Source organism: Dermochelys coriacea, chromosome 5 (assembly GCF_009764565.3).
Source record: "Dermochelys coriacea isolate rDerCor1 chromosome 5, rDerCor1.pri.v4, whole genome shotgun sequence".
Lineage (NCBI taxonomy): Eukaryota > Metazoa > Chordata > Testudines > Dermochelyidae > Dermochelys > Dermochelys coriacea.
In genome coordinates, this window is record NC_050072.1 from 12,913,391 (window position 1) to 13,052,522 (window position 139,132).

Below are 139,132 nucleotides of genomic sequence, written 5' to 3' on the forward strand. Positions count from 1 at the left end.
GTCATCAAACATTATGCACAGCAAAAGAAGTAACAGTATTTCTTTTATAGTGTTGCTCAGATAGGGGTTCAATAGATATTTCTGGTGTCTCATTAAATAGTCCTTTATTAGTCCCTATTTACTCTCTTCAAGTCTTAAACCCCACTGTACTTTTGCAATTACACAATATTGCAGCTGGGCTCTCCCTTCCCTCCGTATCTCGCTGACGGGCAGGGCCCTGCCCCTTATGCACCCCCGAGGGTCTGGCTGCCAAGATTCGAGGCGGTTCACCGAAAACGTGGTTCTCAAAAACTCTGGAAGGTCGCACGAGATTCTACAAAGGTCCAGAACGTTCTAGGAGGCGAGGGACACGTGAATCCACAGCCGGACCCCCCTGAAACATTCTATTTCCCCTCCTGTCGCTAACGCCACCCCCGGCCCCTCGAGCCTGGCGCGGCCCGAGCCTGGCGGCCCTGGACATCCCAGCGAGGATGGGACTGCAGCGTTCGCTGGGTTGTGTCCAACCCTCCTCCGTTTCAGCCCCATCCAGCGGGGGCTTGCCCGGGCTGCCCTGCCTTGCCCGAGGGCGATACCACAAGCCCGTCCCGTGGGGCCCCAGAGGGAGCGGACAGGGGAGGCTCTGGGTCTCTCCCAGGGGGCGCGAGTGGGGGAGAGAAGCGGGACTGGGAAGAGGCTCTGGGGCCCAAACTCTCTGGACGGGACCCTAGGTAGGAGGCGCTGGATTATCTCCCCTCTCCCGCCTCCCCAGAGGAGCGGGGTCTCCCTGGTTCCTTTCCCCAGGAGGGTTCTGGCTGCTCCCCCATCCCCATGGGGCCCTGCTGGGGGGGGCTCCCCCTCCCCCCCTCCCCGGGGGCCTGGTGGGGGGCGGTTCCCGTTCCCGCGCGGCAGGCTGGAGGCGCGCGGGGGCCGCCAGGTGGCGCTGCCAGGGCCAGCGGCGGGGTCGCTCTGCGCGCGGCAGGGCGGTCGGCGGCCGCCGGAAGTGACGCCGGGAGCGGAGCCGAGCGGCCTCCGGTGACATTTTCTCTCAGTGGCGCTCAGGGCGGGGAGCAGAGCAGAGCGGAGCAGAGCGGGGCGGGCGGCAGCGGCGACGGCGACCCGGCCTGGGCGCCCCATGTCCGAGCTGCTCCCCCGCGAGGGGGAGGCGAGGAGGAGCCGCGGCGGCGGCACGGGCACGGGCACGGGTGAGGGACGCGCGTTCAGCCGCTGGGGGGGCTCGGGCCCCTCTCCAGAGCCAGTCTCGGGGGGACCCGCCCGCGCGGCCTGCGCTCATGGAGGATCCGGGCTCGCTGCCCCCCGCCCCTCGCGTCGGGTCGGGTCGGGTCGGGCTGGGAGGAGGAGGCCCCTACACCCGCCCCCAGCGCGCCGGGACTGGCCGGGCGGCGGCGGCCTCGGGTAGAATCCGCGTCTCCCCCTCTCCGGGCCGGGGAGGAAGCCCGTGAGCCGAGGCAGGGCCCGGGTCCCGGCGCGCTGCAGCGGGCTGGGCCCCGATGGGATGCCGGGAGGAGGGACGGGCCTGCGCCCTTGGAGTGCGCAACGCGGGCTCTGGGCGCGGGCGGGAGGGGCCCCGCTCTGGTGCCAAGGCGCAGGGTGAATTCCGCGCGGGGGTGGGGGTCAGGGGTGGTTCTAGCTCCCCACGGCCCGTGTGTCGTGTGGATGCCGGGCAGCCTGGCGGGAGGTCACAGCCGCACCCTTGAGCTCCGGGTAATGCAGTTCAGCGCACCGGGGGGGTGACTCTTAAAGAACTTTGTAGCTTCTGGGGGCGGCTTTTCAGGAGCCCTTAGATGTATCTCTTCCCCCCCCCCCGCCCATTTTACCACATGGCGGGAAAGGTGGGAGTGCAACAGCTCACTTCTGATTTCAAGAGAAGCCCAGTAGAGACCTTTAGTGTGTCTGGATTTGTTCCAGTCAAGGCCGTTTGAAGTGGGGGCCAATAGAATTTGCTTCTCTTCCTGACTTTTCTTTCTCTCAGGCACCCCACCCACCCAGCAGCCTGGTCCTCTGGCCCATGCGTCCCTACACCCATCCCCTCCAAATTTGAACCAGTGATGCTGCAGTCTGGCATGTGAGGTTGCAGCACCACTCAGGATTGACCCAGTTGCCCTTCCATCGTGATGGAAGGACAACTGGGCCAAATTTGAGTGGGTGGCATTGTGACCCCGGTGCAAACTTGAGTGCTGCTGCAACCCCGTGTGCCAGGTAGGAATGCCATTCGCTCAGATTTGGTTCAGCTACCCCTCCATTATGACAGAGGAGTGTCCTGAGTGGCATTGTAACCTGGAGTGTGGGGTCAAAGCACCCTCAGGTTTGGCCCAGTCAAAAAGTGGTTACATGCCTCTCCTCCCCCACCACTCCAGCTCTGCTGCCTGTCATTCTAGTTATAAACTCCTATGCTCATCCCATCTGCCTTTAGGGATCTTACTTACCTTGTTTTTTTTTTTTAATTAACATTACTGAGGACAGAAAAAATACATAGGGGTAACTGAAATAACGGTTCCTGGTGTTCAGGGTTACTAGGTTAGTGCCAGTGAGCATTGATGGAATGTTTTGTGTTCATTCATGTCCTGACTTAAAAGCTCAACTCTCAAGTTTTCCAGTTGCCTTTATACCCCCATAATCTGTTGTAACTTGATTACTCTAGCTCACTGAATCTGTCTTGACAATGCTGGGAAGCAAATTTTTGGTTACTTAAATAGTAAATTAAAGAAATTTAATCTGATACCATAATGTGATTTGTTTGAAAAGTCGTTTGAAACAAATGCATGCCTAATTTATGTAATAAATAATAGACCTGTCTAAATTTATGCAAAAGTTCCAGTTCAAGAGTTTGTGATGAGTTCAAATTGTTCTTTCCTTACTTAGGCAAATCTCGCATTGACTTTAATAGGAGTTTCTACTGAATGACAGTAGGGCTTGTCTCCGAAGCTTTAAGTATCAAGATCTTTTAAAAATACTGTAAATAAAACTTCACTGTCCTGCTTAGTTTAAGAGAGACACTATGGCCATAAGTGCACACTACTACGTATGCCAGCAATTTATGTCAGTCAGGGGTGTGAAAAATAACACCCCGAGCAACATAAATTATGCTGTCATAAGTGGTGGTGTGCGCTTCTCCTGCTGACATAGCTACTGCTGCTTCTTGGGGTGGTTTAATTATGTTCATGAGAGAGCTCTCTCCCCTTGGCATAGAGTGGCTGTATGAGAGATCTTACAGTGGTGCAGCTGCATTGGAACAGCTGTGCCGCTGTAGCTCTCTAGTGTAGACATAGCATAAGCTGTTGAATATATTTCAGATGACATTTTCTAATGTTTGAGCTTTTCTTTTTGGTCCTACTCATTGTTATAAATTCTGGCATTTTTGGACCGACTTTTCCAAAGTTGTCTTCACTCTTATTCAGCAAAAAGAAAAGGAGTACTTGTGGCACCTTAGAGACTAACAAATTTATTTGAGCATAAGCTTTCGTGAGCTACAGCTCACTTCATCGGATGCATTTGGTGATGAAGTGAGCTGTAGCTCACGAAAGCTTATGCTCAAATAAATTTGTTAGTCTCTAAGGTGTTACAAGTACTCCTTTTCTTTTTGCGAATACAGACTAACACGGCTGCTACTCTGAACTCTTATTCAGAGTACTGAAGGATCTATTCTTAAATAGATTCTTAAATAGGCTGCTACTCTGAAACCTATTCTTAAATGTATCTGATCCTATGTAACTTAAATACACTTGAAAGAAATCAGCCAAATTGTTTGTGCTCTGAGAAGTTTACACATTTGCCTTTGTAGTCTTTTTGGGAAGTCATAACTCAAACAGCGTAGTTATAAAGTTTCAAACTTTTGATGATAGCTAGTATTAATATATAAGTAACACAAAGTTTCAGACTTTGTTTCAAAGACTGTTAGAACTCCGGTGTAGAAATGCTAGTGTCAAATGTTTTTCTGGAATCAGTGAATCTTGGCTATTAAAGTCAACCAAACATAAATCTTTGCTGAAATACCTAACAATGTTCCTTTAAATATATCAAATTTCTGTTATCTTCTGAAAACAGTTTATTTAGCTTTAACCATTCTTCTGCAGTACTGGCTACCCAAATAATACTGTTACACTATTTAGACTGATTATATACAAGTAAAGTGCTAGTCTATTTTTGTTGTCCAGGCTAGTGAAATTCAAAATATAAACCATATAAAAGGTGAAGAATGAACAAGACTTTTTCAATTTAGTTTTTCTTGGTCTTTAGTAAGAGCTCTAAAACCTGACAGTTTCTTATTTAAATCTTTTTGTCTTTACAAAACGTAATATTTGGCCTCAACTATCTGACAGCATCCACTTAAACATTTTAGATAAAAGTGGTGCGGTGGGAAATGAATATAGTATCATCCTTCAGAGCAGTGGTTCTCAACCTATTTACTATTGTTATGCGGCCCATGAGGTGTTAATGTGGGCCGCAGCCAATACTACGTGTATGGTCCTGAGGATGGCACCTGGGCAGCAGCTGCGTGCTGATTGGGCTGCAAGCGGGCTGTGGGTCGAGAATCACTGCTTCAGAGGCAGGTTTCAGAGTAGCAGCCGTGTTAGTCTGTATCCACAAAAAGAAAAGGAGTACTTGTGACACCTTAGAGACTAACAAATTTATTTGAGCATAAGCTTTCGTGACCTACAGCTCACGAAAGCTTATGCTCAAATAAATTTGTTAGTCTCTAAGATGCCAAAAGTACTCCTTTTCTTTTTTGCGAATACAGACGAACACGGCTGCTACTCTGAAACCTGTTATTATGCAAGGCACTGAATTTAGCCGTATGGAGTGGAAATCTATCAACTTCATGAAAAAAAGGAATGCATCCGATGAAGTGAGCTGTATCTCAGGAAAGCTTATGCTCAAATAAATTTGTTAGTCTCTAAGGTGCCACAAGTACTCCTTTTCTTTTTTGCATATTCAGAGGCAGTTCTATTGTGGTGTTTGCCACACCTAGCCCTAATGTTAGGTGTAATTGTTTTTCCTGTGATTAAGTACTGAGAGCTGTGTCTGGGGAAAATGCAACTTTCTCCCCTTTTCCAGGGCAACTGTTCTCTTAGGCCTCCTTGCAAATCTAGAATTCATTTTACAGGCTTGAAATAAAGTTTTTCAACTTTATTTCACAGGATTTTCTGTGATTTGGGTATAGCAAGCACACAACCTTTTTTTTTTTTCTACATGAAGTTTAGATCTATGTATAAGTAAATCATTATCACCCAATCAGTGAGATGAAATGTGGTGCAATCAGCACAGCAACCATTCCTAAGACTATAATGACATGCTTGATCAACGTGTGAGTGCTGTACTCTTGAGCAGTTTATCTGCTTGGTTAATGATCTGGAAGAGTCAGGTGTTTACAAAATAAACTGATTCCGAGAAGGGTTTTATTATTTGGAGACTTTACTGGCTGGTAAAATATCAGATAATAATGCCAGTGTACCTATAAAAAGAAAAGGAGTACTTGTGGCACCTTAGAGACTAACAAATTTATTAGAGCATAAGCTTTCGTGAGCTACAGCTCACTTCATCGGATGCATTCCGATGCATTCTGATGATTCTGTAGCTCACGAAAGCTTATGCTCTAATAAATTTGTTAGTCTCTAAGGTGCCACAAGTACTCCTTTTCTTTTTGCGAATACAGACTAACACGGCTGCTACTCTGAAACCAGTGTACCTATAATACTAGTGTTTTGTTAAGTGAATAATGAGGGGGTGAGGGGCAGAAAAGATGCTGGAAAATGATTGCTAAATATAGTAGCTGCATATGAACAGAAGGATTAGGATAACAGTTCAGATTCATTTATTTTTATATATATACACACACACACTTGTATTTTTTAATTATAAGTGCCAGCTATCCTATCTGCTTTTCAAACTAATCATTAGTTGACTGACTTCTTATAGGCATCTCAGCAGAAGTTTCTCGAGTAGCGATTCGAAAGAGGAAAAGATAGTGATCTTGGGTTTACAGTTACTTGTGTTTACTTGTATTGTGGTAGTACCTGGTCTCATACTAAAATAGTCATTGTAAAAACTGCAACAAAAAGACTACATGCTCTGAAGAGCTTACAATCTATAAGATAAACAAATGGTACAACAAACAGATTATGAAGGAAATGCAAAGCAACAGCCAGGCAACTAAGAATAGCATGATAGTAAGTGGTCACAGCACATGCCATGTGAATCCTCTTGAATTGTAAAAGAAGACATGAAAGCACCTGTGGGAAGCTGACAGACTGGTAGATAAGGCTACCATCAACAATGCAGAGGACCTGGGGGTTAATGAAGTAAGACTGGACAAACAAACAATAGAAACAGAATTGTGAATGGCCTTGAAGATTAAGAACGAAGGATACAGTGGAGAGATCCAAAAAAGGGTATGGTTTAGTCAAAGCAGCAAGTAACATACCTGCTGTCAACTTTGCCTGTTGCTCTGATCACATCTCTCCTCTTTGAATCCCTTCACTGTCTTCCCAATTATACTGCATCAAGTTCAAGCTTTCTCTGTTTGTTTTTAAAGTTCTTCATGGCTCTGTGTTCTTACTTGACCATTTCCTTTTGTCTTATTGTGACCACTCCCATATCCTCTGCTCCACTGACAATGCAAGTTTCATCACATAGGCATCTGTGTCCCTTGAACCCTGTAGTTTCCGCAGATCTTACGGTATAAAGGAGTGGCTGCAGGTTGTATTTACGTAAAGAAGAAGGTGGTTAGAACTCCGTTGGCTGTGTTTATTTCCCCTCACCCCCGCCCCTAGTTCCCCCCATCTACACTGCTAACTGAAGGTTTTTGAAAAATTCTTGTAGATTTTAAAGGAACACAATGAACTTTTATCTCTCTGAACACTTTATTAACTACAGTTACTGGTAACCTCTAATATTCCTAAAATTGAAAGGTCACAGGAAAAGTGTCTGTATTTTAATATATTCTTCATTTGACCGCACTGGGTCTGTAACGTAATAATAATAAATATTAAAATGTGACCTAAAACTGCAGATACCGGTGGGGAACTGCTGAGCAAGTGTAGGTTTCAGAGTAGCAGCCGTGTTAGTCTGTATTCGCAAAAAGAAAAGGAGTACTTGTGGCACCTTAGAGACTAACAAATTTATTAGAGCATAAGCTTTCGTGAGCTACAGCTCACTTCATCGGATGCATTTGGTGGAAAAAACAGAGGAGAGATTTATATACACACACACACAGAGAACATGAAACAATGGGTTTAGTTTATCATACACACTGTAAGGAGAGGTTTCAGAGTAGCAGCCGTGTTAGTCTGTATTCGCAAAAAGAAAAGGAGTACTTGTGGCACCTTAGAGACTAACAAATTTATTAGAGCATAAGCTTTCGTGAGCTGAAGTGAGCTGTAGCTCACGAAAGCTTATGCTCTAATAAATTTGTTAGTCTCTAAGGTGCCACAAGTACTCCTTTTCTTTTTACTGTAAGGAGAGTGATCACTTAAGATAAGCCATCACCAGCAGCAGGGGGGGGAAAGGAGGAAAACCTTTCATGGTGACAAGCAAGGTAGGCTAATTCCAGCAGTTAACAAGAATATCAGAGGAACAGTGGGGGGTGGGGTGGGAGGGAGAAATACCATGGGGAAATAGTTTTACTTTGTGTAATGACACAAATGATGCATCCGATGAAGTGAGCTGTAGCTCACGAAAGCTTATGCTCTAATAAATTTTAGTCTCTAAGGTGCCACAAGTACTCCTTTTCTTTTTGCGAATACAGACTAACACGGCTGCTACTCTGAAACCTGAGCTAGAGAGGTTGCAACTGAACTGGTGGCATAGATGAAGTCCGGGACAGTGTTATAGCCAGGATTAAAACAAAATAGTTCCTTGCTCCCAGTCCTGTGTTCTCTATGGTTAAAATATGTTCCCCTGTTCACACGCATTTGTAATACATTTTTCATTGATAGCTGAAGAGGCCAACACAATTGTATTATTAATGTTAACTTATTTCCCTACAGCTTAGATTTTTGACACTTGTATAGTAATTTTATTCATTCAAGATTAAAAACCAGGCACACCATCTGAGTGAGTTAGATGTTGCTCTTACTCAATTACAGATGGGTTGCCTGAGGCACAGGAAGGTCAAGTGATACGCCCATGGGCATGCGGTGGGTTGAGTTCAGGTCCAGGGTGATCCAGTATCCTCTGTTTTCTCTGAATTTAACTGTGTAGCTGCCTTTCAAACAGAATATGCATAACTCACTTAGCATAATATATTATGCTTTCACAGATATACTATGACTCTTGATGCTCAATCTTTGTGGAGAAATCTTAAAAATTGTTATGATGTTTACATCAGGCTACTTTTAATCACAAATAATAGGTATTTATTTAAGGCTAGATGTAGGTATCAGTGTATGTATTTAAGACACTTTCAAATTTACATTTGCACCACTTTAATTTCAAGAGGTTACTGAAATTATGGCTTTGGGTATTTGTGGTGAAATTCTCCTTTTCTACTAGTATCTTATAGACATTGTTTCTCTGTACCTTCTTAAATTTTCCAGAAAGGTGGATATACATAGCCTGACAACATATGGGAAATTTAACTCCTATCCCAGCCTGCTCCATCAGTGTTTATCAGATGGTCTCCTGTTTTAATCATTGATAAAACTGTACAAGGCTTCCTTTCACAGAAGCTGGCATTACTGTTTCCATTTTGGGTAAACTGAGGTGAAGCAGTTAAATGACTTGCCCAAGTTTACAAAGTGAGTGGCAGAGCTGGAAATATGCCCAAGGAGGCCTGACTCAATCTACTCTAAATGTTAGATTACAATTGCTGTTGCACTCTTTCTAAGTTAGATAATTGTCTGATTTGCTTAAGCAATTATTCCAATATTTAAATGTACCCTATATTAGTTTGTCATAATGCTGATATCCATCTCTGGTAATGCTGGGGGATCAGGCTGACATTCTTTAGCAGGAAAACAGTTTAAGACTACTAGACTTCTCAGTTTTATCTTGGCTTTCTAATCAGTTGTCAGCTTCCAGTCCACCCACTTCACTCTGCCAGTTCTGTCTTTTCTGAGTATGCTTTCCCAGGGAATTCAAGATGACTGTATAGCAAGAACTGGCACAGCTTCTTAGGGGAAGAGGTGGTGAGTACAGGGGGGGGATTGGAGACTGACTACTGATTGCGTATGCTTGTCACTGTGACTGAAGTTAAAATATTTTAAGTGAGCTCACTTAATGTAATATTTTCTATAAACTGTGTGGAATCTCCCACAGAAAAAATACAGGGCCTCAAAGCAGTTTGATTCAAACTTTCTACTTTATGCAGAGCTTGTCTTCTTCCTCTTTAGATGATCACTGATAAGGACTGTTAACATTGGGCATTGGTACAGGGTAATAATTTAAAAAACCCTAATAGTACAAGTTCAGTACAAACAATATGCAAGTTGACTTTCAGTATAAGGCATTTTGGATAAACCTGTAACCTAAAGAGATGTTACGAGTCACCTATTGAATATATAATGCCATTGCTGTTAGACGGACTAGATCTAATAGGTTGCTTCTGTTACTGCTTGCAGCCAGTCAGGCACCTTTGACAAGACTAGAGACGTTCAGCAAAATAGCTGCAAAGAGAAGACTTTTCTTTGTCTTTAGTGAAGCAGAAACTGACCTTTGGGGGAAAAAAACAAGCTATGACTGACTTTAACGTTTGATAAATGACAAGTATTTAATGTCTAAATTAAAATATTTGAGAGGAGAGTGAGGTCAAGCACACTGCAAGCTAGCATGATACAGTTCTGTGGTGACCTAGAATCCTATTTTTGATGTCTCTGACTCAAGGAATATTTCCAACACACCTCTGAACAACATACTAACCCACAGAGACCTTCCTACTAACACTACAAAAAGAAGGATTCTGGGTGGACTCCTCCTGAAGGTCGAAACAACAGACTGGACTTCTACATACAGTGCTTCTGCCAATGTGCACAGGCTGAAATTGTGGAAAAGCAGCATCACTTACTCCATAACCTCAGCCATGCAGAACACAATGCCATCCACAGCCTCAGAAACAACTCTGACATCATAATCAAAAAGGCTGACAAAGGAGGTGCTGTTGTCATCATGAATAGGTTGGAATATGAACAAGAGGCTACTAGGCAGCTCTCCAACACCACTTTCTACAAGCCATTACCCTCTGATCCCACTGAGGGTTACCAAAAGAAACTACAGCATTTGCTCAAGAAACTCCCTGAAAAAGCACAAGAACAAATCCGCACAGACACACCCCTGGAACCCCGAGCAGGGGTATTCTATCTGCTACCCAAGATCCATAAACCTGGAAATCCTGGATGCCCCATCATCTCAGGCATTGGCACCCTGACAGCAGGATTGTCTGGCTATGTAGAGTCCCTCCTCAGGCCCTACACTACCAGCACTCCCAGCTATCTTCGAGACACCACTGACTTCCTGAGGAAACTACAGTCCATTGGTGATCTTCCTAAAAACACCATCCTAGCCACTATGGATGTAGAAGCCCTCTACACCGACATTCCACACAAAGATGGACTACAAGCCGTCAGGAACAGTATCCCCGATAATGTCACGGCTAACCTGGTGGCTGAACTTTGTGAGTTTGTCCTCACCCATAACTATTTCACATTTGGGGACAATGTATACCTTCAAATCAGCGACACAGCGATGGGTACCCGCATGGCCCCACAGTAGGCCAACATTTTTATGGCTGACTTAGAATAACGCTTCCTCAGCTCTCATCTCCTAATGCCCCTACTCTACTTGTGCTACGTAGATGACATCTTCATCATCTGGACCCAGGGAAAAGAAGCCCTTGAGGAATTCCACCATGATTTCAACAATTTCCATCCCACCATCAACCTCAGCCTGGGCCAGTCCACACAAGAGATCCACTTCCTGGACACTACGATGCTAATAAGTGATGGTCACATAACCACCACCCTATATCGGAAACCTACTGACCGCTATTCCTACCTACATGCCTCTAGCTTTCATTCAGATCACACCACACGATCCATTGTCTATAGCCAAGCTCTATGATATAACTGCATTTGCTCCAACCCCTCAGACAGAGACAAACACCTACAAGATCTCTATCATGCATTCTTACAACTACAATACCCACCTGCTGAAGCGAAGAAACAGATTGACAGAGCCAGAAGAGTATCCAGAAGTCACCTACTACAGGACAGGCCCAACAAAGAAAATAACAGAACGCCACTAGCCATCAGCTTCAGCCCTCAACTAAAACCTCTCCAACGCATCATCAAGGATCTACAACCTATCCTGAAGGACGACCCATCACTCTCACAGATCTTGGGAGACAGGCCAGTCCTTGCTTACAGACAGCCCCCCAATCTGAAGCAGATACTCACCAGCAACCACACAACAGAACCACTAACCCAGGAACCTATCCTTGCAACAAAGCCCGTTGCCAACTGTGTCCACATATCTATTCAAGGGACACCATCATAGGGCCTAATCACATCAGCCACACTATCAGAGGTTCGTTCACCTGCGCATCTACCAATGTGATATATGCCATCATGTGCTAGCAATGCCCCTCTGCCATGTACATTGGTCAAACTGGACAGTCTCTACATAAAAGAATAAATGGACACAAATCAAATGTCAATAATTATAACATTCAAAAACCAACTGGAGAACACTTCAATCTCTCCGGTCACTTGATTACAGACCTGAGGGTGGCTATCCTTCAACAAAAAAACTTCAAAAACAGACTCCAATGAGAGACTGCTGAATTGGAATTAATTTGCAAACAGTATACAATTAATTTAGGCTTGAATAGAGACTGGGAGTGGATGGATAGTTACACAAAATAAAACTATTTCCCCATGTTATTTCTCTTCCCCCTCTCCCCCCCCCACTGTTCCTCAGACATTCTTGTTAACTGCTGGAAATGGACCACCTTGATTATCACCACAAAAGATTTTCCTCCTCCCCCCTCCCCCTTCCTGCTGTTAATAGCTCATCTTAAGTGATCACTCTTCTTACAGTGTGTATGATAAAACCCATCGTTTCATGTTCTCTGTGTGTATATATAAATCTTCTCACTGTATTTTCCACTGAATGCATCCGATGAAGTGAGCTGTAGCTCACGAAAGCTTATGCTCAAATAAATTTGTTAGTCTCTAAGGTGCCACAAGTATTCCTTTTCTTTTTGTCTCCAGGCTGTCAAGATAGCACCTTTCACTAGCACTAGTTCACTTTAATTAAGAGGAAAAGTAGAGGAAGTATTGTAGTTGTTTGTTCTCTTCTATAATATTAAAAACTTGGAGGCTAATGATAACATGCATCACTATACTGTGCTTTTAATTTCACTGAATGAGGCTGCAGCAATATTTTCATGTTAAACTTTGTAGCGCAGCTTGCAGGTACAGCTAGCAATAAAGTTGGCGCAATTATAGTTGGCTGTTGCTCCCTGTGAAAGACTGACAATATTCTGTATTATCCTGAATAAACTTCATGGAATTAAGGTAAAATTTATTGAATTAGGGTTAATATCTTTGAGGTACATTGTATTAAAAATGCAATTATATATGTGTTGTGGAATTTTATGTGCCTTCCCTAGTAGGGGATGTTAATATACTTTCTCCTATCAACCTTTTGAAGCCACTCCTCTGGAGAGGTCTGCATATGCTAGTTCAAACTGGATTCTCCATGGCCCAGCGGGTAAAGAAAGGGTTTGTGGATAAATAAGCCTGGTTTTAAACTGGCTCAAGGCCTTCTTCCTCATCCAGCAAATGGACAGGAAGGACCCTGATCCATGGAGGGTCCCAATCCTTAGTGGAGGGTTGGAAGGGCTGGGTGCTTGTTCTGAGCTGAAGCTGTGATGAACTGGTAACTGCAAGAACTTCCCTTTGGTTGTGGGCAGGTGGAGAGGGGAAGGGTTTGAAGGACAGTTACTATTAGAGCTCATTTTAGGGTTATTTGCATTTGAGAAGGTTCTTTCATTGTTTTCTATGTGTTTTCTCTATAATGCTTTTTACCTTAAGAATAAAGTAGGCTTGCATGGGAAGTGCTGTGAGGTGACTTGTATCTGTAGCATCTGATAACCTTCTCTAAAGAGAAAGCAAGCAGGTGTCCTCAAACAACCTGTCTGTACTGGGAAATATACAGTGAAGTAAGGGAACTGTGCAGCCTGGAAATAAGCTGGTCAGAAGGGAGAGGGATGCGGGTCTCCACCCAAGAGAGGTAGGAGCTGGAAGCCTGAGAAGAGTAGGTGCCGTGGCTGGACCACTGAGGAGCAACACAGGTGCAATTGAACTGTGAAACCCCCTGGCCACAGAATACCTGTAGTTTTCCAGGGTTTACAATACAGTTTGATTAGCAGCATGTAAGCAGAACGCCTGATGATGATATTTTTCAAGACATAAGGAAATTGATGCTGTATAACGTGGCTGATGCCCTATCTATAGCCATGATTTCATACAATAAAATGTACTATATTTTGAAAACTGACTTATAGCCTTAATTAAAAGGAGTGTGCAGTAGCCCTTTGAAGGCTGTAGGTTGAGCCTGGCTGGGTATCAATTCAGCATGGTGTGAGGGAATTCAGGAATGGTAGGTTGCTGCAAAACATGCTGGGATGGAGTGCCATGGAATTCTGCTTAGAGAGGAAATGTTCACAACCCAATTTAAAAAAAAATAAAAAATCTAGGATTCTGATACTATGGAGCCTGTATAACTCAATTTTCAAAAATAATTTGAATTTAGAGTAGAGACTTAATTATGTTACACATGATCAGAAAAGCTTTTTCTTCTGTTTTTCCCAATATGTGTAATAAATCTAATCTTTTTTGTCTATATATTTCTTTGCTGAAGTACTATACTTTGATAAGAGCATGCAATTAAGAGTGAGTGGATTTAAAAATACAAACTAGTGAATATTGAAGTCTTTTAATATTGGGGGTCTACTATAGGAGTGGGTGGTAAGATTCGGTGGCCTGCAATATACAGGAGGTCAGACAAATCAGTGCTTTTCAAACTTTTTTTCTGGCAACCCAGTTGAAGAAAATTGTTGATGCCTGTAACTGGGCTCTGGGCTGGGGCAGGGGGTTGGGGTGCGGGAGGGAGTCTGGGGTGGGACTGGGAATGAGGGATTTGGTGTGTAGGAGAGGGGCTCTGGGTTTTGGGGGTGTTAAGGGCTGGGGCAGGGAGTTGGGATGTGGGAGGGAGTCGGGGTTTTGGGCTGGGGGTGCAGGCTCTGGGGTGCGGCCAGGGATGAGGAGTTTGGGGTGTGAATTTGGGGCGTGGGTTTATTTCTGGCGGTTCCCGGTCAGTGGCACAACGGGGGTGCTAAGGCAGGCTTCCCGCCTGTCCTGGCATCGCGGATTGCACTGCGCCCCGGAAGTGGCTAGCAGCAGGTCTGGCTCCAAGCGGCTCTCCACGGCTCTCGCCCACAGGCACCAACCCCCATTGGTTCCTGGCCAATGGGAGTGCGGAGCCAGAGCTCAGGGCAGGGGCAGTGTCTGGAGCCCCATGGCCCCCCTGCGTAGGAGCTGGACCTGCTGCTGGCTGCTTCTGGGGCACAGCATGGTGTCGGAGCAGGTAGGGACTAGCCTGCCTTAGCTGGGAAGCACTGCCAATGGGACTTTTAATGGCCTGGTCAGTGATTCTGATCAGAGCCGCCACGACTGAGTGCCTTACATTTTGCAACCCAGTACTTGGTTGCAACCCACAGTTTGAAAACCACTGGACTAGATGATCATGATGGTTCCTTCTGTCCTTAAAGTCTGAGTGAGAATATTTAAAGGGAATAATGTTGTTCTCTAAACGTGCTAGGTTTACCAGCTTCTCTACTCTTTTTTTCCTACAGTGTGAGGGTGATATGACTATATTTCCCCTACTGCCAATTCAATATTGCCTTATTCTTCAAAAACAAAAAAATAATCAATGCAGGTACTGGAGTACTCGGGAGAACAATCCTATGCTAGTGACTAATAAATTTAAAGTGCCTCTTATTTAGCGTTACCAATAGTACCATTCAGTCCATGATGCTATTACTACCAGCTGGAGGGGAGAAAGTGGGTTTGATCATGCATCCTAGGGCCTCCTTGAGCCAGAATAGTTGAGGAGCGTATTGTCCATTTATGGAACCAAAGTGCATGTAGCTGAAACGTAACAATCAACTGCTATCATTCAGCTTTAGTTCTGAAATTCCTCCTCTACTGCCTTGTCCTCATAACTTATCATAATTTACTACTTATCTACATCAGCTGATGGGCAGAATATTATAATACAACTGGTACTAAATATTCTTGGACTTCCATTAGCATCACAAGAAATTTTATGCAGTCATAAACAGAGCAACTGTGCTAGCGGTCAAAAGAATCTTCAATCCTACACCACTTGCAATATCTCAACCTAGACTGCAGTTGACAGCTTCAGCCCAGAGTCCCTCTCAATGTTAAGAGCTCTCATGCCTCCTTTGTTGAAAGGATCAACAAAATTATTTTGTTACAGTAGTTTTAGGGTTCTCAAGTCTGGTCAGTGTCCCGTTGTTAAGAAGTGTGCAAACATGGAATTTGACAGTCCCTACCCTGAAAAGTTTATAGTCTAAACTGAGAATTTGAAGTAGTCTTGTATGTGACCCAATTGTACAAATGGGAATTCTTAATCAGAAAGCTGTGATCTATATGAAATGGACCTGTTACCCCCATGATTGTTGGAGAGTAGCTGGGTCCTCTATTGACCAATATTATCAAAGTCTCTCATTGTGGGCAATCCACTGACAACGCTAAATTGCACAGTAATCTAGATAGTTCTCGAGCCAACTAGCAACCACGCTTCTGTCCCCAAAATTATCAAGAAAGTGCTGCTGAGAATAGTCCAGCAGAAACTCAATCAATGTTCTTAGACACGTTAGTCAGGTTTCAGATGAGGATATGGCACTGGTACCACCTGTACTCACTTTACAAATGGGTACATATATTCATCCTGCTGGGTTTATAAAAACATAAGAACGGCCATACTGGGTCAGACCAAAGGTCCATCTAGCCCAGTATCTGGTCTTCCGACCGTGGCCAGGTGCCTCAGAGGGAACGAACGGAACAGGTAATCATCAAGTGATCCATTTCTTGTCACCCATTCTCAGCTTCTGGCAAACAGAGGCTAGGGAACACCATCCCTGCCCGTCCTGGCTAATAGCCATTTATGGACCTATCCTCCATGAATTTATCTAGTTCTTTTTTGAACCCTGTTATAGTCTAGACCTTCACAAAATCCTCTGGCAAGGAGTTCCACAGGTTGACTGTGCGTTGTGTGAAAAAACTACTTTTTGTTTGTTTTAAACCTGCTGCCTATGGATTTATATAGAGGCAATATGATATTTTCTGTCTTATCTATCCCTTTCTTAATAATTCCCAATGTTGTTTGCTTGTTTCACTGCCGCTGCACATTGTGTACATGTTTTCAAAGAATTATCCCCACTGACTCCAAGATCTTTCTTGAGTGGTAACAGCTAATTTAGACCCCCTCATTTTATATGTATAGTTGGGATTATGTTTTCCAATGTGCATTACTTTGCATTTATCAACATTGAATTTCATCCGCCATTTTGTTGCATAGTCACCCAGTTTTGAGAGATCCTTTTGTAGCTCTTTGCAGTTTGCCTGAGACTTAACTATCTTGAGTAGTTTTGTATCATCTGTAAATTTTGCCACATCAGTGTTTACCCCTTTTTCCAGATCATTTATGAATATGTTGACTAGGACTGGTCCCAGTACAGACCCCTGGGGGACACCACTATTTACCTCTCTCCATACTGAAAACTGACCATTTATTCCTACCTTTTATTTCCTATCTTTTCCTATCAGTTACCAATCCATGAGAAGACCTTCCCTCTTATCCCATGACAGTTTACTTTGCTTAAGAGCCTTTGGTGAGGCTTGTCAAAGGCTTTCTGAAAATCTAAATACACTATATCCACTGGATTCCCCTTGTCCATGTGTTAGCAGCAGCTTTCAGTTCTGTTTGATCATACTGTGCTGTAGATTTCTATACAAGAGCTTATACAATGGTAGGTAGACCCAAGTTTGAATCAATGCTCTGCCTGATTTGGAGCAGTGACCTGAACCCAGGTGTGTTCAAATAGCTACTCCAAATTATGCAGATCAGTGGTTTGAGGGGTTTTGTGCAACTCTGGTGAGTGCCCTAACCACTGGGCTATTAGGTTTATGGGGCAGATGTCCGTTGAGAGTGCGTGCGTGCGTGTGTGTGTGTGTGTGTGTGTGAGAGAGAGAGAGAAAGAAAAAAGGGCTGACCTGGCTAGCGTGCCTAACTCCAAGAGGGAGTTTGGGGCTGTGAATCCTGACGAGGTGGGTGTTTCCCTCTGGCCTGGAGTTAGGCACCTAACTACGTTTGAGGGATGGTGCTTAGATGCTGCACCTCTCCTTGGAATTATTACTGGCTAGTTTAGGCAGCTCCCCACTCAGTGTGTTGGCTTCTGTTAATCCCGTTTTTAGGAACCTAACTCTCCCCATAAAATGCAAGAGGAGGCTGGGCACTTAACTTGGAGCTATAAATACTACTGGCTGGCAGAGCACCTGAGTCCCTTTGTGGATCTAGTGTCTTCTGTCTCCATTTTTAGGAACAAGCAGTTTATAAAAATCCATTTCTCTTGAATTCAGAGGGAAGAAGCCTTATAGACTTGAAAATGCTGGCTACTCACAACAATGGAATATAGACAGCCAGACACAGTGGAAGGGAAACACTTAACAAAACGAACACACCTTAACTTCTGTCCTCTTCTCCTGTATATTAAATTCATGAATTTATTTTAGCAAGGAAAATGAGTTTACTTGGTTCCCTTTCAGCTGGTGAGTGTGTATAGAGTGCCGAATGCAGGCTCATGTCCTACAGGTATGTTTTGGAGTATCTTGGCTGGTCAGTCTTCACTAGTTTTCTTTAATGTTCTCCCTTTTTCAAATTCACCTATATTCATATTTTTAATTGGAGGTTTTTTACTCTAAATTCTTGCTTGCTTATGCTGGAAAAGGACTGGTTTTTTTCAAGAATGCAGAGGTGTTTCACAAACATACCTTCTCTACTGAGTCTTGGATCGTTTGTATACACAGTCTGAGGGCTTAATAGAAATAGTTTATTTTTTAACCTCATTTGTTTATGCAAAACCAGTTGAAGCAGAGCTTTAGTTTCATCCTTTCATCTCATGTTTCTGTAACCATATTGGTTGGAAAGGATGGAGTGTCCAACCTTTTAGGATTGCTGCCGGGCCTGAGTTATGAATTAACTGGCTAAATAGCCAAGTCCACTCCCCAGAAATGTTCCTTAGGTAGAATGGAGTGCTATTGAATGAGCTTTAGGAGAGCATTTTTCTAAGGACCATTTATATAAAGAGGTACAGTATCCAAAAAGTGGAGGTATAGTGGTGTGAAAAAGGCTAGACACTCTAGAGCAGCCCAAGTTTCAAATTCGAGCAAAAATGACTCCACCATCTTGAGTTAAACTGAGTACCATGCAGTCTTCTGTTGTTTTATGTATATGGATATACCTGGCACCTTCTACGAGCAGATAAAAAGATGTGTCTTGGAGCTTGCAGAGTAAATCCGATCAAGAGCTCAGTAAAAATGACAGACTCTGGTGGGTGGGAAGGAAAACATCCGTACTTGCATACCTGTCTTGAGGGAGGCTAGTATTTCCAGCAGAGATGGGATCAATTGAATTGATTTAGTTTTGCTTGTTTTCCTTTGGTTACTTAGATTTTTTTGTTGTTGAACATTTATATAAAACTTGAATTCAGTGTTTGACTATCATTGATGGCCTTCACTGAAGGAGTAAAGAAGGGTTTTGAATGGAGAGGGTGGCCTATTGGTACTAAAGGCGGGGAGGGAGTTCCAAGCATAAAAGATGGCATGAAAATCATGAAGACCTATATGTGGGTCTTTTGGATTAGATCTTAAAATTGGAGGGCATTAAAGGTCTCGCGATTCTCTTTGTAAGAGTAGGAGTTTACTTCAGTGTCCTTGGCCAAAGCTTCCTCTCTTTGCTTTACTGTGCAGTAGTGCATCCCTGCACTTCAGAGGTGGCTGTAATTACATGTGGTGGAAGTATTTAGCCTGTGCGCGAGCTTGTATACCTAAACCTACTTGGGGATCTTTCAGTCTGCTACATAAACGTAAAAAAATATAGGCAGCAATAATTTTAGGCTGAGATAATGAGAATGTAAACTTTCATCATATTCTTTAAAAAGATCTTGGCAGCGAGGAATAACTAGTGCAAGGGCTGGGCCTGTCCCAGAAACACCCCGGGGCCCTACCTCTCCACGAAAGGTGGACCAGGTGTGGGCAGGCTCCACCCAGCAGGATCCAAGTGTGGAGGGGCTTAGTGTGTGGGAGGATCCAGATGTGGGGTGAGAGGATTCTGTGTGGGGCAATCTGGGTGTGGGCAGCTCAGTGGGGGTCTGGGTGCTGGGGCAAAGGGATTCTGTAGGGGGGTCTGGGTGATGGTTGTTGGGCTTCAGCAGGTAAGTCGGGAGATGGTGCCTGACTGGGGGGGTCTAGGTGTGGGGGGGCTCAACAGCAGGGCCTGGGTGCTAGGGGATTTGGGCTTGGTGGAGTGGGGGGATGGGTGCAGCTGGTTGGGGGTGAGGTATAAGGGGTTTGGGCTTATTGGGGTGGGGGTTGGGGTTTGGGGGCTCAGCAGGGGTGGTCTGGGTGCTAGGGGATTGGGGCTGGGTGGGGGTCTGGGTGAAGCTGGTTGGGGCTTGGTGGTGTGGGGGTCGAGGTGTGGGGGTTCAGGCTTATTGTTGTGGGGGTTGGAGTTCAGGGGGCTCATCGGGGTGGTCTGGGTGCAGGGGGTGGGACTCAGGAGCGGGGATTTGAGTGGAAAGGGTCTCTGGATGCAGAGGGTGGGGCTCAGCAGGATGGGGGTTTGGGTGTGGGAGGTTCGGTGGGGGGGTTCTAGGTGTGTGAGGATCTGTGTATGGGGGCATCCAGATGCACAGGGGTTGGGCAGATGGGGGAGCAGCTCCCTGTCCAGTAGCCCCTCCCTCCATGGCTGAGCAGTGATGGGGGCAGGAAGTGGGGGTGGGGGGTCTGCAGAGATTCCTGCAGCCAGGGGAGGTTTCCGGGGGTGGATTTGACCTGGCCGTGCCTGCTTCTTGCGGGGGAAGAGAAAATCCCGTCTCTCCCCCGCTCCCAGCAGGAACTAGCAGCCGAACCCGATGCAGAGTACGAGCCACTGGCCGAAGCATCCATAGTCTCTACAGTGATTTACCTCTCTGTTGGCTGCTCCAGGTGCCCAAAATGGTGCGCACACGCTGCTGCGGAGGGGCGCACGACTACTCTTGCGGCTTCCCTTTGCTTCCCCCCATCAGAAAGTCATTCTTCTGTGGGGAAGCAAAAAAATCTGCGGGGAACATGAATTCTGCATGTGCGCAGTCGTGCAGATTTTCCCCAGGAGTAATAGAGCAGTAGACTGAGAATCATGGCCTCTTGGTTTTATTCTTTATTCTGTCACTGTCTTGGTGTGGTGTTTGGACAACTTTTTATGCCTCAGTTTACCCATATGTAAAATGGAAACAGTAATGCATGTATTATGGAGATCTTGTGCGGTGTAATTGGATTTCTGAAGTTCTTTAAAAGAACCTGATTAAAGGTTAGAAAGAAATGCTTAGTATTATTATGCCTGCAGTTGATGCATTGAGGCAGAACCCTTGAGTTTCGCAGTCCTTCTGGACCAATGCCTAAATTGTTCGCAAGATGCCCTTTAATTCAAATAAAGGTGCCCTATTTGACAGTGTGTAAATTAATATTGCATAAGTTTTTATTGCTTAAGTAGAAGTCAAAATGAGCCCATGAGTTGATTGCTGTGAAAATACTTCATAAAGATCATGTTAGATATTTAGGGGTCTGTACATTAGTGCATTTTCCATGCACTGTTGGGAGGAGAAAATCCTTTGTATTACATGGATCGGACAGTGCTGTTTTAAAGAACTGTTTTCTTAATCTTCAGACATTTGTTCACTAAGAAAAAGGACGAAATTGTTTTGGCTGAATGGAATTCTCAGACGTGTAATTAAATATCCATTTGAGCCTGTGATGTTTCACAAACTAGTTTTCAGTGCAGTGGTTTTCTGATTTAAATTGCCTGCTTGGCTTTCTCTTAAGGTTACCTTGAGAACTTATGTAGCATGTTTCTAGGAAAGGGTGGGAGAATTTCAACATAATCATTTTGCTTTGCTTTGCTTTGTACATTTCTCAAGTAGAACTAAAATAAGATTTATTTTTCCTTAGCTTCTCCCATTGACATAATCTACATCCTTGAGAGGCGGTAGCTAACTACGCTGACGGGAGAATCTCTCCCGTCATTGTAGGAGCGTCTTCACTTAAGCACTACAGTGGCACAGCTGCAGTACTGTATGTGAAGACGTGCTCTAAGGCACCAGTCCTCATGCTTCTAGCTGGAGCATCTTTTTTTTCTGTGGAGCAGCAGTGTGCAGACGTTGATTTCAGAATGGAATCTTTAAAATCACAATCTGCAAGGGGCATGTAGTGGTGTGATTTCTGGGGTGTAGCAGTGATATGGTGATATCAAAATCATCATGCTCTTCAGTTCAGGGGCAGAGGTGGAAGAATATACACATACACCTGCAAAGATCAGGCAGCAGAATTTTCACACCTCTGCTTGAGATCTTCCCCAGGGACATAACATTTCTTTGATCCCAGTTAGAGGAAAACAGGGAAAGTTAATGGTGCTCAAGAAAGAGTATCATGAAATCCAAAATTTCCATAAACATGATTACAAGATCACCAGCATGCTTTGGGATTTACAGTGTATTACCATGTGTGCAGGTAAATAGTGGAGAAGGAGCAGGCATCTGTATCAACGGAACTGAAGTATGACTGCTGAACATCATCAACCATTTGCCCTGTACTCGATGTAAATCTCAAGTTCCCAGAGCTTCTCCTGGCCCAGGCATATGCTGCTTCCCTTCTGACTCCCTAGCTCAGAAGGAAAGGAAATCATGGACTTTGTCTCCACAAAGTTTTCTTGGGCCCTTAATTCCCATATGGTATAACTTCTCTAGTTATAGCACTGGAGAAAACTAATGTAGACAAAGCTTGGATGGATTCAAGGTTAAAAATGCCTGAGCCCACATGAGTCTTGTCTACTCTACTGCTTTAACCAGTGCTACCAACAGAGAACTGCACCCATAGCGAATTGCAGACCAAAAAAAATCTAATGTGGACAAAGCCTTGGGATCCATTCCCTGGTATAATAGCTACTATTTTTGACCTAGGACAAGTCACTTAAACTCTCTTTGCCTCTGTTTTTCTATCTATATAACCGGTATATTACTTAATAATAATGAGATTTGCCAGTGAAGTATATGAAAGTATTCTAGTTTTAGGATGCTTTTACATCTCAGTATATTCACTTTCCTAGTTATAAGGTTTTTTTGATGTACAGTAACTCCCCACTTAACATTCTCTCGCTTAACGTTGTTTCGAACTTAAGTCCCTTCTCAGTTACAGAACATGCTCCATTTAAAGTTGTGCAATGCTTCGCTATAACGTCGTTTGGCTGCCTGCTTTGTCCACAGCTGGCAGCCCCCAACAACTCTCCTACACCCTCCCCCCCCCCACAGCGCCTCCTGCCTGCCAGCAGACCCCACGGATCAGTGCCTTCTCCCTCCTCCCCTTGCCTCCTGCCCGTGGCAATCAGCTGGCTTGCGGCGTTCAGGGGGAGGAGCGAGGACTCGGTGCGCCTTCCCCCTCCCTGCCTCCTGCCCAAGGCAATGAGCTGGCTTGTGGCGTTCAGGAGGCAGGGGAGGGAAGGGGAGCCTGCCCACTGTGTCCTCGCTCCTCCCTCCTGAACACACCACAAGCCAGCTGATTGCTGTGTGCAGGAGGCAGGGGAGGGAGGGAGGAGGAGCGAGGATGCGGTGTGCAGAGTAAAAGGGGGGGAGAAGAGGCTTAAAGGTGGGGGCTTGGGGGAAGGGGTGGAGTGGGTTGAGCCTTCTGTCCCTGGTGCTTGCAAAGTAGGGGAACCTGGTGTTGCTGCTGCGCAATGTGCTTCTCCTAGCCTACAGCACCTTCAGCCTCCTTGCTTGCCTCATTGTCTCCAGTGCAAGTGGGCTGCGCCTGTGTGGGGAAAGGCGGGGGCACCTCCCAACTATAGTACTGTACTGTATGGCAAAAAAAAAAAAAAAAAATTCCCTGGAACCTAACCCCCCCATTTACATTAATTCTTATGGGAAAATTGGATTTGCTTAACATGGTTTCACTTAGTCGCATTTTTCAGGAACATAACTTCAACGTTAAGTGACGAATTACTGTAGTCTGTTGTTACAATTGAAAAGAGACAGAGAAAGAAGTGGGTATTATGCAGTTATATATTGTCTATAAGAATTCTCTTAAGAAATTACCAGCTTCAGAAGGACCTTCTCCTATTTTGTTTCAAACTAGTTTTGCTCATTTCAAATACTGTCAGATGCTCTTTCTCTATATACATCACCATGCTTTCTTCTTTAGCATTTGTAATTGTGATTCTCTCTTAGCAGTTTCCACTTTCTCATTTAGCAAACCTTGATTTGTCATCCTTGTGTTTTTCATGTTGCCCAACACTAATATGGCAAGTTTTATTTCCTTGTTGAAGTAGCCAATACAATTAATGTCAGCACAACGCTGTGAAAGTTTTGTTAATTTAAACTTTCCTTCCTTCACTGGTCTATCTGAAGTACGTTTATGACCCCTCATAACTGTAGCATCTGACACTCATGACGCTTAGGGAGGAGTGAAATATATTTAAAAAAAAAAATCTCAAGATTCAGGATTGTTCAAGGGATTGGTAACAGAATCTAGACCTTTTCCCAGCATCCTCTGAGGTAAGGAAGTACTATTATTTCCAATTTACAGAGAGAAACTGAGTAACAGAGGTACCCAACGTCTCATAGGAAGTCTGTAACGGAGCAAGGAATTGAACCTGGATCTTCTGAGTCTAGACTAGCACCTTACCCATTAGACCATCCTTCTATGGCGATGGACAAGGATGGTGTCCCTAGCCTCTGTTTGCCAGAAGCTGGGAATGGGTAACAGAGGATGGATTGCTTGATGATTACCTGTTCTGTTCATTCCCTCTGGGGCACGTGGCATTGGCCACTGTAGGAAGACAGGATACTGGGCTAGGTGGACCTTTGGTCTGACCCAGTATGGCCATTCTTATGTTATACAAGTATTCATTGTCTTTTTCTAGATCATACAGAAACAGAGCCTTTAAAAAGCCCTCCCACAAATTAGAACATAGCACTGCATATTTTTCAATATAATGAATGTTGACAGTAGTAACTATTAAATTACTTTGTTTAGCATATACCAATTTTTAGGCCTAAACAGATTGTCCCCTTTAATTTACATATAAGTGGGAATGATAATTGAAAGATTTTTGCGTGGTTTTACAGTATGTTGAAGTCAAAATTAAAATGTGGATGGAAGGAGATCTATGATAAAGGTGAAAGGATTAATGCTATTTTTGTTTATAATGCTTCGGAGGTGCTCCGATTCTACAAAGGTTGGGGACCTATAAATTAGCAGCTTTCTAGACAGCTTGATTTTAACATTTAAGATGGAACAGTGCTGATCCAACTATAACTTGAAGTAAAAGATGCGATTGAAACTTTGTGTAGATAGAAAGTGTTTCTTGTCAGAAGCTGTACCATCTTATGCTGTTCCCTTGACACATCTTATCAGCAAAACCAGGCCAGGATGGGTCAATACTCGTATCCGAGACCTTCAGGAAGCACCTAAATGTTGTATGAAGTATTGTTAGTATTTCACTGTAAATGAACCATCAACACCACTTCTCTCTGGGCTAGTACTAAACCAGTGCCTCAGCAGATTTAGTGCTACTGGAAGTGAACTGCTAACACTCATTGGTTTCCCACTGGCATGGAAACTGAACTATGTTGTCACCCCTAAAGGTGGCCTCCCCAGGTAGAGGACTTCAGGATTTTTGGGTTTCAGTATGTCACTTTTTGCCAATACTGCAGTTTCCTTTAAAGTGAAGTAATTTTTAATACTAAAGAAAAGTTCAAAATCTGCTTATATTATATTAATTTAAACCTTCCAAAGTAAGAGTTTAGAAACTGCAGTCGTTTTTATTTCTGATCTGTTGTGATAACTAGCGCAGATTGAAGTGTATTTTGTACAATGATAGTGCCATCTTTCATTAAGAGGGAAAGCATTAATCATGTCAGTGTAACAGACTGAGTTAACCAGGAAAAGGCAGAAGCTAAAGAAAAGTACCACAGCCAAAATTGTAATGTACCTTACTAGCTTTAAATAAATAAAGAAGTGGTCTCACTGCGTGAAATTGTGGACATAACCAAAAAAGTAGAAGTGATTCTGCTATTTGAGTAAATTGTCATTACTGTTCTGTTCTTATGCAGGTTGCTTTGCTGTTGAAATCCTAATCTAGTTCCCCCAGTCCTCTAGACTCCATGCTTTGAGACAAGGAGGAGCTTGGAATTCTGAAATGAAGATGGAGGCAGTGGGAAAAGTAGAAGAACGTATTGACTCAGAAGTCTCACCAAAACTCTCTGAAAAACAAGAGGCAGCTCCTGGTGAAGATGGACCTATAGAACTAGACACGTGTGCTCACAAAGATGGTGTGCCCATTGTAGCAGATTCTGTGGTGCTCTCCTCAATGCCGTGCTTACTGATGGAACTGAGACGGGACTCCTCAGAGTCTCAGTTAGCATCAACAGAGAGTGATAAGCCAACAGCAGGCCAAATTTATGAGAGTGACTCTTCTAATCACTGCATGCTTTCCCCTTCTTCTAGTGGGCATTTGGCTGATTCAGATACGCTGTCTTCCGCAGAAGAGAATGAGCCCTGTCAGGCTGAAGCTCCTGTAGAGGGAGACCCTTCTGGAGTTTCTGGGGCTGCAGCTGGGAGAAAATCCAGACGGTCCAGGTCTGAAAGTGAAACATCAACTATGGCTGCCAAGAAAAATCGACAGTCTAGTGATAAGCAGAATGGACGAGTCACCAAGGTAAAAGGTCATCGGAGCCAAAAGCACAAAGAAAGAATCCGGTTATTAAGACAAAAACGGGAGGCAGCTGCTCGCAAGAAATACAATCTGCTGCAGGACAGCAGTACCAGTGATAGTGACCTGACCTGTGACTCAAGCACGAGTTCCTCAGAAGATGATGAAGAGGTTTCAGGGAGCAGCAAGACAATCACGGCAGAGATACCAGGTAGAGGATGTTTTTTAAACTGAACTGTAAAGCACCTGACATCGTTTCTCAGCTGTCATGCTAAATTAGATGAGTGACACTTGAGAAAAACCAGGAGAACTGCAGCTCTGTGTAAATTTGAAGACTGCAGTGTATTAACAAGACATGGCAAATTTTAAAATCTGTTCTGAGGTTTCAGTTTGCTTTTGCACAACAGCAAATTGTACAGGTAAATTGTAGAAGGGACTATCTTGGAATTTTCAGATTTTGTTTGTAAACCTATATGAACTCTTACAAGTGCTGGTTAGATGGTAATAATCATAACAGCCTATTTAGCCAATACATTATTATAAAGTGGGCAACCGCACTTTAATATATTACAATAGCACCTCTGCATCTCTGTTTGGAAAAAACATGGCATATCTATTGCCCATTTTACCATAAGGCCCCGTTCTCCAGTGTTGCGCTTATGCTGTGCTTTCCAGCTCTACATTTCAAATAAGTAGTTTACTTAACCTTTTTGTTAGTTACATTCATGCAAATTGCAGCTGGCCACTTACTTTAGGGCATAAATAAAATTATTCGTACGTGCCCCAAATTGTCCCCACTCCTGGTATCTCAAAATTTTAGGAGTAAGCCAATTCCATCCTTCTCTGTTACATGAAGCTATAATTTTTATATTTCTGAATTCTCTGTTATATCCGTGTTGACAAGCTGGGTGCAGCAAATTATTGGGTCATTCTCATGATTTTTATAGCAGAAGAAAGATAAGTTCTTAAAGTTTCTCGTCTGGTGAATTTCATTATTTAGTTGATGCAAATACCGTGGTAAAGATTATGTGTGAACCATTTTTCCAATATACTATACCTCAAAACCTTCATCGTATGGCAACCTTAAAAAATAAAATAAAATTTAAAATAAAGTTTTTTGGTTTGCCAGTCTTTCCTGGGTGGATCTGCCTTTTCCCTCTTTCTGCTAACTAAAGAGGTTGTTTGGGGGATAAACTGCATGCTAAATAACATATTTCTGTTGTTTAAAGGAAGATTTAAAGGAAAATGGCAGTCTTAATAACTTTGACAGCTAAAATGAATGAATATATATATAACCTATGATTTTACAAATAGCTGTAACTGTTTCAACTTACTTTAATAATGGTGAATGGTGCTGGTCTGTCTGTTTGAAAACTGCTATTTTGCTTATACTCTGTAAGGCTGCATCTCTTTGCTAGGAAGTATATTGAACACAGGAAATGCAGTTTATCATTGGAAGGTATGGGAAAGGTACAGACTTCCATAATTATGTGGTTAGTTCTGTTCTTTTTTTTTTTTTTTTTTTTTTTTTTAAAAAAGAGTTTTATTTAAGAGTGGTTCAGTAGCTATATTTACCAATTAAAACAGTACCATGGAACTGATAACTTTGACAGTCACTTGTCTCATTATTTATTATTTTTAGAGTGCCCTCCGTACTTGGGGCCTGATTCAAAGCCTGTTGAAGACTCCCATTGACTTCAGTGGGCTTTGGATCAGGTCCTTCAGAACAAATAAATAGACCAGGCCAGCTTTTCAAAGGTAGTTAGCTCCCTAAAGTTGCAGATAAGCCCTAGTGGGGTTTTCAGAAGCACCTATACTTAGCTCTCATTGATTGCAATGGAAGTTAGGTGCCTAGGAATTTTTGAAAACCTCACTAGACACCTGGCTGCATCTTTAGGTGCTACATACCTATGTAAATCTGGCCCACAGTCCTGGCCCTGAAGAGCTTGCATTTGAAGGGCCTGATCCGATGCCCACTGAAATCAATGGAAAGCCTCTCATTGACTTCAGTGGACATTGCATCAAGGCCTAATTTTACATGTGATACAAGGAGTGAGCACACAAAACACTCGGAGACAGCACTGACCTGCATATCTTTTTTCATATCCCATGTGTTCTAATTGACTCTAAACAGTGGGTTTTTCTCTTTGACTGACTGACTTCTTTTTTTTTTTTAAGTGATGTTTAAGACATACTTCATCTTTTTAATGAATCCTTGCTAATTAGGTGCAGTGATTAGAATATATTCTTTCACATTTCAGCTACACTTTAAATGAGAAGGGTTGTGAGAGAAATGATCCAGAACGCATCCTATTGCTCTATGTAGGCTAGTGAAAATTAATAGATTTAATAGGTGTACTTGAGCCTTGACCTGAGTTTCTAGCTCTCCCATTGTAGGTGGATTGCTAATGATCTGGCATGGCTACTTTTATTTAAAATAAATATTTCATTCTGCTTGATCCTTCTTTGAATTGGGTGAACTGGTTGTGTTAGTCATAATTTTTTGACTTAATAGAGAGCATTGAGAAAGCATAGCGAGTTGATGTTAAAAAGAAAAGGAGGACTTGTGGCACCTTAGAGACTAAAATAAATTAAATTTTAGAGACTAAAATAAATTTTAGTCTTTAAGGTGCCACAAGTCCTCCTTTTTCTTTTTGCGGATACAGACTAACACGGCTGCTACTCTGAAACCGAGTTGACATTGTGTTGTGAATAGGACCCTCGAAAGACTTAAATGAAAGACCACTCAGATACTAGTACAGGGCGGCCCAAAGTGCAGCCTGAAGGCCAAGTTCAGCCATATTTACCCCTTTTGGTGATAAAAGGGTGATAAACTGCAGGCTTAATTGCTCCTGAATTTCAGTAACATGAAACTGCTCTGCATCTATCAAGGGATATATAAGAACGAGCAAAAGTGTTCACTTTTTTTGAAAAATTCTGTACCTCTTTATGCAAATGACTTATGACAATAACAAGCCAATGTAACCCTCAGTGTCATAAACCTTGGATGCTCTTGCACTAATGAGTTATTGTTTCAAGATTGGCTCAGCAGCTTACCATAGACATGTCTTGCAGACATGTCTAGCATAAGCATGAAAAATAGCTATGCCAGCAAAGATGCTCCAAGATCATAACTTTGCTATGGGTGTTTTTCTTAGCACAGATACGTAAAGATGCTATAAAAAAGATTAAAATATTCCTGCTGTCGTCTGTCTAAATGTGTAAAATTATTTTAGTTATATGGAAAAAAAAGTTTGTTTTAAACCTGTGGGTAGTTTGAAAATTAAAGTGATGTACTTGGTAAGATACAATTGGGTCTTTAATGCTAAAGGAATTCACTGGGCATCTTCCATTTTAAGAGTGCAGATAAGTAATTTTTGAACCCCACAATATGATTGCTTTTGCAATGAGTTTGGGATGATGATTAAGAAGAAAAATGTCCCAATAAATGCATAATGATGCCGTAAACATAAACAATCTTACTAATTTTTCTGCTTTCACTCAAACACACGATTTCTGAACCAGACTATTTTGCAATAGAATTTCAATTCTCAGTGCTAATCTGCAAACCTGATGATTTTCACTAAATATTAGTAGTCTTATTTCACATCTCAGCAAAGGCTGAATAGCAAAATGTTATGATGAGGTTTCAATACTAATACTTCATTACAGTTATAACTAAATTAGTAGCATGCATGACAAAAGTACTTCTGTGAGGCAGTATTCTTGAATATTTTATGTTGTTCCTTTACGCGCTGTAGGCACTATCCCACATCCACTGAAGTTAGTGAGAACCTTTTCATTTATCTTAATGGGCACAGAATTGGGCTCCATCCAGTCCAGTAAACCACAATGGCTTGCTAATTGATGCAAATTAAGATGCCTCTATTGTATTTTAAAGATTGAACAGCAATATTGGCATACAAGATTCCTAAGCAATCCTTGGATATATGATGGCATTCACTTTGGGCACTGATAAAATATGATACAGCAGCTTCTGTGAGCATTTCTATTATTGTTTACGGTTTTGTTCTTCGTTAATTTCTAATTTCACTCTACAAACTGGCTCTGGATGAAGAAAACTTGGCATGCAGAATGATCCTAGGAATCAATATTTGGCTTAAAACAATTTGACTCTTCTTAAAGTATAAACATGTAATATAAAAACATAATAATGTTATTCCACACACCATTGTGCTATGCTATAAGTCAAAAGGGCATTAATTTGTGTTTTAGGCTAATATATGGGGGGAATATTGTTAAAAGCTGAAATATTAAAGTTAGAAAAGTTGCCATTTCACATATGTAAATTACCTGTATATTAATAAGGATTTTTAGTATGCAGGCCTTTCTAACACATCGTGCAATTTACATCTGTGCAGAGGGCCAGCACAAAGCATTTGAACCATGACCATTTCGTTTCACCTAAGCTTCGTGCCTAGGTCTTTTGTTGGCCCTCTGCCAAGGAATGAATTTTAACTGAAGAGAATAACTGAGGATGATTATTCAAGAGCAGATATATTTAAAAATCTGTTTGGAAGGATTAGCTGTAAAGTATGCAATTTTTCTTAAAAGTACTGGGCTAGTATATCAACAAATGAGAGACCCACTATTAATAGCTAGGGACAAGATGCAGCATACCATCTTAAACTGATCTTGCCAGATCTCATAAATTAAACAACATTGATCCTAGTTGCAAAAAGAAGAGGAATACTTGTGGCACCTTAGAGACTAACAAAGTTATTTGAGCATAAGCTTTCGTGAGCTACAGCTCACTTCACTTCACATGCATCCGATGAAGTGAGCTGTAGCTCACGAAAGCTTATGCTCAAATAAATTTGTTAGTCTCTAAGGTGCCACAAGTACTCCTTTTCTTTTTGCAAATACAGACTAACATGGCTGCTACTCTGAAAATTGATCCTAGTTGTTACTAGGGTAGGAGACCTAAAGAACGCACACAGTAGATTCTGCTTAATAGCAATCCTGATATTAGCAACTTCTGGTTAATGGCAACATATTGCCAGGAACCAGTCCCATCCCATTAACATCAGTTTGCATATGTGCAGAGTACCCCCTGCAGGCAGGTTTATGAAAGCAAGTGCTGGGACTTGCCTTCTCTGGTTGCAGCCCTATAGAGAAAATAAGAACAGGATAATCTTAAATTTTGGTAACTATCCAAAATTTAAGGATTCTTCTACATGTCTAATGTAAATGGCTCCTCAAAAAGAATGTATTGTTTAAATGACACTGTAATTTCCTATAAGAGAGAAATCCCCAATAATGTGTTACTACCATATCTCATTATCAGTAAATTCTTGGTCTAGGTCATCCAGTGATTTCTCTGCATTTTAAGGAATTTTCTGTTGTTCTTAAGATATGATAGCCTATGGATTTTGTAAACAACAATGACTTTGTTTACTAAGACACCCATATCCTATAGCATGTCATTAGGTTTGTAAAGAAAATTGTAAACATCCAAACAGACTCTCTTCCAGAAATTTAGCTGCATGAAAAAAGCCACTTCATTAAATGTATTTATTTATATATAATTTATTAGTAAATATTAATTTAAATGTAAACTCCATCGGTTAATTACCTGTTTTTAATAGTTTAATGTGATCCTTGTCTAGTTGTGAAAACATCTAAATAAAGTAACCCTTCATGTATTAGGCCAACATAACTGTTCTAGGTCAATGCTGTTGACTTTTCATCATACAGGTTCAGATCCTCATGTTACTATCTTTTTTTGAGTTGGCATTTTGAGGAGTTTGAGAACCAAAGCATAGGTTACCACGGCCTTTCTTTTTTGTTTAGAAGCTAAAATAATCTAGGATGAGCATCTCTGCTTAGATCAGGCGTGGGCAAACTACGGCCCGCAGACCACATCCGGCCCACCAGCCAATTTTATCCGGCCCTCGAGCTCCTGCTGGGGAGCAGAATTGGGGCTTGCTGCACTTCAGCTGGGGAGTGGGGTCGGGAGGCACTCCGCGCAGCTCCCAGAAGCAGCATCATGTCCCTCCCTGGCCCCCCCCCCGGCTCCTATGTGCATGAGCAGCCAGGGGGCTCTGCATGCTGCCCCCACCCCAAGCGCTGCACCCGCAGCTCCCATTGGCTGGGAGCTGCGGCCAATGGGGGCTGCAGGTGCGGCAGCACACACAGCTGCCTGGCTGCTCCTCTGCGTTGGAGCTGGAGGGTGGACATGCCACTGCTTCCGGGAGCTGCTTGAGGTAAGTGCTGCCCAGAGCCTGCACCCCGACCCCCTCCCGGGCCCCAACCTTCTGCCCTAATCCAGAGCCCTCTCCTGCACCCTGAACTCCTCATTTCTGGAGCCCACAGCTCCAGACAGAGCCATCACCCCCTCCTACACCCCAACCCCAATTTCATGAGCATTCATGGCTCACCATACAATTTCCATACCCAGATGTGTCCCTCGGGCCAAAAAGTTTCTCCACCCCTGGCTTAGTTTTTTTCTGACCCTTCCAATGACAGTCATTTTAGCACCTCACTGAGAAAGGAGAACAAGCAGTTTCCTTCTCACTGGACCCAGGAAAGAGGGTCTAGAAACAAATGCCATTTTTCTGATACTGTGGAGAATAAGGGTCAGGTCTTGCTCACATTTGAGTCAATGGGAGTTTTGCCATTGATATCAATTTGAGCAGACTTGGGCTTTGCATGGTTTACGTGGTTAGTCTTTCCTGCCATCAGAAACAGAAGCTGTTTCACTCCTCCTTCCCCCCATATAGCAGCATGGTGTTACTTACATACTACGTGCAAGATCAGGGTTTTGTTTATGACATTTTATTCTTCCTTTGGTGTCCAGTGTTGTTTTAGAAGTAAAGACTGACGGCTAAAATTTGGGATTTGCTACTTGAAACAGTACAATTTTTAGTATCAATCTCTGTCTCTGTTACGTGTACAGTTGTATGTGTGTTTACCCATCCTTTGGTGGGGAGGGAGGGCAACTATTTAAGTAATATGTGTATAATTATTGAGGTTTATCCATTAAAATCTATGATATTTTTGTATTGCAGTTTTATGCAGGTATGCATTATATCATTAAATATTGTATGATGTTTTGATTTTGAATCAACAGTGAAAGCATCTAAAGTTTCTATGGGAATTGGACTAAATTTGGTTTCCAAAACCTACAAGCACATTGTGATAGCATAGTTACCAGAAAAATCTAGAATGAAATATTTTTAAAGCCAAGAACTTGAAGTAATAACTCTGTGGTGCCTGGTGGGTTTTTATTTTGAAGTAAATGCTTCTGGTTAATTTGGAGGCTACAGATTGGTCTCCCAATATTGTATCCATCTGGCCATAGTTAGAAAAGTTTATACTGTTTTCCTGAGTTAGGATGCCTTAATAAACACTATAATGTTCTTACTTAACGTTGTCTTATCAAATGGCCTCAATGTCTTTAAAGCTGGCTACAGTCGTGCTGGGGGATCTGGAGGAGCGACCAGGGAAATTCCAGGATTGCTTGACAGGGGCACCGTATGGGATAGGAACTGCATAGGCAATGTCCTGGAAGAGGCCATGAACTGCTTTGCCGAGATGCAGAGGCAGACAGAGGAGAAATTTCGCATGTGGATAGAAAAGCTAACTCGTCTTGACACAGATGAAGAAAGCAAGCAACAACTGGAGCCCAGGGAACCTAAAATGCAACTAGTTGGCCAAAGAATTCCCCCTACCACACAGTCAGGGGCATACTCGCAGATGCCTGATAGCCAAGTACTTCCCCAGCAGTCCTTTAATTCTTATGTGAGCTATCAAAATGTTGACACTACATTAGAGTTTCCAGCGACTTTTAATAACAATTTTCCAGCTGTGTTTCCAGAGAATGGGAATATTGCCGAGCATGATTTAAATCAATCAAAAACTTAGTCTTTAAAATCTTGACATTACCTTGGATTGCGCTAAGAACAAAATTTGCTTTTCTTCATGCAAGTATTTTTTTTTTCTGTGATGGGTTTTTAACATTATGCTGTAAATGTTTTATTTAAAGAAAACTTGTGTGGTTTTTTTAAAAAACAAAGCAAGCAAAACACACACATACACAAACACACATGCAAAACTCAAAACAAAAACCTCCTGTCACCAATGTTTGGCAAGATGTAAATTAGAATCCTTGTTACATACCCTTGGAATGGTAGAGCTATGTTTGTTATAGTAGAAGCAATCAGTGTATTCATCTATATGTTTCTCTTGCATGCCAAAAAGTTTATATAGGGAAATATAAGTTTAAAGACTTAAGGAATCTTAATGAACTTGACTATATAACAATTAATACACACTTAAATGTCTGTTCATACTTAAATTCTGCAGCTTAAACTTGTCTATATATTGACCCTCCTTCCTCCTTTTTTTGGCAGAAGTCGTAAATAAGCCTACCCTAAAGATTAGCTATACATACTGAATGTGCTCAGTAGTTGATATTCATGTCCCATTTGGTAGTTAATTTTTTCATGAGAGCTTCTATTAATGACATTGCCATATTACCTACAACATTCATATTTAGGGGAAGCACCAGTTTTGTATGTATGCTTGCATATATATAATTACGTATACACACACTTTTGTGTGTGCGTGTGACATATGCACACAAATAAAACATTGATGCTTTCTTATGTGTGTGTGTGTGTGTGTGTGTGTGTGTGTGTGTGTGTGTGTATATATGTATATATATATATATATGGTCAGACTATGTCTTTCATGTTGAAATAAAAAGAGCAGTGTCAGTCCTGAGATAAGCAAACTTTGTAGGTAGATTTGAGTCTTGGGCCAAGAACTTAAAACCGAATGTCTGACGTTCAGATTGGTAAACACTGTGGTAGACTTAATGCACTGTTTGCTTGTGGGTCTTAAAGCAAGAGCATTTTCTGAGCCACCTCTCTGACTGCCATTGAAATGATTACCTGTGATTGGGAATGCCATAACATTAGTTTTGCTTAAATAATATAAGAACTGTCTACTGTGTGGGTTTTGTTTTAATTGTTATACTGATAATTAGTTATTCTGAGAAATCAGGCTTGAAACTTTGATGTTTAAATTAGGATTAAGCTATATATAGTTATAGAAATAACTAATTCTCACCATTGCCAGAATACATGTGGTTTTCTGTTGCCTTTACAGTTGGGCCTTCATAAGAGGATAATTTCCCCTTCGTTACCAAAAGTATACATTTATATAGTTTTGTTTATCCTTTGTATTGGTGAGATGTTTCTAATGCAAATAAAGTCAAAACTGTAATAATGGGAATTAAAAGTCTCTACCTAGATGTCTTTTGAGTAAAGAAAATGGAAGAGGTCTTTTGGGGCTCTTAAAATTTCAGTTTTTAAACCATAGTGATTTTTATGAATTTTTATTTAGGTCATTTCAGTAAAGCTTTTTCTTCCAGTTAGAAGTACCATTGTGTATCCTACAGGCCTGATACAAAGCCCAATGAAGTCACTGGGAATCTATCAATTTACGTAGCCTTCTGATCAGGCCCTCCATAAATAACTAATATTTTTTACTTGTTTTAAAAATAAAATTAACCATGGTGTTTTTAATATTTTTCCTATCAGCCAATTTAGCAAACTTGTCCTCATCTATTTAAAAGTTAAGATCTTTCAGGGAAAACTGATTGCTGATTTTAAAAAAAAATCTTTTTAGTATTCATAGATTTTAATTATATATATAATATATACATTTAAAATTCTAATTTTAAGAGCAGCATATTTAAAGCATGACAACTCTGAAACATTACTTTTATTTAAAAAAAATGGAGCAATTAGGCATTTGAAAACAAATTGCCTTAAGAATTGAGCAGAATTTGTTCATCTGTTATACAGACTTTTATATACCGATTAGAAATCTCTTGTAACTGGATAATAACTTTGCAATGGTTGTAGTCAATTAAATTTCTCTCTAACTTCTGTGCCTTGTGTAGGTCATAGGAACCTTGGGGAAAAAAATCTTTGCATTGAAGCTGGATGGGATTTTTTTTTATTGAAACTGACCTTTGAAATTTAAGTGTTGATAAACAGCACTTCTAGCTTTGCAACAACAAAAATATATTTTCTGCTTTAAAAAACCTTTTCACCACCAATACATTACTTGATTTTATCTTGTAAATTACTGTGAATGTTAACAGATCAGAAAATAATAGTGGTGGAACATACATGTTTTGATGCATATGGGGATTATGCTTTTTAAGATGGTGCCCTTTTTAGGGTAGATTAGTTCAGAGGCAGCCAGTTGATTGTTAGGAAATTGTTTCAGATTAGAGATGTAGAATTTAACAGTATTTTCACATATGAACTACACAATATTGAAAATATATGAATGTGTAAATGGTTTTAGTTTGGTCAGTTGCTCTGTCTGCCTCCAAACAGATCTTCAACTGATACAAGTCAGTATCGCTTCTTTGAAGTCAAATCCAATGTCATTTTATACAAGCTGAGGATCTGGCCCATTAGCTTGTGTTCTGGTTTCAAGAATTGAATTCCTCCTGGGTGGGGGGAATCTCCACTTGCATTGGTTATATAAATATGATATTTGAGACAAAGAATGGTCTGTTTTTATGCTCCTGGAAAATATGCAATATTTTGGTTGTACACTTAAACAAAAGTATCTATCTTGCTGCTTTATATTATGAATTAAAAAGATGTGATGTGCTGCAGGCAAACTGACCTTTTAATGTTGACATTAGTGTTAAGTCTGTATTTGAATTGCTTATGCCAGCACTTGACGTCTTTTTAACTGAATGGAGTTCTGGACTTTGGTTGCATTTCTGAAAAACTGAAAGTTATTTTTATTTTATGGTGGTATATTCATACAGCTACAGTTATCACGGTTTCTGCTGTAAGCTCCTATTTTCAAAGATTTTGACTTGAAATTAATATTTCCAGGGAATTAAGATTTGCTCTGAGCTGAAATTTTAGTATATAAGGTCTGGCCCCCACCTTGACATCTTGCTAGTAAAATAGTCTGGCCTTTTTTATTTTGTCTTTTTAAAAATGAAATTTAATTAACTGTTGTGTTTAATGAATACATTTGTGGGAGAGTCCAATGGAAATTCTACATACCATATATACTCGTTCATTAGCCTGTTCATTTATAAGCCAACCCCCCAAGATGGATAGGTAAAAATAGCAAAAACTGTATGACCCTTTCATAAACTGACCCTATATTTTAGGGGTTGGCAAACTTTGGCTCCCGGCCTGTCAGGGTAAGCCGCTCGCAGGTCGGGATGTTTTGTTTACCTGGAACATCTGCAGGCATGGAGCTCCTCAGCTCCCTGTGGCCGCAGTTCACAGGGTGCTGAAGGGCTCCATGTCTGTAGCCACTCCAGGTAAACAAAACGACAATGTATTAGATATTCAATTCAATGATTCCATAGAGTTTAAAATTATCATATTTTGGTGTAGACCCATTTATAAGTCGATCCCGCTCTTTGATGACTTTTTTTTAACCAAAAATATTTGGCTTATGAACGAGTATATACGGTATGTTGGGGGAACAGCATATTGGAGTCTAGATTACCTTTGATTGCCCTGTGGTTTTTGCTTCAGAATGGAGTAAAGAAACACTCTAGTTTCTTAAGAAAATATTACTTGCAGTCTTTCAGACTCCTGTGAAAGAATAAGTGTTAGGACAGATTGTCAACTTTTGTAAACTGGTATTGCTCCACTGAAGTCCGTGCCTATTCAAAACCAGATGAAGAACTGGCCATTAAATTTTATATGCTCGTTCATGCAAAATCTTTTAAATTAAAGGCACCTAAAATATTGCAGACATTTATGCATGTGAATAATGAAAGTACACGTATAACTGGAAATTCAGAAAGTAGGAATTGGTGCATCTGTGCACTTGAAATACATTTACTTCATTTATGATTTTTGTAACAAAGTGCAAATAAAACTTAAATCTTTGTACGCTCTCTTAACTTAAGTGTCACTGAGGATGTGTGTCAAGCTGATAACTCAGGAAATTCAAAATTCAGATACTGGAATTGGTCTATGTGTAGAACTCCTTTGAGATCTGTGGGGATTTGGAGTTCAATTGATTGCAGGCTCAAGTTTTCTTGTAGGTCCTTATGGAGGCTTGGAGCCACTTCTCTTCCCCCACAAATGGGGTAAGTTAAGAAGGATGTGTTGGTTGTAATTATGCATTTCCTGTCTCTTGCTTGTTTGTTACACAAGTCTTTTATTTAAATAAAGATTCTGTTTTACTTAGTATACAAATGATAGTTTGACACTGGTTTAGTGTTTTATAAATTATACGTTATTGTTCACATTATAGCCCTATTTTAAAAGGTTTATAACTTTAAAATATTTTAGATTTTTTAAAAATAGTACACAGCAAAATGAAGTGTAGTAAACTCTAACATAACCCTGAAGTCCGGAGTTATAAAACATAATAGTTGTCTCTAGGACTGAAGGAAAAGTATTTTTAAAGCAAGTTAGCCTAATGTTCAATCTCCATAATTTAGCTCTAAACATTTTACTCTGGGCTGAAATTTGTCATACATCGGCTTCACCTAAGGGCAATTTTTTAAACATCTGGTTAAAAAGTTAATTTTAATAAACTTGATAACTTTAGTGCTTTTAGTTCCTATTCTTCTCTCTCCAAAATATCATTTGATTTCAGAAGTCACATTTGACAAAGGGTTAATTTGGCTAAGATACTAAAATCTGACGTGGCCATGGTTGCTGCAAATTTACAAAAAATAAATTTAAACACAAAACCAATTAAATTGCTATGCATTTTTAACATGCATCCTTTAGCCCCAGTCCTGCAGATCTGATCTGTGTGAACAGACTCTTACCCCCATGTAGCGTCCCAGGAGGCATCTTGATATACTGGTCATAGGCACGTTTAAAAAATGGTTGACCTGTCCAATGATACTACTGAGATATCTCTTGTGATTTCATGTGATGCATTGAATTCTGATACTTTTGCGAGGCTCTGATTGAAGTTAGTAGGAGAAGTCCATACATACATCCAAGGCCTGAATCTGCCTCTTTGTTCATAAAGTACCAGTAAACATTCCTAAACATACATTTACATGAGCTGAATGCCTTCGGAAGAGATCTTATAGTATTTTAATTAATAGGTATTTTATTAGAGAGATGTCATCAACTTGAAAACTAGTCATTTAAAAAGAGACACCGATAGTTTCAGATATTGCACCTGGCCAGAGTCCTTCTGTGAGTTTTATGGTTTTACTATAACATATTTCTATTTATTTTAATAAAAAAATTCTCTCATGTTGCTTTGTGACTACACAAACAGGGTAAAACTGATTGGCTATTGGGACTATACAGGTGAAAGCATGAAACTGACTACACAAAAAGTGCTGTCAGATTCACAAAATAAAGAAATTGATGTCTGGTCTACACTAGAAAATTAGGTTGATCTAGATGCATTGCTAAGGGATGTGAAAAATCCATATCCCTGAAAGTTAAGCCGATCTAAGTCTCTTTGTAGACTGCGCTAGGTTGATGGAAGAATTCTTCCATCAGCCTAGCTACCACCTCTTGTAGAAGTGGATTAGTTACAGTAACAGGAGAACCCCTCCCATTGGTGTAGGTATTGACTACACTGAAATGCTATGCTGTAGCATTTCAAGTGTAGATAAGCCCTGAGAAAATAGAGGAAAAATATTTTGCCCAATACCTTTTACTTATACTGGTCCTCAAGGTGACTTTTAATAATGGTAGGTAAAAAAAAAAAATGATTGTCAGAAATATTATTTTTTGTCTAATATTATTTAATGTCTATGAAAGGAATATTTTGGTGGTTTTTCAGAGCTGCTAGAGCTAAGGATGGATTATCAATCTGAATCTAACATTTTCTGGGATTATTTGTGGTAGTTGTTACAACCTTAAATGTATTTAAATGATTTTGTTGTTGAAGATGTATATTGTCTTTTCCTGTATCACGTACTGTATGTCTCTACTGGCCATTTTAACACAGAGTGTAATCCTGGTTTCATGGAAGTCAGTGGAAAAAAGTGGATTTCCATGGAACCAGTATTCAAACCTTATTTTTAATTATGATGGAGCTAATCCTGCAGTTCTTACTCAAGGATAACTCCCATTGTCCTTAATGGGATATTTGCATGAATAAGTCAGGCGCGGTAAGGTCAGGCCCGGTAAGTGGATGCTTGATTAGATTCAGCATAACAAAGGTCTGCAACCTGACACTACAGTTACAAGAAATCATTAGAATGATTGTGCTGTGTGATATGTACTGCATAAGACAAATATTCAGGCTGATTGATAATGGTGGACAGTACCTAGCAAAAAATGAAGTCACAAACCCACTTCCGTGTGTGTGTGTGTGTGTTTGGTTTTTGGTTTTTTTACAAATTTTATTAATCACATGTAGTATTTGCTTGGGAAAATGAGGGCACATGGAAAATAGTTTTGTTGGCTGAAAGGGACTCAAAAGGTCAGGTGGAAGTTTACAGTCTGGCCATCCAGAGTGCCTGGACGTTCAGTTTTTGTAATGTTTAGCTCACAATTCAATAACAATAGAAACAGAACATACCACCAGAAGATAAACATGCACTATAAAACAATATGCACCACTTCCTAGAATCTTCAGGACATAGCCATGTTCCCTGTGCCTTTATTCAGAACACAACTAAGTGACTTTATCACTTGTGTATTATCCAAAAAACAAAGCTAGTTTCCATCTAGCCATCAAATAGCCTGAAAGTATGAATGTTGATCTACAAAGCTTTAACATCTGGTCATAGTATCTTAAAATGAGCTTGAATCCAATCTCAGAACAAATACTCATCTGCTTTTCTTCTGATCTTATTGCCATGGTGTAAATTAAATATCTTATTGAATGAAGGAAAAATATGAAAAACACTAATCTCAATAGTAATTTTTGTTCACTTTATGATTTTAGGGAGAATGTAATTTCACTATTGTTTTTATTGTATACACAGTGTGTATCTTTTGCCTAACCCTGTAAATTTTGAAATGTAACTACTGTAACCTAGAATGAATAAATATAAATAGTAATAAAATGTTTCTTGTTACTAAATTCTAGACAATGGGCAAGATTTTTTTCTTCTCATTTGGGAATCATTTTAGAGTTCAGCTAGTCTGGTTCAATGCCACTTGAACCATGCATGTGTTATGAAACTGTTGCTCTTACTCATGTCTTGAATAATATCAAGCTTGTATTGTGTTTTTTAAATCAAAAGTATCCAGTCCAAACTCCTTTTAAAAAAAAATCCTTCTATGGAGTCGGAGGCATTAGTAGTATATATTGCCTAAAATAAATTTTGCAAGTCATGTAGGGCCATATTCTTAAGCATAACCTATGTTATGTGTTCTTTGGCCTATGTTATCAGAATGATTCTAATGACCTTTTGGTCTTAAAAACTATAAATCTATGAAATGCTACTTTTTAAAATTTTTGGTATAACTCCACTGATGTAAGCGAAGTTACCTTGGGTTTATACCAGATACAAATGAGACCAGAATCTGACCTGTTGTTCTTGTGGGTTTTTTCTTTTAAATATTTTTAATATTCTCCTCACATGATAGATACAAAAAATAAAACTTTTCTGTTGTGGTGTAAACTGGGACTTAACTGGGACTTGGTCCTGCTTTGAGCAGGGGGTTGGACTAGATGACCTTCTGGGGTCCCTTCCAACCCTGATATTCTATGATTCTATGATTCTAAAGCTGTTCAAATACTACAAGGCATTATCAATACCCATAAATAAGATCCAAAAGTATTGCTGTATTGCAAGAATAAAGGAAGCTTTATCTTTATTGGTTTATTGGCCATTAACAGAGTGCCTCTCCTACTTCTTTGTCACCCTTTTAAATTTTTGTTTCAAGAAAATATTCTGAAGCTAATTTTTTTAACCATTAGTAATTTACTGTTCAGAATCGTCCCAGCATCCTGACTGGAGCGCTGGACTAGAACTCAGGAAACTTCCTATTTCTAGCTTGGCTGCTGGTTGACTTTGGGCAAGGCACGGCTGTGTGCCTCAGTTCTCCAATCTATAAGAGGGAGATAATGATGCTTACATCCTTTGTAAAGCGATTTGAGATCTTCTGATGAAAAGCACTTTGAGAGAGTGTTTGTAATACCTGTTTTATATATGAAAATATAGTGGATAAATTTTCCCTATAGCATTAGTTAGTGTTGTTTGCTTCCTGTCATAAACTCCTGTAGTATTACAGTGTGTCAATAAACAGCTGTTGGGTATCATCTCAAAGAGGCTGAATTTTATATACGACAATCATCACACACCTGGCTGAATCTGGCCCAAAGTATTTTGGGATCCAGCAGGGAGAGGCACTGTGATTAGTAAACATGTAAGTGGTTAGTAAACATGAGTGAGATAGTGAACTAACTATATTGCAAACTTGACAATTGAGGCCTGAGTCTGATTTTACACTGGTTGAAATTCCATTGACACTGGTGGAGACAATTCTGATTTACATCCGTGTAGGTGAGAACTGAATTAGACCCTTGATGTTTTTACGCCAGGATGGCCTCGGCCTTTCAAAGGAAAAAATTGGTCTATATCTTTTGCAGTATTAATGTTAAATGTCAACAGCTGTATTTTGCTGCTGATGTGTGTTAACTTTTAGACTTGTCGTTTCCCATGTATTTTTTGCATTAATCATGGATTTAAGCTTTCCACCAATGTAGCTTTTTAAGCATTTCTCCTAAATCAAGTCTCATTAGGTCTGATTTTTAAAAAGAGAGAAAAATTGTTTAGCTTTTGTCAGCTGACTAAAAAACTTTCTGTTTCTCTCATGTGGAATATCATTTTTGATTTTGCCAGAGTCTGCTTTAATAACTCTGCCTTTTGAATTCCTTTTACTCAACCCAAAACTCAACTCAAAAGAGTAGCCTAATTCTTGTGAGAAAACTGGAAAATAAGAGTGTTGAATTTGTTTTTCATCCTTTTCATAAGGATATTTGTAATGAAAACAATTTTTCTTCAGTAAAGTTCATTCTTATTCCCTACCTAGAGTCAGTGATCCTGAGTTTTCTGGTACTATATGTTAGTTTTGCATTGCACCACCAGTGTAAACTGGCCCTAAAGCTGGCATAACTGGCTTGTAATGAGGAGGCGGGGGGAATCCACCAATGGTGTGGAGCCAGCATGTGAATCTATGTTGGTCCCAGGATATTAGAGAGACAAAGTGAGTGAGGTAATATCTTTTATTAGACCAATTTCTGTTGGTGAACGAGAAGGTTTCAAGTTACACAGCGCTCTTCTTTGGTCATTGAAATCAATGGGAGTTAGGAGCTTAAATACCTTTGAGGACCTGGGCCTCAGCCCTCAAAATAAAGTGTGAGGGGGATTTAAATAGTGCATAGGTCTTTTGTCCCTTTACAGAGGGTGCACTAATGTCACCCTTTGTGCTTATCAGCTGCACTGCAAGATCTAGCTCATAACTATGCATCCGATGAAGTGAGCTGTAGCTCACGAAAGCTTATGCTCTAATAAATTTTAGTCTCTAAGGTGCCACAAGTCCTCCTTTTCTTTTTGCGAATACAGACTAACACAGCTGCTACTCTGAAATCTATCCAGATTGTGATGGCAGATGCCAGCAGAATTCTTTTTATCCGTTTGAAAGAAGTACTGATGGTAGCACCATTAGCTTTCCCATGCTGCCCTGTTCCTTGCCGTGTATGAGGGCATGGAGTTCATCAAGGTTGCCATCAAGGATTCCATTTGTAATGGTGGCTTTGCTCAAGTATATGCCTGTCTCCTAGGAAACTGGACTGAAAACACCTGTTCTTTTAACATAGGCCACTGACAGCTATCAGATTTGCAGCAACTTTCAGTCTGTACCAATATGAACTGGATTTAAAACGGCTACTGAGAGGGGAAATGCTATGCATCGCTGTACAAATCTTCTAAGTGCTCTAGTCCTTCTAGAGTTGTTTTTAATGAGAAAATCTTGGGTTGGTGGTTTTTGTTTTGTTTTGTTTTTTAAAGGGGCATCACAGGTTTTCAATAAGGCGTATATTCTAGCTTTACGCATGCTGACAGTCTCAGGGTTTTGCTCCAGTCTTGCAGTCATTAAGTTGGCATAATCAGTCATTCACTGATGATAGGTTTAGGTAGCCCTGATATTCACGACACCTTTTGTTTCCAAATCTGATTTTGAAAGGCAAGGCTGAGAAAAGCAAAAATCTCTCTCCTTTTGTGGATGGTTTATAAATAGTCTGCTTGTGATTATGTGGATTTTAAAGATCCTTTAATGGTGGCTGTCAAATTGACAAAATTACTGTACAGTAATGTAAATTATATTGAAGATATTTGTCTGTTTGATGTATACTAAATTTAAGCTAAGTTATAAGGTGTGCTGTTTGGAAGTGTGGAAGATACAAGAGTGGAGCTACAGATAACAAGTTTATGCTTGTATTTCCTACTGATGAAGACTTTCACACAAGTTATTTCTATGGGTAGGTGAAGAGAATATCACTCTGCATGTATATACATTTATTATACATTTTTGCATGATTATACATGTAGGAGTGGTACAATTTTGACTTGAGACTTTTGATGCCATTTTCCAATTATAATTTGACTCATGTAGACATGCCGACTTAATTTAAATTTGGCATCTACTCTTAGAAAGATTAGTAATAACCAAAAGAGAAACCAAACATTGAAGGAATTATACACAGCTCCTTAAATTTTAGATAACATCCTTTCTGAAAACATGGTCAAATAGTCAATATTGTACTTGACCCTCGTATCTTCTGCACTCAAGTATTTATTTTTATAGATCACACAATATATTGATACCATATCACACTGAACTCTGATGATAAGACTGTGAAAACATGCCTTTGGATCATTAATTATATTGTAAATTCTGCATGTAATTTAGTCCAAAATGTGCAAAAAAAATCCCAAAAAACCCTCAAAAACAACCAATTTAATCATAAAATTGGTAATCTTGTACTTTGGATTTGCCTTTTTAAAAGAAAACAGTTGTCTTTCCACTAGTCATAAGGATTTTTTTCCCAGTAATAATCATCAGTATTTCATGTTGTGACATATTTGCTCTTTTATACATTGGCATTTAACTACTCATTTATTTTTACGTTGGGTCTGTTCTGAATTTGTAATGTAACAACTTTGTTTTATGAAACTGATGTTGGGGGCGTTCTGACTTGAAATGGTTTGTGAATTTTTTCATGTCAGGTTGCAGAACTGATCTTCAGCACAGTTTAAGCAAGATTCCTTCATAATGTTATGCTTTAGTGAAGTGGGTTGCTAACTGCAGAATAAGAATTCCTTAAAATTGTTGTGTTGGATTATTTTCTGAAGGATTAAGTAAAAACAAAAGAAGCTCTGGTGGAATCAGCCATGCAGTGACCCAAGTTTTAAGCTTTAATTATACACCGATCTTTTTTTCTTCAGTGCCAAACACTTTTCATGTTATGCCCCTAAAGAAGCCAGAATTACCTGAAACAAATGTTTCTTTTAGAGAACTGCTTTTTTAATTTGTATTTTAGTTTTTATAATTTAGAAGGTTCTATACGACAAAAGTAATAGTAGCCTTGTCAATATATCCTATTCCTAGTGCAAATAAAAGCTATGCTATGCTGACCTCAGCTGAGTCTTGGTCCAGAATATTCAGATATTTTTATATGTGCGACTCAAAGGTATGATTCCTTTGAAGAAAATCTTGGCCCTGTTGAAGTCAGTTGGAGTTTTACAGTTGATTTCAGTGGAGCGAGGATTTCATCCTTTAAAATGTCTTCCAAACTGTCTAGATCAGTTAGAGCCCTTAAGGGGTGCAGCCTTTTTTTTAATGAATGTGGACTTTCATAATGATATTTATTAATTATTCTTCTGCTTCCAAATGACTCTCTTAATTGAATTTGATTTTATTTTGAGGATGGGCTGCTTCTGGTACCCCATCAAGCTACACATTATTTTCATTTCTCAAGGATGAAAGAAAACGAAGCAAAGAAAAACGCCGCCCCCCTCCCCCCAAAAAGCTCTTGGAGTTGTTTTTCAATAATAGGCTGCAAAAAGCTGAAAGTTTACATCTCTTCTCCCCCGCAGCCCCCACCCCTTGGTGGTAGTAGACTCGTATTGTGAAAACACTGCTAAAAGCATAGATGTCGCTATGCTTTGCTTTTAACAGAAAACTCTGCCTGAAAGGGTATTATTCGCTTGTATATTTTTACATTTTTTTTGCACTTGTATATGAAAAATGTCACTGAGGTTTTGACAAATGCCAGTGTCCTTGGTAGGTGGATTTTATGTAAGGAAACTTGCCTTGTGTTAAATGTATTGTGGTTGGATCAGTTACAAAAAAAAAAGTAGTTAGTTTTATCCAAATCAACCCCTAAAAAATGTAAGTTGTCATTTGAGTTAGGTACAATTCCATAAACTTTTTCTCTTGCCTTACTTAATGTCCTGTCATTCAGAATATTATTTTTCCTTAAACTGAAACTTACCCGTTTTAGTGTTTTATAAATGTAACATTGTTAAATGTGGAGAATTTTCTCGGTTAATGTAAAGGATAATATGTAAGTAGCAGATATGAGAGGGCAAGCTTACATGGCTGGTTATTCTGTACCTTTTCTATTTATGCAAAACTTAAAATGCCTCTGGTGTCAGACTTCCTTCCTCCAGTTGAAGTTTAATCATTAACATACGTACCTCTAACTGTTCCTTGAGGACATATTTAGGAAGATATGATGATCCTAGAGCTAGAGATTTATGTTTTAAAAGGGTCTTTCAAAACATGCATTCATCTTGTGTCCATTGCTTTTCCTTTCCTCCTCAGGTGGACCTCCGGTTGTAGCTCATTATGATATATCGGACACAAACTCTGACTCTGAAGTGGTAAATGTGGACAATCTATTGGCGGCTGCAGTAGTTCAAGAGCACAATAATTCTGTAGGAAACCAGGACACAGGAGCTACCTGGAGGACCAAAGGTCTGCTAGAGGAACTGAATACTGATACAGGTTCGTCTACATTAACCTCCTTCTCTGATGCTGTAGCATGTATATGGCCTGACACCGGTTATAAAAAGTATAGAATAGTACAAATCAGGTATAAAGGGTCATGTTGAAGAAACGTGTGTCCTGAATGTACTTGGTTCTTGTTTAGTGACAGATTCTCCCATTCTATCTCATGCTGAGTAGTCTGTTACTCTGTGACTTGTTCCATTGAAATCAATGGACTCATCACAGAGTAAGGGACTGCCCATGCCTGGTCTGTACAGTGAGACGTAAATCACCTTGCAGCGACCTATTTGTGCATGTGTCTGTGCGCAAATTTGCCTCTGGCTGACGTAAGCGCTCTGTTACAGCAACACAATAAAACCACCTCCAGGAATCCAAAAGTTGTGCAGCTGCTGCTTGTCATCCCATAACTGCATTACAATGCAATCCCACTTGTCAGTGCTCATTTCTAGGGCCCAGAAGGCAGCGCTCCACTGTCTGCATCTGCTCTGTGAATGCTACCATCAACCTTGAGTTGTTTTTTGCTATGTCCCTCAGCAAACCGTCTTTGAAGACGTCCTCATGTCCACAGCTGTTGTGGTGCTTCCTGCGGGTCTGCAAGTACAGGAGAATTGTGCATCCTGTATTTTCAATGTTCATGAGAATAGTGCAGAGCTCTGCAGACTCCTGCTTCTGTCAGAAGTAGCAGAGACGGAAAAATGCCGCAGGGGTTTTTGGGATTTTAAAAAATGTGAAAATTATGGGATATGGATGATTATGGGATGGAGAAGGTTGCATACTAGGAACTTACCCAGGGATCTAGGAGCTAGGGATTGTCATTTTATCCCACCAACTCATTGCAAAAATTTCCCAAAAGGCACTGCACTCGATGGTGGCACTATGCACATGGCAAACTGGAATACTTACCTGTGATGCACTGAACTTTACAGCCACACAGGCACTCCTAATGAGTAAGACGCAAGCTGCCAAGTGTGCACACGCATGAGCAATGTACAAACTTAGGCAGAGATATGCTGACATCATCATGCTTTGACCACAGTTTGTAGCTTGGAAATGGCCTATTGACATAGGCTGTGATCAGCTACAAATTAAGACAGCTGGAATCAGTTTCCAGGGGAAACTGAATCAGGCCTGTGAGTACTATGTTAGATATACTCCACACTATCTGCAACCATAAAGTTCAGATCCCAGCAGGGTCAAACTCAACCCTTCAATCTTCCAAGGTAAATAAAATAACTCCCATGAAATTTACTATGTGTAGGTCTTTTGGATGATACCTTTGAAAGCTAAATACTTGAGTCTACAAGATGCTGAACACCTTTGCCCCAATCTAGCCAAGCACTTAAACATGTACTTAGCTTTAAGTACTTAAGTAGTCCTTTTAAAACCAATAGACTAATCATGTGATTAAAGTTAAGTATGTGCTTAAGTGCTTGGCTGGTTCAGAGCCAGAGTGTCCAGCACCTTGAAAGGTTCAAGCCCCAAGTGATCAATTCTGAAAACACTTTTACTCCTACTTTGATTTTAAGAATTGGTCTACTCATGGTACTATGCACTATAATTAGTCATAAGAGTTTTCAGGTAACAACCAGATTCTCCCTTCGAATGCAGTGGAAGTTAGGTACCTAAATATCTTTTGAGGGTCTGGGCCTTAGATCCTGTGTGTGCTACATGGACACTAAAGATCCTAAAAGTTTACCCCTATGTTTTTAAGCCAAAATTCCCCCTCCCTTCCCCTTACAATTCACCAAATACCTGGTTGCATTTAAATTCTGTGTGAAGGAATTCCAGTATTTACATAGTTTTTAAAGCACTCTGGGGAGCTTGGATGGAAGATGCCATAGAAATGCAACATCTATACCTTTTTTTCAGTCACAAGGAAAAATTTATTTATACTTATGAAAAATGTCTGACTCTGATTTATCTCATTGCAAAACTGCTGGGAATCTGTTACCTTCCCCCACCCTCAAACCACTGCTTGGAACCTTAAAATTGAAGTCTCTTTCTGACATCCTGCTTGCAGACTAGCCTTGTTATTGAAGGGATGGCTGTGTTGAGCTGTGACTTTTTTTTTCTCCTAAAAAACCAGTCAGCCAACGCAACATTGAATCATCTGGTTTGAGGAAAAATAATCACATCTCAAGAATTGCATGGATCTTGCAAACAGGTGGAAGGTCATGGGGGAGTCAGATTTTGGACCTACTCCTCTTATTGTCCCCTTAATATCAAAATTACTTATTCCCTCTTATTGCCCACCTTTCCAAACACATCACGGAGAATGGGCCAAATCCACTTCAAGTAAGAGTGGGCAGTAGGAAGTGTTGTTGAATGGGATGGGATGATAGATGTGAATGGCTCCCATTCACCTCAGTGGGCAGTTGACACAGGAACCTAATCATGACAATTTAAATGTCACCATTTACTGTTTCACTGCAGATCATTTTAGCAGAAGCAAGCTAATGCTTATCCATTGTTGTTGGATGTAGTGGTAGACATTTAGTCAGAGAGCTTAAGGCCAGAAGGGACGACTGGATCATCTAGTCTGTACATCACCACCCCCCAGCACCCGCACATTAAACCCAGCAACTGAAATTAGACCAAAGTATTACAGCCCACAGGAGACTAGATGAGATGTGCCACAGGGAGAGAATAGGAAGGAACTGAGGTGCATGAAAGGCAGAGGCCCTTGCAGTGGCAAGGACATGATTAAGTGATATATACCCAGGTAATCCGGGCAAGTGACCTGCACCCACATGCTTTAGAGGAAGATGGAAAACCTCCAACGTCACCGCCACATACAGCATTGTTAGATCCTGAACATGTGAGCAAGAACCAGCCAGCTTGGTGCCACCTCAGAGCCTTGGCCCACCCTGGCCATTTATGTTTGTGACACAATGCAGTGAGGCAGTTAGTTGCTGTCAATGTTTGCTGGAGAAGATAATAAGTAATTCAAACATCCCTTTCTCTAAGTTGAAAGTCACCACTGCTCTTGCCTAAAAGGGGAATGGAAAGAAGAGGAGTATTCCTTCCTCAGTCCCAGAAACCTTAACTGCTTCCTGGGGACAGCTCTAAAATGTCCGAGTTCCCATAGCCAATTGTCCCCTATCTAATTACTGAATCTTCCAGTTTTTCCCAGGCAAATTCAGTGATGAAGTTACCTCTGTCAACAAAAAATCTGCAGCACATTGAACATTGAGGGGCAGCATAACATGGACTGAATTGAATATAAAAATAATACAAGAGGTAGTGGATTGGACTTGGGGTGTGAAGAGGGGAAAAACAGAGAGAAGGAAGAGGGTTTGGGGTAGGTAGTATGGTATAAATCCAGCATCCTTACTGCATATTTAGGTCTTTAGCTGCATAGGACATGGGGACTTGGCTGTACTGATGGTATGAGAGTCTGAAGCTTCCTTATTCAGTGATTTTAAAATGTATTGTCAAGGCAGATGAATACAAATGGTCAGTCTCTCAGCGCACACTAGTGCAAATATTGTTCACAAATCCACCCATGAAGATGAAGCCAGTGGAAAACTAGAAAATGTTGAAGTGATGTTGTCTGCATTCTGGTGGAAACATCCTATAAATGCAATCTGTTTTTTATATTTAAAAAGTTGAAGATATTTTTGGACTAATCTGGGCTGATTGTCAAGGGCTTTCTTTTCTTTGTCCTAATAATATTTGTAAAACCAGCCACCTGAAGCATTTCCATCTTCTTGTGAGTCCTGAGCTACTCTGCAGCGTGTCTCAGGCTCCAGGAAAGGCAGCTGCTTGAAACTTCTCCAAAGAAGCAGAAGTAACACAAGTGCATAAAATATAAGTTGGTTAACATAGACTCTTGACTAACTTAAGTTAGTGATGTCCATTAAAGCCCTTGAAGATGAGAAGACTGGTCTGTGAATCAATTTGACATTCTTTTCACTGAACTCAGTGGCTGGGTATCAAGCCCTTCATCTTCTTCTGGCATTAGTCTCAATTTTATGGGGTTTTGGCTCTTCAAGTCTGTCCTCTCCATTCCAGTCCATGTTGAAGCAGTTCCTTGGAAACTCCATAGCACGGCTGGCCTTACGTAGGGGCAAACTGGGCTTGGTCATATTGTGCTTTGTCATTCATTATTTAGAGTGATACAATCAAATAATAGTATCTGTCTAGAATGTAACTTTAGCTTGTATTAACCTAAGCAGTGCCAGTTTAAAAAACATTAGCTAAATGCATAACTTTAGACACAGGGCAGAAGAAGGTTGCTTGTTTTCAAATTGTATTTTTAGTTATATCTGTAAAAAACTTAAAATTTGCATGAAAGTAAATGATACCAATAGCAATGATGGAATCAAATGTTAGTGAGTCACATACATGACTCTGATCGGTAAACATAAATGCCAAAATAATTAGAAAAATTAATTCCCTTTCTTAATAAAAGAGAGAGGGGAAAAAAAACCTTAATCACATGTTAAAATTGTTTTTAGTGAAAAAATGGACTAACATAGAGTAGATAATGGCAGTAACATATTTTAAGCACATTTTATTCATTTTTGTATATCCCTAATAAAGATAGTGTACAAAGTATCAAATGTGTTTCTGATATCTGTGTTAAAGCTCTAGAACTGATACCTTAAGGTTTGGGATTGGGAATATTTTGCTGTATTATCTCCTGATTGATCTAAATTTACATATAAATTTTAAACGTGGCTTTCACTGGAGATTGTATACATTTTTTCTTTCTTTATATAACAGTTAGATACAGTTCTCCTGTCAGCTAATTCCTAAGTTATCTGCAAAACCTTAGAGTTTTCAGGTGCGTAAGTAGTCCCTGGAATCATGGTTAAAGTTTCCTTCCTTGGTGTACTCCAACTCTTTCTAAAAACAGTTCACTTCTAACAGTGGTAACAGCACCTTCATACATGTCCTGGACAAGTCATTCTCATACACTACCAGATGATTTCTCTTGGAATGTGGTCACAAGCTTTCTCAAGATTGATTAGTACTATGTGCAGGGTTTTTCGCTTTTCTTTATATTTTTCCATGAGCAATCTTAACACAAAGATAGCATCCACTGGTAACTTGGCATGACACCACACTGATTGTCATACACCTTGACTTGTCTAGGGGTATGTCTACACAACGAAATTAGGTCGATTTTATAGAAGTCGATTTTTAGAAATCGACTTTATACAGTCGATTGTGTATGTCCCCACTAAGTACATTAAATTGGCGGAGTGCGTCCTTACTACCGTGGCTAGCATCGACTCATGGAGCAGTGAACTGTGGGTAACTATCCCACAGTCTCCGCTGCCCATTGGAATTCTGCGTTAAGCTCCCAATGCCTGATGGGGCAAAAACATTGTTGCGGGTAGTTTTGGGTACATGTCGTCAGTCTCCCCTCCCTCCATGAAAGCAACTGAAGACAAACATTTTGCACCTTTTTTCCTGGGTTACCCGTGCAGATGCCATAGCATGGCAAGCATGGAGCCTGTTCAGCTCACCACTGCTGTTGCGAGCGTTGTAAACACCTCGTGCATTATACTACAGTATATGCAGACCTGGCTGAGAGATGCCAGCACAAGAACAATTGTGATGAGGACATGGACACAGACATTCCTGAAAGCACGGGCTGTGACAGCTGGGACATCGTGGCGGCAGAGAGCTGGTTGATACAGTGGAATGCTGATTCTGGGCCCAGCAAACAAGCACAGACTGGTGGGACCGCTTAATGTTGCAGGTTTGGGATGATTCCCAGTGGCTGCGAAACTTTCGCATGCATAAGGCCACTTTCCTGGAACTCTGTGAGTTGCTTTCCCCCATCCTGAAGCACAGGAATACCAAGATGAGAGCTGCCCTGATGGTTGAGAAGTGAGTGGTGATAGCCCTGTGGGAGCTTGCAACGCCTAACTGCTACCGGTCAGTCGGTAATCAGTTTGGAGTGGGCAAATCTACTGTGCGGATTGCTGTGATTCAAGTAGCCAATGCAATCACTGACGTTCTGCTATCAAGGGTAGTGACTGGGAAATGTGCAGGTCATAGTGGATGGCTTTGCTGCAATGGGTTTCCCTAACTGTGATGGGGCGATAAATGGAACGCATATCCCTATCTTGGCACCGGACCACCTTGCCAACCAGTACATAAACCACAAGGGGTACTTCTCAATGGTGTTGCAAGCACTGGTGGATCACAATGGACATTTCACCAACATCAACGTGGGATGGACAAGAAAGGTGCATGACGCTCACATCTTTAGGAACTTCGGGCTGTTTGAGCAGCTGCAAGAAGCGACTTACTTCCCAGACCAGAAAATTACTGTTGGGGATATTGAAATGCCAATAGTTATCCTTGGAGACCCAGCCTACCCCTTGCTCCCAGGGCTCGTGAAGCCGTACACAGGCAGCCTGGACAGTAGTAAGGAGCAGCTCAACTATAGACTGAGGAAGTGCAGAATGGTGGTAGAATGTGCCTTTGGACGTTTAAAAGCTCTCTGGCACTGTTTGCTGACTAGGTTAGACCTCAGAGCAACCAATATTCCCATTGTTATTACTGCTTGCTGTGTGCTCCATAATATCTGTGAGAGTAAGGGGAGACGTTTATGGCAGGGTGGGACGTTGAGGAAAATCGCCTGGCTGCCAATTTTGAACAGCCAGACACCAGGGCGATTAGAAGAGCACAGGTAGGCACGCAGCGCATCAGAGAGGCTTTGAAAATCAGTTTCATGACTGGCCAGGCTACGGTGTGACAGTTATGTACGTTTCTCCTTGATGCAAACCCTCCCCCCTCCCCCCCGTTCTTGATTTTAATTCCCTGTAAGCCAGCTACCCTCCTGCTTCGATCACAGCTGGCAAAGGAAATAAAGTCACTATTGTTTTGAAACTATGCATTCTTTCTTTATTAATTTAAAAAAAAAAAGGGGGAGATAACTGTTAAGGTAGCCTGGGTGGGGTGGGGGAGGAGGGAAGGACAAGGCCACATTGCTTATTGTAGCCACACTACAAATCAAAACTGTTTGAATGACAGCCTTCTGTTGCTTGGGTCGTCGTCTGGAGTGCAGTGTCTGGGTGCCCAGAGCGGCTCTTCCCCCGCCCTTTGTTCTTGGGCGTCTGGGTGAGGAGGATATGGAACTTTGGGAGGAGGGCAGGCAGTTGTACAGTGGATGCAGTGGCAGTCTGTGCTCTTGTTGGCTTTTCTGCTCCACCAGACGGCTGAGCATGTCCATTTGCTCCCCCATTAGCCTCAGCATTGCATCCTGCCTCTTCTCATCGCGCTCACTTAATGCTTTCCTGGACTCTGCCACTGAATGCCTCCATGCATTCAGCTGTGCCCTATCAGTGCGGGAGGACTGCATGAGCTCGGAAAACATGTCATCGCAAGTGCATTTTTTTTCACCTTCTAATCTGCCTTAACCTCAGGGACGGAGATGATAGGGGGAGCATAGAAACATTTGTACCTGCATGGGGATAAAAAGGGAGATTAAAATTTAAGATGATACATTTCAGAGAAGAAAAGGGAGACTCTTTCACAGTGAATCAAGTAATTTACAGCAGACAGCACATGTGCTTTAGGTACAAGGTCGCATTTTGCCTTTTATATTGAGCGCCTGCCAGTATGGTGACATGTGACCCACAGCTGGACAACAGAATTTGGTTTCCAGGCAGCCATGGTACGCAGGTTTGGCTTCTAATGCCTTCATAACATGTGGGAATGTTTTCAAACTGCAGCGCCCTCCTTTCCGATAGCAAGCAGTGCCAGTTGGGTTTGCCATTTAAAAGGAGGGGCTGTGGTTTTCGGGTGGATGTGCAGCACACACCTCCCCCAACCCCTCTATATTGCTATTTGAGATGATTCCTTCACCCCTCCCCCGCCCCGTGGCTATGGGATGATCCCTTTTAGCCAAATGCAAATAGCCCAGCATAAACAGGGTACTTTTATTGTTCCCTTACAAAAATTCTCCTATTTCAACCAGGTGACCATGAATGATATCGCTCTCCTGAGGCTAACACAGAAAGATATAGACCGAATGTTGCTTGAATGCAATCAAAACCCAGGACCATTCACTGCCATGCTTTGTGCTGCAATGATTCCAGGCTACTTGCTACTGGCTTGGCGTGGTAAAGTGTCCTATTGTGGAGGACAAAATAAGGCAGCCCTCCCCAGAAATCTTCTGCAAAGGCTTTCAGAGTACCTTCAGGAGAGCTTCATGGAGATGTCCCTGGAGGATTCCCGCTCCATCCCCAGACACGTTAACAGACTTTTCCAGTAGCTGTACTGGCTGCAAATGCATCCCAAGTCTTCAGGGCAAATCAAACATTAAACATTATTGCTTTTAAACCCTGTACTCTAGTTATAAATGTGCACTCACCAGAGGTGCCTTCTCCGCCTTCAGGGTCGGGGATCCTGCCTTGGGAGGGTATTGGCTCCAGGCTGATGAAAAGGTTCTGCCTTCTCGGGAGAACAGATTCATTGCTTGCCTGCTGCACCTTCTCCTTCTCCTTCTCATCCTCTTCCTCATCCACAAAATCCTCCTCTCTGTTGCGTGAGACACCTCCCTTGCAGGTGTTCACGGACAGTGGTGGGGTAGTGATAGGGTCCCCCCCGAGAATGCCATGCAGCTGATCATAGAAGCGGCATGTATGGGACTCTGACCCAGAGCGACCGTTTGCCTCCTTTGTCTTTTGGTAGGCTTGCCTGAGCTCCTTGACTTTCCCGCGGCACTGATGTGTGTCCTTGTTGTAACTTCTGTCCACCATGCACTGTGTGATTTTTGGCATATATATTAGCATTTCTTCTTTTTGATTGGAGTTCTGCCTGCACAGATTCTTCTCCCCCATACAGCAATCAGATCCATGCTGGAGCTCGTTTGTGATTCTGGGGGGGACTGCATTGTCACCTGTGCTAATGAGCTCGCTACGCTGACCAAACAGGAAATGCAATTGAAAAGTTCCTGGGGCTTTTCCTGTGTACCTGGCTAGTGCATCGGAGTTGAAAGTGCTGTCCAGAACGGTCACATTGGAGCACACTGGGATAGCTCCCGGAGGCCAATAACGTCGATTTGCATCTGCACAACCCCAAATTAGACCCAGCAAAGTTGATTTTAGCGCTACACCCCTCGCTGGGGAGGAGTACAGAAGTCTATTTTAAGAGTCCTTTAAGTCAACGGAATGGGGTTGCGTGTATAGACGCATTCATTATAAACGACTTAATGCAGCTAAATTTGACCTAACCCTGTAGTGTAGACCAGGGCTTCAAAGTCTCTTATCAATAACTTGTCTCCCATATCTTTTTGTGGCTCGTGTTTAATGTCCCAGTAGTTACCATAGTCTTGTATGTCTCCTTTTCTTTTAAATATTGGTATTAATGTTCTTTCACCAGGCATCTTCAGTCCTCATGATGAAATTAATCAATTGTGTCAATATGTTCATGTCTAATTGCTGCAGGCACTTCCATACTTTTGCAGGTATGCCGTTGGGGCTGGGAACTTTATTTTTCATGTTGCTCAGTGCTTCTGTAAAAGTGTCTAAGACTGGTGCCATGAGACGTTACTTGGTTTTATCATATGTCTCAGTTCTCTTGGATTCTTTTCATTCATAAGCCTTCCAAAGTAATTTTTTCACCATTCCTTAATCTGGTTCTCACTGAGTAATGTATGCCCGTTTTTAATAACTTTGATCTCACCAGTGTCTTTAATTCTCTTATTGTGGGTCTTTGCCAATCTATATATTTCTTTCTCATTCTCCTTTGTTTCAAGATGGGCATATAAGCCTTCTCTGGCTTTAGCCTTAGTGGCTGACACCTCTTACTTTGCTATCTTTTTTGGCTTTTTTTTTTTTTAATACTCCTGAAAATCCTGCTGTTGGAGCATTGTTTGCTGAAGTTTAAAACACTTAGTTTTTCTTCAGAGCCTCTCAAGCTTTCTCATTCTACCGTGAGGTCTCATTGGGGAAGAAGATTCTTGCTTTTGTTTCACCAAGCAGGCTTTTTGCACATTCTAGAATGTAGCTTGCAATATGATTCCACCATTGATTTGTATTTTCTTTGACCCCTTCTAAAGGGATCTTCTGCAACATTTTTATTTTAAACTCCTTGTTAACTTCATTAAGCTTCCACCACTTGATTTTCTGTACTGCTTTGGACTATTTTCTTGTCATATGCAATATGTCTCCATAGTCAAGAACCAGCATATGTTGAGTTGTAGTGCTTTCCCCGGAGATGATCTTACAGTTTTTTGTGTTCTTCTGCTTGGCTTGGTTTATCAGGAAGTAATTTATCTGTACACTCGTACTACCATTCCTATCGACAACAACTATACATGCCTGCATCACTTTGTCTAAAACTATACCAACTCCATTTCTCTTATTCGGTGTCCATAGTATAGTAGCATATAACCTTCCTCAATATCTCTTGTCTTCAAGAGACTTTCCACTTGGTCTCTTGAAAGCAGTAAATCTGTACTTTCCTTTTCATCAATGTCTGTACTAGCTCTGTATTTTTTTCCAGTTAATGTCCCAATGTTCAGGATATCAGTCTTATTTTCTGGACTCTCTTCTTTGACCGCATCCATCAGGAATGATGCAGTATTCTTTCAGTAGCAGAAGGGTACTCTGCTTCACTTTGGAGGAAAGCCCTAGTCATATAGGGCATATAAAAGACTTATTTCTTGGATATATTTGGGGTTCCAAGCCCTAAACATTTTGTAAGCTGGTTGTGTGTTCCAAACTCGGTGGTCTCTCTTTACTGTGTTCCAGTATTGGGAATTTGGAACACAGTCTTTTCTCCCCTAGCTGGCTTTCATCTTCGTCCAACCCCCTCTTTATCTGATGCCTTGTGTACGCTACAGGGGTAAGTCGACCTAATTTATGCAACTCCAACTATGTGAATAACATAACTGGAGTCGACGTAGCTTAGGTCGACTTACTGCAGTATCTATACTGCACTCGGTCAATAGGAGAAACTGTCCCGTCAACTTACCTTGCACTTCTTTTTCTGGCGGAGTACTGGAATCGACGGGAAAGCGATCTGCAGTCAATTTAGCGGGTCTTCGCTAGACCCGCTAGCGTGATCCCTGGTGCATCGATCGCCTCAACATCGATCCCTGGTAAATATAGACATATCCTAAAGGCTTTGGATTTCTTTGGATAAATACTTGCACTGTGCTGGCCAAAAAACCTAGATCCTCCATTGAAGAGAGTCAGAGTTCAGCAGATCATACATTGTGGGCTTATATGCGAAACTTTCTTTGTGTTTAAGTGGAAAATGTCTTCTAGGGAGTGGTAACAACTCTTTGATTGGGATGCAAATACTTTGGGTTGTTCTGCAAGTGTTGATCTTGGAGGGTAAACAAAATACCTTCTGTGTGTGTGTGTGTGTGTGTGTGTGTGTGTGTGTTTGTTTGTTTTGTTTGTGAACGTGAGAAACTTAACAGCCTAGGTATGACATTTGTGTCTTTAAGCGTTTGCATACTTAAGTCTGCCTCTGCACCTCAACCCTTACCTGTACCAAGCTTCTCACTGTAATATTTTCTTGTATTTGCTGTGCTAATCATTCTTTCTCAGGTGAATTGCTGAGGCATGGTAATATATAGCCCTATTCTTTAGCACTTCCATTTCATGCTTCACAGTGTGCTCTGCCACTTGATTACATATGGCATATGTAATGTACATATTATATATAACAAAATATTTGGAAGTTCTGATAGCCTGATAACAATTGTCAAGGGTTATTCAGTTGAACTTGAATGGTCAAAGTAGTTGGCCTTATCTATTACTCATTTAAATTTCAACTGACAAGTCATCTTTCTTTTATCATCATATTTTATTTGTGAGGCAGCAGGGCCCAATCCACATCTGAGCCCAGCACTTTCATACCTCTTCCAACCAGATCAGAGGCTGCGCCAATGTGGCGGCCCTCACTTCTCAAAAGCAGTGATCAAGAAGGTTGGATCAGACTGAGTGGCTATGGTAAGGTGGACATTCAAATAACATCATAGAAGTTGGAGATGGAAGACTAATTAAGTCATTTAGTCAATCCTGTTCCCAGTGCAGGGTTGTTTTCTACAGAGTATTCTCCGCTGTTGTGCTTTGTCTAGAACAGCTTTAAATATCTCAAATGATATTGCTTCCAGTGCTTCCCCAAGGGGTCATTCCACTATCTAATAGAGCTCTTTACAATTAATAAAAACAATGAGGAGTCCTTGTGGCACCTTGGAGACTAACAAGTTTATTTGGGCATAAGCTTTTGTGAGCTAAAACCCACTTCATCAGATGCATGGAGTGGAACATAAAGTAGGGAGGTATAAATACACAGCATATGAAAAGATGGGAGTTGCCTTACCAAGTTGGGGGTCAGTGCTAATGAGCCAATTCAATTAAGGTGGAAGTGGGCTATTCTCAACAGTTGACAAGAAGGAGTGGAAATCACTTTCGTAGTGCTAATGAGGCCAATGTAAACAAGGTGGCCTATTTCAAACAATTGACAAGAAGGTGCATCAGCGGGGGAAATTAGTTTTTGTAGTGACCCACCACTCCCAGTCTTTATTCGGCTTAATTTGATGGTGTCCAGTTTGCAAATTAATTCCAGTTCTGCAGTTTCTCGTTGGAGTCTGTTTTTGAAGTTTTTTTTTTGTTGAAGAATTGCCACTTTTAAGACTGTTATTGAGTGTCCAGGGAGGTTGAAGTGTTCTACTGGGTTTTGAATGTTATAATTCCTGATGTCAGATTTGTGTCCGTTTATTCTTTTGCGTAGCGACTGTCCAGACTCCAATGAGAAACTGCAGAACTGGAATAAATTTGTTGGACTCTAAGGTGCCAGAAGGACTCCTCGTTGTTTTTGCTGATACAGACTAACACGGATACCACTCTGAAACCTTTACAATTAATAGAATCCCATTAGAAAGTTTTTCTAGTGTCCAGCCTAAACCCGCTCTTCCTAATCATCCTTTCCTTGTATCGGCCTAATGTGTAACAGTTTCTCAAGATCTTTTCAAATACTAGAGGTTATCATGTCCCTTCCTCCTCCTCTGTCTGTTTAGCAGGTGTTCAGCCAAGCTAGATGTATACACACCCCTCCCTTCTTATCTGAGTGCTTTCCCTCTGGATGAGTGACTCTCCCACTGTGTAGTGCAGCTGTACTAGCTGTTTCCTCAGGCAGTTGGAAAAGCAAGCATTCTCCTTCAAGGCTGCCCAACCTCTCCCAACTCACCAGTATGCACTAAAAAGAGATACAGGTTTTAACTTTCCTTGGAGCACTGGTGGTAGTTGACTTTTCTAGAGAATTTATCACCAGAGCACCTGAGTGCTTTTTTGGTCCAGTATCTATTTTAGGTGTGTTTTGTGGTTCTCTACACATTTTCATTAAAATATGCTAAAGATTTAGTGTTTTCCAGTTCAAAGCTAGGACTTTACCTACTGTGTCATGGTAATGTGATGTCTGGCACGGTATGTAAAACAGCTTTTAAAACATCCTTATTGTTTGGTGAATCACTCAAGTGAATGTCCAGTGAATGGTACTATTTAAAGAATCTTTCTGTACACACCTGCAGATCTTTTCATGAAATGTTTTTCAGAAAGATTCCCTGATAGAGTATGTTTGTAGGCAGAAGATGCATTTCAGGAGAGTCCATGGCCAATTCTGTATTTTTCAGACTGTATTTTGTGTTCTTGGGGGCATCTGTAATTTATATATCTGAATTTTGTAACTTGAAATAGATAGCTACCATGTATTATCCTTAATAACAACTACCGCCTCTTGTATTTAGCATTGTTTCCTCTCAAATCCTTTCCCATTGAATTCAGTGCTAAGGACAAGGTACCCTTTCAACCAAAATTCTCATCATCCACATAGCTGATACAGAGGTAATCACAGTGAACGTTTGTCCATACCTCCAATTCCTCTGCTTTGACTCTGTTTGAAAGAGACCACCTCTGTGGACAAGAGAGTAGTTCAGTTTTCATGTCCATTCTCTCTACTGAGACTAATAAGGGCCAGTTATGGTGATGGTTTTTATGATGCAGTCAGTGGGAGTTAGAGACAGAGATCACCAACTCACTTCCTAAGCCATCAGACAGCCTCATGTGGAACAAGCCTCTGCTGACCTTGGCTGGATTTCGCTGACAGCCAAGAGGTGGCAGAATGTATCCTGTTATCCAATCCTTTCACTCATCAGTCACCAGAAAAACTATTTATACTGAAAACTGCCTGTTAGTCTATGACACTGAGCAGATCATTTGGCACGCCCTGGAAGAGGGCCTTTTGCCATAACACACCCCTTTCCAGCAGTCTCCTGGGGGAAGTCCTGTCCAGCAAGACAATGTCATGGGGCTCTGGGATGGAATCCTAGTAGGGGTTTCAGAGTCCCACCTAAGAGGGCCTCACTGATCTGAGGTACTGGCAATCAGCTTGTAGAGAGGAGCTAGGCTAGTTTCATGTGAGAAAGAAATTTGTTTTCTAGAGTCAGGGAGACAGCAGTCTGCAGAGAGAAGAGCTACACATATTGGTTGCTTTATGTACATGTTGGAGTTTACGGGTTTAAACTGCTTGAAGAAGGGACTGATGGTTTGTATTAATTTCTGATTGCATGATTTCCTGCCTCCCTTCCGCGGCTTTTAAAAAATAAACCTGAAACATCACAGAAGATTTTTATTCTGCTTAACCTGTGACTCTTGATTTATTCACAGTAATGTTTCCTTTTCTGAGCGATGGGTGAGCTTGGGTTTATGACTATGGCACTGCTAATTCCTTGTCTAGTGATTTTCATGCATTTATTGCTGGTGCTGGAAGTTACATTCAAAAAATAGTTCCTAGAGTGAATGGCTTAATCTTAAGAAAAGGTACAATAAAAACAATTGTTGTAAATTTCCATCTTGCTACTTCAGTAACTGACTTGAAGGAACTTCCTTTTCTCTAGGATAAGTCATAATTTGGCCTTCATATAACTTTTTCTCAGGGTTGGTCAGGAGCAGTCTGACTCTTAAGGCAATTCTGAAGTACTACAGGTGAAGAATCTAATTATTTCTAGAGTTGGAAAGCTCTCATAACAGTAATTGGGTACGACCTTTTGTGCGACAGCCCTATCACTTGTGCCATTCAAAACAAGATTGGACAAATCACTTCAATATACAGTATCAACCATCCTGCAGTAGGACGGGGTTGCAAGAGGTTATCTAATAGATTATCTCAAATTCATTGATCATTTGTGGTTAGTTTGATGGGAAGTATCTTTCAGCATTGGTTTCCTGAATTCTTTAGGCTCAGGTTGTGTTTGCATTTTTTTCTTCTATGCAGGTCATCTGGATCCAGGTTTCCTAGCAAGTGAGAGAACCTCTTCTGGCAATGCACAGATCAATGAAGAAATTAATATTGCCTCTTCTGACAGTGAAGTGGAGATTGTGGGAGTTCAAGAACATGCAAGGTAATTATATTTTTTGCTTTATATTTTAATTTTGAATTCTTCATTTTATCCAAACTCTTAAATAGTCAAAATAAATGAAAAAGAAAAATGCTGACTTCTGATGTTACAGTTCAGCCATGATCAGTGCCAAACATGCAAAATATATACTGTTTTATTAGGTTCTTATACTCTGCCTATCATTGTGATATTAGTTGCCTATCTTTTTTAGCCTATTAATGTTTTCAGATGTACACAGATTAAGCATGTGATTTCTATATCAAATATATTGATAGGCAAGGTATACTTGATACTGATGTGATGTGTTTGTTCAGTGTACAACTGAACACACTAATAGGCTTACACAAAAATAGGTGTGTTTAAGGTCTCCCACTGTGTGTGTACACAGTGCCCTTAAAAATGTGCACTTCATTTAAATATTGAAATGGTTTCCTGGATATTTGATTTAATTCCCCATTTTAAGAACATTGACCGTTAAATACTTCCATGGTCAATGTGATAAATGTAAGGATGCCCACTATGACACTGTGCACTCCATATTCACAATAGTGATATGATTATGATATGGTTATAATAGATTTATGATGCATCTTGTACAAAATGTCATGTGAGGGGTCAGTGGAAAAGTTATGGCTTGCTGAATACGATTATCCTATTTGTATGCATGTATCATTTTTGTATCTGGAGTTGACTGTGCATCTGTATTTCAAATGTGTTTGCTCAAAGTTTGGTTACATCCAGTCTAGCCAGCACATAGTGAAGGGGCTATCCAAGGTAATGGCTCATCAGCGAAGACAGTGAGCCATGGGAGAAGCTTGGCCTTGCCTGATAAGCTTTTGCGTGGATGCTTCAGCCAAAATATAGGTAATGGCTGCCATTACTCATCCAAGCATGCAAGGGCAAGTGACTAGATCATGTGATACTGAAGTTCATCTCATTGCTTGTACTTTTTCACAAATTGTGCTTGGGGGCTTGGCTTGAAACAAAAGTTGCCTCCACATGGAAGAAGCTATAAAAGGGGGAGGTAACATGACTACTAGGCCTCCCTCCCCATAGAAGACAACCCCTGGAAACAGCTAAGGAACAATGACTGAACTGGGGAAGGGGGAGTCTCAGGCGGGAAAGAAGAAAGCCTGCCTGTGTATGGAAGCTTGGTGGACAGTTTGTACTATCTAACAGGGTGAGATTCAAATCCTATCCAGTTTAGAGAACTTACACTGCATTTTTGTTTTATTTCTTATGGTAATCTACTCTACGTTATTATAATCACTTAAATCTATCTTTTGGTAGTTAATAAATTTGTTTTATATTTTTACCTAAAACAATGTGTTTTGCTTGAAGTGCTTGGGGAATCTCAGGAACGGGGACTGGTGCATTGTCTTCTCCACATTGAAGGGGGGGCAGACTGGGTGGTATTCTTTACTGGTCAGGCTTTTGACCAGGGCAAGATGGTACAGCTCTGGGGTCCTAAGCTGTGGAGTTGGGCTGGGGAGGGGGAGGTTACTGGCTGTAGCCTCTCTATTGTTAGTTCATGAATGGCCGACGAAAAGCGTTCATATAACTGCAGCTGGGTGTGTCCCTGTCTGTGTAAGTGCAATTCCTGGAGAGGTTTATAGCTTGTCACAGCATCACAGTGTGACAGAGAGCCCAGGCTCAGGAGACAGAGGACTCAGTGATATTCCAGTTCCAGGTTGCATCCCAGGGGGGCCCATCACACCCACTGTAACTTAAGAATTAGCCAGTATGTTTTTACAAGTCGTAATTTTATTTCAGAACATTTCATGTGCTCAACCTGAGATGAGAATTGGGGAACAAAATCCTAATAGGTGGCAGTCCCACCATGTTTTAATTTATAATCTTTAAGCCTTACATATTTCTTGCATTGAATGCCTTCCCATATCTATCTTTGGACCCAGGTATTATGAAGTAATTAACAGATTGAGGTCCACATAGAGACTTTTTTTCTATATGCTGGGAAACTAAATTGGAAAAAAAATCAGTCGTTATTGTCCACACAAAGCTACGTTTGAAACATGCACAGCTCTGCTTGCTGATGTTGGGAGGTGGGGAGATAGAACCCTGGCTCCACCTACTCTTCACCCTCTTTGCTCCTTCACCACCTATGTGCTGGTGGGAGGAGGAACGTATGAAGTATGCAGTACCCAAGATCTCAATCTTTTGTAGTCACGCAGAAGGCCTTACTCAGTCTGATGCCATAGGACCCAGGCACAACCTAGACCTGTGGGATTTTTTGGGGGGAGGGAGATGACAGACAGACAGATAGATGGATGGCATTTTGTGTGCAGGTTGAGCCTTGTCTTATGGAATATTGATAATTCTTTTAAAGATGATCTCACTTGGAATACATGGTTTCTATATCCTGCAGATCTACTATTTAGAAGACCTTTCTCCTCATTGTAAATTAAATTTATTTGTCCTTCACTACTAGTTTGTGTAGATGCTAATACTAATCACATTCATGTTTCATCCCTTTTTCTCTCTTTTTTTAAACTTTCTAAGTTGTTTGCCTCAGTAATACTTAAAATGCAAACCTTTCTAAATTCAATGCACAATTGCTAGTGAAAGTTAGTTTTAGTGGACATAGGCTTGCTAACGTGGAAATATTTCCTGCACTTCAAAAAGGAAGGAGAGAGAAGGTGGTTTTTCCAGCACATTTTTCTTAAGTCATCCTCAGCTGTGTTTTCCTTTGTGCTTATAACTATTTTGCCATCTTTGGGGAGACCATCTCTCATCAGTTCTGTTTTGAAACTTGCACCTTTTGGTTGTTTGTTTCCTATTTAGAATTTTATTTCTCTTGCAGGTCTAGGCTTGCAGTTATGAAGTATTGATGGGCTTCTGGCAGGGTTGTCATGTTGAAAAGGTTTTAGGTTTTTGATCAGTATTTTTTTGCATGCTTAGTTTGGATTCAGTTCGCACTATATTTCTCTGCTCCATACTCTGTAGTGTTGCTGGATTGGTGTGGGCTGTGAAACTTGAGTTTGTCTTTTTCATTTGTGGTGGTTTAGATTCTAGTGATTTGATGACATTTTTCATCATTAGAAACGATTTGGTATTTACTTAGAGCACTGAATCCTTTTGGTAGTTATTGGCTGTTTTTTGTTTGTTTAATTTTGTTGAATGGATTTCCTACCATGCATGTACTTAAAAAATAAATCCTCCTCTGTTTCTCCTTTTCTGTTTTGGGTTTGTTGCGTTTACCATGATGTATTCACCTCATGCTCAGGTTGTCAAGCATGTTTGCTGAGCTAATGTTTGATTTAACCTTCTGCAGTTGGCTGCCTTGTGTGATTTGTTCAAAGATATGAATTTTTGTAAGGCATCATTTCCACGTAGTAATTAATAGCTAGATTGTTGTGATCTTCAGAGTGAAAAGTTACCTTTAGGTTTGCCTAGGTCCCAAAGGCCAGGTCTATTGGCGCTTAAGTCGATGTAAGGTACGTAACTCTGGAGTGTGAAAAAATCACACACACCCCGAGCGATGTAGCTTACATCGACCTAACACAGTGTCTACACCACGCTATGTCAATGGGAGAAGCTCTCCTGCTGACTTCACCTCCCCGAGAGGCGGAAGATAAGTACTGAAGTTGACAGGAGAGCACTCTCCCGTTGACTCGTATCTTCACCAGACCCTCTAAATCGACACCGCTGCATCAATTGCAGCGGCGCCGATTTAGCACGCAGTGTAGACAAGTCCAAAGAGACTGTCATTTTACACTGGAACAATGCACCATAACTATCATGTTCTTGTGGACTCAAGCATCAGTAGATACTTCTGCGTTGGCCACTGTCTTGTCTTGTTAATTATTATTAAAGGCTTTTTTTTTTTTTTTTTGAAGAAAGAACCTTTAGTAGATATATAGAATTCCAAAAGATTTGAGAAAACTGATGGAAAAGCCATCTTGAACTTCACATCTAAGGTTAAATAGCAGTTCGCAGGCAGAATAGGAAATATGAATGCAGTACTTTTAAAGAGCAGTAAAAGAAACATTAAAAAAATCAGCTTGGACAAGGAAGATTTTCATCAAATAGAATTAGAAAATCCTCAGTCTCCCATCACAGAGAAATGCGAGGAATGTAACCTGAATAGATCTGGTAAAATTCATCTAGCTTTCATCATACAGAATTTTGAAGAATAAATTTGGAACTCATGGAGTGGTTTGAAAGATTTACTAGAACTTATTTTAAGAAGAAAGAAAAGGAGTACCCGTGGCACCTTAGAGACTAACAAATTTATTAGAGCATAAGCTTTCGTGAGCTACAGCTCACTTCATCGGATGCATTTGGTGGAAAAAGCAGAGGAGAGATTTACACACACACACACACACACACACACACACACACACACACACACACACACACACACACACACACACACACACACACACACACACACACACACACACACACACACACACAGAGAGAGAGAGAGAGAACATGAAACAATGGGTTTATCATACACACTGTAAGGAGAGTGATCACTTAAGATAAGCCATCACCAGCAGCAGGGGGGGGAAAGGAGGAAAACCTTTCATGGTGACAAGCAAGGTAGGCTAATTCCAGCAGTTAACAAGAATATCAGAGGAACAGTGGGGGGAGGGGGGGAGGGAGAAATACCATGGGGAAATAGTTTTACTTTGTGTAATGACTCATCCATTCCCAGTCTTTATTCAAGCCTAAGTTAATTGTATCCAATTTGCAAATTAATTCCAATTCAGCAGTCTCTCCCTGGAGTCTGTTTTTGAAGCTTTTTTGTTGAAGGATAGCCAGTCTTAGGTCTGTGATCGAGTGACCAGAGAGATTGAAGTGTTCTCCAACTGGTTTTTGAATGTTATAATTCTTGACGTCTGATTTGTGTCCATTCATTCTTTTACGTAGAGACTGTCCAGTTTGGCCAATGTACATGGCAGAGGGGCATTGCTGGCACATGATGGCATATATCACATTGGTAGATGCGCAGGTGAACGAGCCTCTGATAGTGTGGCTGATGTGATTAGGCCCTATGATGGTATCCCCTGAATAGATATGTGGACAGAGTTGGCAACGGGCTTTGTTGCAAGGATAGGTTCCTGGGTTAGTGGTTCTGTTGTGTGGTGTGTGGTTGCTGGTGAGTATTTGCTTCAGATTGGGGGGCTCCTTTCCCCCCCCTGCTGCTGGTGATGGCTTATCTTAAGTGATCACTCTCCTTACAGTGTGTATGATAAACCCATTGTTTCATGTTCTCTGTGTGTGTGTGTGTGTGTGTGTGTGTGTGTGTGTGTGTGTGTGTGTGTGTATAAATCTCTCCTCTGCTTTTTCCACCAAATGCATCCGATGAAGTGAGCTGTAGCTCACGAAAGCTTATGCTCTAATAAATTTGTTAGTCTCTAAGGTGCCACGGGTACTCCTTTTCTTTTTGCGAATACAGACTAACACGGCTGCTACTCTGAAACCTATTTTAAGAAGGTTATCAATGGCAAGAGATGCGACAATCCTAAATCAGTGCCAGTAAAAAAACTTTTTACCACTCCATTTTGTAGAAAAATATATCTGTATATTTTTGCTTTGTTTTGTTTTGTTTTGTTCCTAAATATTACCAGGTATTTATCTTGTTGTCTGTCAGTAAGGCAGTATAACAATTAGAAGTATGTTGTAAGGTAACATATTTATGCCTCAGTTTAATACAGCACTCAAGCATGTGCTTAACTTCAAGCCCATGCTGAAATCCCATTGTCTTTAATCATTACAAGCTTAATTGTTTTGCTGAGTTAGTGCCTTATATTTGGACAGTTACAATATCTCAGTATTCACACATATGAGTTAATATTGTAGCCTGATCTATAGATTATGAATAAGAATTCCCAGTTATCACCTTAAGGTTAGATAGGTTCTTATCTCAAAGTCAAGCCCCATATTAAAATTATTTTATAATTTGGAATGCCGATGTGCACAGGTGCAACACTCACATTATAGGAACTCTTTTGTATTGACAAATAAGTCTATTAATACATTTTAGCAAAATCACACACACTCTAACTCAGTAAGGTAAATAAAGATAATATAGAAAGTACATCTGAACATCCATACTCTCACCATCCCTTGCAGAACAGCCTGAAATATTAGCCATTATCTTCCTCATCACCATCACCTTCCTCATCTTCACCAGTGGCCATCATTCTGGCCTCTCCCAAGGGCTACATCTCTCTCCAACTGACCACATGCTGGGATGCCACTTTTATAATATGTTATGCTGACGTTACCATGTCTCATGCATATTCAGCAGGGGTTTCTTCCCTCTTCCTTATATGTATTTCCTCCCCTTACCAATGTTAACATGTCCTTCTATAGGTTACTATATTCATGATTTTAACTCATCATGTAAGTCAGTTCGTTGCCCTGCCACTTTTGCAGTTGGCTATTCTGTTCAAAACCTTCCAGAAGCTGGTGTTTGTTCATGTTCCTGTGGTTGGCTGATGTCATTATGGACAAAATTGACTCCTACACTGTACTTCCAGTTCCCCAAAATGTATGAGTTACCTAAGTTTATCTATGCTAAAGTTTGTAGGCCTCAGTCCTCATGCTAACTGCTGAAGCCAATATCTTACAGAATACAAGCCTGTAGGTTCCTTGCATTACTGCTGAATACAATAAAGCAGAATGTAATACAAAGCAGTGAATATAATAGGGCTACAGACACCCTTCCCTTGTTAGGGTAATAGTTAATGAAGCTTATCACATACATTTAGGGCCTTACCGTATGCTTAAAACCTGTGCTTTACATAACCCAATAGATGACTGATAAAAAAGAAGTGCCTGCCAGTTAGTATATGTGTATAAGTGCCTGTGGGTGCAACAAAAATATAAACCTATGACTTTGCACTCCAATTGACCATAAAAATATCTTGATATTCAGTCATTACCATACTGGCTATCTCCACTATACGTCACCCTTCTTATACACGCTACTCACTTGGTTAACCTGATAGGCTACCAACAACAATGACGATAAATTCTGTTGGTACCCTCCTTCTGGCCACACTGCTGTATGTCCACCTTAAACATCTTGTATCCACCAATGTACTGATACCCCCTACCCAGACAGGTCATCACTGGAGTTTCCCATGTTGGGTGATATGCTACCAGAGGAGGTAAATTGATGCATTTAATGTTGATGTTATCTTCAAGATGACCTACTGAGTGGATAGCTGCAAAGTGACTGAACACATCCTCATCTGGATTGAACACAGGCAAGGAGGTGCCGTGATGTAATCTTAGTTAAATAAGAGTCTTAATTAGGGTGCAGTGTCACAGACCCCATATCTGAGTTGTTCTCAATGGCAATTTTAAATAAGAATTAAAGCAAGTGGCTCTTCCTGTTCCGTATTTAAAAACAGTTTCAACAATATAGTTTAGCAACTGCTAATCCTTGATTAAATGTGGGGCCTTTCCCAATTCTAAATTGTGCTATATGTGTGTACTGTATGCAGAAATTGATATGACAATTGTATCCATTACTACTCCTGGCATAAGTGTAGCCACCTACCACCCTGGCATTATTGATTAGAGGGCAGACCTTTTTCCAGGATATTAAAGGTGACATGGCTACATTTATTAGTTTATAGTTAAGGTTTGCCCTTTTACCTGGTATGCCCTTTACAATAGGCCCATTTTAGATACATATTGTTTTCTAGTACATATAAACGTTGAAACCATCAGTTCAGGCAATAAATTCAATACTGTCCATAATAATTAGTCGTCCCTGAGTTCAGTATACTGCCATTTGAGGACAAAATCATATGGCTTCGAAGATACCAGTGCACCAAAGAGTGGGCTACTGCCATTGATTCCAGACCATAGTTACTTCAGCCTTAGAGGTCTGAAATCATTTGGAGGTTTACAACAAAGTCTGGTTTTTTTGCTTCCTTCACATGGTACAAGTACTGGAGCTTGAGAGTCTGCATGTAATTGGCCAGGTGCTTCCCTGAACAAACTGTCAGGACAGCAAGACTGCTGTATTGTAGCTGTAATATAGCTATGAATCCTACATTAATATGATGGTGGTTTGCTCAATGAACTTCTGAATTTTAATCTGGGTTCTGCCAAACTGGCCACATTGCTTGACAAACTCTAAATCAAAATACACATCGATTAGTTATGTTTGTCTCAATTAATAATTTAATTTTAACTATCTTTGATTTCTGCAAAGATTGAACCACCCCAGCTGTAATATAGGGACGCACCCATTGTAATTAGATTTTAATTCTAATACTGAAATAGTGTGGTACCACAAAGAAAAATGTTTTACTAGTAATAATTTTATTATTTACACCTTTGCGCACAAAAAGATTGTTGCAATAAAAACAGAAGTATGAAAAATCCTAAACTAGTCATGTGCCACAAAACATAAAAATAAATCCAAACAAGTAATCCCAACATACCACAAACTATACCACCAATGGATTAAATATTGCTGCTCAGAGCAAGCCCAGGAAACCTAAAGGTTGAAATTATTAAATGTCCTGGGTTTACAACCTTGGTTTGTCTATAAAATAAGTTTAATGATTTAGTCAGGAGCTTGCTTTTCTTTAATCTTTAAATCCTAGATTAAAACAGAAATGGGCAAAAAAGAAAAATATTATAACACATTCTTTATTTAGGAAATATAAAGGGAAAATTGCAATTAAATAAATTCAACGTTTTATTTTCATGAACTAGGACCTATAATAATAAGCATGATTTATATTGTGGTAGCAAAGTTTTCTACCTGTTGCTTGTGAGAGGCATCAGTAGTTCCTTAAAAAAATAATTCCCGTGTGAAGCAGAAAGATTATATGTTGCTGACTTCCTTTACCACGTTGGGTAAGTCTGGAATTGCAACTAACTTCATCTATTTTTGGAATAATAATGCACAACCAATTAGTTAAATTAGGAATTTATCTAATACAAACATGCAAGTAACAAAACAATGTAAATACTTAATGCTTGACTATTCCCTAATGCTGTTTCCTCGCTCCTTTTTCTACTTTTTCTTATGGAGGATAGGTCCATCAATGGCTATTAGCCAGGATGGGCAGGGATGGTGTCCCTAGCCTTTGTTTGCCAAAAGCTGAGAATGGGTGATAGGGGATGGATCATTTGATGATTACCTGTTCTGTTCATTCCCTCTGGTGCACCTGACATTAGCCACCGTTGGAAGATACTGGCTAGATGGACCCTTGGTCTGACCTACTATGGCCGTTTTTATGTTCTTATGCACTGCTTCCCCCATCACTTACAGGTTAGAGGAGTAGTAAACAGAGTTTGCTTTATCTTGTACATGCACATTTAGACAAGGTTATGTCTAGTATGTCTAAAGGATCCTGAACCTTATCTCTTAATTTATGGGATATATATTTTTAAAATTTTATATATATGTAATTAGATGTTTGATGAGTCCCTACTCTTTAATAATATGCTGCCAAATTCAAGTTAGAAGCAATTTTCTTTGCCTACTTCCCCTTTTCCTCCCAAGCACAGAGTGCAAAAGTACTTCCCCTTTCAGCAACATGTTAGTCGCTGGTCAAAGCCTAAGTGATTTTGCTGTTGAGGATTACTTAGAAATTACAAGCTAAAGGCACAGAGCCTGTTATCTTGGTGGATTACAGGGTATGGGCTAAATGCAGTTACAAGGTCTCTAAAATAAAGCTTTCGGTACTTTCTGGTAGGTAAGGGGTTTTCCCTTGTTCCTTTGATACTACTTATTCAATCATTCCTTTATATTACCGTTTAATTTAGTCTCCGGGGATTTTAACATCCTACTTTGGTGGAAGTTGGATTTATACTAACAGCTGTGCTTAGACAGTCTTGTTGCTTCTCATTTCTCCATTTGAGTCATTACCCACTGATAAGCATTAGTTGTTACATTACATTAGACATACGATAATATGAACAAACCCACAAGTTAGGGCAATTAAAAATTAGTCTATGTTGCATTCGTATGAAACCTCCCCCATAATCTTTAATATGTTTGTATGCTATGTTTTGGTCGACTGCAACCGGAATTCCGAGCAGACTCTACTCCACTTACCTCCAATTCCTACTTCAAACGAGCTCAATTAAATCTTACTAGCTAGCTGCATTCTAAATCTGCACAATAAGCACTTAACACTGTATATATGTAGAAGTTTCAGAGTAGCAGCCGTGTTAGTCAGTATTCGCAAAAAAGAAAAGGAGTACTTGTGGCACCTTCGAGACTAACAAATTTATTTAACAAATATATAGAAGTGTCCATTCTTAAATAATTAACCTCTTAACCAGTGTCAACAAGTACTTGAACAAGTCTCAAGAAAAGCAGAGGGGATGGGGTTCTGCTCAGTCTCTCTTCCCTCGATGGCTAATGTGCTCTTAGATCGAGACTAATTGCCCCGTCGGGACCTACAGAGGAGCAAAGGGGAGGCTGCTGATAAATGGATCTGGGCTCAGCCCGGGAGAGCTGAAGGGACTGAAATAAGGTATCCCGGACCGTACAAGTTCTGAGCTACTGCGGTCTCTTTGCAGCACTTCAAAGTCGCCAAATGCGACTGCCATTGTAACTCTTATAGGTACCTCAAAATTACAACCAGTTTACAAAGCCCCTTTAACATGTGTATAAAGGAATCCCCTCCTTGCGTGATTCTAAACACCAGTGACTAGTTGATAATACCCAATGAGGAGTGCAGTCAAGCTGATGTCCCACATCACCCACTTGCATCCCTTACACGGTTATAATTTCCTTGGGCATCTAATGGTAAGAGACAGGTGGTTACCCATCTCTGGCATGCCGAGTGAATCTGATGGTCAAGAAATCAAGTGCTCCTCTGTTTGATGTGGGTCTGTGTTACTACTGTCCTCCAGGAGGACATACCCTCCCCCTCTTGCTAAGAAAAGAAGAAATAGTAGACTAGAGGCAAAGAACTAGAAAAGAGGAACAATAGCAGAGGGGGAAAGAGCAAGTCCCTGGTGAGTTACAGTGAGTGTTTCTGACAGGAACCAAATTCTGACTGAGAGTTTACCTGGATTTTAATTTAGATTTTACCAGAGGTGAGTTTACATATCCTGGGTAGGGAGATTACCGCGGTATGCCCTCAGGGTACCTGTTCAGGCACCAATCTGTAGCCTGATCTATAGATTATGAATAAGAAAACCCAGTTATCACCTTAAGGTTAGACAGGTTCTTATCCCAAGATCAAGCCCTGTATTATTAAAATTCTTATATAATTGGGAACCCCAATGTGCACAGGTGCAACGCTCACACTATAGGAACTCTTTTATATTTACAAATAAATAATCTGTTAATACATTTAGCAAAGTCGCACACACTCTAACTCAGTAAGGTAAATAAAGATAATACATAAAGTACATCTGAATAGCCATACTCTCACCATCCCTTGCAGAATAGCCTGAAATGTTAGCCATTATCTTCCTCATCACCATCACCTTCCTTATCTTCACCAGGGGCCATCATTCTGGCCCCTCCCAAGGGCTACATCTCTCTCTCTCTCTCTCCAACTGACCACACACTGGGATGCAAATTTTATAATATTACTCTGATGTTATGTGTCTAATGTATATTCAATAGGGGATTTTCCCCTCTTCCTTATTTGTATTTCCTCCCCTTACCGACGTTAGGATGTATAGGTTAGTAAATTCATGATTTTAACTCATCATGTAGGTCAATTCATTGCCATGGCACTCTTGCGGTCGGATGTTCCGTCCAGAACCTTCCAGAAGTTGGTGTGTATTCATGTTTCTGTTGTTGGCTGATGTCATTATAAACAAAATTCCCTGCTAGGCTCTACTTCCAGTTCCCCAAAACTTATGCGTTACCTAAATTTATCTATGTCAAAGTTCATAGGCCTCAATCCTCATGCTAACTGCTGCAGCCAGTGTCTTACAGGATACAAGCCTGTAAATTCCTTGCATTACTGTTGAATATAATAAATCAGAATATAATACAAAGCAGTGAATATAATACAAGTATGCCTGCCCACTGGGCTACAAAGGAAATAAAGGATAATGGCTTATTTTTTAAAAAATAATTGTACAAAACATAGGTATGTCCACTATAATCGTTGCAAGGCATGTATCATCTCCTCTGTTAATGGGAATCTGGTCTCGTTTGTGTGTGTGTGTGTGTGTGTGTGTGTGTGTGTGTGTGTATAATAAAATCTGTAGTAAGTCATGTTGACAGAACTTCATGGACGCCACAAATGGAAAAAGCACGAGCAAATTTTGAAGAGAGACCTGTTAATTGGATGCAAATTAACACCTTGAAATATTGCAATTAAGGATCTTATATGGAGAGTTGACAGTAGTGTTAATGCTTTTGCTCTTCGCTTTGTTGCAGGTGTGCCCATCCTAGGGGAGGTGTGATTCAGAGTGTGTCTTCCTGGAAACATGGCTCAGGCTCACAGTACATTAGCACTCGGCAAACACAGTCATGGACAGCGGTGGCCCCCCAGCAGAATTGGGCTTCACCCCCAGAAGTAGTTGATCTCACTTTGGACGAGGATACCAGACGCAAATATCTACTGTAATGCAATGTCACTGTGTTTTTGCCCACGCCATCCCTTTCCCTCTTTATGGCACGGAAGTTCATTGTTGTAGCTTCAGCTTCAGAAGCCCTGTTCTTAGCATTATGGACTTAAAACTCCTGGAGAATTTCCTTTTCCATCAGAATGCAGTGTCATTTTAATATCGCTTCAAATATTTTACTTTCTCAAAGGAGGATTTTTCCTAGTATGAAAACTTGATAGCACTGAATTTAAATGACACCTACGGTTATGCATTGTGTGTGTTAATCTAAAGAAATAATTGTGCAGACAGATACACGCTCCCATCCTCTCCCACCACTGATATCAAAATGATTTTAATTTACCAGTAAATTGATTTTGTTGCTAGAAGCTAGTGTTTTTGTTGTGTGAGCATCAGAGACAGTGATGGCCTGATTTTGAGAAGTGCTGAGCCCCCCTCCATTGATTTCAATGGAACTGCAAGTGCTCAGCCCTTCTGAAAATTGGACCAACAGTATTTACCCAATTTGATTTGGTTTCTTCACCAGCGCAGGACTGTTGTTTTATAGAAAGGGCCATAACATGCACTGGACAACTTTTTAATTCAAGGATTGTCATTTTCTATGTAATTTATAGTTTACATTCTGTTCAGTGCTGTCTTCTGTCTGTCTTGGCTATGGTGTTTTATTGTTCATTTGCCACAGCATGTTACATTCCCCCTCCCCCCCAAATAACAATGACTTAATAGCAGCTGATCAGCATAAAAGTATAAGAAAATAGTCACGAAAAGACCCAGCATCCCTGCCCATTTTAAAGGGAACTGAATCCCTTGCATTTTAGGATCCTGCTTTTTTTTTAACCATGCCTCTCAATCTTCTTCCTTCTGAAAGGTTCCTTTTGTACTTCATCTCTTTCCTTCAGTCATTTTCTCCAAAAACTTACTCTATCGGGCCCCATTTCAGCACAGCACTTAAGCAGATGTGTAATTTTAAGCACCAGCGTAGCCCCATTGATTTCAATGGGGCTACTCAAATGTTTAAAACTGTCATTGTGCTTAAGTATTTTGCAGGATCAGGGCCTACACTTATCCTTTCGTTTTAAGTAGTTCTTCCCCATTTACCTATTCTTAGGTCATGTTTTCCATCCTAGTGTTTGAGCCTCTCTTAGGGTCTGATCCTGCAAACACTTAACTACCAAAGCTGGGTGTTTACTACAGTGAAATCAATTGGACTAGACACTCTAGTAAGCATTAGTCCCTATAGTAAGTATTGAAGTAGCCCTTAATCACTCACACTGGCTCCTGTTCAAGGTAAAAACCAAAGACTAAACTTCAAAACAAGAGGATGTTCACTTTAAATACCTATTGTGCAATTGAAATGTGTCCTTTTGTATTTAAAATGCTTTTAATGGAATTTTTCTACAGTTCCAACGCAGAATTTTTACCAGCTAGAGTTACGCAGCAAGTAGAAAGGACACCGTGAGTCTTGATCTGGTTGATTTGGTGTCAGTTTATAAGAGCGCAAGGTGGCTTCCAAAAATTTGCTGTACGGACAAGAATTTTGCCTTTAGTAGCACAGATTTGTTAAAAAAAACATTGATTCTAGTATTGTTAATAGTAAACAGTTTGCTTTGCTTCAAAAAGTGGAAAGGTTGTGACTGCACTTTAAAGAGCAATTAGGTAAAGGATTTATGTTCTGTTTTAAAAGTTTCTAAAACATTAAATGGTGATCAGCGTGTTGCATGACCATAACCTATAAGATATATTTGGTGCTTCTAGTAATTGGTCTCTTTGTTTGGGGGTGGGAGGGAGTGTAGTGAATGGAATCCATACTCATTGCAATAGAGAACTGTCCTGTAATATTGGTTCACTATATTAATAGTGATTATTGATCTTTTTTCTAATTGGTTAATTACATAACTCATCCATCATTTTAGCAGATGCTGTAGGTTAACTGGGAAAGATGACTTAGTGTGGCTGCTTTTTACTGTTTCATGAAGTTGTCTTTAAAAGATCAGTTTCTAAGAAAGCTGCAGGGACCCATTTGTAGTCCTTCCATTTAAAAAATTGCAAACAGACTTTCTGTTTCTCAGTTTGTATATGATGTGACTTCCATGTATATATAAAAATGACTGCATCCTAACCAAACTTCCTTCAATTGTGCACTGTGTTTGTTTTAAACAAATCATGTATTTTAGTCTGATGCTGGTTTTCTTTTTTTATTTAAAAACACTACATATTTCTTTTATTCTTTTAACAAATTTTAAAGGGTAGTGATCCAAAACCCACAATCACTGGATAGCTAGGAAGTATTTCTTTTTTTTTGTTTTGGGGGATTTTTTTTAAGAGAGCAAAAGGTGCCTGGACAATTTTGCTCTTCTCAACAGGAAAGTGAAATGTTAGCCATTGTATGGCTAAGAACCAATGCACTTGGGGCCTGATCCCAAAGCCCACTGAAGGCAATCGGAGGCTTTCCATTGACTTCAATGGGCACTGTCTTAAGCCCTTTATGGTTCAGCAGTTCCTCTATTGCTAGCTTGGAATCTTCTGCAGTGGAGACAAATCATTGCTTAGAATTTAATGTTTAAAATGTGCAACTCTAGTTAAAACTTTGGTTCTTCTTGACACTCATTATTTAGTTCTCATTTTCCATCTAGTATTTAATGGTCTTTGGAGGAAAAAAATAATAATAAAAGAGTGTTATATATATATATATATATATATATATATAAAAATAAATATATATATATTTTTGGTGCAAGATGAGACCTTCTGTTTTTTGAAACAAGTCTGTAGCATAAAGGTTAAACTATTTTAAGACAAAATAAAATAGAGTGTATTATTTAAACAATATTACCTTGTGTGGGAGTTTTTTTTCCACTTCCATTTAATACTGTGATATTTGGAGTGCCTCCAAAATAAAGCCTTTAAGCTCTGAGAGTGGGTTATATACTTTTAGAATTCAGCACTATTTCCTTCTCTGACATTCAGTTTGATGTCTAGAATGTTAAATGTTTTATTTCCTCACCACAAAAGCTTTCTTTTATCCAGCATGTCAAAGACTTGGTCCAGCACAATAATTTTGGATTATAGTACTGATGGGAGGTGATAACTGATAACAATGGATAGTGGATTCCTATATTTATTTATAGGACCTAGGTACACCATGGGTACCAGCAAGACAGGTTTCTACAAACCATTCCCACCATGTGCCTTAAACCTTACCGGCAGGGACCACAAGTAGGGATGAGAATACCATGTCCAATTCAGTCTGTCCTGATATTCAAAGCCTTCCATAGGATTCGCCCCAGCTACCTGGGATCACAACTCTTCCTCTGTGACCACCCATGTCAGCCAAGTTCTATTGGAACCATGAAACTGACCAACAGGGGGAGACTTCTGAATGTGGGACACAAAACTTCCCCTAGAGTTGGATCTAGACTATGGAACTCACTCCTGCAGTAGAGAAGAATGACATGGGCCTCTCCACATTCAGAATTAAATGCAAAGTTCCTTACTTTGACTTAACCTTCCCATTACCTTTCAGTCTGCTCATGCATAGAAGGGAAGCAAGGAGAAAGAAAAGAAATCTACTACCTTTCAAGCTATTCCTGCAGAAGAAGAGGGTAGAGGAAGAGTTTTGTTTAGTATCAGTCTTTTTGTTAGATGAGGACGCAAGCTGGTACTACACTAAGTGCCATATATACTAAATACAAAGATAAATAGGGAGAGATGCTTAGGGTAGTTCACTCTTCATACCCATTCACTCCTTAGTATTGAAATGACAAATTGTGGTGGTGGTGATGTGTTGTGGACATTGGTACAGGACTCCAACTAATTTCACATCGGGCATCAGAAGAGAAGTTGACACTTTAGACTTTGATGCAAAGCTAGAAAGGACAACTGGTGCACCTGCCAGTCATTCAGCTCCTGATTTGATATTGATGCTCATTTTGAAAGATTGCAATAAAAGGCTGGATATGTTTCTAACCATTTTTCTATCATTTATATTTTTAAAATCTGCTTTCTTCACACCCAGAAGGTACCAAAAACTAAGCCTTCATAAATTGAAATAGAGAGCATCTGAAGTTCCACCCCAATCACCTACCTCTTTCCTCCTGGCTCAGGCTGATTCACTTCATATTGCCACTTTTCTTTATGAAAATCATGATTCCTGGGACAACACAAGAGCTGGCAAGAGCTAATAGATCAGTCCTGATTTTCCTTCCCTTCCTCAACCCCCACCCCCCATAAGATCTTCTGGATGCGAATTAATTTCTTGGCTGAAAAACTGTTCCATCTGCTTTGAAATGGGAATTCAAAGTAAATTGATTGAAAGATGGTCCACTTTCACAGTAGCATTTGTAAATACCTCTGTATCCTTTGGTGAAATGAGAAAAGGAGTACTTGTGGCACCTTAGAGACTAACACATTTATTTGAGCATAAGCTTTCCTGAGCTACAGCTCACTTCATCGGATGCTGTACCTCACGAAAGCTTATGCTCAAATAAATGTGTTAGTCTCTAAGGTGCCACAAGTCCTCCTTTTCTTTTTGTGAAAACAGACTAACACGGCTGCTACTCTGAAACCTTTGGTGAAATGCTGTTCCCCCCCGTCCCCCATCCCGCCTTCTTAGGGCCATAGTCTGAATGACTATTGCTATCGCACCTTGTTTCCCAGAGTATCAATGAATTACGACTACAATTTACACTGGGAAAAGAGCAGCACTCCACCAAAGGCTGGGTTACCACCAACAGGTCCTGCATTTAAAGTGGTCAGGAACAGGTAAAAATAAGAATAGTCTCCACCTAATATTGAAATCAGATGGCAAAGTCCAGGAGTTCAGAGCCCTGAGTCTTTCTTGATACCAGGGTTGAGCAAAACTCTCATGTCCATGAGCAGATGTACAGTGTTCTGTACTGACTCGATGAGAACACTGATGTGTAGAAAACACCCCCGCACACCCTGGCTGTATTCTCTTGGAGATGGTTATTCAGCTGTATTTACAATTCCACTTAAAATTAAAATTGGCTGCCAGCTGCTGATAGGGGGGATGGCATTTTTCAAAGGGTAAATCTAAGGGGGTGACATGGGCAGGGGTAAACCTGATGAACTCACTTAACCCCCGATAAACTTCCTGTGTTACTGCCTTTGATTTGCCGATTTAGGGATAGCATGTGAGATATTGGCAAGAGGCAAGTGAGAAACCATGCCAGAGATGGAAGGGAGAAAGAACTAGAACATATAGTGTTTTCCTCAAATTGCTGATGAAAAATCTTAAGTGATATGCTATTGCTTCCAGTGGGAAGCCCTGATTAGGCTGAATGTTTAGAAAGCAAAGTTCTGCAGAACACTAAGAAAGGGAGAATCACAGCGCGCCCTCCATCAAGGAGTTACTACACAGTCCTTACCTACTGAAGATCCTGTCCTTTCCATCATGTTAAAACTGCTGCCCTCCCGGGACCTTTGTTTTATCATACTGACTAAAGATTTTATTTAAAGGTGTTTCTTGTGTGTTCAGTGGCTTGGGAAAGGTAATTGGATATAGAGCCTATTACCTAGGATTCTTGTTTGAATCCCACTAAGGCGGTAGAAACTGAAAGTCATTTTGCTGGTTGTTGGATGGCCAATGTGAAGGAAGTTATGGTCTTCATCTAGTTCTTAGTGATTTGTCTGCAGCACAACTGGCACCTTTGTTGGTATGAAATTATCTTCTCATTCTTTGCTGTGGGTCTCTCCAGCTCAGGGTTGAGACATGTTTTGGAGAGGGGAAGGGCAATGCAAGGAAGCTGGCAGTATCTCTTCTGTAGCTAAATAAAGGAGTTCCATCTGCAGGGCTGTCAAATGGATACCTCTTATGAGTACTGTCTGAGACAATAAATTGAAAACACACATTCAAGAGCTAACCTAGCTGCTGAAGGCCATGATGAAAAAAGCATTAGCCCTGTTTAAAACTGAGGCATGTGTTAATATATATATATACACACAGTGTCTGTTGGAAAATGGAGTTTATTATACATGGCTGTTCAAACCTGCTACTTTCTCCCCAAGACTCCCTCATCTTCAGGTTCACACAGACCTGCTGAAGTCCCACTTTGGTTTTTTTTTAAACCATAATCCTCAAGTGAAAATGCAGAAAATTACAGCACCTGTTTCCACACTTAGTTTATAGTTGTGTGTCAGTGCTCACATATTCCAGTAGGTATTCAAGTACTATGGTCATGAATGCAATGTAGAAACCTAGATAGCTTCCTGTTCAGCATGTAGCTTTTCACTCCTTTCGCCTTCACCTTATTAAAGCAAGTAGGGCAAGCCCTCTGACTTAGTTAGTTACCATTAGCGGAAAGAGGTGGCAAAGGCCTAACTTGTCATTTGGTATGTCCCTTGCCCATTGCAAGTTTATTCTCTTATTTAAATACTAGACTAATCCTGGGTTTACTCTGGCTGCTGTTTGGGGAAATGGACTAGATAACATAATAGAACTTTTCCCTCTAGTTTGGATGATGATGATTTGCATTACTGTGGTTGCCTAAAGGCTCCATTCAATATCAGGGTCCCTTTGTGCTAGATACTGCACATACATGTAAGGGAGACAGTCCCTGCCCCAAAGTGTTTACATGATGGACAGATGGAGACCTGAGATCAAGAAAAATGAAGTGACTTGCCCAAGATCACACAGGCAGTCTTTGGTGGAGCCACAAATTTGTACCCAGATCCCCTGAATCCCAGTCCAGCATCCTAATCACAAAACCATTGTTCCTCTCAGGATGTGTTGTCAGGAATGTTTTAAATGTTAAGCAATAGTCTTCCTGCTATTTTCTTTGGAAGCTCTTTCTGATTTTAATAATAGCCTTAAATAGCCCAATTTCATCCCAGTACTCCTAATAATAACCCTTTAGAACACCCTAAAGCTCTGCAAATTGTAATCTCCAGGATAAGGCTGAGGACTAACTGACTTTGCCCTGGTCTACACTACAAGTTTAGGTCGAATTTTGCAGGGTTAGGTCAATTTAACCCTGCACCCGTCCACATGACGAAGTTATTTTTGTTGACTTAAAGGGCTCTTAAAATCGATTTTGGTACTCCTCCCCAATGAGGGGATTAGTGCTAAAATCGACATCGCTGGGTCGAATTTGGGGTAGTGTGGACGCAATTCAATGGTATTGGCCCCCGGGAGCTATCCCAGAGTGCTCCATTGTGAACGCTCTGGACAGCACTTTCAGCTCAGATGCACTAGTCAGGTACACAAGAAAAGCCCCAGGAGCTTTTGAATTTCATTTCCTGTTTGGCCAGCTTGGCAAGCTCATCAGCACAGGTGACCATGCAGTCCCCCGAAACCGGGGGGAACTGGTTCTGATCATTGTATGGGGAGATGAAACCGTGCTATCAGAACTCCCTTCCAAAAGACGTAATGCCAATATATATGCCAAAATCTCCAAGGGCAAATGTGAGGTGTTTACAATGCTCACAACTGCAAGCAGTGAGTGGAGCAGGCTCCCGCTTGCAGTGTTATGGCATATTCGCGGGCAATCCAAGAAAAAGGGCGAGAAATGATCGTCTGCCATTGCTTTCATGGAGGGAGGGAGCGAGGGAATGGTCACTGACAACATGTACCCAAAACCACCGGCAGTTTCCTTGTCGGTTATCTCAATTTTTTTTAATTAATAAAGAATGCATGGTTTCAAAACAATAGTTACTTGATTTTGAAGGGGGGCGAGTGATTGGCTTACAGGGAATTAAAATCAACAAAGGGGGCGGGTTTGCATCAAGGAGAAACACGCACAACTGTCACACCATAGCCTGGCCAGTCATGAAACTAGTTTTCAAAGTCTCTGTGATGCGCAGTGCACTTTGCTGTGCTCTTCTAATCAGTGTCTGGCTGCTCAAAATCAGACGCCAGGGAATTTGCCTCAACCTCCCACCCTGCCATTGACATCTCCCCCTTACTCTCACAGATATTATGGAGCACATAGCAAGCAGCAATAACAATGGAATGTTGGTTGTGCTGAGGTCTGACCAACAACGCCAGCGAGCTTTTAAACGTCCAAAGGCACATTCTACCACCATTCTGCACTTGCTCAGCCTATAGTTGAACTGCTCCTTACTACTGTCCAGGCTTCATGGGCCATGGGAGCAAGGGGTAGGCTGGGGTAGGTGAAACTGCATGGTGCTTCTGGCTAGGAGAGCAGCCTGAGGCAGAAGCCTCCAGCTCGCAGGAGATCAGGATCGCAGAGTTGCAGCGGAAGTGGTGGAGTGAGCAAAACACCATTGCTGAGGACAGCTAGCAGTCCTACTGCACCATCTGCTGCAGGGTTGCAGCAGAAGCAGTGGAGCCATTCACCATTGATGCGAAGGCACCCAGGAGCTGCTGCTGCTGTGTGGCCAAGGCAAAAGAGCAGGAGCTCTGGGGCTGTTACATGTGGAATGTACGGCTGCAAGACTTCTTCACCAGTGACAAAGGACAGGAATATGATGCACCTAAAATCTAAAAAGACCCGCACATTTCCCAGAGTCACTACCGTTGATAACAGAATGTCAATGATTGCACTGGCTACTTGGATCACAGCAGCCCCCACAGTAGACTTGCCCACAACAGCAGTGGTGACGGTGAGCTGAATGGGCTCCCGCTTGCAGTGTTATGGCGTCTGTGCGGTTAACCCAAGAAAAAAGCCGTGAAACGATTGTCTGCCGTTGCTTTCGTGGAGGGAGGGAGAGAGGGAGGGGCGTCTGACAACATGTACCCAAAACCACCCGCGACAATGTTTTTGCCGCATCAGGCATTGGGAGCTCAACCCAGAATTCCAATGGGCAATGGAAACCGTGGGAACTGTGGGATAGCTACCCACTGTGCACCGCTCTGAAAGTCTACGCTAGCCACAGTACTGTGGGCACACTCCGCCGACTTAATGCACTTAGTGGGGACACACGCAATCGATTGTATAAAACTGCTTCCGAAAAATCGACTTTTATAAAATCACCTAATTTCATAGTGTAGACATACCCTTTGTAACAGCCGGTATACAATTTAAATTCTCCAGCAGGAGTATATCGGGATGAGTTTCTGTTATCCTTTGTATTCTGCTCTGGTGATGGCCTCGTTATTATATGAACCCAAAGGGGAGCGTTAGTGTCAGAGATATTTGGCTTGGAGTTATGCTTTTAAGAGCCTGATGAGCAATGTGTTGCTATTATACTGCTTTATGAGATGTGCTCTTACTCTAAGCTCATCTCACCTGCTCGAGTGGATGTGCAGGATATGACAGGGATTCATGAAAGGATAATTGTATTGCTTTTCCACATGATTACATTTCCCATTTGGGGTCATTTGTTAACACTCTCCCGGGGGTGTGTGTGTGTGTGTGACAAAAACACCTAATAAAAATATCCTTTGACAGGATATGAGCAGCCAGCTACAAATCACAAGCGAAACACAGGCGGTCTATTTTCAGACATCTTAGTAACACGTTAATCCTGCCAACATTTTATAGCTTCAGTGGGTTCTGTAACCTGCACAAATAGCCAGAAAGGAGCCCTGTATAACAATGCAGAGAACTGGCTGACTATTCATTACAAGGTATTTTCTTTGTGGGCTTTTCTTCTGGTTGTGCATTGCCCCTGAATAGATTGACTTTTTCCTTATTTGTTCATTATTCAGAATAGATGGACATATTTGGGAAAACAGTTCATAGTCAGGACTCTTCTGAGTATTTAGGGTTAGATACTGAGCTGTGTGATTGGTAATTTAAATCACACGATTCATAGACATTAAGGCTGGAAGGGACCATTATGCTCATCTAATCTGACCTCCTGCATAATGCAAGCCAAAGAAACTCACCCAGTAATTCCTGCATCAAGCCCATAACTTCCCTTTGAGCTATAGCATATCATTTAGAAAGACATCCAGTCGTGATTTAAAGACTACAAGTGATGGACCACCATGGTACCATCCCACTATGTGCCTAAGTAAGTTGTTCTAGTGATTAATGACCCTCACTCATTTAAAAAAAATTGCACTTTATTTCTAGTCTGAATTTGTCAAGCTTCAGTTAGGTTCTGGTTTCTGTTCTTTGATTGGATGAACTAGCCTTTATACACAGGAGGAGTGCCTGTAAATATCGTGGGAGTGTTGAAAGAGGAGATGCAGGACATAACTGAATCCTCTCAGAGCTTCGTGACTGTGTCCTACCTGTGGATTATCAACAGGGCTTATGCACAGAGGGAGGGGCAGTTCACCCTGATTTAGGGTGGCAAAACTGGGATTTTAGCATTAAAAATTGTATTTGAAGTCATCTGTGTGTGAGGAAGCTGAATTAAATAAGTGAAGGAGAAAAAGAAAACAGCTCTCAGTGTTTTTTATCAAATCACTCGTCTTTTAACACCTTCCTTCAGTGTATCAAGGTCTTGGCCCTGGGCTGCTAGTGTGAGCTTTTCCAATCCTAGAATGAATATTAAATGTCGGGGAGACAGAGGGTGGTCAGATTTTCAAAGTGAAACATCAGGAAAGCTTTTCAAAGTGAAGGAAGGAAAAGGGAATCTAGAGGAGTGTGCTCAGGTGTTGCAGTGATGGCATAACACCCAAGATGAAGAATAAGACCATGTCCACACCAGGAAAAAATGTATATTTTTAATACAGGTTAACTAACAGGTGTTTAAATCCTCATGCGGACAAGGACAGTTGTCATTTTAACATGTGTTAGCTGGTCCAGGTAAATCCGCAGTGGAAGCCTAGGGTTACCAGCTAACCAGTGTTGAAATACACTTTTTGTTCCCAGTGAAAACAAGGCCTTCGAGAAAGTTTTGACTGGGGGGGTCAGGACAGTACCCGTAGGAAACTTTTCAGAGCAGATTTTCAAAAGATCTCAGCTCCCACTTAGGAACATAAGAATGACCATACTGTGTCAGAACAAAGGTCAGTCTAGCTCAGTATCCTGTCTTCTGACAGTAGCCAAAGTCAGGTGCCCCAGAGGGAATGAACAGAACAGGTAATCATCAAATGATCCATCCCCTGTCACTCATTCTCAGCTTCTGGCAAACTGAGATTAGGGATACCATCCCTGCCCATCCTGGCTAATAGCCATTGATGGATCTATCCTCCATGTGTTCATCTAGTTCTTTTTTTAATCTATTATAATCTTGGCCTTCACAACATTCTCTTGCAAAGAGTTCTACAGGTTGACTGTGCATTGTGTGAAGAAATAATTGATTTGTTTTGGTTTAAACCTGCTCCCTATTCATTGCATTTGGTGACCCCTAGTTCTTGTGTTATGAGAAGGAGTAAATAATACTTTCTTATTTACTTTCTCCACACCAGTCATAATTTTATAGACCTCTCTCATATCCCCCCCCAGTCATCTCTTTTCCAAGCTGAAAAATCCCAATTTTATTAATCTCGCCTCATACAGAAGCTGTTCCATACCCCTAATCATTTTTGTTGTTCTCTTCTGAACCTTTTCCAATTCCAATATTTTTTTTTTGGATGGGGCAACCACATCTGCATGCAGTATTCAAGATGTTGGCATACCATGGATTCATATAGAGGCAGTATGATATTTTCTGTCTTATTATCTATCCCTTTCTTGATGATTTCCAACATTGTTAGCTTTTTTAACTACCGCTGCACATTGAATGGATATTTTCAGAGAACTATCCACAATGACTCCAAGATCTCTTTCTTGAGTGGTTACAGCTAATTTAGATCCCATCGTTTTTTATATATAGTTGGGATTATGTTTTCCAATGTGCATTACTTTGCATTTATCAACATTGAATTTCATCTGCCATTTTGTTGCTCAGTCACCCAGTTCTGAGAGATCCCTTTGTAACTCTTCACTGCTTTGGACTTCACTATCTCGAGCAGTTTTGTATCATCGGCAAATTTTGCCACCTCACTGTTTACCCTTTTTCCAGATCATTTATGCATATTCTGATTAGTACTGGTCCTAGTTCAGACCCCTGGGGGACACCACTATTTATTTACCTCTCTCCATTCTGAAAACTGACCATTTATTCCTACCTTTTGTTTCCTATCTTTCAGTTGTTTACTGATCCATGAGAGGCCCTTCCTTCTTGTCCCATGACAGCTTACTTTGCTTAAAAGCCTTTGGTGAGGGACCTTTTGTCAAAGGCTTTCTTAAAATCTAAGTACCACTATATCCACTGGATCACCTTTGTCCAAATGCTTGTTGCCCCCTCAAAGAATTCTAGTAGATTGGTGAGGCATGATTTCCCTTTACAAAAAACATGTTGACTCTTCCTCAACAAATCATGTTCATCAATGTGTCTAGCTGAAACTGTAGTACAGAACAAAATTATCAGTTTGCCTGGAACTGAAGTAAGGCTTACCGGCCTGTAGTTGCTGGGATCGCCTCTGGAGCCTTATTTTTAAATTGACATCACATTAGCTATCCTCCAGTCATCTAGTACAGAAGCTGATTTAAATGATAGGCTACATACCACAGTTAGTAGTTCTGAAAATTTCACATTAGAGTTGCCTCAGAACTCTTGGGTGAATACCATCTGGTCCTGGTGATTTATTACAGATTAGTTTATACATTTGTTCCAAAACCACCTCTAGTAGCACCTCAATCTGGGAGAGTTCCTCAGATTTATTACCTAAAAAGAATGGCTCAGGTTTGGGAATCTCTGTCACATCCTCAGCCATGAAGACTGATGCCAATAATTAATTTAGTTTTTCTGCAATGGCCTTATCGTCCTTGAGTGCTCCTTTAGCATCTTGATTGTTCAGTGGCCCCACTGGTTGTTTATCAGGCTTCCTGCTTCTGATGTACTTACATTTTTTTTTGCTATTACTTTTTGAATCTTTGGCTAGCTGTTCTTCAAATTCTTTTTTGGCCTTCCTAATAATATTTTTACACTTCATTTGCCAGAGTTCATGCTCCTTTTTTTATTTTCCTCACTAGGATTTAACTTCCACTTTTTAAAGGATGCCTTTTTGCCTCTCACTGCTTCTTTTACTTTGTTGTTTAGCCACGGTGGCTCTTTTTTGGTTCTCTTACTGTGTTTTTTAATTTGGGGTATACATGTAAGTTGAGTGACTATTACAGTTTCTTTAAAGTTTCCATGCAGCTTGCAGGGATTTCCCTTTTGGTGCTGTACCTTTTAATTTCTGTTTAACTAACCTCCTCATTTTTGTGTAGTCCCCCTTTCAGAAATTAAATGTTATCATGGTGGGCTGCTATGGTGTTTTTCCCACCACAGGGATATTAAGTTTAATTATATTATGGTCACTATTATCAAGCGATTCAGTTATATTCACCTCTTGGACCTGATCCTGTGCTCCACTTAGGACTAAATCAAGAATTGCCACTCTTCTTGTGGGTTCCAGGACTAGCTGCTCCAAGAAGCAGTCATTTAAGGTGTGAAGAAACTTTATCTCTGCATCCCGTCCTGAGGTGACATGTACCCAGTCAATATCGGAATAGTTGAAATCCCCCATTATTATTGAGTTTTTTATTTTTATAGCCTCTTTAATCTCCCTGAGCATTTCACAGTCACTATCACCATCCTGTTCAGGGGGTCGATAATATATCCCTACTGCTATATTCTTATTATTCAAGCATGGAATTACTATCCACAGAGATTCTATGATACAGTTTAGTTCATTTAAGACTTTTACTTTATTTGACTCTAGGTTTTCTTTCACATATAGTGCCATTCCCCCACCAGCATGATCTGTTCTGGTCCTTCCATTCTGTACCCTGGTATTACTGAGTTACTTTGATTATCCTCATTCCACCAAGCTTCTGTGATGCCTAATATATCAATATCCTCATTTAATATGAGGCACTCTAGTTCACCTCTCTTATTATTTAGACTTCTAGAATTTGTATATAAGCACTTAAAAAAATTGTCACTTTTTAGCCGTCTGCCATTACGTGGTGTAATTGAATGGGACTTTTTTTTAATTTGACTCTTTCTCATCAGATCCTACCTGTATTTTATCTTCCATCCTCTCCTCCTTACTAGGACATAGAGAATCTCCATTAGTAGATCCTCCCCTAAAGAATGTCTCTGTCCAAACCACATGCTCCTCCGCACCTGTCAGCTTTCCCCCAACCCTTCTTTTAAAAACAGCTCTACAACCTTTTTAATTTTAAGTGCCAGCAATCTGGTTCTGTTTTGGTAGAGCCCATCCTTCCTTATAGGTTCCGCCTTTCCCAAAGGTTGACCCCAGTTCCTAATAAATCTAAATCCCTCCTCCCTACATTATCATCTCATCCATGCATTGAGACCCTGCAGTTCTTTACTTAGGATAAATTGACACTGCAGTTGATGTGTATGAGTGTGTGAGAGAGAGAGAGAGTGATTGAAGTACATGTAGACATACCTGAGCTAGCTTTAATCTAGCTATGTTGGGTACTAATAACAGTGAAGCTCTGGCAGCCCAGATTTCAGCACCAGCTTGCTGTCCGAGCATGTACTCATGGGCCCAAGCTTGCAGACTCTATATGCTGAAGCCCATGCTTTGCTGCTATTGGTACCCAGCAGTACATAGCTTAAAGCTGGCTCAGGTATGTCTACATATGCTGCATTACACACACACCCCAACTGCAGTGTAGAAATTCTCTCAGGCACAAAAATAAAATGGCCAAGTTGTCGCTGGGAATATTGAGCTGTTTTGAAAATCTGACCCCCCAGTGAATGTCAATGAAAGTCTGGCCATGGGGGACTATGGGAAGTGATGTTTGACTCTTCCCTCTCCCACTCCAGAGACTCTGGATACCATCCATGGGCTAGTTAGTTAAATTAATAATCAACTTCCCTGAACTGGATTGTTTTAGAGGGGCGGGACAGCTGGGTGAACTGTTTTCTCAATGCATTTCATTGTTAGGACAGTTTCTGGCTTTATCTACCACTGGAAAGGTAAGTGTTGCCAGGGAAAGGCTGTTCAAGCAATATTTCCATCCTAATTCTGCAGATTTAGGAGGATCAGATAGTGCAGAGGTTTAGCGTAGCAACAAACATCTCTGTGTGCTTAACTGAAATGAACTTCCAGACCTTTTGAGGTTTCAGAGTAGCAGCCGTGTTAGTCTGTATTCGCAAAGAAGAAAAGGAGTACTTGTGGCACCTTAGAGACTAACAAATTTATTTGAGCATAAGCTTTTGTGAGCTTATGCTCAAATAAATTTGTTAGTCTCTAAGGTGCCACAAGTACTCCTTTTCTTTTTTGCAGACCTTTTGAGGCTCCTACAATCCTGTTAGATGCTACAGTTCTCTACAGGTACCAGATTGCCATGTGAATGTAGCTAGACATTTGGGGTAAAGGGGAGTAGCATATAGGCTAGGTATGCTGAAAAAGTGCTCCCAACAGACTTAAAAACTGCCTGATGCTTCAGAAACAGAAGTCTTTCATTCATTGGAGAGACTCATATTATTGGTATCCTCCTTCATGAAGTAGGAAATCTCATCCCTTTAAAGCCCATGTTCATGGCCATCTACAAACTAGTTTATTTTGCTTTCGTTGCAAGTTGCTACATATTGATTGAACCCGTGGGAAAGGTGGTAGAAATAACAGAGGGCCTCATACTGCTCCCATTGATATAAGAGGGAATTGAGCCCACAAGGAGTAAACTCTGCAATTATACCAATGATGTTCAATGTTCTGTTTAAATCCACATCTCCTGGAATCATGTGATTATGTGGGAATCTCTGCTTCAAGTTTAAGTAAAAAGTAAGTGTCACAGGGTGGCTGGCCCCTGCAACTGAAGTAGGTCCTGTGCCAGAACAGGTGCTCCCTATGCCAGCAATACCCCTCTGCCATGTATTTTGGCCAAACCGGACAGTCTCTATGAAAAAGAATAAATGGACACAAATCAGACGTCAAGAATTATAACATTCAAAAATCAGTTGGAGAATGCTTCAACCTCCCTAGACACTCAATTACAGACCTAAAAGTCACAATTATTCAACAAAAATAATTCAAGAACAGACTCCAATGAGAAACAGAAGAATTGGAATTAATCTGCAAACTGAACACCATTAAATTAGGCTTGAATAAAGACTGGGAGTGGATGAGTCATTACACTAACTAAAAACTATTTCCCCATGCTAATTTTCCCCCTACTGTTACTCACACCTTCTTGTCAACTGTTTGAAATGGGCCATCTTGATTATCACTACAAAAGTTTTTTTTTCTCCTGCTGATAATAGCCCACCTTAATTGATTGGTCTTGTTAAGAGTTGATATGGCAACCCCCATTTTTTCATGTTCTCTGTGTGTGTGTGTATATATATCTATCTTCCTACTGTATTTTCCACCACATGCATCTGACGAAGTGGGCTTTAGCCCATGAAAATTTATGCTCAAATAAATTTTTTAGTCTCTAAGGTGCCACAAGTATTCCTCGTTCTTTAAAATGTAAAAAGTGATGCTGAGGGACAACTTTGTTTGTTTGGACAATAAACATGCCTAAAAGAGAATGTGGGAGTGGCAGTGAATCCTTAGCAAGCTGGGGAGAAGCCCTGCCTTGTCATGGTGAGTTTCTAGGCCTCGCCATTGTGGAGAATAGCCTTAAGACTTGCCCGAGCACTCCAAAAAGGCTCCGAACCAGAAGGCAAAGAAAAAGAACTCAACTGTTCTGTTTTAAAATCTCATGATTTTACAGGGCCTGACTCTTGATTTTGGAACCTGTGGAGTTGGCAATGCTGGAATATATTAAATAAATAGAGACAGTACTCCTTGCACAGAGAGACAGCATTGCCTGGTAACTAACTTTAACAGAGTCCTTTTCCTTAATAAATAAATACATAAATAAATAAATTAAATACAAAGCCTTGAGCTTTTTGGTGTATGCTGGCTTGGAAGTCAGTGTGTGCTGCTTGAATGGTCATGTATTACTTAAACTGGAGAAAGTAAATAGATGCTGTCTCTTCAATAATTGAAGAAGCAGTGTCTTTTTCCTATGGCATATGCTCTGCAGAGTAACTCAAAAGACTGTTGCACAGTTCCTTATAGAACAGTTTAGCATAAATTCATATTTCAGCTGAGGAATTTAGCCCCTCCTCCCCGCCAAAAAGTGTAACGTACATTCATATGCTGTGGAAATGTTTCAATGTCTTATTCCAAACCAAATAAGAACAGCTATAGTGAGTCAGACCAATGGCCAATTTAGTCCAGATTCCTATCTCTGACAGCATCCAGTGCTAGATGCTTCAGAGGGAATGAAAAGAACCGGGTAATTCAACTGATCCATCCCCTGTTGTCCAATTCCAGCTTCGGGCAGTTGGAGGTTTAGGGACACCTGGATCATGGGGTTAAATCACTGACCATCTTGGCTAATAGCCATTGAACTTATCTAATCCTTTTTTTAACTCAGTTATACTTTTGGCTTTACATCCCCTTGCAATGAGTTCCACAGGTTGACACTGCATTGTGTGAAGAAGTACTTCATTTTGTTTGTCTGAAATTTGTGAAGTGCAGTTCAGAAGTGATCATGCCATTAAGCATATATGTAAAATCCCTGTGATGGGGCATGCATACCCTGCACTAGGCAAGAAAGTGTTAATCTCACATTATGGGTGATGGAAATCCCACCCCTTAGGCCAGACTGGGCATGCTCCAAATGCTGAACTAGTATAAAGAAGAGCATCCCAGCTTATTCCGGGCTGACTGCCAGAGAAGGAGGACACTCGGTCGAGGCTCCAGCCCGGGAGCTGCTTCAGCCCCTGACTTCAGGAACCAGAGAGCCTGAGGCCCAGACCGGAGACCAGTTGCCCACAGCCAGTCGACGGGAGTCAGAGTCCCAACAAGCTACCTGCGCCAAGGAGCTTGGAGACCCTGACGATGGCTTCAGGACTCATGTGAAGTGGCCCAGGGGGTGGAGAGAGTGATACCTCACACCTGAGGAAATTCAGCATGTTGCGGAAGGATCCCTGCTGACTGGGTGATGACCACGCTCACTACTGGGCGCGCCCCCCCCCCCGCTGCCACCCACCCTAGGTGGCAGCCTACTTCTCTGACTCTGGCCACTAGGTCACACGGTTCTGACCTTGAGGGCAGCTGTACTGACTCTGGCCGTTAGGCTGCATGGCCCTGAATTCAGTGGCTGCGGTACTGAGGCTGGCCACTAGGCCTCACTGCCTTGAACCCAAGGGCTGCCCTTTTGAATCTGACAATTGTGTCTTATCGTGGTAAGGCCCGGAATAGTCAGGTAGACTGTAACCGTGGTGTCAGCACACCCATCGTCCTCTTCAACAGGAGATGGGGCATGCATTAACCGCCACAAACGCACTAACATTACAAATGTTGGAAATCTCAAGACAACAATGCTGACACCAACCTTAAAACCCAGTTCATCCATGCAGACTATTAAACAGAAATATTAAGAACATAGGATCCTCCTGGGTCATCAGTCCAGTCCCCTGCCATCACAGGGCAGCCCCATTCACAAACTTATCCAACTCCCTCTTAAAACTAGTTAGGTTGTTTGTCTCCATCACTCCTATAAGAAAGCTGTTCCAGAATCTCAATGACCAGCACCCAGTCAGTCTTAACTCTCCCCCAGATTTGTATTACTGGACTGATCTGAACCTGCAGCCCCTAGGTTTTCCTTCGGAGAGCTACTACAAGTTCTATCCAAGGGTCAGCCTTGCTAACATTGTGAGGTATGATTAAATCACACCAGAGGTGTTCTGTGTGCAGCACAATCGTGTGTTAATGTCTTTATATTCACCCAGTAGTAGAGATGGGTTCAAACCCATCTGGATTCACATACCCCTGAGATTCTCAGGTTTGGCCCATTATAAAAATTAGGGGGGCTAGCGATAAAATGGGGAGCTGAATCTAAATCTGGATTTTGATCACTCTCCCAAGTGTAGGAGTGAATTGGATCCAGGCTTTTGGGTTGGGTCCATCTTCCTGGAACAGAACTATACTCGTTGATTTAGGCCAGGTCTATTCTAAAAAAGTGCCAGTATAGTAATATCATTTGGGGGCGTGTGTGATTTTTTTATGACATTTCTATAGCAGCAAAAACCTACTGTGAATATAGTGATACCAGCCAAAAAAGTGCTTTTGTGTCAGTATTATTATTATTATTTTTTTTTACATTCAGGGAATCAGTACAAAGGATACCAGCCCAAGCACTCTTTCTGGAATAGTCCATGTCTCTGCTAGGAGGGTTTGCCAGAATAGCTGTGGTCTATTCCACAAACTGCTGGAGGTGTAGGCATGTCAGCTGGGGGCATGATGAGCTGCGATCCCTGACTAACATGCTGGCAGAAGATCCTAGTGGAAATGCAGTGACACTGGAAAAACGGCACTTTTGCATGTAGCTTGTTTTATTCATGGCGTCCTGGTCTACATTATAAAGTTATGCTGGCATAGCTAGGCCAACTAGCAGTGTGTAGGTGTGTGTGTGTGTGTAAGAAAAAAGCCCCAAACTACTCCCTCAGCCCACATAGCAATGGTGACGAAAACCTCAGCATAGATGCGACTGTGAGGCCAGAAGAGCGCTTCTGTCGGCGGAGCTAATGGCATTTGATCAGGCGGTGTGACTCTGCCAGCAGCAAACCTGTCATTGGCATTTGGTGCGCCTACGCTAGCGAGCCCTGCTGGCATAGGCTCGGTGGGTGAGACCGGGCCGGGGTGGTTTGACTATCCTAGTATGAAGTGCAGCTTTGTCAGCATAGCTGCGTCTGCGGGAGGAGCTCTTTGTTGGTATAGCGTCTTCCCAGTGCTGGGGGTCAGCTCTGACACTCTGTCCTGCCGATGTCTGGCCTCCTGCTGCAAGGGACAGGCAGCCTGTATATGGCCCCTTTCTTCTAGTTCTTCCCCCCTCTGGTTGCCTCACTCACTCCACCAGGCTTCTGGTCCCAGGCCCTTAAAGAAACAGTGCCTGTCTTTCCCCAAACCACCGCTTATTTGTGGGATGGCTTCTGCTCTATCCATATCCCCTCTTAGGTCCCTGTATACCTTTATTGGTCCTTTCCAAATCCTTAAAGGGCCATGCCAGGTGGCAGGCTAAGCTGACCACTAGGCATCACTGTCCTTAAGGGCAGGCTGCCCCATCACACAGGCCACCGCATGATGCAGGCCCTTTGCTGTATGTCAGGCAGATGTGCTCTCTTGTGGGTTTGCCCAACAAAGGGAGCCATGGGCATCTGCATCTCATTTCATAGATACATAGATACTAAGGTCAGAAGGGACCATTCTGATCATCTAGTCCGACCTCCTGCACAACACAGGCCACAGAATCTCACCCACCCACTCCTATAAAAAAACCTCACCTATGTCTGAGCTATTGAAGTCCTCAAATCGTGGTTTAAAGACTTCAAGGAGCAGAGAATCCTCCATCAAGTGACTCGTGCCCCATGCTACAGAGGAAGGCGAAAAACCTCCAGGGCCTCTTCCAATCTGCCCTGGAGGAAAATTCCTTCCTGACCCCAGATATGGCAATCAGCTAAACCCTGAGCATATGGGCAAGATTCACCAGCCAGATACTACAGAAAATTCTTTCCTGGGTAACTCAGATCCCATCCATCTAATATCCCATCTCAGGGGATTAGTCCTATTTACCCTGAATATTTAAAGATCAATTACTTACCAAAATCCCATTATCCCATCATACCATCTCCTCCATAAACTTATCGAGTAGAATCTTAAAACCAGATAGATCTTTTGCCCCCACTGCTTCCCTTGGGAGGCTATTCCAAAACTTCACTCCTCTGATGGTTAGAAACCTTCGTCTAATTTCAAGTCTAAATTTCCTGGTGGCCAGTTTATATCCATTTGTTCTTGTGTCCACATTGGTACTGAGCTTAAATAATTCCTCTCCCTCTACGGTATTTATCCCTCTGATATATTTATAGAGGGCAATCATATCTCCCCTCAACCTTCTTTTAGTTGGCTAAACAATCCAAGCTCCTTAAGTCTCCTTTCATAAGACAAAAAGAAAAGGAGTACTTGTGGCACCTTAGAGACTAACAAATTTAGGAAATTTAGACTTGAAATTAGACGAAGGTTTCTAACCATCAGAGGAGTGAAGTTTTGGAATAGCCTCCCAAGGGAAGCAGTGGGGGCAAAAGATCTATCTGGTTTTAAGATTCTACTCGATAAGTTTATGGAGGAGATGGTATGATGGGATAATGGGATTTTGGTAAGTAATTGATCTTTAAATATTCAGGGTAAATAGGACTAATCCCCTGAGATGGGATATTAGATGGATGGGATCTGAGTTACCCAGGAAAGAATTTTCTGTAGTATCTGGCTGGTGAATCTTGCCCATATGCTCAGGGTTTAGCTGATTGCCATATCTGGGGTCAGGAAGGAATTTTCCTCCAGGGCAGATTGGAAGAGGCCCTGGAGGTTTTTCGCCTTCCTCTGTAGCATGGGGCACGAGTCACTTGATGGAGGATTCTCTGCTCCTTGAAGTCTTTAAACCACGATTTGAGGAGGTGCCACAAGTACTCCTTTTCTTTTTGCGAATACAGACTAACACGGCTGCTACTCTGAAACCTTTCATAAGACAAGTTTTCCATTCCTTGGATCATCCTCGTAGCCCTTCTCTGTACCTGTTCCAGTTTGAATTCTTCCTTTTCAGTGATGGCTTCTTCATGGTAGCCTTTAAATGGAACCAAGAGATGAACTGGAGTCTCAGGCAGGCCCAGACAGAATTAAAAGGCTGCATAACATATAGAGCTTTCCCTCTCCAAAGCTCTGTAGCCTAAATGGCACAGCCATCTATGAAAAAGAAGGGAGAGATTGGAGACTCTAAGGGAGTTGCTTTCAACCTGTGGTCTGCGGACCCCTGGGTATCTGCAGACTATGTCTAAGATTTACAAAGGGGTCTGCACCTCCATTTGAAATTTTGTAGGGGTCTGCAAATGAAAAAAGGTTGAAAACTACTGCTCTAAGACCTCAAAATTCATGTGTGTGAGGGCAGGGTAAGATTCAGCAGAATTAGTGAGATAGTCCCTCTACTGCATTAGAGATCCCTTCAGAGGTGAGAGCATTTACCCTTGTTCAGGTTCTTGATTTATACGACTGTACCCATTACTGGCCTCTGGGCACTGGCACAATAGAAACACATGCCAATTATACGTGAACACATTGACAAATAGTGAAAAGAGAAATTTTCCTTAGCTATCTCAAAACATCGGATCAGAACCCAGTTTGTCTAGATCGTTAACCCATCTCTGAAAGAAGCCAGCTCCAGATGTTTCAGAGAAGGATGTAAGAACCCCACGCTGGCAGGTGTGGGGTCAGGAGCAGCCCTAGCCATTTTGCTAATTGAAGTTGGAAATGTTTTTTGGAGTCCCCCCCTCCGCTCCCCCAAGTGGCCTGGAAAAAATTTTGAAGGAGAAATTAGTTAAGTCAATTGAAGTCAATGGTAAATGGGACAAAATACAACATGGTTTTACAAAAGGTAGATCGTGCCAAACCAACCTAATCTCCTTTTTTGAAAAAGTAACAGTTTTTTTAGATAAAGGAAATGCAGTGGATCTAATTTACCTAGATTTCAGTAAGACTTCATTTGATACCATGCCACATGGGGAATTATTAGTTAAATTGAAGAAGATGGGGATCAATATGAACATCAAAAGGTGGATAAGAAATTGGTTAAAGGGGAGACTGCAACGGGTCCTACTGAAAGGCGAACTGTCAGGTTGGAGGGAGGTTACCAGTGGAGTTCCTCACGGATCGGTTTTGGGACCAATCTTATTTAATCTTTTTATTACTGACCTTGGCACAAAAAGTGGGAGTGTGCTAATAAAGTTTGCAGATGATACAAAGCTGGGAGGTATTGCCAATTCAGAGAAGGATCGGGATATTATACAGGAGGATCTGGATGACCTTGTAAACTGGAGTAATAGTAATAGGATGAAATTTAATAGTGAGAAGTGTAAGGTTATGCATTTAGGGATTAATAACAAGAATTTTAGTTATAAGTTGGGGACGCATCAATTAGCAGTAACGGAAGAGGAGAAGGACCTTGGAGTATTGGTTGATCACAGGATGACTATGAGCTGCCAATGTGATATGGCTGTGAAAAAAGCTAATGGGGTTTTGGGATGCATCAGGAGAGGCATTTCCAGTAGGGATAAGGAGGTTTTAGTACCATTATACAAGGCACTGGTGAGACCTCACCTAGAATACTGTGTGCAGTTCTGGTCTCCCATGTTTAAAAAGGGTGAATTCAAACTGGAGCAGGTACAGAGAAGGGCTACTAGGATGATCCGAGGAATGGAAAACTTGTCTTATGAAAGGAGACTTAAGGAGCTTGGCTTGTTTAGCCTAACTAAAAGAAGGTTGAGGGGAGATATGATTGCTCTCTATAAATATATCAGAGGGATAAATACCGTAGAGGGAGAGGACTTATTTAAGCTCAGCACCAATGTGGACACAAGAACAAATGGGTATAAACTGGCCACCAGGAAGTTTAGACTTGAAATTAGACGAAGGTTTCTAACCATCAGAGGAGTGAAGTTTTGGAATAGCCTCCCAAGGGAAGCAGTGGGGGCAAAAGATCTATCTGGTTTTAAGATTCTACTCGATAAGTTTATGGAGGAGATGGTATGATGGGATAATGGGATTTTGGTAAGTAATTGATCTTTAAATATTCAGGGTAAATAGGACTAATCCCTTGAGATGGGATATTAGATGGATGGGATCTGAGTTACTACAGAAAATTATTTCCTGGGTATCTGGCTGGTGAATCTTGCCCATATGCTCAGGGTTTAGCTGATTGCCATATTTGGGGTCGGGAAGGAATTTTCCTCCAGGGCAGATTGGAGAGGCCCTGGAGGTTTTTCGCCTTCCTCTGTAGCATGGGGCATGGGTGACTGGAGGGAGGCTTCTCTGCTCCTTGAAGTCTTTAAACCATGATTTAAGGACTTCAATAGCTCAGACATAGGTGAGGTTTTTTGTAGGAGTGGGTGGGTGAGATTCTGTGGCCTGTGTTGTGCAGGAGGTCAGACTAGATGATCAGAATGGTCCCTTCTGACCTTAGTATCTATGAATCTATGAAAGCCAAGCAGCACAACTGGCTTCCAGGGCAACTGCCCTGTTTGCCCACCCCTAGAACTGGCCTCATGTGGGGTGGTCTGTCCTTAGTACATACTTAGGATAGGGTGACCAGATAGCAAGTGTGAAAAATCAGGATGGGGGTAGGGGTAATAGGCACCTATATAAGACAAAGCCCCAAATATCGGGACTGTCCCTATAAAATTGGGACATCTGGTTACCCTACCTTAGGGTCTCAGACTGGCCCATCCCACCGCTTACGCTCCCGCAAGTCTGCTGCCTTGATCAGCTGGAAATTACTTGTCTAATTACAGCATAACCACACGCACTGCGTCATCAACAGTGTCTGTCCCATGGGTGACAGTTGCTAAACTACAGGGACTGATTTTGCTAGTCAATCGGTTCCCTAAAATTGGGATAATAATACTTGCCTACCTCTCAGGGCGGCCGTAAGGCCGTGGCAGTTTGTAGAGCGCTGTGTAAGTGCTATTGTTGGGAACAGTGATCTGAAATTCTCCCTCTCCTCTCTATGTTCCTTCTCTTTTTTTAACCCTTCCCCCTTGTGCCTTTCCCTTTCCACATTTCCAGCTCCTTTTCTGAGCCTCTCCCGTTGTCATCTGCTCCTCCCGCTTCAGTTCAGACTAGTAACCAGCATAGAGTGCAACTGGAGACACCTAGTGAAGAGAATGGCAAACTGCGCAGACTGTGCTGGGGAAGATGTGGCGTTAGTGTCCCTGAAGAAGAGCCCCGGGTAAGTTCGAAAGTTTGTCTCTCTCACCAACAGAAGTTGGCTCAGTAGAAGACATTACCTCACCCACCTTGTCTCAGTAATATCCTGGGACTGACCTGGCTACAACAACACTTCTTATACCACCAAGGGTGGGATTAGACTTTTGCTGGTAATTGTTGATTTCACTGAACACAGACAAATTGACGAAAAAAACGTGTCCATCGATGAGGATGGAAATTTACAGCTCGGCAAAGTAAGCAGAATGCGGCTTGAGAACTCAGCGGGGTTTACTTTCAGGGGATTTACTTTGTCTCTTTTGACAGGTGATGCTGACGATTTGTGTTTTAACCATTGTTGAGCTTTCACTTTTAAAAACTCAGTGGCTGTTATTCAATAACAATTGTCTGGCCCCTCCATTGTCTGCCCGCCCCTCCCCCAATTTCCCACAAGCGTGAAAATTTAAATAAATAAAAATTGAAAAAATCCTTAAAACCCAGAACTTCGCACAACTGTGAAAATTTAAATGGATCCAAATAGAAAAATGAACGATATCAGTAAAAATTATATACAAAAATAATAAAACCTGACGTCTGTAAAGCCTAGGTACAGTACAGGGAAATGTCCAGCACACTTTTCCAAGGCTCCTCTACTTTCAGAGGAAGCCCCATATACCCACGGTTGGCAAAGTGCCCCTGTGTGCTTAGACAGACACTGAATGTCCATAGTTTCATTTCAGAGTAGCAGCCGTGTTAGTCTGTATTCGCAAAAAGAAAAGGAGTACTTGTGGCACCTTAGAGACTAACAAATTTATTAGAGCATAAGCTTCCGTGAGCTACAGCTCACTTCATCAGATGCATTATGCTCTAATAAATTTGTTAGTCTCTAGGGTGCCACAAGTACTCTTTTTCTTTTTGCATAGTTTCATTGAAATCTATGAAGATGCAGATTTTTGCTGCTAAGGAGTTATTGCTGCTCCAAGCAGCATCAGAATACTTTGGCTATGTGTTTCCTTCAAAGAGAGTGTGGTTTTGACATGGAGATAGCTCTCAGTGTAAAATCCTAGTGGAGACAAGACATTGTAGTTTTAACTCCAAGTAGCTAGTTGAGGACAGCCACGGGTGAGGGTATATGGCCGACCTCATCTAGCTATAGTTAGGTTACACACTACTCATCTCAGTGGGAAGAGGTACCTTTGTTGTAGTGGGAACTCATAGTCTAAGGTTTTGGTAGTCATAGCACTTCAGATTTCTCACCCCAAAATAATGGCTCTCATGTTGTTCCTCTGGCCTGGCCTTCTTATGTGAAGTGTGTAAACTATCATATGCAGCTGCCTATGGTACTGGTGTTAATCTGGCAAAGAGACAAAATATCAAGTGCAGGATATGGGAGAATGCCTTGGATACAACGATCAGAGAGAGAACATTCTATTGGCCAGAGTGCAACATCTGACTCCGTTAGATCAAAACCCAAATAGAAACATTGAATGAAGAATCATCTGGGAATACCTTTCCTTGATCTTCACTGACTGCTGCTGCCCCAGGATTTGCTCTCCCAGCTCCATAATTAATATGGCATTGCACACATGCCATACTAATATACATCTGATATACATGCCAATTTCATTCTCTCAGCACCAGCTGGGCCCACAAGATCTAGTTCTGGAAGGTTCCCTTTTAGATTTTTCACTAAGCAGCCAAAGGGGCACCAGCTTTGTGGACCATTTGTGCAGAAGGAAGTGGAAACATGCTAAAAAGTGGAACAGGCTGAAACTTTCATTTAAAACTCTTTTTTTGGGGGGACGGGGGAGATGAAAAACAGCTTGGGGTGGGAGGTTGAAATAGAAATTTAAACAGGAAATGACCATTTTCAATGAAATTCTTCAGGCTTCCACTGAAAACCAAAAAAATTTGGCCAAAAACTGAAAAAAATTCCATTTCTGCATGCTGGATTTTATTTGATTTTTTTTAAAAATGAAAACCTGAAAACTATTAAAGAAAACACAAAAATAAAAATGATTTTGCTTCCATCAAAATTTTTCATTGGAACCAGATCTACTGGAGAGACATGAAGACAAACAGAATTGAGGGACTCTCTGAGTACAACTGACTCTGCACTCAAATTCTGCATTGCTGATGTAAGGGTTAACTAAAAGCATTTCACTGAAACCTGAGACTCCCTGCTCTTTGAGAAGGCAGAAAACATCAAGGACAAGGAGAACTTCAGACTACTTTCCCTCCTAGTTTTGCTGCCTCATTTCTCTTTTCTTCTGATTTGGGAGGGAATGGAGAGGCTCTGGCTGGCGTATGTGCTTGCGGGACACATTTTTAATCCGAGGAATATAAAATCCTAGTATGTACTGGAGTTTGGATGCCAGTCAAATGGACGGTTTCAGAGTAGCAGCCGTGTTAGTCTGTATTCGCAAAAAGAAAAGGAGTACTTGTGGCACCTTAGAGACTAACAAATTTATTAGAGCATAAGCTTTCGTGAGCTACAGCTCACTTCATCGGATGCATTTGGTGGATTTTTCACCAAATGCATCCGATGAAGTGAGCTGTAGCTCACGAAAGCTTATGCTCTAATAAATTTGTTAGTCTCTAAGGTGCCACAAGTACTCCTTTTCTTTTAGTCAAATGGAGGTTGTCTCTCTCCTCATCAATTCATTGCATAGCTGCATCTTTAATTTAACAAAACAGAATGAGATCCTTAACATTAAAAATGTGAAGCAATGATTTCATGTGAGCACTCTTTGCTTTTGAAGAAAGAGAATCAATTCTCAGGTCATAAGTGTACCACACCCAAGGCAGCACCAGAAAAATGTCCCACTGAAGGCCGGAGCTGTAATATGCTGGCTAGTGTATCTATACAGTAGTGTCCTCTGTTGACTAACATGTTGGATTGTCCAAGGGTGTGTGTAAGTGTGTTTCCTGCTAGTGGTCATCCCAGAGCCTTCATACTGGCACACCTAACAGGGATTCTGCTTTACATCGTGGTAGAGTTTGCTGGTGAATAGGAAATCTTTCAGTGCCACAGAATTGTTTCTCAATGATTTGCAATTGAGAAGAGAACTTTGCGCAAACTACTTTCCTCAGTGTAATATATTCGTGATGCAACTTCCCTCCTGCCCACAAGTCATCTGAGTAGTTCCAGTTCTGGAATCTGTGCATGATAGAGACATGGCTGTTATCGGGCTGTCTGATGACAAGAGAACTAGCAGGCTGGGGTTACGTAGCCTAGGAGTTTGGGAACAGTCCATGATCACTGGTTCCACCACTCATTTAGTTTAACCTCCCAGCCTAAGGGTTACTACGTCTCCTTCTTGAACTCATCATCAACAAATTCTGACACGGCTCACAACAGCTTTGTGCTCCCGATATTTCTGCTCAAAGAGTCTCCAACTAGACTAACACGGCTGATACTTTGCAACTAGAAATGGACCTTGGAAAGTCACTAGATGGCGCCAAAGTTAGCTACATTCTTTTGGACCAAATTCAAAACCACACCCAATAAACATGCATTGCAGACATTTCCAGACGGGTTCTGGGGTCACGCCTCTGGTCTATAGATGGATAGGCAGGATAAGCTGCTGATTGAATGACAGGTGTTGTTGAGTCAGTCTGAACAGTGCTAGAAAGTGCAATGAGACTTGAGCTGCAGCACCATGAAAACGTTTCCCCTGCAGAATGCTGTTGTAAACCTAACACTGCTGGCTAAATAGGAAGGCAAGGTGCAAATCTTCCTGTGCAATTTACAAAGTAAGATGCAGTCTTGGCCAGTCCTGTCAGCGGCTCTTAAAGCAAATGGCATGTACAGTGCTGACTTCATAGCATGCAACCGACAGTGCTTTGTTAATGTGTTGGGATTTTTCCTAACGTTTTGCTGGCTACATCCCTGCCCATCATCTGCTCTGCTGTGTAGCATGGCAATAACTGTAACAAATGCCAGGTTCCAGAACCCAATCTGGAGACTCCCCTTTGACATCCGCAGCTAAATAAGGAATCCATCTGCTGCCGAAAGTAAGCCTGGGTACTAACTAGATGAATCACCCAGGAAACTGGGATTAATATCCAGGTCTTTAATGCAGGTCTCTATCACATGAGCACACTTTACCCCAAGACAGAGTCTTTCTTCCCATCAACCCATCCAGCTTTCCTCTGCTCCTTTCTTCCCATCAACCCATCTGCTCTCCTCTGCTCCTTTCTGAGTCTCTTTTTTGCCTGCATGCTTCCTGTGTTATGCACTCCTGGGTCTCCTCCACCCCATCCTTCAGCCATGTAGGCCTTCAGCCCATCACATTCCCTGTGTGTCCTCCCCCCCAACTCTAAGCAGGTGTCTTGTGCCCTCCTGCCCACAACCAGGTGTGACCAAGTGGGAATTTTCTGTAAGATTTTTATGAAGCCTATGTGTGCCTCAGTTTCCCTGATATTTTGCATGGCTACAGTGGTGGTGGTGGGGGGGGGGGAAGGACTAAGCTGGCTTCCACAGTAGGCTGAGACATGGGGGAGAGCTCAGCTCTCTGAGCCTGAATGGGTCAATAAAAAGGACTTGCCTAGGCAGACCCCAAATCAATGGAAAATTGGAGAAGAAAATGGAAACCCCAGTCTCCAGGACATTGACATTGACATTGAGGGAGATGGATTTCCATGCCTCCCAGTAGGGAAGCTGAGCAAAGACCTCAGCTCAGGAACAAAGGACTGGAAGATGTGCAGTGGGGGTTAAGTGCTGGCTTCTGCAGGACGCTGGGAGCTCTCTCACCTGGGAACTGACTAAGGAGGTCGGATTGAGAGAGAGACACAGAGCCTGAACATGGTGTTCACCACAGCTTGGCTGGGGCTCTGGGCTCACCAGAATGGACTATGCTTTAACCTTCTCTGCTCACCTAAGGACTTCCCAGGCTGTGTTCCAGTGTACTAATAAACCCGACTGTTTTGACAATGCGATTGGAGTGTCCCTGCAAATTGGGGGTCAGGTGCATTAATCCGTGAGGCATGTGCAAGTTTCTACCAGGAGCTGGTCTTAGTTGGACTCGCTGAGTGGAGCTCACGGTGTGAAGCAGGAGAGCTGAGGCCCAAAGGTTCCGTCTTGGGGCTCAGTGAGGCCGTGTGCCCTGCCCGAAGAAAGGGTAAGAACCCTTGCAGGTTTGGCACATCAAAGGGGCTCCGCCAAGAGATTGTTGCAAAGCTGGGGGGTGTGGCACTAATCCTGTGGATCCATGACACCAGGTCTTCTGGGTGCTGCTGCTGCCAGGGATAGGTGCTTGGAAGGGGACATTGACAAGCCTGCTCTCTCGTGCTCTCACGCACACTGACATATGTTCCTTGGAACACAAAGCTATGTTTTGCAAGTGGCTTTGTGATGGACCAAACCCAAACCCTGCATTGCTGCCTGCCAAGGGTCCCTCACAGTCACACAGTGATCTCTGCTGTCACTCACGCTCTCTCATGCCAACTTAAATGCAGGCAGGGAGCAAGACTTTCCCATTAGCTTCTCTTCCTGGCTAAGAGAGGCTATTCCTGGGGCTTCCTCACAGGCAACCAGACCATATTCCCCCTTATCCCACAGCTCAGTGCTTCTCAGCGCAGCCCTGCCTCCTCCTGGCCCCGAGCAGCAGTCCAGTCTCCCTAACCAGCCATGTTATGAGGGAGATGGGTGCCAAAGGAATTGAGGGAGAGAGCAGCCTGTGTGGGAGACAGGACAACTGAGAAAAGAGGAGCCAGTGGGAAAAGGCGAGGAGAAAGGCCCAAAGAGGGGCAAAGAGAGAGACTGGGAGTGAGAAGGGAGAAAGGGAACACAGTGGGAACAAAGACGGGGAGGGTGCACAGGACTGGAGGTCAGGACTCCTGGCTTCCAAACCCGGCTCTACTGCTGACTCATTCGTGACCTGGAGAAAGGCACGTCACTGTCCGGTGCCTCAGTTTCCCTGTTGGTGACACAGGGATAACAATCCTGAGCTATCTCACCTTAGTAATAATAATACCTTTCACACAGTGATGGCATTCACACAGTGATAATGGCTTTCACACAGTGCTGCTCACCCGTAAATCTTAAAGGGCTTCACAATTTTTAATGTATTTATCTCCACTCCACCCCTGTGAGGTAGGGAAGTGCTGTTTCCCCTTTTTTGCAGATGGGAAACTGAGACTCAGAGCAGCTAAGTGACTTGGCCAAGGTTACACAGGAAGTTTAGGATGGAAGTGTTAGCAGTAATGTCTTACTAGAAGATAGGGGAGTCAGAAAACTTGTTCCATTCACAGCCCACGTGCTCAAAAAGGTCACCTAAGGAGCTCCCTGAACAGCTGTATCAAAGTATCCAAACAGCTGCAGCCGTGGGGTGTTGGGAATCTGGCCCTAGACTCAAATGTTAGAGCATAGGCTTGTCTTGTTCAACTGCCAACCAAACCAAAAAAGCGTATTTAAATAGAAAACCTGACACATTATTGATCAAGTAACATTCCTTACTCGGATAGGTTTCAGAGTAGCAGCTGTGTCAGTCTGTATTCACAAAAAGAAAAGGAGGACTTGTGGCACCTTAGAGACTAACAAATTTATTTGAGCATAAGCTTTCGTGAGCTACAGCTCACTTCATCTGATGCTTTTGATCATTTTCAAAAGCAACTGTTTAAAGCATAGAGGGGATGGTGGAGAGCCATATTTATGGTCTGTACAACAGCAATGAGCTTGTAGAAAAATACTGAATAATGCAGCTGTTTGCCTCACCCTGTTGCAGGGATGTTGCTGCGTCATTGTAAAAGCCTTTTTGCATTTAGTGCCCAAACGGGGAACTGCAGTGCAAAATGAGAGCTAACAGTACTTTACTGTGTGTAGCAGGGTGGTCCAATGGTTAAGGCACTGGTGTGGGACTCTGGAAGGCTGGGATCTGTTGTTGGCTCTGCCACTGAGCTGTTTTGGGGCCGTGGGCAAGTCCCTTAACTCTCCGTGTCTCTGTTTCCATTGTGTCTTGTCTATTTAGATGATAGCTCTTTGAGGCAGGGACTATCACTTGCGTTTGTTTGATGCAGACACAAAGGGGTCCCCATCAAGGGATTATTCACATGCTTAAAGTTAAACCTACCTGTGAGAGAGTGCACTCACCCCCCAATGGATGGGGAAGGGTTAACTCCGCATTGTGGGCTGAGGAAGCCACACCCCCTCAACCCTACTGGGCAAGCGCCAAGTGTAGCTGTAGTATAAAAGGGAGCAGGAGAAGGCACAGGAAGGTATGGGCTCCAGTCTGGGAAGTGTCAGAAGCTCTGATAGCAGAAACCAGTGATATTACAGCCCTGGCAGAGACCCAGAAACCAGCAGAGATCTGTGAGAACCCAGGGTCACCGGGAGCCATCCATGCCGAATAGACTGGAAACGCCTGGTGCTTGACTACAAGGGATACGATATGAAGTAGCCCGGGGGAGGAGGCAGCTATGTGCCTGGGAACAGTCAGTGTGTTTTGGTCTGGATCCCTGCTGACTCAGTGGCAGAGACTCTTGCCACTGATAGGGCCCTGGGCTAGGACCTGGTGGAGCAGGGTGGCCTAGGTCCCCATACACTGGCTATCACCCACCCCTAAGTGGTGTTCTACTTCCCAGACTGGCTGCTGGACTACTCAGCCCTGAGAACGGGGGCAGCCATATTGATTCTGGCCATCAGGCCTTATAACCCTGAGAGCAGGGGTGACTCTATTTACTCTGGCTGTAGGCCTTACAGCCCTGAGGCCAAGAGCACTTCAGCAGACTTATTCATGGGGTGCACTCACCATGCACCCCACCCTGTCATACTAACTAACATCCCATGGCAGCCCATCAGGAGGCCAACAGATGGGATGGGGATGATTAGCCATGAGATATTATTGGGCAGCGTGGAACGAACATTTCCATACTGCGGTTACTGCCTGCTGATAAGGCTTAGTGAGATGAAGAAGCTGCACTGGTTAAGCTAAACTGGCACAGCTCGGGGGTGTGTGTGTACAACCCCAGGCTTACATTGAAGCATTTAGTTATGCAAATATGGGAAGAAAGAGTGGTGAGCATTCACAGTTCTTGTTTTTGTTCTGAGAGGCTCTGTGTGCCTGCAAACTTGGTGCAGCTAGGTGAGGCAACTCTGCTGGATGGGCCAGAATCATCCAGAACTTGGGTATGGCAGCACGAGGCATGCTCATTGGCTGTTTGAAGTTACTTGGGTGATTTCCATTGTGGGCAAGCAGCTGGGCAGGACATGCTCAAAGTCATGCTCTGAGAGTGAAACCAATGGAAACTCAAGGGGAGGGGCAGGAGTTTATAAATAGAAGTGGGAGCCCAACTGAAGAACTCGGTGGTAGAACAGCGCAAAGCCCAGGGCCGGATTTCCAATTAGGAACAGTAGGCATGTGCCATGGGACACCTAAAAGTTAAACGTGAGTTAAAAGTTTCTTTTTTTTTTTTTTTTTTTTTTACAGAAAACACAAAGGTGAGCTGTAGGCATGGGGGACACTGCAGATGCTGCGCACAGGGGCACGTAAGATGTAAATCCGGCCGTGACAAAGTCCAGGCAAGTCCACTGTCAGGATTGTGTTCCAGGGAATCTACTGATTCTGTTGGCTTTAGACTGCAGGTTGCATCACTCCCCTGGAGAAGAAGACTAGAATTGACTGCAGGCTGTGCAAATTGTAGACTGATATTGCAAAGTCTTATGGGGCATTTGAAGGAGATTGTGGGACTATCACTTCTTTCCCACCTTTAAGGAGCTGCTGTGCCATACAGAGGGTTTGGACACCATTCCTCAGAGACTGAGCAGGGTGAATCCTCCCAGAGAAGAGGAAGCATAGGTACATGCATAGTTATAGGCTGCATTTGAACTTGCAATAGTAAGTACTAAAAATTGGGGGGGGGGGGAAATCCACTGAAAGTGATTTCTGTAGCGTTGTGACTGACAATATGTATAGTTTCTTGGTTTACAAGTACTGTCATGTATTCACATGGATCAAGAGGGATTTAGTAAATATTTTCCTTTTGAGGTTCAGTCACTCTCCTGCTGACAGATTTCTCTGTCTAATATAGATGGCTCTATTCCACAAACTCCCGAAAACACCAGACTGTTCTGCACCCCAGCAGAGAGGTAAGATGAGATACAGGAAGGGGAAAGAAATACTATACCCATACCTGCCATAACCTGTTGCCTTTGCAAGACTGGCTATATGTGCTCATACTTCACTTCCATCTCATGAAAGCAAGGCTTAAACCAAAGGCAAAGGGCCTGCATGCAAAGCACCACTGCTTTAACTAAATCAGTGCAACATCACCCCTTCCTTAAACTGGCGCAACCTTGTGTGGACCCTAGGCCTTAGGGCAGTGCTTCCCAAACTGTGGAGCAGGCCCCCCTAAGGGGCCTGGGGGAATGTTTGGGGGGGGTGCCCAGCTGGGCCTGGGCCAACCCCCAGTCCAGCTCTGCCTCTAGCCCCAGCTCCGCCTTCAGCTCAAGCTTCTCTGCTGAGCCAACTGTACAGTAATGGAAGGGGGATGTGGACAAATTCCATTACTGGTAAGGGGCTGGGGTGGCATGACAAGGCAGTGGTGCCCAAACAGCTCCTAAGGTGTCACTGGGAGATCTTGGGATACTTCAAACACCCAGAAGTGCAGAGATGGGCATTCGTCACTGCCAAGAGAATTACAGTGGGATGCTCTGCACTCCAGCGTCTATGTTGCTGAGAAATGGTCTACGTTACAAAGTTAGGTTGGCTTAACAACATCCCTCAGGGCTGTGGAAAAAGTCTCGCTCTGTGTGATGTAATTAAGCTGACCTAAGTCTTGGCATAGACACCTTAAGGCCCATGGTAAAATATTTCCATGAGCCTAGCTCTCAGAGGTGGATTTGCTACGACATGGAGGAACCCCTTCCGTCACCGTAGTAAGTGTCTGACTAGTACACAACAGACTCCTACAGGATATGTCTTCTCAATTTGACAGCAAATCATTGATAACTAATCTTTTGAATGTGGATTTTCAACCAGTTGTGCACCCACCTTATAGTATTTTCATGTAGACCACATTTCCCTAGTTTGCTTATGAGAATGTCCTGTCGGACTGTGTCAAAAGCCTTACTACAAATCAAGATAAATCACATCTACTGCTTCTCCCCATGTGTTAGGTCAGTAACCCTGTCAAACAAGGAAATTAAGTTGGTCTGGCATGATTTGTTCTTGACAGCGCCATGCTGGCTATTCCTTATTACTCTTATCCTCTAGGTGCTTACAAATTGATTGTTTAATAATTTGTTCCAGAATCCTTCCAGTATTGAAGTCAGGCTCTGTAATTCCCCAGATCCTCTTTATTCCCCTTTTTAAAGGTAGATACTATAATTGCCCTTCAGTGCTCTGGGACTTCACCCATCCTCCATGAGCTTTCAAAGATAACTGGTAATGGCTCCAAGTTTGCTTCAGAGCTAGTTCCTTAAGTACCCTAAGGTGAATTTTATCAGGCCCTGCCAACTTGAATACAAACATCTAATTTACCCAAATATTCTTTACCCTGTTCTTTCCCTCTTCTGGTTTGTGTTCCTTTCTTTAATATTAATTGTCAAGGATAATTATCCTTTTCAGTGAGGACTGAAGTAAAATAGGCATTAAACACTTCAGCCTTCTTGATGTTGTCTGTTGTTAGCTCTGCTTCCCCAATAAGTAGTGGACCTACACTTTCCTGCATATTTCTCTTGCTCCTACTGCATTTATAGAACCTCTTCTTGTGTTTTGGGTATTTCTAGTATCATGTTACATTGGTTAAATAAAAGTGTTTTCTGGATGCTTGAGTGTCCCTGCTACCTTGAGAATGCTGCAAATAATTTTTATGGTTATTTTGATTACCATGGCGCCTAGGAGCCTTAGTCAGCATGGACCAGGACCTCATTGTGGTGGGTGCTGGACAAACACAGAACAAAAAGATGGAGCCTGCCCCAAAGAACTTACAATGTAAATATAAAATGAGACAATGGATGGACACAGGCAGACCAATGGGAGCGTAGAAGGAAACAATGAGACAATAGTTTCTGAAAAACTGAGTTGACTCCACAGGAAAAGTAACCAAAATGTATATTTTATATTGGGTGTAGTAAGTATTACCCCACAGTTTGCACTTTTGTATAAGGAAAGAACAGTATGATGTTAAAACAGCAGCAAGCTTTTAGAACCTGAGTCTCCTCTCACATCAGCAGTCTTGCCAACTCTTGCAATTTTGAGTCTCATGATATCTGGTGTTTTTCTTTAAAGCCACAGCTCCTGGAGTCAAGTGATTATGTGTAAGGCTATGTTTTAGTCATGGGTATTTTTAGTAAGTCATGGCCGGGTCACAAGCAGTAAACAAATTCACAGCCTGTGACTGGTTTATGACTTTCTTTTTACTAAAAATACCCCTAACTAAAACTGGGGCCAGGACACCTCCCTGGGTGCTGGAGAGGTCAGGCGGCAGGGCTGGCAGGCTCCCTACCCATCTCCGACTGCCATGTTCCTGTAGCTCCTAGGGGGAGGGATGGCATGGGGGGGGGGCTCTACATGCTGCTTCCGCCACAAGCGCCAGCTCCGCAGCTCCCATTAGCCAGGAACAGCAGTGCATGGAGCCCCCTGACCCCTCTGCCTAGGAGCTGCAGGGACATGCTGGTGGGAGCTGGGGACTACCCCAGGTAAGCACCCCCCCAACTCCCTGAACCAGCCCTGAGCCCCTCCCACACACCCAAACTGCTGCTGCTGCTGGCCCAGGGGCTGCCCGGCTCAGACAGCCCCTAAGCCAGCACCAGACACTGCAGAAGTCACTGAGGTCATGGAAAGTCATGGAATCCATGACCAACACGTTGCCTCGATTACGTGGGAATCGCAGCTTTCTATTTTTTGAAAAGTAAGTTTCCAGACCTCTGTGAAAGGTTGCAAACATGAACCCTGGAGTCTAAAATAAAAAGGCAAATAAAAGAACCCCAAATGCATCATTTTTAAAAAAAACCTCATGATTTTAAAGCTGCTCTCGTAAACTTGGGGGGCCCTGACTCGTGATTTTTTTTTTTTGAATGCTTGGGGATGGAAATAGTGTCGGCTTTCTGTGTTTGCAGCTCTATTGCTGTAATTCAGGCTACATCTACACTATGAACTAGGGGCATGATTCCCTTGCTCGCGTACATGTTCTCACAGTACATTAAAATGGCCCTACTGGGTCAGACCAAAGGTCCATCTAGCCCAGTATCCTGTATGGAAATAGTGTCGGCTTTCTGTGTTTGCAGCTCTATTGCTGTAATTCAGGCTACATCTACACTATGAACTAGGGGCATGATTCCCTTGCTCGCGTACATGTTCTCACAGTACATTAAAATGGCCCTACTGGGTCAGACCAAAGGTCCATCTAGCCCAGTATCCTGTCTTCCAACAGTGGCCAGCGCCAGGTGCCCTAGAGGGAATGAACAGAACAGGTAATCATCAAGTGATCCATCCCCTGTTGCCCATTCCCAGCTTCTGGCAAACAGAGGCTAGGGACACCACTCCTGCCCATCCTGGCTAATAGCCATTGATGGATCTATCCTCCATGAATGTATCTAGTTCTTTTGAATCCTGTTATGGTTTTGGCCTTCACAACATCCTCTGGCAAGGAGTTCCATAGGTTGACTGTGTGCTGTGTAAAGAAATACTTCCTTTTATTTGTTTTAAAACTGCTGCCTAGTAGTTTCATTTGGTGACCCCTAATTCTTGTGGTGTTTACTCCTTCTCATAACACTTCCTTATCTATTTTCTCTACTGCGGTCATGATTTTACAGTAGCTTGTTGAGAGCTAGTACCAATGTAAATAGCAGGGCAGCCATGGTAGCCCAGGCAGTTGCTGCACACCTGAGCCATGCTGAGTATGTAACCACCGTTTTCAGGAGTGTTTGTACCTGACCCACTGAGCTGTGCTGCTACTATTCCATCACTGAGATACTGTGAGTATGGCTATGCACGCTGGGGACTCACGCTCATAGTATATAGCTCATAAAAGGTCATTACAAGGAGGAGGGAGAAAAATTATTCTCCTTAACCCCTGAGAATAGGACAAGATGCAATGGGCTTAAATTGCAGCAAGGGCGGTTTAGGTTGGACATTTGGAAAAGCTTCCTGTCGGGTAGTTAAGCACTAGAATAAATTGCCCAAGGAGGTTGTGGAATCTCCCTCATTGGAGGTGTGCGTTTTGTGTTTTGTTTTGTTTTTTGAAGAGCAGGTTAGACAAACATCTGTCAGGGATGGTCTGAGTATTGCCACGCGTGCAGGGGATGGGAGTAGATGACCTCCTGAGGTCCCTTCCAGTTCTACAATTCTACTGCCATAGCCTCAGGTAAATCATGGTGGAGCACAGCTATGGTTATGAGCTGGGTGAAATCTTGTTAGCGTGTTAAGACCTTGCTCAAGCTGATTTGTGAATGAGTTAAGAGAAGGCTGAGGGTCACACCTAAAACAGAGCCTATAGAGTCTGCCCAGAAACCAGCACCAGCAGAGGTTTGACTGGGTATTGCGACCAGGTGTGTGAGATTGATTTAGTTGGTGTTGGTCCTGCTTTGAGCAGGGGGTTGGACTAGATCTACTGAGGTCCCTTCCAACCCTGATATTCTATGATTCTAGAACACACAGAAAGAAACTGGGAACATACCAGAAAGAGAGGGAGGGTTTGGGTTTGGTGTTGGCTAAAGAGGAAGGGGGCTACCTGCAAGCTAAGAAACAGCTCCTTTTGGTCTTGATTCCTTCTGTCTGCGGACAAAGGGCTTTGTAAATAAACAAAGCTATGTCAAAGAAATGCCTGACTGTCCCCAATTAATGCTTCCACCTGGAACATCTCCAGGCTCCCCAAACTTTGACTAACCGCTTGGGTCAAAAGCGGCAATGCTGTACACTACATTTTTGTTGCGTCTTTCCTGTCTACACAGCATTAAGAATATGAAGCAACCTCAAGGACATCGCTAAGTTCCAAATGACTGTATTTACTAACTAGCTTCTGCAGTTAGTCCCACTAGAGGGCTCCCAAGGTATTTAAAGGGATACTCTCCAATTCCTGTGCACTACATCAATTGTATTTTCTATGATTAAGAGAGTAAAATCACAATTATATGTAAAGGTGAAGAACATGCAAAATGCAGCCATTAACTGGATGTCAGTCTAAATCTTCATTTATTCCATACCATGCCACTTAGCAATAGAATACATATTTTAAATGGTTCCTATTAATGTAAGACAAGGACGGTCTGCTGCAATGCCGTCTCAGTTCTTTTGGTCTGATCCTAGAGAGGCTGACGTGATCAAAAAAGGTGAAACAAGGGCAAGCCATTACATTATTACAAAGGAAAAAAGGCTCAGAAGTGCAAGGAAAAAACATATACTGAACCTTCCGTGCTAAAAACTGCTATAGATCTTGCCACTTTGAAGATGCAGTGACAGTTTGCTTTGAATCCCCTTAAACACTGCTGCTTATGAGGCGATATCCTCATTCAAGCATACACATGCTGCACAAGGGCGCACAAACCACCATGTGCGCAAACCCGAACCTCAGACTAGCATGTTATATCATGAAAAGTCAATGGGCGAGATCCAGATTTTTCACAGAAGCAACCCTGGATTGATGGTGGTGTAACACAGATCAGAATCTCACCCCTGCCACTTCCTTTTATTAATGTAAGGGATTACATGCAAAGACTGGTCTCTGCTCTAAAAGACTGAAATATCTTTACAAAACCAGGACAGCTGCAGATATCCTAGTATAACAATGAACCTGCAAACCAATGTAGATTTGCCAGCTTCCCTCTGTTTCCCTTCACACCCATTTTCTTCCAACACTTCCTACTTATTTCCTCTGTGAAATAACCTCTACATACCCTGCTCTGACCTATTGCTTGCCATCTTGTCTGTTGTTTGTTTAATGCATCTATCTTAGATTGCACCGAGAATGTGCTTTGATCGCACTAAATGATCAAGCCGCACCAATGCACAGAACTGGGGCCAGAATCTCTATAATAAGCCAGCCCAAATTCCTGAATCCCAGCTCCATTGGAATGCTGGTAAAATTCAGGGTCCGATCTGATTTGAGATGGGACTGAGCCTCACAATGTAAAATGAGATGCTTGTCTCTCCTAGCCTGCTCTATTGCTCCCCCGGAATCATAGAATATTAGGGCTGGAAGAGATCTCGGGAGGTCATCTAGTCCAACCCCCTGCTCAAAGCAGGACCAACCCCAACTAAATCATCCCAGCCAGGGCTTTGTCAAGCCAGGCCCTAAAAACATCTAAAGATGAAAATTCCACCACCTGTCTAGGTAACCCATTCCAGTGCTTAACCACCCTCCTAGTGAAATAGTTTTTCCTAATATCGAACCTAGACCTCCCCCACTTCAGCTTGAGACCATTGCTTCTTGTTTTGTCATCTGCCACCACTGAGAACAGCCAAGTTCCATCATCTTTGGAACCCCCCTTCAGGTAGTTGAAGGCTGCTATCAAATCCCTCCTCATTCTTCTCTTCTGCAGACTAAATAATCCCAGTTCCCTCAGCCTCTCGTCATCAGTCATGCGCCCCATCCCCCTGATCACTTTCGTTGTCCTCTGCTGGACTTTCTCCAGTTTGTCCACATCCTTTCTGTAGTGGGGGGGCCTAAAAACTGGATGCAATATTCCAGATGTGGCCTCACTAGTGCCGAATAGAGGGGAATAATCATTTCCCTTGATCTGCTGGCAATGCTCCTACTAACGCAGCCCAATATGCCATTAGCCTTCTTGGCAACAAGAGCACACTGCTGACTCATAGCCAGCTTCTTGTTCACTGTAATCCCTAGGTCCTTTTCTGCAGAACTGCTGCTTAGCCAGTTGGTCCCCAGCCTGTAGCAGTGCATGGGATTCTTCCATCCTACGTGCAGGACTCTGCACTTGTCCTTGTTGAACCTCATCAGATTTCTTTTAGCCCAATCCTCCAATTTGTCTAGGTCCCTCTGGACCCTATCTCTACCCTCCAGCGTATCTACCTCTCCCCGCATCTTAGTGTAATCTGCAAACTTGCTGCAGGTGCAATCCATCCCATCATCCAGATCATTAATAAAGATGTTGAACAAAACCGGCCCCAGGACTGACTTCTGGGGCACTCTGCTTGATACCGGCTGCCAACTAGACATCAAGCCATTGATCACTACTCATTGAGCCTGATGATCTAGCCAGCTTTCTATCCACTTTATAGTCCATTCATCCAATCCATACATTTTTAACTTGCTTGCAAGAATGCTGTGGGAGACCCTATCAAAAGCTTTGCTAAAGTCAGGATATATCACGTCCACCTCTTTCCCCATATCCACAGAGCCAGTTATCTAATCATAGAAGGCAATCAGGTTGGTCAGGCATGACTTGCCCTTGGTGAATCCATGTTGACTGTTCCTGATCACCTTCCTCTCCTCCAAGTGCTTCAAAACGGATTCCTTGATTACCTGCTCCATGATTTTTCTGGTGGGGTGGGCTGATTCATGATTTTTGAATGGTTGGGAGCAAGCAATATTAATTCAGTAAAGGCTGAGAAAATGGCGAAATAAACATCTAAGCCTTCCAAAAAGACAGCTAGCAAACCCAGGCTAGACCAGACATGACCTCCTGATATTTCTAAGGGCTTGTATAGATGAGGGAAATTTGCACTGGTGTAACTACATTGAGGAAGCTACACTAGAGCAAACCCCTAATGGAGATGCACTGTTTGGATCAAAACATAGCTTCCCCTACACCAAGAACTAAGGATGTGTCTACACTGCAATGGGAAGTGTGGCCGCAACACTGGTTGAGGTACCTGAGCTATCTTTGATCTAGATGTTTACACCCACTGACCTGTCATGTCTCTGATTGCAGTGAAAACTTGCATGTCCCAATAAGTGGTATTGGTAGGAGCCTCAGCAGGGCCTCTCATCTATATTAGAGTTTGCATCAGTGTAGCTACTGGTATACAAAGAGTCAACAGCATCATCCCATATAAACTAGGCCTAAGGTTTTTTTTTTTAAAAAAACAAACAAACAAAAAACAAACAAGCAAGAAAACAAACAAACCCTTGTCAGGTCAACCTCCGTATGTCATAAAGAAGGAACAAAACCAATTTCCCCACCTTCACCACACCACACATCTTCTGGGGATGTTTACAGGCCCAGTCTTGATTCCATTGAAATCAATAGCAATATCTTGGCCCTATGTACATGCAAAGTGCCCTCTGCTTTATCTGTCCCAAGATAGCAGGGAGGAGGAAATAATCTTTTACGTCTCCTCCCCTCCCTCCCACCAACCTCTTTTTAAAAATAAAACAATGAGCCTATCTGGAACACCCTTATTATTTAGTCCATTAACAGCCTCTGAGTATTCCGGCTGCCTCTCTTGTTTCTGGGCTGACTTCTATTGTCTTCTTTTGCTTTGCATTGTTGCATTGTCTCTTAAATCTTTGTTTATGCAGCCACTTGTGAATCATTCGCGCTGTGAGCAGTTGACTCAGTCATGTATTGGGGCTGATTTTTTTTCAGAGGTTGTCTAAGAACTAGCTTGATCTCTTTCATGAAATGTGTACCCTGGTTCCACATCTTTTTCTTTCTCTCTGATATTTGCAAAGCTTGTTCCTCAGATTTGATTTCATTCTGTGATTCTTATGTAGATATGCTAGGGTGAACTGCTCTGCCCCTGGCATACCTAGGAACACGAAAAATCAGACTTCAGAGTAGCAGCCGTGTTAGTCTGTATTCGCAAAAAGAAAAGGAGTACTTGTGGCACCTTAGAGACTAACAAATTTATTAGAGCATAAGCTTTCGTGAGCTACAGCTCACTTCATCGGATGCATTTGGTGGAAAATACAGAGGGGAGATTGATATATACACACACAGAGAACGTGAAACAATGGTTTTTATCATACATACTGTAAGGAGAGTGATCACTTAAGATGAGCCATCACCAGCAGCAGGGGGGGAAAGGAGGAAAACCTTTCAGGGTGACAAGCGAGGTAGGCTATTTCCAGCAGTTAACAAGAACATCTGAGGAACAGTGGGGGGGGGGAGAAATAAAATGGGGAAATAGTTTTACTTTGTGTAATGACTCATCCATTCCCAGTCTCTATTCAAGCCTAAGTTAATTGTATCCAGTTTGCAAATGAATTCCAATTCAGCAGTCTCTCCCTGGAGTCTGTTTTTGAAGTTTTTTTTGTTGAAGGATAGCCACCCTCAGGTCTGTAATCGAGTGACCGGACAGATTGAAGTGTTCTCCAACTGGTTTTTGAATGTTATAATTCTTGACGTCTGATTTGTGTCCATTTATTCTTTTACGTAGAGACTGTCCAGTTTGACCAATGTACACGGCAGAGGGGCATTGCTGGCACATGATGGCATATATCACATTGGTAGATGCGCAGGTGAACGAGCCTCTGATAGTGTGGCTGATGTGATTAGGCCCTATGATGGTGTCCCCTGAATAGATATGTGGACAGAGCTGGCAACGGGCTTTGTTGCAAGGAGAGGTTCCTGGGTTAGTGGTTCTGTTGTGTGGTGTGTGGTTGCTGGTGAGTATTTACTTCAGATTGGGGGGCTGTCTGTAAGCAAGGACTGTCTCCCAAGATCTGTGAGAGTGATGGGTCGTCCTTCAGGATAGGTTGTAGATCCTTGATGATGTGTTGGAGAGGTTTTAGTTGGAGGCTGAAGGTGATGGCTAGTGGCGTTCTGTTACTTTCTTTATTGGGCCTGTCCTGTAGTAGGTGACTTCTGGGTACTCTTCTGGCTCTGTCAATCTGTTTCTTCACTTCAGCAGGTGGGTATTGTAGTTGTAGGAATACATGATAGAGATCTTGTAGGTGTTTGTCTCTGTCTGAGGGGTTGGAGCAAATGCGGTTATATCGTAGAACTTGGCTGTAGACAATGGATCGTGTGGTGTGATCTGGATGAAAGCTAGAGGCATGTAGGTAGGAATAGCGGTCAGTAGGTTTCCGATATAGGGTGGTGTTTATGTGACCATCGCTTATTAGCAGAAATCAGACTGGGACTCTAATGAATTTTGCAGCAGTTAGAAATGGTTCTGAAAGCCTTAGCTTTACCCATGGGAAACTCCTTAATTCCTGGGTGGCTGTCATCTGGGAATTGGCTACATTTGCTAGGGGGCTTGAATTTTGCTGGAGAACATTACACTGGGGAGGAGGGAAGGTTTCTGGCAGAAATGGAAACATAGCACAAGGTTCTGGTCCAGATACAAAGTTCTGGGGTATTTGGATCCAGGCTTTTGGCTAGTTAGAACTGGAGACATCTGTCAAGTTCAGATCCTGCTTTGAACTCCTCAAGGCTTGGGAGTGGTCTGGTTTGGGGGTTTGTCTTGGGCCTCATCTCTAGTTTCTGGTTGCTGGAAGGGAGGGTCACTGTGGACATTTTGCTTGAAGTGAAACCCTCTCCGTTCTTGGGCCTATGATCTAGACACCACATGTCTCCTGTAACTGGTCCTACTTTCAAGCCCAACACCTGCTGGGAAGAGCAGACTCCACTAGGAGCAAGGCCAGCAATAACCTTCCCACAGAAACTTCAACTCGGGTCCCAGAAGTAGTGGATTCTCATGCGTGGTTTAAGATATATTGGTCAGATTTTACGCACATGTAAAGCTGTACAACTTTTGGGTATAGAACAGCCTTATCGCTAACCTGCGCAAGATGGTTTTTGCTGGGCGTGGTACCAGAACATGGCTGGAGAAAAGAAAAGTGTGGATCCCCTGACAGACATCCAGGGGGATTGGGACTAGGTGAAGATGAGCAACATATTAACCCCAGGCAGAAACTGATCGACTGCCGGGGCATTCTGTAGATTGGTCCAACCCTGACTCTGGGTCTTGCTGGCCACAGACCCTGGGAACCCTAGTCTAAAGGCTGCTCTAACTCATGCTCCATTGCCCATGATTCCATTAGGCTGTTATGGGAGCTGAGAGCATCTGGGGTGCAGTTGTGCTCCTACCATGCTCCTGGCCCCTCTGGTCACGCCCTTGGCATGCCCCAATGCCAGAGGCTTTAAAGGAGATGATGCTGAGCCAGCCCTAGGCCACCCAGGGTAAGCCCCTCTGTTAGGAATATTCCCGTGTGAGCAGATCTGCTGCCAGAGCAGTGTAACAGGGGCCATAAAACAACAGACTCAAGCCCTTGATCTTTGCTTTCAGAGGCTTTTCTCCTACCTGGCTGGGTCCTCTAGGTGCTTCTGTCTGTAATGTAACAAACTAACAACAATAACAAAGTGCTGGATGGTGGTCTTGTGACTAAGGCACTGCAGTGGGATCCAGGAAATCTGGATTCAGATCCCACCCTCTGCAACAGACATAGACCCCAATCCTGCAAAGATTCACATGAGTGCTTAACTTGATTACCGTGGGTTGTTCCACTGATTTCAGTGGGACAGCTCACAATAGGAAAGTTAAGCACTTGCATTAAATCTTTGCAGGATTGGTGGCAGGAGGCTTTGCTGGGTGTTCTTGGGCCAGTCACTTAATTTCTTTGTGCTTCAGTTTCCCATCTGTAAAACGATCGGTCAGTGAGACAGCTGTACTCACAAAGGTGCTGTGAGGGGACTCCATTAATAATAATGAGGTACCCAGCTATTAGGGGGATGCGGACCTTATAAGGAGAAAGATATACAGCCCTGCCTGCTTTATTTATTAAGAGACGGTGGAGTTATATTATTAACAAGGCCTTTGCTTGGGGAACTGTTGGATTTGGCTGATTCCAGCTCACTTGCCAGAATGAATTACTTGACATGTGCTGCAGTTTGTTTCACCATTGTTCTGTTTCACGCACGTTAACAAATAGAAAATTGACTTTTTTTGTCTCCTTACCAGAAAAACTGCTTTCTCTCCCCCACCACACACACAAATATTTTGATCACAAAACTAAGAGTGGGTGCTGAAGTCTGATTTCTGCGAGTTGAATCTAGTTTATTTTTAATCCGGGGACAGCCTGCAAAAGAATCCATTTATTATAAGCAATTACAAAGCCAGCATTCAAAAAAGAGCGATGAGACGGTGAATAGTCTCCTCAAAGACAGCTGCAAGCTCACTAACATATCCCAGTGTTCAGGGAACATAAAGAAATGAGATTCCGAGTTGTGAGAGAGTGCTGGGCAATCTATTGGAAATCTGTTCCAACAAAGTATCCACTTTCAGCCATAAAGAGAGCCTCTCTGTGCAGGCTGTCTATTTACTCTTTGTCTTCAGCTGGAGAGACCAGTTCCTGCAGGATGGATCCCTTTGGTGTGCCATACAATCTCCTCCTTCCCCTTCCTCCCCCCTTCCTTCATTACCCAACCAAAGGCTAAGTGTGTGAGGTTTGGGTTTTTTTTCCCCCTCCCCCCTTTCATAAATGGGCAGACAGAGTCGATGGCTCCTTGAATTTGTGCTGCCGGTTTCCCTTTCCAGCCTGGAACAGGTGGGGAGCTTCCAAGAGAGAAGGGAGAGAGTCACATGAAATATCAGGGAAGAGTCTTGTTCCCTTCATGCTCAGTTAGGCAGGGAATGCAGCTTCCCTGGCATTGCTCGGAGGAAGCTGCTGCCTTTTTTTTTTCTTCTTCTTCTGTGAAAGGGTTTCCCCTGGGATCCTTCTTCTCCCTTCCCCAGGTTTCTGTCCCCCTTCCCCACCACATACATTTCTTTTCTTGCTTTTGATTTACATAAACCCATGCAGAAGGGGAGTGGGAATCTGCTGAAATCTGGAGATTGGCTTCTTCCTGGTGGGTCTTATGATCTTCCCTGCACCAAGAGCCCCACTGTATTTTCAGGGTGTCATTTACACCAGACCCCTGCCTGGGGTTAGTATTGAGCTAGAGCACCCCAGGAGGAGCCCTGGGGGGAGATGCTCCTTTCTGCCCCCATCTCCATGAAGCAGAGAGGGGCTCCTAGGGAGGAAGCTGCTGGTGCGAGCTGAGGTTTTTGTGAGCAGGCCTAGGAGGTTGGGCCACTATTTTATTCCCAGCTGGAGTCTGGGGGCTACAGCCAGCCCTGAGCTGCTGGACTCTTCATAGACTGGGAGGCTCCCACTGCCTGCTTTCTCCATCTCACCTGCTCCCATGCCGGGAAAGGCAATGGGCATCTTGTCTCCCTCTCCCTGCTCTCCTAGGGGAATAGGGCAGAGCTGAGAAGAGCCCAGAGCTGCCGCAGCAAGGCCGGTGGAGCCCTGCAGAGTTGTCAAGCTGCAGGAGAGGGACTGAATTAACTGTATGGAGGAAAAGTGGAGAGGTCTGGCCGGAGTAGGGTCAGCCTGTATTGGTTGCGTATGTAAGGGGACTGTTGCCCCCTTACTAACATTCAGTGGGGGTATTTTAGTTGCTAGCTCCCAGTACTCAAAGGGGGAAGGGTTGATGGGGAATCAGGACCCTGAGACTGACAGCCCCCAGGAACAATGGGGAGAGGCCAATGCTCCAGGTCAGCCTGAATGACAGGATGGGCAGGCTAATCGGAGAGTCAGGAGGCCAGGGAGGTCCTGTTCTCCGTGTGTGCTAGATTTGCCTGGGTCAGACAAAGTGGGGCGGAGCAAAGGAGAAAGCAGGGGCCCGAGCTAAGCTGGGGAGCAGAGCTGTGCCAGATCCAGAGGGGCCAGAAAAGAAGCCCAGAGAGAGCAGACCCTGTGCTGGGAGCAGAGCTGCAGCCCAAAGCCAGAGGCACAGCCCAGAGAGAGCAGACTTGTCCTGGGAGCAGAGCTGCAGCAACCAGAGGCAGAGGGGCCAGAAAAGCAGCCCAGGAAGCAGGTCAGTGCTGGGAGCAGAGTCACAGAAGCAGCCTGCAGAGCAGACCTGTCCTGTCCTGGGAGCAGAGCTGCAGCAACCAGAGGCAGAGGGGCCAAAGAAGCAGCCAGGGAGCTGGAGGCAGAGCAGCAGCAGCAGTGCAGAGACCGAGTGGTGCAGCTGGGGCTGGAGCAGTCCGGAGCTGGGTGCAGTGAGCAGCTGGGGAGAGTGAGGGGGACCCTGGGCAGCGGGCCCAGCACAGGGAGACGCCTCAGCCAAGAGGCTCTGCAGGCCAGGCTTGGATCGTAACCCCGACAGGGCGGGGGTGACACTGGGAAGAAGGGTCCTACCACTTAGAGCCTGAGAGCGTGTGGCCACCACCAGAGCAAATGTCCAACCCACAATATCCCTGCAGCACAGCCAGGGCCTGAGAAGAAGGCCTGAGACTTACAAGGAACAGACTGTGAACTGCCCTGACGTTCCAGAGACACTGTTTGTGATATTCCCTGCCACAGAGCGGAGTGATGTGTTTCCTTTAACCTTTCCCATTATTCCTTATTCTTTTTAAAATTAATTGTTGATTAAATAACTTGCATTTGCTTTAACTTGTATGTAATGGTCAGTGGGTCAGAGAAGTGCCCAGTGCAGAGAGAGTACCCCGGAGTGGGGACACCCAAGCCCCTGTCCTAGGTGACCACAGCAGGGTTGGGGGTCGAGCCCCCCAGGAATCCTGGGCCTTGTTGGGGTTCCGAGGACTCTGCCAGACAGGAGCGTGGAAGGGGAGCCCTCAAGGGCAGGGAGGCCACTGGGTAAAGGAAGTGGGAGCAAGGACTCTGATCCTTTCGTTAGCCCACTTCAACAGGGTAGTGCAGAAGCCAGGAAAGTTCCCCTCAAGAGCGGGACTATTCCCCCGCTTACACATAATGAGGGGAACGCTGAGAGATCACCCCTCTCTCCCCAGATCCCTCCTCCCCATAGCACCCTGAGAAACTCCAGCTGGGAACCTCTCCCCAGACCCACCAATCTCAGAGCAAACAGAGCAGGGACCCCTCCCAGGTACTACCTCTCTGTAACAGGTTACCCAAGAGCTGTATTTAATTGACCCAGTGATGAAATGCCCTTAAAAGCAGGTTTTCTGGTTTTTATAAAAAAGATAATGCTGTAATAGTGCACTGAAACATGGGCGATCCACATTTTGGTCACACACTATGATGTATCGCACTGGCAGGTTTGAAGGGCGAGAGGTCTGGTGCGTGATGCGGAGTGTAATCCAAGTGTGCAGTCAGAGATGGGTTGAGGAGGCATGTGTGGGAGGATGCACCTTTCGCGTGCTGGAGTGAGAGGCAGCTTCAGGGTGCACGGTCTGCTGCTGCCAAAATCTTGCAAGCTGTTCTCCCAAGCTTGCAGTGGGTTCCACACCTAGTGGGGAACCAGAACTGAAACCAGGTCTCCTGCTAGGATTGCCAACTTTCCAGTTTTTCAAAACGGGACACTACATCCCCCCCACCCCACCTCTGTTCACTTGCTTCCCTCCTATCCCTCTCATTCACTTTCCCCCCCAAGTTGTTTGCTCTCCCTGCACTCATGAGTTGCCTGCAGAGCTGGCCTGGGAGGAGCTGATGCGGAGCCTGTCAGCCTGCCGAACTGGGTCACGGCAGGGCAGAGGAAGGGTCAGTCCCTGAAGCCGGGGCTGGAGAGAGCCAAGGCCCCGGGAGACTGAGAAGATAGGGTGGGTGGTGACCCGGCTACTGTCCCGGCTCCTCAGATGCTGTGTGCTGTCAGGATGCCTCCTCCTCCAGCAGCAGCTGCTCTTTCCGCCCTCCTGGCGGTGGAGGCTGATTGCGGTTAGTCTGGCAACCGGACTTTTGGTGTTCGGTCAGCAGTACTGAGCGGACACTGCACAGGTCCCCTTTTGACTGGACTTGCTGGTCAAAAACCGGACATCTGGCAATCCTAGTGTCCTTGAACCAGACAACCTGTCCGATCTCAAAAGCAAGGCTGGGGTGACGCTGTCCTTGCAAGGGTGACCTCCCAGGGAAAGCGCAGGAGGGCGCTGTCGGAAGTGGTGTTGGTGGCGCAGTAGAAAGCCCCCTCCCAAGGGTCGCTCTGACACGATGTAAAAGGGGTGCTCTGGTCAGGTTCATTTCAGTCAAACAGCCCCTTGCACTATTCTCAGGAGCAGCTGTAGGTGCTAACCCTAATGTTTTGGGTAACAGCATGCTCACTTTCTTTCCCCATATGGCTTCCACTGGTTACAGGCCTGCTTCTGCAAGATGCTCAGTGCCTCCTGGGAGGTGCTGAGTGCCCCAACAACTGATGAAGTCAATGGGAGTTGAGGGGACGCATCATCACGTTGCAGCATAGACTTAGCGCCTTATGGTATGGAGCCTTAGGATGCTACTTCCTGTCCTGAACTGGTGCAGTGTGTCCCGTAGGAACCCCTCTGGTGGCCTGATGGCAATTCGGAGTAGGTGTGGCTTTGTGGAACCTCCCCAGAACGCAGCAGTGCAAACGCTGTTGCCCTCCTGAGGTGGTGAATCCCACGTGGGTACAGCTGCCCTGGCTGGCAGAGCCGGGTATAAATTCCACTCCTCTGTTCTAGCAGGGACAGGCCCACACCCATAGTTTGTATAGCACCGTGGGGCCTGGTTGGCTGAAAGATATTGCAACATTTTTGTTCTACTTTATTTTATAGCTCTTGACTGAGAGCTAAGAATTTTGCATGAACTTATTATGGTCTCCTACAAGGAAAGTTATAGCTAGCATGGCACGAATGTATATCTTTGATAGCACTCTCCGTTTGTGATTTTTATTTTTCTGACTGACTTGTGCTAGACATGGAACGGATCCGAGCATGCGCTCATCTAGAAGCTATGTTGAAATGACAATAAGATCATCATAACGTTGTTTAGAAACCCCTGATCCAGTCCCTGGGGGATAACTGCTGAGGCAAAATATTGAGTAATATAATATAAAATTATAATTTTATATAACTATAACCATATAAAATATATGGTTCCCAAAGAGGAACCATTATTGCCCTAGAAAAGCAGCGTGGGGTGCTTTTTCTCTCAGCTATTTGGCCTTTTAACAGTACTTTTAATAAAAAAAAGTGCATGATAATGCAGGTCACCGGAAGAGAGAAAGCAGGGTGTGTGAGGGCTAGGGGACAACATCAGTCTCTCATCGGTCTTGAAGAGTCAAAAAATATGACATGCACCAAATTAAAATTTTAAATGGCTATTTCTCCTCTCGGCTGCAGAGTCATGACATGGATTCATCAGTGCATGGTTGAAACTTGTGGGGTTTGAGATGTAGATCCTCTTGGGGGTTCTCAGAACTAGTTTCCGGTCATTGGCTTTTCCCCCATAATTAAAATCTGTTTTATTTTCCTCTGGGGTGATTCAATAATAGGTTTCTCGAGTTAATGAGAAACCAGGGAGGTGTAGAAGGGATAGAATAACCCAAAGCAAGCTTGTTGGCATAGTGCTGCTATTGTATATTAGAGTTGGTTGAAATTTTTTAGGGCAACAATTTTTTTCACCAAAAAATGGCCTTTTTTTGAATAGGAAGTTCTCACCAAAAATGTTTGTTTGTTTTCCAAAATTTTCCATGAAACTGGAAAATGAAGTTTAGTCTTTAGTGTATTGTTGCTCCTCTTCTGCCTTCTCCCTTTCTTCCTTTTCAGTGGCAAAATGGAGAAAGAAAGAAAAAAGGAGGGAATAAAGGGAGAAAGGGAAAATGAAATTAAAAGAAGTAGAAGTGAATATTGTTGCAAAAAAATTAAATACAAAATCATTCATTTTTGAAATGAGTGGAACAAAATTTTCTTCAAACTCTTCCCTGAATTGTCTTCCGCATTTGTTTTTTTTTTTTATCATCTCTGCATTTATGGTGCTGCTGCATTTATTTTTTTGGTGATTCACACTCCCACCCCCCTTTGCCATCAGTCTTCACTCATTTTTTCACTCCATTCTCTCCTCAATTTTCCAGCCTAATTTTTCATGGTATATTTTCCTCTCTTGCTCTCACAGTCCAAGTGGGGATGTGACCCTTTTCCTTCCCTTGCAATATTCAACTCCGAATTGAACTCTAAACCCATTCCATTCTATAGGGTTTGAAATTGGCAAAGCAAGCATATCCATCCTGCGATTGATCCTCACCATAAAATTATTGTGAAAACGTCAGGGGATGGGATACTGTGCCTGTTAACACTAACTGATGTCGTCATGTGCTATTGAAGAATTTGTTGTTTAGAGAGTAGTTCAATAGTGGAGGATAATCAAATATTAGCCAGTTATCTAGCAGAAAGGGAAAATGTGTCATTCATGACAAGTTTCAGAGTAGCAGCCGTGTTGGTCTGTATTCACAAAAAGAAAAGGAGTACTTGTGTTTCCACCAAATGCATCCGATGAAGTGAGCTGTAGCTCACGAAAGCTTATGCTCTAATAAATTTGTTAGTCTCTAAGGTGCCACAAGTACTCCTTTTTGTGTCATTCATGTATCTCTCGTATGTAGTAACCATAAGCTTTTCAAACAAAATGTCCCACTCAAACTTCCCATGACTTTAAGCTACTTTTTCTCAGACAAGGACAAAGGAACACATCATGTTAAAGATCTACCAAACAAGCTGAGTTTGAACAAAATTGGCCCAGCTAGTTTTGAATCATGCCTGAATGGAACATATGAGAAATGAGTCGGCTGATTTTGCTCAAACTTTTGAAAACAATTCTCTACTAATTTGACAAAACAGAGAAAATTTCAGCCTCAAATAAATGTCTTTGAGAAAGTTCTGGACAGTTGGGGGAATGGAGGTTGGTGTCACAACCAGGATTCGGGTAGTCAGACCTAATAGTCAGACCAGGAATCAAGCCAGGGGTCAGAGCCAGAGTCAGAATTGGGAGCTGAGCCAAGAGTCTGAGTTGGGAGACATGGGGCAGGGATCAGGAAAAAGTCAGGAAAGCAGGGCTCAGGAGTCAGGTGGGAAGGCAGTGTCCAATGTGCCAGCCAGCCAGGAATTCACCTGGCTGTGTGGACAACTTCCTTCTGGCTTAAATAGCATATATATTAAATAGCAATAACCTTCTGGCCTGTTGATGGGGCTGGGTGCTGTTCCAGCCTGAACTTCCGTGGGTGATGCCTCTGGTAGGGCTCGGATTCCTTTAGCCACTCAAAGCATGTCTGCGCTACAAAATTAAATCAACGTAACTTACGTCGGCATACAGCTGCTGCAGTAATTACATGCTTGTGCATGTCTCAGCTTTGCTCCTTGTGTTGGCAGTGCGTGTCCTCACCAGGAGCACTTGCACCAATTAAGCTGTCAGTGCGGGGCATTGTGGGACAGCTTCTGAAAGTCAGCAATAGTTGATGTCAGAAACGCAGTGTCTATGCAGTGCAGTCGAACTACATCGACATTGACTCTCTGCCTCTCATGGAAGTCGAGTTATGTCAGTGGCAGCGAAATTTTAGTGTAGACACTTACACTGTTAGGGTGACACAAGGGTGTTACATTGACCTGACTCTGTAGTGTAGCCCAGGCCTCTAGCCCACTAACTGTTCGTTAAGAAGACACCTGGTGGCAGCTGGGAGTCAAAGGTTGCTCGGAGAGCCTCACGGTTGGAATGCCAGTGCTTGGCATAATACAAGGAAAGCAGCAGCAGCAGCTTTTTAATACCACTCAATAACAATTTTATGGAGTCAAAATAAAGAATTCAATATCTAATTAAAATTGGACAGGAATTTTCAGTAGGCAGAATGTAATTACCCACACAAGGATCTGGCCAGGCATTATAGACTGGCATTTCTATTGCAAAAATGACACGGGATTTATAATTACTCTGTGTCCTCGTGTTAGGACTTTGCGGTTATATAGAGTCTTATCATATCAAGAGGTCCTGAGGCACTTTATGAAACATCTACAACAATTGAGTAATGCCATGCACAAGTGCCTGTTAGCAATTGAAATCTTCCCTTTGAAATCAAAGAGTTAAAGAGTAGTAGCACCCCTAACGTTTTATGGCTCGGCTGCCCATTGAGAAATTGCTAAATGAAAGCAATGGCTATCTAATGTGGCCTCCCTTGGTACCGGTGAAATGTGTACACCAAAATCACGTTACTGCAGCTGGTGTTTAGGGTTGTAATAGAGTGACCAGATCAGAGAAACCTCAGATTAAGATTTCAAAGATAGGTCTGGAAGTTAATTTGGATGAAACTGGCAACCAGCATAGCAGAGCCAAATGTGGATATGCAGGTATGTGTGAGATCAGACATCATGGACGCATTATACATGGGTACATTATAAATATACAGTGGCTGATGCTCCTCTCACATACACCAGAGTAACTTGAAGTCAATGGAGTTTTGGAGGAAAGTGAGAGCAGATTCAGGTCTATAGCTAGATAGCGCCATTGGGAATTCGGCTAGTAGCAATTTGTACCAGATATGGAAGAAGGAAACATTGGTCTCAACATTAGAAAAAGGGAGGAGGCGGCAAGATCTGGCAATGTTCTTTAAATGGTCAAGAGCAGACTTCATCGCATGCAGTTCAAATCTTGAACCATAACCCAACTGAACACTGGACGCATTTAACTGTGGGGTAAGAGACAAGCAATTGTAGCTGCTGTTGAGATGCCAAAGCCTTGATATTGACTAGGCACGTAGACTGCATAGAGGTTGCAGAAGGAATATTATGGCTAATTTTAACATAAATCTATGCCTTTGGCATCTGAATGAAATGTAAAGCCATGTCGATAGATCAAATTGCAGAGGGAAAGCATGTGCAGATTAAAAGCAGGGGACTGAGGACAGACCCTGTGAAATACACAAGACAACTGATTCACCAGAGGAGATGAAGTTGTTGAGAGACATATGAACTGCTTGTGATTGGCCTGCAAGAAAGAAAGCGTTCCACTCAAGCCAACAGATGTCATCAGGCATTTGAGGAGAATCACATGTTGAGATGTGTCAAATGCAGCTGTGAAGGATGACAAGAAAGACAAATGTAGAAGGCAGCTCGCTAGCAGAAGTTAGAAAGAGGCTGTTGACAATCTGAACCAGGACACTCCTGGGGATTTTGCTGTGCTCTCCAGCCAGTCCAGAAACATGTAACCAGGCTGTTAAGTGATTGTAGAAGATGACTATTATTTATGTTCTGTTAGCACCTACAGGTCCCTGCTGAAACTGAGGTTCCATCATGCTATGCACTGTGCACACAGAGTGAGTGACAGTCCTTGTCCCAAAGATCTTACACTCTAAATAAACAAGGTAATCAAAAGGTGGGATGGGAAACTGAGGCACAGAGAGAGGGAAGTGACTTTTTTGCAGGGTCACACAGCATATCACTGCTAGAGCTGGGAATGGAACCCAGCCTCATGAGTACCAGTCCACTGGGAAGCCCTGCCTCTCAAGCAGACAGGGGCTTTAGCCAGAAAGGGGAGAGAGAGTCTCATTCACCATTGTGTAAACTGGTAAATCTCCATTGATTTCAATGGAACTGCCCCCACTAAAACCACCTGTGGATTCAACTGTGATCTTCCAGCATGGCAGAAACCTGAAAATACTGGAAATCTCATAAAAGGGCTTAACCTCATGAAGTTTTCAGCATATTGCAGGCTCAGCTAATGATGAATGAATCTCATGTAACCATACGCATTTTCAGATTCTTCTCTCTGGTTGTTTGTGTGTGAACTTTTTACTTTTTTTTTTTTTCAAAGCATCCACTGAATGCATCCGATGAAGTGAGCTGTAGCTCATGAAAGCTTATGTTCAAATAAATTTGTTAGTCTCTAAGGTGACACAAGTACTCCTTTTCTTTTCACTTAAGTTAGTGTCCCTGTGGCATGTTTAACATAAAGAGATCAAATTCCAAGGGAAACAGTGACTGCCTCTCTGTTAAGTAATGAACTCACTGATCAAGGTGTAATAAACTAGCCTCACTTAGTTGGAATGAATTACCTGCATTTCTAATCAGTTTTCAGCCTGCTGCTGAAGCAGGATTACCCCACAGAAAGCGCTTCATTGTGGTAAAAGAGTTAATCGAGTTGAGCTCCCCTTCTAAAATGCTAAAGGTAGTAGTGGTAGTGATCCAGGATCCTACAGAACAGTGGCTCTCAACCTTTCCAGACTACTGTACCCCTTTCAGGAATCTGATATGTCTTGCATACCCCCAAGTTTTACCTCACTCTAAAATGACTTGCTTACAAAATCAGACATAAAAATACAAGTGTCCCAGCACACTATTACTTAAAATTGCTGACTTTCTCATTTCTACCATATAATTATAAATCAAATGGAATATTAATATTGTACTTCAATGTCAAAGTATAGTCTATAGAGCAGTATAAACAACTCATTGTCTGTGTGAAATTTTAGTTTGTACTGACTTTGCTAGTGCTTTTTATGTAGCTTTTTGTAAAACTAGGCAAATATCTAGATGAGTTGATGTATCCCTTGAAGACCTCTGCGTACCCACAGGGGTACACGTACCCCTTGTTGAGAACCACTGCTGCCAAACACTAAAATATTATTACAAATCTGCAGCCCTCAAGGAACTTTAGGGTTGTCTTTATGCTGCACACTTTGGTCACCCAGAACTTCACAGCAAAAGATCTGCAGCTATCCACGCAATCTTCTAGGAAACACAAGGAAATGAGACCTGAATTTCTAATGCAAAACAAAAACAAAAAACCTAAAAAAAAATGCAGAAATAACTTTAGCTAGTTAGGTGGGATTTTTTTTGTTTTGTTGTTTTTTTAAAGGCCCCTCCTAAGCTCTTCCTTGTACCTCTTCAAAACCCAACTTTTTCTGGTCTTCTTTATGCATCACAAAAAGGAGACAAACTTCATTTTAATTTCCTGTTCCATTCACCTTTAACATACAGGGTTTGAAAGGACAACTCACCCATGCGACTATAAACCAATACGCAGTATGTGAGATGCTGACTGCTGCCATGCTAGGTTCCCTAGTGCTGTGCTTCTCTGCCCAGAAATTGGGTGAAAACTTTAAAAGGAGAATCAGCCTTCCTCCCTCTGAATTTAACAGCCATAAAATGGCAAACAAGGGCTTGCAAACAGTCGTCTCTGCAGTAGTCAGATCAGCTTAATCCATGTCATGCTGGGAGATGGCATCTGCATTAGTGCTAACGTCCAGCATGCTGGTGCTGCATAGCAGGATTCAAAAGAGTTAAATACGAGTTTGCAACCAGAGTCTGATTTTCTTTCAGATCAGAAAAATTAAATAATCCAGATTAATAGTACATATATATTCTGAGACTGGTGACTGCTTAAATTTTTCAGATGTATCCAGATGTATGCTATGGATAAACTAAGCATGGATTAAAGAGGCCTCCAACTGTTGTGAAAACCAGGGTATTGGTGCAAGTTAGGACAAAGCAAATCCTAGAAAACAATATAGCAAAAAACCCAACAACAATGGCCTGATGAAGGTAAAGAATTGAAAGTAAAGTAAATAGGAACAGAAAAGCTCCTTATTTTGTCATTCATGCAACTGTAACCCAGAATGCTTTACAGAGCTAAATAACACAAAGCATAAATTAATAATAAACACAGTAATTACTGCAATAATTACTGCCTAGAAAGCCCAGTCCTGGCCCAGGACCCTATTGTGTGAGGTGCTGGCCCAGGACCCTACTGTGTGAGGTCCCCGCTGAGGTGATACAGGCTGGCAGTGCTGGCAGAGAGGTCAGGTGGCTCAATGGCGCAATAAGGTATTTGAGCTGAAAGGTTGGGCAGAGCCAACCCACCAAGGGCCTCTAATATAAAGACAAGTGGTTCACGTTTATGGTGGAGAAGGGGGGAGTCAGTGGCTGGACATAAAGAGTGGTGACTGTCATTGGGCCAGACCCAAAGCCCCTCTGCACATTGGTGCTGCTGCAAGATGAGAGGACTGCACCTGTTTGCTCTGCCTCACATGCGGGACAAATGTTTCCTCCCAAGGCAGACTCTTTGTTTACTAATTATCTTACAGTGCCCCAAAGTGCACCAGACACCTCCCACTGCAACTGAGAAGACGCAGTTCCCACCCCAAAGCTCAGTCATTCTAGCTTAACCATGATAGAGGGCACGTCTACACTACACAATAAGGCTCTGACTCTGGTTTGAGCCCAAGCTCTGTTTCCGTCCACACACAAATCAATCTGACTCAGGTCAGCAAGCACTCAGGACCTAGGTCCTAGGACCCTGCTAGAGGGATGGATCAGAGCCCCAATCCCACTGTGACTTCATTCCAAGCCCTGTGATTTTGCAGTGTGGACACAGGTCAAGCTGCAGATCTGAGTCAGAAGGTCTGCGTAGTGCAGTATGGACATGCTAGCATGGTGGTGAGACCCAGGTCCAGCTGCTGCAAACCCAGGTTTACAATGCAGTGTGGATGCTCAAGTGTGGGTTTGGAAACATCGAGTCCACAATCCTGTGTCCCAAAGATGTAGGTTTACAGTGCAGAATAGATTTACCCACAGTGAATGTGGGCAACAAAATGGAAGGACAGAATGAGGGAGAAAGGCTGGAGTTAGGGCATTAGGATTGCGGGATGCACCAGCAGAAGCTAGTGCACAGCACAATGGAGCAAAATCTTTTTTGTACTTACTTTGCAGCCAATGAAAATGAGGAGCAGCATTTATTAATTTGTATTACCATAGCGCCTAGGAGCCCTAGATACAGCCCAAGACCCCGTTATGCTAGGCACTGTACAAACATAAGATTAAAAGATAGTCCCTGTCCCAAAGAGGAGAGGAGCAGATGCAAATAAAGACATGTATGCTCATGTGGGAAGCTGCACCACATGGGTTATGAAGCATGGTCTCCAAAAGGCAAGAAGAGGTAGCAGGAGCCTTGCATGTCAGTGTCCCTGTCAGAACCTTTTGCTTGATTCTTTCTCTCTCTTCTCATATGCAGTAGGGTGTCCTGGGAAGAGCAGCATCCTCTGGTATCCCATTAACTCTGTGTCCCCTCTCCCAGCAGGGTCTGCCTCATGGTGGAACTTCATCCCTTTGTTCTTTTCCCCCTGGAACCCTGCGGTGTCTGATCCACCAGGGTATTGTCTCCAATCCACATTCTTGAGGCATGTCTGAACTTGTCCCTCCTGGGGTTTCCTCCTCTGGGAGTCTGCCTGCATAAGAAATCTGCCCTTTCCCATTACAGTGACCTCCTAGCAGACTTTGTGAGGCTACAAACACATAGATTGGAATGCATCCGATGAAGTGAGCTGTAGCTCATGAAAGCTTATGCTCAAATAAATTTGTTAGTCTCTAAGGTGCCACAAGTACTCCTTTTCTTTTTTACAAAAACATAGACAATGACAACTAATGTGGTCAGATGTGTTCTCCAGTCACACCTCTAAGCCAGCATAAATAGGAGCAGAGTTATAGCATGGCAGATAGACTGAAGCATTTAGCTGTATAGCTAATAACAAAGGGCTATAGATAAATCAAAATGAAATTGGAAAAAGAGCTGGCGGTGGAGGAATACAGGAAGGATGATCCAGATGGCCGGACCTGCAGAGGGATGGGACTCTTGCAGCAACGGTGGGAAGACTGTGTAAATTAAGCCTTTTCTACATGGGAAGGTTTTACCAGTTTTACAGCTGTAGTTATACTGACATAACCCCCCTTATGGACACTTAGTACAATAGTAGCTTTTTTGGCATAGCTTAAACCCCTTCCCAAAAGACATAAACTAAGCCAGAATAAAGGTGCTCTTAGCTTTGGTCTACACTAAAAAAATTAGGTCAGCCCAGCTATGTCGCTCAGGGGTGTGTAAAACTGACCCCCCCCCCGCCATAATTAAACCTACCTAACCCTTGGTATAGGCAGCGCTAGGCTGATTAAAAAATTATTCTGTCACCCTAGCTACGGCCTCTTTGGGAGGTGGATTACCTAAACCGACGACACGGGAGAACCCCTCCTGTCAGCATAGGTAGTGTCTACACACCGAAACGCTGCAGCTGTAGCTTCTGTAGCATCTCAAATGTGGACCAGCCCTGATTCCGCTGTTGTTCCACTGGTGTACCCCATGTCGTGTGCACAGAACTGAGCCCAACTTCACTGCAGATTGCAGCACAGCAGAGAGCAGGCATCAGGACACAGGACAAGTCATCAGAGAGAGATGGGCTAGGCAGTTCTGCTCCTGCATAGTGCTTCTGTGCTTTCCCTTGCTGCATTGGGGGATGTGCAGGCTGCTTCCTCCATGAGGAAATAGGACAAGGTCAGTTTTCCTTCTCTTCAACACCCCCTTGCATCTCTTCAGTGACCAGCTCAGCCTGGAGAGGACTTGAGGTGGAGAAGAGAAGGGAAATAGATTTGGCCTTTTATGGCCATCATATTTTCTCTTATTACAAAGCTCCTGTTTTCTAGGGTAAAAAATTATCTGAGAAAATGCTGAGTAAACAAGGAAAATCTCTGTCTAAGATGCCAAACTGTCCAGATCATGAGTCTGAAAGTAACAATCCCAAAAAACCCGACAACCCAGAACAGTAGCCCTGTTTGTAAGATACTACTTAGGAGGGTTTCCACCCACCCACTTACACAAGTTACAAAGCTACTAATTAAACGAGGGTAGATTGGGTTTGGTTCCCCCCCCCGCTTTGAAACTGAAAACAAATCAACTGAGTTGGTTCATTATGAATTCCTGGGTCCTCCTACGATGTTTTCGTACGGAAATTTCAGCTTGGTTTTTTTGCATCTGGGATAGACTGGAAATATTTCAGGTCAATGATAAGCCAATTAATAAGTCCTCAAAATATGTAGGGCATCAATACAATAGATCATAATTGTGTATTGTGTTAAGAATTCATGGTGGTTTTTTTTTAAAAACCTCCACCCTCTTTAGGGCTTGATCTAGCTCTCACTGAAGTCTGTGACAGTACTCCCATTGTCTTCCACGAGGACAGGATCAGAGCCTTCATTATATATATTTTCCAGTTTTAAACCATCCTAAGCAATTGTCAGTGGTAACAGCCTAGACAGTGAGTGTTTTGTTAAGATTATTACCGTTGTATAGAGGAGCACAGTGGATTGATGTTATTGGAAGGGCTGATATACATATGTTGCTGATAGGGAAAAAATTGTGAGTTCTCTTTCCAAATAAAATCTCTCTTAGATGCAATAATACGATTGCAAAGGAAACAAACCCATGAGATCAATCACAAAAACCTATGTTTAGGAAAGACTAAAGGGCTTTCCTAAACCAACAACAGGACAGAACTGTGTTTCAGAATTAAGGCTGAAAATCCAGACAGACACTTTGGTCTTAAGCTGCTGCTCTATTCCGCTCCCCGCTCCCCCCTGCCCCGTGTACAAGGGGGTGAATTCAGGACAGAATAGGGTTTTCCACCTTAATGCTGAATATCTTTGCTTTTGTGGATTATAAATGAAAGCTGAAACACCAATGCAGCTTAAATGCTATTTAAAAATAAATGCATCATAGTTAAATGGCATGTTTGCAGAGATGTTTCAGTGATTCAGGAAGGGAAATTTTGCCTGTGGAAGTCTAGTACAGACAAATCACACTAGCATTCCCATTTTTAAAGGGTGGATTTGCTTATCCTAAGGGGGACAAATATATCCCTTTACATATAAATAAATTCAGAATAACCTGGCATGGGTGTGTCTGGGCGTGATTTCCTGTGTGTGTGTCCACTGAATTCAGTAAATGTTATTAGAGAGTCATTAATGATCTGTTTTCATAGTAGCAGCCGTGTTAGTCTGTATTCGCAAAAAGAAAAGGAATACTTGTGGCACCTTAGAGACTAACAAATTTATTAGAGCATAAGCTTTCGTGAGCTACAGTTGCATCCGATGAAGTGAGCTGTAGCTCACGAAAGCTTATGCTCTAATAAATTTGTTAGTCTCTAAGGTGCCACAAGTACTCCTTTTCTTATTAATGATCTGGAGGATGGTGTGGATTGCATCCTCAGCAAGTTTGCAGATGACACTAACCTGAGAGGAGAGGTAGATACGTTGGAGGGTAGGGATAGGATACAGAGGGACCTAGACAAATTAGAGGATTGGGCCAAAAGAAATCTGATGAGGTTCAGCAAGGACAAGTGCAGAGTCCTGCACGTAGGATGGAAGAATCCCATGCACTGCTCCAGACTAGGGACCGAATGGCTAGGCAGCAGTTCTGCAGAAAAGGACCTAGGGGTTACAGTGGACGAGAAGCTGGATATGAGTCAACAGTGTGCTGTTGTTGCCAAGAAGGTCAATGGCATTTTGGGCTGTATAAGTAGGGATCGAGGCCAGCTGATCGAGGGACATGATTGTTCCCCTCTATTCGATATTGGTGAGGCTTCATATGGAGTACTGTGTCCAGTTTTGGGCCCCACACTGCAAGAAGGATGTGGAAAAATTGGAGAGAGTCCAGTGGAGGGCAACAAAAATGATTAGGGGACTGGAACACATGACTTATGAGGAGAGGCTGAGGGAACTGGGATTGTTTAGTCTGCGGAAGAGAAGAATGAGGGGGGATTTGATAGCTGCTTTCAACTACCTGAAAGGGGGTTCCAAAGAGGATGGATCTCAACTGTTCTCAGTGGTAGCAGATGATAGAACGAGGACTAATGGTCTCAAGTTGCAGTGGGGGAGGTTTAGGTTGGATATTAGGAAAAACTTTTTCACGAGGAGGGTGGTGAAGCACTGGAATGCGTTACCTAGGGAGGTGGTAGAATCTCCTTCCTTAGAAGTTTTTAAGGTCAGGCTTGACAAAGCCCTGGCTGGGATGATTTAGTCGGGGATTGGTCTTGCTTTGAGCAGGGGGTTGGACTAGATGACCTCCTGAGGTCCCTTCCAACCCTGATATTCTATGATTCTATGATTCTAAGGTGGGTGACGTAATACCTTTTATTGGACTACTTCTGTGGGTGAAAGAGACAAGTTTTCGAGCCACCTCTTCACACCAGGATGCCTCCTGGGACCAGCACAGCTACAAAACCATTGCAAAAAAACAGGGGTACATTTTATTGGCACCATAAGGGAAACAAGTGATGCCTAAATTAAATACCATACAGTACAATCAAGTATGTACCCAAGATAGGTCTTCAGCACAGTCATGGGTTTCTAGACCACTGGCCAAAATTTTCAAACTTGTCTGATCATAAGTTAGGCATCTAGTTCATTATTTGGACTCCTAAATAAAGTCCTGATTCTGCAAGTGATTCTGTATGGGTGGAGGCCCAAGGACTTGTGGAGCCCCTTGAGGTCAGTTAGGAGTAGAAGAATGGTCCCCAGGTTAGGATGCTCACCTAGAACTTGGAAGACATAGATACAAGTCTCGGTTCCATCACAGACTTTCTGTGTGATGTTGGTCAAGTCGCTTAGCCTCCCTGCGCCACTGTAGAACGGGGATAACACTTCCCTGCCCCACAGGGATGTTAGGAGGAGAACTACATTAAAAACTGTGAGGAGTTCAGACACTACGGTAATGGCGTCCTTATAAGTGTTAGAGATAGAATGGGGCTCCAGGGGGATTCAAATAGTCACTTGCAGGATTGTGGCCTACTTTTCAGAGGCGCTGCTGAGCTCTTGTCATTGGCACAAGAGTTCAGCACCAGGTGACACGAAAGCTATGGAAAGAAACATGATTGGTTCATGAGGAGGGGGAAAGTGGCTATTTGGGAGGTTGCTTGTCTCTGTGTAGCCACCCTCACCCTCTTCAATTCATCCCTGAAGGTGCATAGGGAAAAGTGGGCAAGCGTGGTGGAGGAGCAGCATTAAGTGGCACATTCCCTGGTCCCAGACCTCTGGCTAAGCACATACAGAATTAATTCTGCTCGAGGGAGCTTTTTACTTCCAGTATACACCCTTGGCAGGATCCATCCACTTGGGGGCCAGCTTCTCTATGGATCCTAAGCCCTCCAGCGTCTGTTTTGTCTGTTTTGTCCCCACCCACTTTGCACCTGCCAATGGAGCTATGGGGTTTTTGCATTAATGTATTTCCTTCTGAGTACTTTTTGCAGGAAAGAAGCATGTGGGTTAGTATTATTCATGCCAGGATTGAAATTGCACAGCAGTGGAGTGGCATTTTTTTGTATTTATCTTGTAGGTCTGTACTGCTTTCTGATGGAGGGAGTATGTGTTGCTTTTAATGAGGTGATACCAGGGGCACAATACATGGTTTTAGATATCGATCAGTAGGAGGAACTGTCTTAGTTTTATTCTCCACTGCTGTTGGGAGTGTTCCTGTGTACACACGGTACCTGCTTGCAGAATTGCTGAAGATTTTCTCCCAGGGTTTTGCTCCATTCTGTAGTCTTGAGTTAGAGCTGACTTTGTTCCGACCAAATGACTAGTTTGACTTGTACTGTCACACAGGCTTTTAACCTGGTCAAAAAATGTCAGTTGTTTTTCATGGGAATTTTAAAAAAAAACCCCAAGGTGTGATTTTTTTTATGTTTTTAGCTGCTGCAGGTTTTTGGAGGAAAAACTGAAGCCAAATATGATTTTTTAAAATAAAAATGTGTGTGTGGGGGGGTGGTCAAAATGTTCAGTCTTCCAGAGGGAAAGAGAGAGCGAGAGAGAGAGAAAGTTTGCATTGGTTGGGGAAAATGGCTTGTGGGGAAGGCCATTTTCAACCAGCTTGAAATGGCTTGTATTTATTTAGTGGTTTCTTTATCTGGTGGAATCCATGGAAGGTTGTTTGTTTTTTTTGCAGTGCTTATATGTAGCTGATCTGAAACTTCCTGATGCATTTATTATGAGGCCCAAGGGTGAATAATTTAGGGTGTCTGTTTTCTATGTGGATTCTGTGTGTCTGTACAGTTTCCAGATTTTACCATTCTGGATTGCTACATTTTGTTCC

The 139,132-nt window shown here is 42.5% G+C and overlaps 1 protein-coding gene across 2 annotated transcripts; it reads left to right on the forward strand.

The window, feature by feature from the left end:
- Positions 1-1,038: 1,038 nt before the first annotated feature.
- On the forward strand, positions 1,039-77,667 carry C5H18orf25 (chromosome 5 C18orf25 homolog). Of its 2 annotated transcripts, XM_043514529.1 has the most exons (5): positions 1,041-1,175; positions 25,439-26,248; positions 46,839-47,021; positions 62,280-62,406; positions 74,765-77,667. In XM_043514529.1, exons 2-5 carry the CDS (start codon positions 25,525-25,527, stop codon positions 74,952-74,954), a joined length of 1,224 nt encoding a protein of 407 aa, XP_043370464.1. In that variant the 5' UTR covers positions 1,041-1,175; positions 25,439-25,524; the 3' UTR covers positions 74,955-77,667. The 2 variants fall into 2 exon arrangements, with proteins under 2 accessions (XP_043370465.1, XP_043370464.1); XM_043514530.1 differs by lacking the exons at positions 46,839-47,021; positions 62,280-62,406; positions 74,765-77,667 and adding an exon at positions 33,464-34,679 and having other exon boundaries at positions 1,039-1,175.
- Positions 77,668-139,132: the final 61,465 nt, after the last annotated feature.

What these genes read in the sequence shown, in the direction of transcription:
- C5H18orf25 (XM_043514529.1), top strand. Translation starts at nt 25,525, where the DNA reads ATGAAGATGGAGGCAGTGGGAAAAGTAGAAGAACGTATTGACTCAGAA. An exon ending in AATCACGGCAGAGATACCAG is followed by an intron (nt 26,249 to 46,838) that starts GTAGAGGATGTT and finishes TTTCCTCCTCAG; the next exon opens with GTGGACCTCCGGTTGTAGCT. An exon ending in GGAACTGAATACTGATACAG is followed by an intron (nt 47,022 to 62,279) that starts GTTCGTCTACAT and finishes TCTTCTATGCAG; the next exon opens with GTCATCTGGATCCAGGTTTC.